The 144,179-nt window shown below is 41.1% G+C and overlaps 2 protein-coding genes across 8 annotated transcripts in view; one reads left to right on the top strand and one right to left on the bottom strand.

Moving 5' to 3' along the window:
• LAMA3 (laminin subunit alpha 3) overlaps positions 1–25,575 on the bottom strand; it is a 266,943-nt gene extending 241,368 nt beyond the window's left edge. Inside the window, exon 1 of the mRNA XM_060174081.1 lies at positions 25,207–25,575. Coding sequence (XP_060030064.1) covers positions 25,207–25,476 — 270 coding nt within the window. The 5' untranslated portion in view covers positions 25,477–25,575. The remainder of the gene's footprint in view (positions 1–25,206) is intronic.
• A 53,564-nt stretch (positions 25,576–79,139) lies between these two features.
• On the top strand, positions 79,140–132,977 carry ANKRD29 (ankyrin repeat domain 29). Of its 7 annotated transcripts, none has more exons than XM_060173588.1 (10): positions 79,140–79,236; positions 91,337–91,466; positions 97,746–97,844; positions 100,992–101,090; positions 106,591–106,689; positions 112,146–112,244; positions 121,564–121,662; positions 122,862–122,957; positions 127,297–127,395; positions 131,741–132,977. In XM_060173588.1, the coding sequence occupies exons 2-10, from the start codon at positions 91,428–91,430 to the stop codon at positions 131,819–131,821; spliced, it is 810 nt and encodes a 269-aa protein (XP_060029571.1). In that variant the 5' UTR covers positions 79,140–79,236; positions 91,337–91,427; the 3' UTR covers positions 131,822–132,977. The 7 variants fall into 7 exon arrangements, with proteins under 7 accessions (XP_060029571.1, XP_007528250.1, XP_060029573.1 ...); XM_007528188.3 differs by having other exon boundaries at positions 79,146–79,236; positions 91,337–91,447; XM_060173590.1 differs by lacking the exon at positions 100,992–101,090 and having other exon boundaries at positions 79,146–79,236; positions 91,337–91,447.
• Positions 132,978–144,179: the final 11,202 nt, after the last annotated feature.

Genomic DNA, 144,179 nt, shown 5'->3' with positions numbered 1-144,179 from the left:
TTTCTCTCCCCCTCTCTGCCTTCCTCTCCTCTCTCCATTTCTCTCTGTCCTATCTAACAACAACTACAACAACAATGAAAAACAACAAGGGCAACAAAGGGGAAAATAAATAAATAATTTTTTTTTTAAATGTGTCATTTAGCAGACTGAACAAAAAAAACTAACACAAAAAGGAACACTAACACCTACTAATTGTATAACCAGAACTGTTTGCTAAAATACTAATTTTGACTGCAAATAGTAATTTGAATGCACACATTTTAAAGCTAATAATTTGGCAAGAGTGCCACAGTTATATAGGTTAGTGTCAATGCTGGCATAGGGCAGACTAATAAGATGAATAGTCAATGATGCAATCTTGGTGGTTAACTTGCCCAAGTAATAAAAATGTGCCAATCTTTTTGTTTATTTCTACATATATCATCTGTTTCTGCACAATGTAATAGTAAATGAAAACCATGGTAGGGAACTGAGAGATAGCTCATTCAGCAGAGTGCACACTTTAACATGTGTGAGAACCTGAGTTTGAGTCCCCAGTCACCAGATGGGGTAACTGCGTAAGGGAGGCTTCATCAGTGGTGTAGCAATGCTGTGTTATCTGCACTTCTCTATATGTTTCTCTATCAAGGAGGAAAAGGAGGGAGGGAGGTCCACTGAGAATATTCGAGGACTTGTACAGGCATGAAGCCCCAGCAATAAACCTGGTGGCAAAAAAAAGGAAAGAGAGAGAGAGAGAAAAGACTGATAAGATAGCTCTCCCAGAAGGTTGGAATCCCACCACATGAGAGTGCTTCAGTGCTGCTAGGACGTCAGCATGTGTGTGTGTGTGTGTGTGTGTGTGTGTGTGTGTGTGTGTGTGTGTGTGTGTGTGTTACAGCCTTAGTGATGAAAAAAAAAATAATAAGCAAGGCATATTTTTATAAAGATACGACAACAAACAAAAAGTATTTATCCTGCTGCACTACCACCCAGCTCCCCATAAAAAGTACTTACATTTTAGAAATAGATAAGTTATAGAAAAAGGAAAGCAAAGGAATATTAATAAAGGATTCAGTATAATAGTTACTCCAGACTGTGCAGCAATAGCAGGTGAGAAACTGTATGGTTAAATGTAAATTGTTATCAAAACTTTACTTTTGGCTTTCATAACAAGTTCACAGATACTTGTTATACTATTTTTTTCCTTTATTGGGGGATTAATATTTTATAGTCATCAGTAAATACAATAGTTTATACATTTCTCATTTTTTCACATAACAATACAAACCCCACTAGGTCCTTTGTCATTCTTTTCCAGGACCTGTACTCTTCCCCCACACCTACCCCAGAGCTTGTTATACTATTTTAAATATACCCATCCATACAAGCAGCCATGGTGAAAATATAATATAAATGGAAGGCTATGACTAGTCCATAAGCCAACTAAATCAGAGGCCTAGTGATTTGTAACAGTACAAATTAAAAAGTAGAACATGCTTGACAGAAATCAGAGAAGATGAACACACAGAGAGAAGGAAGATTCTTATGTCCTTATGCTGGCTTAGTCATCCATCCATCCCTGCAAAAATGAGCACCTATATCTGGCGCTACTGCAGATGGAGACAACTCTACTAAGAGACACACAGACAAGGTACTCATGCCCTGAATTGTGTTAGGACTAGCAGTCTAGTCACATAGAAAACAGGAGATGCAGTAGGAAGGGCTACAGGAACAGGACTATGCGGGTAAAAAGAGCAGAGGTCCAAGGTCAGAGGACCCTACAATTCTACTTATCCAGGACAGAAATGAAAATAGTCTCTAGTTCCTAAATTTTTTTTATCATTTTCTGTATCTAAAAGCTTCTCACATCGAATGCTTTGAAGTGAATTCACAATATAAACACAGTACAGAGGGCCAGGTGGTGACACACCTGGTTGAGTGCACATTTTACAATGCCCAAGGACCCAGGTTCAAGCCCCTGGTCCCCACCTAGAGGGGTAAGCTTTGCAAGCAGTGAAGCAGTGCTGCAGGTGTCTCTTTTGCTCTCTCTTTGTCTATCTCTACCTCCCCTCTTTATTTCTCTCTGCCTCCATACAATAAATAAATAAATAATTTTAAAAAAACACTATAGAGTCATATACCACACAGTGATGTTTTGGTCAATTATGTAAACAACAGGCCAGAAATGTCTGTTGCCTAGCAACAACAGAATTGTCAGAACATCGTGACATTTTGCACAGTGACCTCATAATCTCATGTTCACTGGGAATTTTTTATTTTTTATTTATTTTTTTATTTAAGAAAGGATAAATTAACAAATCCATAGGGTAGATGGGGAACTAGGAATTTTTTAATGTGACCTCTAAAAGGAAACCAGGGTTTAAGTCTACACCATGTTATCAAGCAGCCTCTTCAGCTCAACATTTCCAGCTTAACTGATTCATTCATTATTTGAGAGAGAGAGAGAGAATGAAGAGACAGAAGAGAAATACCACAGTATCACTCCACCATCTCTGGCACTTGTATTTGGTGCCAAGGCTTAAACCCAGGGCCTCACATATAGTAAGATATGAATTCTACCAAATGAGTTATCTCCCTACCCAGCATATATCTTGATAGCCTCATTCTCCCTTGTGCTTGACTTACTCTGTTTTATATATTATGGCCTGCAAACATAAACCTACTTCAGGGGGCCTGAAGGCAGCTTACCTTACAGAGCACACACTTTAACATGCGAGAGAGCCTGGACTGAAGCCCTCGGCTGCAGCAAGGGAGTACCATGCACAGGGGAAGCTTCCTGTGTTCCTTTTCTCTTCCTATCTGTTCTCATCTTCAGAGCATTCTCCCTTCTAGAAGGCAGCAAAGGCACATCAGTGTGGTTGCAAATCATGCCATGTGTGCTTAACCGGCTACACTACTGCTGGACCCTGTGTTTGCAAATCATTAGGACAACACTTTTGTCAGTTTCCTGTGTATGTCTGCACACAGTGGGATGTGAGGGTGTTTACAAAGCACAAAGAAGTATAGTGCTTGGCTCTTCACACCCCTCACAGGTTGGCACCTCTAGTGTGTTGGGTTCTTGGAGGCTTCAGAAATCTATAAAACAAAGGGACCTAGATTGGTGCCAAGTATTTTTTTAATTGGATAAGTGCAAACTCTAGATATGGTAACACAAATGTTATATCCATGCGTATCAAATTGGGTTCAAATTCTGAGTAGCATTTGTTGTTGTAAAACATTAGGCAAAATTTTCAGCCTTTCTTAAGCTATTTTCTTTGTGTTAAAATACACTCAGTTAAGTAGTCCAGTCACAGAACTAATGATTAGACTTAGATTAAATGAGCTTAGCAATCTAACAGAAAGGCCCAAAGAAGACAGATCCCAAAAAGCTAATTCCATCTGTACTGAACAAATGACACTCAATGTTTAAACAATTGGGAGAAAGTCTAAGGTCATCAGACAAAGAGAGGACTACAAAAGTTGGATAAAGGCAAGAGACTGGCTCACTTTGTAATGGCCCTGTTGGTCAATATCACACCACCTCATCATCAGGGTCTCTTGTCAGAAAATCCTTGGATTCACAAACATGATGGGCCTAGACCTCTAATGGTTCCCTCTCTCCACCACCACTAGTCACATCTATCAGGAACATCATCACAAGCCCTCTTGTGGGCCCTCTCAGGACGTTGCCCTCATCATAGAACCTCTAAAGGGAGGCTGGGGTATCCTGCCCTGCCACTTGAGGAAGAATGATCCTGAAATGAGTGTGGCCTGCATTGTTCCCAGCTGTGGCCAAAAGCTGAGCTCAGCCCCCGTAGGACCTTGCCCTCAACTTGGATCAACAATGGTAGAGAGTGTTCCATCCTCCAAACGGAGGCTAGACAACATACTCTATGCTACACCTGAGGAAGATGGGTTGATACTGGGGCAGCATGGAATGTTCCTACTTATGACCACAGAATGTGAACTCAGATATATAGGGATGCAGAGGTCACATAGGCTTCTAAGCTGAATATGGGCCCCAGATCACATCAAATCTATGGGGTTTACAGTCAACAATATCTATACACCTTTCCCATATTTGGGAGCTAAACTCTTCCCAGATCCAGATTTCTGGTCCTTTTTTCAGCCATGACATCATCTCCCCAGACAATAACTTGGATCCACCTGCATTTCAGAATTCAGGCTCAGGGGGAAAAAATTAGTATAGCCACAGTTGCTTTGGAATATAAAATATGCCTACTAGCTATTTACAAAACAGAGATATCCCAACTCTTCATCTGCACTATTCCAGCCTTTAGGTTCATGATTAGTCAACAGTTTGTTCGGCTTTATATGTTAACTTTCTTTTCAGCCACCAGGTTCCAGATGCTAGCATGATGCCAACCAGACTTCCCTGGACAGATGACCCCACCAATGTGTTCTGGAGCTCTGCTTCCCCAGAGCCCCGCCCCACTAGGGAAAGAGAGAGAGAGACAGGCTGGGAGTATGGATGGTCTTGTCAATGCCCATGTTCAGTGGGGAAGCAATTACAGAAGCCAGACCTTCCACCTTCTGCATCCCACAATGATCTTGGGACCATACTCCCAAAGGGTTAAAGAATAGGAAAGATATCAGGGGAGGGATGGTATATGGAGTTCTAGTGGTGGGAACTGTGTGGAGTTGTATCCCTCTTATCCTATGGTTTTGTCAATGTTTCCTTTTTATAAATAAAATAAATTTTAAAAAGAGCTGAGCACAGACCAAAAAGGACTTAGTGATTACACAGGCTCTGAAGATATATATATGTATGTATGTGTATACAATATATACACATACATATACATATACATATACATATACATATACATATACATATACATATACATATACATATACATATACATATACATACATCATGGAGTGGGTATATGGACATAAATAGTTAATTCTATCCACAGAATATTTTCAAGAATGGAAGTTTACTCTCTGCCCTAACCCAACTCTCTACTCTGACACCATTTCTCATACAACATTTTTTTATCCAACTTCATGCTAGCTACCAAACTCAATAAAAAACTACCATAGTCATGAATAATGATTAAAATGTGATAAAAAATTTTTAAAAACTACCATAGTTGTGGACCCCTAGAAACATGCCTAAAATGGACTTCAGAGCTTTCTTCTAGCCTATAATCCCTAATCTCATCTGTTCTGTTTCTACTTTTTGGTTCCTGTTCACTAACCATTTTGTCTCACTTTATGTTCTGCCACCTTTCAGACACCAAGTTGCAGATGCTACCATGATTCCATCCTGATTTTTCCGGACAGATGACCAGTGTGTCCTGGAAACTCACCTCTCCAGAGCCCGCACCCACTAGAGGAAGATAGAAACAGGCTGGGGGTATGGATTCACCTGGTAACACCCAATTCCAGTGGAGAAGCAATTACAAAAGCCAGAACTCCTACCTTCTGCACCTCAAAAACAACTCTGATCCATAATCCCAGTGGAGAAGTGATAAGAGGGAGAGGATAAGAGGGCTCTGAACTCCAGCTCCATCAAGCCCCTAGAGAGAGAGGATGGAAAGGGGAGAGATATTTGGATGTAGTAATAGGGTTATGTGGGGCTTGGAGAGGAAGAGAGAATGGGACGTGGAAGAAAAAGGGGGCAATTATGTACAAATGGAGACAGATAGTTGTGGAGATGACAGTTAATCCATGTCTCCAACCTTGGGAGAACCACGGTGGTTTGCAATGGAGGGACTTGGGATTCAGAACTCTGGTGGTAGGAATGGAATGGAATTATACCCCTGTTGACATGTGAGTTTGTAAATCAATATTAAATCACTAATAATAAAAAAGAGAAATTGCAGACTCTCCAAGCAGAGGCTATTGATCCTCATGTGGCACCTCTTTTCCTCCACTTTCCATACACAGACAGCACTAAAAGCTCAGCACATTCTACTGGTTAATGAAGAGGTGAGGATGGATTCAAAGCTAAAGTTACTGATGGCCAAGAGATGACTCACCAGGGAGACACAACATGACCATGCATAAGGACCCAGGTTCAAATTCCTGGCCACCACAAAAGAACACCTGCATGAGGTAGCTTCACAAGCAGTGGAGTTGTGATGTATCTCTTCTCTTCTCTTCTCTTCTCTCCTTTCTTCTCTCTCTCTCTCTCTCTCTCTCTCTCTCTCTCTCTCACACACACACACACACACACACACTTTCTATTACACTCTGGAGCTCTTTTTTTTTTAAATAATGCACTAATCCCAGTCATGTAGATGGAATTCATATCCTAAGACATTTCCTTTAAAGGTGAGGTTGAATTTGGATGAGACATAATTTTTAGTTCCTAGCAGTAACTTTACTTTGGTTTTTATTTTGTTTTTACCACCAATGTTATCACCAGGGCTCCATGCCTGCACAATTCCACCACTCCAGGAATGGGAATACTTGTTTATAAAAAATAAAATTAAAATCCAGGAAGGGATTCCTCATTCTTTCCAGCCTGTATGGAAGTGGCTCCTCACCCTCATCAACAGTGGTTGTGCCTACATATCCTATTTTTATTGTATGTCATTTTTAATTGCCACCAGGTTATTGCTAGTACTCAGTGACTACACAACAAATCTACCATTCCCAGAGATTTTTGTGTTTAGAGAGACAGAGAGAAATTGAGAGACAATGGGGAATGGAATGGAGGAAAGTGAGAAACTTGCACACAGCTTCAGTATTCACAAAGCTTCCCCTCTGCCAGTGGGGCAGGGCTTGAACCTGCAACCTTGTACATGGACACTCTTGCACATGGTAACATGTATGCTCTCCTGGGTGTACCTCAGCCCAATATTTACCCTATTTTATTTTATTTCATTTCATTTCATTTTACCACCAGGGTTATCACTGGGATTCCATGCTTGCATGTTTCCTTCCCTCCCTGCAAACTCATTTATTTTCTTTTATCTGTTAGAGGGGGAGACACGGGGGGGGGGAGGGAAAGAGAGAGAGAGAGGAAACACCACAGCATTGTTCCATTGCTCCTGGAGCTTCCCCTGTACAAGTGCTCCCACGTGGTAGCCAGGGGCTCAAACACAGGTGGACACATGGTAAGGTAAACACATGGTAAGGTGTGCACCCAACCTAGTGACCCATCTCCTGCCCCTCTGCCTACATCTTGAACCCCAACCTCGAGATGGTGAAAAATGAACTTCAATTGTTTATAGAGGTATGCTGTTATAGTAGCCCAATAGGCATAAGACAGTCACTGCTTTCTGGTTCCAGGACTGCTGTAACTAAGTGTCAAACTGGGAGGCTTGGAAAGATTGCCTCACAGGTCTAGAGAGGGAAGGAAGTCTGGATCAAGGAATCAGCAACATCCTCCCCTGCTTCTTGTAGTCTTTGGCATTTGTCTTAACCACGGCATCAGATACCTCTGCCTTAAAATTCAACACATGATGGCCATGCCTGTGTGCCAAAGGCAGGTTGTTGAAATATAAGGATTTATTTTTATCTAACAATACTTTCACCTGGGTGCTACTTAAATTCCACTACAGTCTTGCCCTTCAAATATCTCTTCAGAAATGACCTATGAAGTCACTTCAACAAGATGCCTCAGGGGAGACAAAGGTAAACAGAAAAGTGTGGCCCCGCCCTCAGGGAGCTCAAGGTCTAATTAGGATGCAGCCCTTCAGGCCCCAAAGTGATGAATGGGATTTACAGGCCCCCCCCCCCCCCCCCCCCCCCCCCCCCGCAAAGTGTGACTGGGACTCTGAGGGTGGAGTAGCTGGGCATGGCAGCATACACAGTCGGTAAGAAGGTGAAGTCTACAGTTAGTACCTGATTTACCACACACTAGCCCTGTGACCTAGGACCTACAAGTCACTTAACTTCTCTGTGCTTAATGCCTCCTACAAAAATTGCTGACATTATGTAAGAAACTTAAGAATCAAACCAAAGGTAGATAACAATGGTTATGTAAAAAGACTTCCATGCCTCAGGCTCCCCCCAGAACCACACCAGTGTGAGCTGAGTAATGCATAAGCACGTTGTTACATTAAAGTTCTTTTGTTTTAATTTTAGGTCTTTTGGGGGAGGTGTCTGTTTGTTGCCACCATTATTATTGCTGGGGCTCTGTGCCTACACAATTCCTCCAATTTTTGTAGAGGGTGACAGACAGAGAGGAGCACAGAGAAACGAAATAGGAGGGACACCACTGCCCTGCTCCACCACTCATGAAATCCCCCCTTTGCACTGTGCTCCGATATAGCATTGAACCTGAGTTCTCACACATGGGGAAGTGTGTGCTCTACCAGGTGAGCTATCTCCCAGCCTCATGCCCTGCATTACACAGGGAAGCAATGTCCATACTTACAAGGCCATGCTTCCTATTCACCCTTACTTGAAATTCCTTCAGGATATGGTAATTAGGCACAATTTATGTTGCATGTCAAAAAATATGGAGAATTCCTCGCTTCTCACAGTTAATACATGCAAAGGTAATCTTATTAAGGCCCTTTGTTCTCTGGCTAATATTCATTTATTGATTCCACATGCATTTTCTGAGCAGCGAGCACAGGCTTGATGCACTGCAGAGATACAAATGCTTATGACATTGAGAAACTGGCAGGACATAGAACTCAATGAGTTGGCTTTCTCTGGGTAGGTTCCACCCAGTTGGCATGAGAAACCTAATCAAGGCCCTTCTGGCTCATCCAAACAGTTCTTTTGCCTCTGGACAGAAATAGTTTTGCCCAGGCTGAAATTCAGTCACTACTTGCCTTGGCCAGCAGCCCATGGACACAGCACAGACACAGCAGTGCCCCTGATTCAGCCCACTGAGGCACCACTTAGCAAGTCCTTTCTCCCCCCTAAGTTCTGGAATGTTCCGCAAGAGTTTACACAGGTTTCTTGACAGCTTAAGTCACAAGCAGAAATTATTTCATAACCTGGAGGAAATGTATCATTGTCACTAAAATTAGCCTTAAAATGTTCACAGTTCGGGAGTCGGGCTGTAGCGCAGCGGGTTAAGCGCAGGTGGCGCAAAGCACAAGGACCAGCATAAGGATCCCGATTCGAACCCCGGCTCTCCACCTGCAGGGGAGTCGCTTCACAGGTGGTGAAGCAGGTCTGCAGGTGTCTATCTTTCTCTCCTCCTCTCTGTCTTCCCCTCCTCTCTCCATTTCTCTCTGTCCTATCCAACAACAACAACAATAATAACTATAACAATAAAACAACAAGGGCAACAAAAGGGAATAAATAAATAAAATAAATATTTTTTTTAAAAAGTTTTAAAAAATCACCAAAATATATAAAGAGCTCAGCAAACTTAGCACCAAAAAAGCAAATGACCCCATCCATAAATGGGCAGAGGATATGAACAAAACATTCACTACAGAGGAGATCCAAAAGGCTAACAAACATATGAAAAACTGCTCTAGGTCAATGATTGGCAGAGAAATGCAAATTAAGACAACACTAAGATACCACCTCACTCCTGTAAGAATGGCATATATCAAAAAAGGACAGCAGCAACAAATGCTGGAGAGGATGTGGAGACAGAGGAACCCTTTTACATTGCTGGTGGGAATGTAAATTGGTACAGCCTCTGTGAAGAGCAATCTGGAAAACTCTCAGAAGGCTAGACATGGACCTTCCATATGATCCAGTAATTCCTCTCCTGGGGTTATACCCCAAGGACTCCGTAACACCCAACCAAAAAGAGGTGTGTACTCCTATGTTCATAGCAGCACAATTCATAATAGCTAAAACCTGGAAGCAACCCAGGTGCCCAACAACAGATGAGTGGCTGAGAAAGCTGTGGTATATATACACAATGGAATACTATGCAGCTATCAAAAACAATGAACCCACCTTCTCTGACCCATCTTGGACAGAGCTAGAAGGAATTATGTTAAGTGAACTAAGTCAGAAAGATAAAGATGAGTATGGGATGATCCCACTCATCAACAGAAGTTGATTAAGAAGATCTGAAAGGGAAACTAAAAGCAGGACCTGATCAAATTGTAAGTAGGGCACCAAAGTAAAAACCCAGTGGTGAGGGGTAGACATGCAGCTTCCTGGGCCAGTGGGGGGTGGGAGTGGGCGGGAGGGATGGGTCACAGTCTTTTGGTGGTGGGAATGGTGTTTATGTACACTCCTAGCAAAATGTAGACATATAAATCAGTAGTTAATTAATATGAGAAGGGGAAAATCAATTGTATGTCTCAAAGTTGCTCAAAACACAAACTGAATCCTTTTAATATATAGGCTGTGTATTTGATATGCGGACTCTCTCAAAAGCCTAGACCAAGTAGATTAGAAGCATCCAATAGCACAGCTATATACAAGATACTGGATACTGTACAGCAAACCATAACAAAAGGACTTTTCAAAGTTAACCCAATTAACAAATAATGTGATGCTAACATTAACTATCGATTGTCTTTTTGAACCCTAAGACAGCAGGAACCTCACATCTCCACTATAGAGCCCCTACTTCCCCCAGTCCTGGAACCCTTGGATTGGGCCCACTTTCCCGTATGCATCTCCCAATCCAAACCAAATAATATTGCATCCGCCGATCACAACCTAACCAACGCAACGATTGCCACCTCAACATGCTTCACCTCAGACTGTGTCCAGAGACTTCACGTGTGGAATGACAACCCTTCAGCTTCATTACTCGGGTGAGACCTTTCCTTTTATAGTACACTCTAATTTCATCTCAGGTAGTTCACTTTCTAACAAAGTCCCAAAACCTAGATATACACCAGTTTCTGTGAGAGAGAGCTTATGTGCACACGTATCCATAAACTACTGCAAAATATATACCTGAAAGCAGTAGTACACTAGAGTTTGCAGTGAGTACCTCCCTAACACTTCCTCTCCACTATCCCAATCATGGGATCCATGATTGCTCAACAAATTGTTTGGCTTCATATGTTAACTCTCTTTTCAATCACCAGGTTCCAGATGCCACCAGGATGCTGGCTAGGCTTCCCTGGATTGAAGACCCCACCAATGTATCCTGGAGCTCAGCTTCCCCAGAGACACACCTTACTAGGGAAAGAGAGAGGCAGACTGGGAGTATGGACCAACCAGTCAACGCACATGTTCAGCGGGGAAGCAATTACAGAAGCCAGACCTTCTACCTTCTGCAACCCTCAATGACCCTGGGTCCATGTTCCCAGAGGGCTAGAGAATGGGAAAGCTATCATGGGAGGGGGTGGGTTATGAAGATTGGGTGGTGGGAATTGTGTGGAGTTGTACCCCTCCTACCTTATGTTTTTGTTCATTAATCCTTTCTTAAATAAAAATTTTTTTTTAAAGTTTAAAAAAAATGTTCACAGTTCTCAAAAATAAGTTACGTTAGTTGATATATGTTCCTACATAAACAAATATCTAGCTATGAACATAATGGCAAAGTAATTTATATCGATGTGCCATCTGAAGGTCTCTGTGTCTGCAGATTGTTTAGCATGCCAGATGTGTTCAGTATAGAACACACTGTACATTTCACTATTAAAGGAATTTTACTCAAAATTTTTGAATGACCATTGTAACAAATCATCACAATGACTAGTGTAACAAACTACCTTAAAAATTCTTGCCTAAGAATTTTTTTTCACCCAATTAATACACATATGTATTAAGCACTATGTACCAAGGGGTATACTAAATGTTTTGTTTTATTTCTGCCTGATAAACCTGTGAGACAGATATGATTATTGGCCTAGTTTTATATAGATACACTAAGATTATGCAATTGTCCAAGGTCACAGATAGGACAGAATTAAGATTCAAGCTGAGGGCTATGAGAAGACAGAATTAGAGATCTTCACCATTAAATGAAAGTAGTTTAATGATATAAACATTGAGTTAACACCACATCTTCCACCAGAAGTTTTCTTGATCTCTTAAGAAAATTAGAGCATGTAAAGATTAGTGATGTCTAGAAAGAGCATGTCTGTATCACCTTGGCATCCTCAGTATCTGGCATGGTACCTGACTTTTAATACCTACTTCAAAAAGTGTTGAGAATTCATTCAAGCAGTCACTCACCATCTTTTATCATAAATGTATAAAGATGCATTTTCAGTAAATAGATCATAAAATGGGGACAGACATATACAGAAGCAGAGTCTGGGATGAAAGCTAACTTTGAAACTTATGAAAGCTAACTCAGTATCAACTCAACTGGAGTGTTATAGATGTAAGATGTAAGCTATAGTCACCAGAATAATCACCTAGAAAAATAACTAAAACTGTGCAGAGGGAGTCGGGCGGTAGCGCAGACGGTTAAGCACATGTGGTGCAAAGCGCAAGGACTGGCGTAGATGTCAGTTCAAGCCCCCAGCTCCCCACATGCAGGGGAGTCACTTCATGGGTGGTGAAACAGGTCTGCAGGTATATATCTTTCTCTCCCCCTCTCTGTCTTCCCCTCCTCTCTCCATTTCTCTCTGTCCTATCCAACAATGACGACATCAATAACAACAATAATAACTACAACAATAAAACAACAGGGTAACAAAAGGGAATAAATAAATATTTTAAAAAACTGGCAGGAAAGGAAATGAAATAAAATATAAATGGTATACCAGAAAAGAAAACACAAAAGAAGGTAGTAATGGAAAAGTCAAAGAACCAAGAACATATGACACATTGAAAGCAAGTAGCAAAATGGCTGAAGTAACCCTTCATTACCATTAATCAGTTTAAACTCAAATGGACTGTACTTATCAATTAAAAGGCAGAGACCTGCAGAATGGATTGCAAAATAAATAACCATAATACAAACAATCATGTCTATAAGAGATTCACTTTAGATCCCATGGCACAAATAGATTGCAAGTGAAAAATATATAAATATGTATTTTATATAAAATGGAAGTAGAAGTGAGCTTATGCCAAGTAATATATACTTCAAGTAAAAATTTGTTATAAAAGATGAAGATGGGTACCACACATTGATAAAAGTATCAATCTATCAAGAAGATAGAAAAATTTAAACATATTTGTGAAACTGTACTCCTATTCACTTAAAATCTTATAGATCTCTTTTGATTCAATATGTCAGGGGTGAAAAGCATATTTCATACTTCCAGTCCTTTAACTGCCTAGATCATAGCTCTGAGTGTACATATTTTCTTTAGCCAAAGTACTTAATGTCTCAGATTTGGAAGATAATCAAATTCTGATACTGGGCTTAAATGTTATACGCAGCTCTTTATATATATATATTTCAAATACCCAAGTTACCTACAATCTTAGGTCAGATAGATCAAAACCGTCTGGCCCTGTCAGTGTCTAAGATGCTGTTATTAGTAGACATCCTTAAATGGCATAAAACATAGTGAGATCAAGTATGTTATGGTAAATCCTAAACATTGGATTTTCAAAGAGCAAAACAAGTTCCCAAATAACTTGGTTATAATAATAACTAACTACTGCTATTTTAAACTCTTTTTAAGACTATAAGTAATTCAGCCACCAGGTTCCCCGATGCTAGCAGGATGCGACCAGACTTCCCTGGACAGACAACCCTACCAATGTGCCTTGGAACTCTGCTTCCCCAGAGCCCTTCTCCAGAGCCCTTCCCTACTAGGGAAAGAGACAGGCTGGGAGTATGGATTGACCCGTCAAACCCATGTTCAGCAGGGAAGCAATTACAGAAGCCAGACCTTCAACCTTCTGCGTACCACAATGATCTTGGGTCCATACTTCCAGAGGGTTAAAGAATAGGAAAGCTATCAGGGGAGGGGATGGGATACGGAGGTCTGGTGGTGGGAATTGTGTGAAGTTGTACCCCTCTTATCCTATGGTTTTTTCAATGTTTCTTTTTTACAAATAAAAAATTTTTTAAAAAAGACTATAAGTAAGTCTTTTCCATTCTCTTTAAGATCCATATTTCTCCTGGTCCAGGAACCTGTGCTCATACTTCTTGATATTTTTTTCTCTCTGATACCTTAAGCTGTCACACTGTCTCTGTTGGCCCCAAGTACATCAGCGCCACCAGTGCCACCATATCATGTCATGCTGCTACTGACTTGCTGCTGCAGACTGTCTCCAGAGATGCCAGCCTGAGACATCAACCACCCAAATACTCCAGTCTGCTGAGGTCTTTCTTTGATACAGGAATACTACTTCCATTTCAGATGGCACATTTTCTAACACCATTACAGATATTGGCTACAGTCTAGGAACTAGGGTACTAGGCCTGTGTGGACATGTATCCACACACAAGGGACAGTTATATACCTCAAAGGAAAAGTGCATAATGGCCCTCCAAGATTAGACTTAGAACTAGTAGGCCTGGAAATCTAATAGAATGGCCTAAAGAAGGCATCATAAATCCACCAATGAGGAGTAAAGCGGTAGTGTAGCGGGTTAAGTCAAGTGGCGCAAAGCGCAAGGACTGGCATAAGGATCCCGGTTTGAGCCCCCAGCTCTCCACCTGCAAGGGGCCACATCACAGGTCTGCAGATGTCTCTCTTTCTCTCCCCCTCTCTGTCTTCCCCTCTTCTCTCCATTTCTTTCTGTCCTATCCAACAACAATGACATCTATAACAAAATAATAACTACAACAATAAAACAACAAGGGCAACAGAAGGGAATAAATAAAAAAATTAAGGAAAAAATTTTTAAAATTCACTAATCATATATTTATTACTTAGGTTTAAAAACCTCCTCTACTACCCCTTAATTTCCCATAATCACTCTATATACTCAGTAAACTATACAAAAATAAGTAAGAAATATTCTTCCATCTTTATATCTCAATTAACAGAGCATCAGCATTATTGATAAGCATCAGAAGAAACACTATGCAACTGGCCAAAAGTTATACTGACAAAATATAGATCTAGAAAAGAAAAATTATTGTCCCTATAACTATCTTTATTAGAATCATCAAACAAGTAAATGCAGAAAAAAGATTTTCTAACTGAGACCCCACTAGAATCTTGGGTCTACTTCCTCCCTAACTTGAGGTCAGATCCCATAAACCTAATACTGGTTTGCATACAACAAAGGACACACAACACTTTAACAACTGGGAGAAAGCCTAAATTTGTCAAATAAAGAAGTGACTACAAAAGTTGGATAAGGTCAACTATTTAAGTGTGAATGGCCCATATGTTCCTCTGGTATTTCTCTCCTCTCCCAGGTCAAGTAGGAATACCAAAGGAGACCACCTGGGGCTGCAAAAAGACAGGACTAGAATAACTTCAGTAACTCACCAAATCACTGGTGAGTGCAAACATGTGTGGTTCATGGACAGAAAGGAGCCTAGGGAGAGTTTAAGTGGGTGGTAACAGTTCACCAGTTGAGACACCACCTCCAGTCTGTTTCACCAACAAAAAGACAGCTGAAGGGAAGAGAGGACTCCTATAAGACTCACCAAATGCAATTGTGAACCCTCATTACTTCTGCCCTCAGAATCTGGAGTGGCGGAGGGTAGGGGAGGCCCTGTGCTGACACCAGGAGACAGAGAACTAAGCAAGAAACTCAGGAGAAGATCTATCCCTTGGTGACCTAGTGGTGGGGCTGTGAGAGTCTCTTTGCATAACCACTAGATTATCTCTGCCCCGCCATGCTTTATCTCTTGCTCAGGAGTCAGTGATTAAGCTAAGAAACCTACATATAGTTTAAAAGCCCTCAGGCTAGGGTGAAGAAAAAAACAAAAGAGGCTTTTGAAGCCATTGTGCTCCAACTCAGGGACTAAAATAATATTGAAACAACTGTCAATTTCTACAACTGTGACCCCTTGAATTACCTTACTTAGACACAAGTCAATCCAGGCAAGAGTGATCAGTAATTTGAAAAGTACTGAGAGAAGGATCTCATAACATACTATATGGAATGGTTAAACCAACAAGAAGAAATTTTGGAGAAATGAACTAGGACAAAAGTCCAGTTAAAAGCCCCCGAAAGGTTGAAGCACAAAATAATGAGGTAAACATCCAGACACTAAGGAAAAAAATCACAAGAGAGAAAAGAGTTTGAAATAACTGTCATCAGAAATGAAGAAACAACAAATGAGACGGGAGGAAAACACTAATTATCTCAAGAAAGCTGAAATAGCTGTGTTAAGAAAATAACTAGTGGAACAAACCAAAACAGTATAGGAACAGAGTACCAAAATAGATGAACTCCAGAAGACAGGAGAGAGGAGAGAGAATAGAATAAATGAGGCTGAAGACAGAATTAGCAAGATCGAGGCTGAATTAGAGACAAATAAAAAAGAAGTAAGAGGTTTCAAAAAGAGATTAAGATATACTGAAAACAACAACAGAGACCTATGGAATGACTTCAAAAGAAATAGTATACACATTATTGGCTTGCCAGAGGAAGAAAGAGAGGTAGATGAAGAAAGCATTCTTCATTAAATAATAGCTGAGAACTTCTCTAATCTAGACAACTTCAAAGACATAAAGGTTCAAGAAGCCCAGAGGGTCCGAAAGAGAATTAACCCAGACTTAAAGACACAAAGACACATATTTAAAATGGAAAGGCATAAGGATAAAGAAGGATCCTGAAGGCTGCAAGAGAAAAACAAAGAGTCACAGAGGAAAACCCATAAGACTAGCAGCACACTTCTCCACACAAACACTACAGGTCGGAAAAAAATGGCAAGATATCTATCAAGTGCCCAATGAGAAAGGCTTTCAACCAAGACTATCATATCCTGATAGACTGTCATTCAGACTAGATGGAGGCATACAAACCTTCTCAGACAAGCAACAGTTAAAAGAATCAACCTTCAACCTAAAAGCCTGCCCTAAAATAAGTTCTTTTTTTTAAAATTATTTCTTTATTGGGGAATTAATATTTTACATTCAACAGTAAATACAATACTTTGTACATGCATAACATTCCCCAGTTTCCCATTTAACAATACAACCCCCACTATATCATTTATCATCCTTCATGGAGCTGTATTCTCCACACCAACCCACCCCAGAGTCTTTTACTTGGGTGCAATATGCCAATTCCATTTCAGGTTCTACTTGTGTTTTCTCTTTTTATCTTGTTTTTCAACTTCTGCCTGAGAGTGAGATCATCCCATATTCATCCTTCTGTTTCTCACTTATTTCCCTCAACATGATTTTTTCAAGGTCCATCCAAGATCGGCTGAAAACGGTGAAGTCACCATTTTTTACAGCTGAGTAGTATTCCATTGTGTATATATACCACAACTTGCTCAGCCACTCATCTGTTGTTGGACACCTGGGTTGCTTCCAGGTTTTGGCTATTACAAATTGTGATCCCAAGAACATATGTGTACACAGATCTTTTTGGATGGATGTGTTGAGTTCCTTAGGATATATCCCCAGGAGAGGAATTGCAGGGTCATAGGGTAGGTCCATTTCTAGCCTTCTGATAGTTCTCCTGACTGTTCTCCACAGAGGTTGGACCAATTGACATTCCCACCAGCAGTGGAGGAGGATTCCTTTGACCCCACACCCTCTCCAGCATTTGCTGCTATTCCCTTTTCTGATGTATGACATTCTCACAGGAGTGAAGTGATATCTCATTTTTGTCTTTATTTGCATTTCTCTGACAATCAGAGACTTGGAGCATTTTTTCATGTGTTTCTCGGCCTTTTGGATCTCTTCTGTGGTGAATATTCTGTCCATGTCCTCCCCCCATTTTTGGATGGGGTTATTTGTTTTCTTGTTGTTGAGTCTGACAAGCTCTCTAAAAGAAGTTCTGAAAGCTCTCCTATAAACAGACCACCATAAATATGCCATATATCAGAACACTCTAAAAATGTACAAGAATGGCGTAAATATCTTCAATCATTGATTTCAATAAATGTGAATGGCCTGAATTCACCTATTAAAAGGCACTGAGTAGGAAGATGGATCAGAAAACACAACCCAACAATATGCTGTCTGATGCAAACCCACCCAACTCAACAAGACAAACAGAGACTCAAAATGAAAGGATGGAAAAATATTATACAGTCCAATGGCCCACAAAAAAAGCAAGAACAGCTATTCTCATATCTGACATGATAGACTTTAAATAAAATTTTAAAAGATAGGCATGGATGCTACTTAATGCTCAGGGGAACAGTCAATCAAGAGGACTTAACAATTATTAACACATGCTCCCAGTGAGAAGCCATCTACATACATCAAGCATCTACTGAAAGAGCTACAACAATATATTAACAGCAACACAGTCATAGTAGGGGACTTCAACACCCCCACTCTCTCAACTTGATAGATGATCCAGGCAGAAAATCAATAAAGACATGAAGGAGCTAAATGAGGAGATAGATAAACTAGAACTATTGGACATTTTCAGAGTAATTCACCCCAAGAAACTGGAATACACATTCTAATCATATCCACATGGGTCATTCTCAAGGATAGACCATATGTTAGGCCACAAACACAGCATCAGCAAATTCAAGAGCATTGACATCATCGCAAATATCTTCTCAGACCAAAGTGGAATTAAACTAACAGTTAATAATCAACAAAAGATTAGTAATAGTCCCAAATGTAGAAGCTCAACAGGACACTACTTAAAAACTACTGGGTCCAAGAGAAAATAAAGGAATAAATCAAAATGGTTGGAGAGTTCAATGAAAATGAAGACACAAGCTATCAAAATATTTGAGACACAGCTAAAGCAGTACTGAGAATGAAGTTCATAGCCATACAAGCACACATTAGGAAACAAGAAAAAGTACAAATAAACAGCCTGACTGCATATCTTAAAGACCTAGAAGAAGAATAACAAAGGAACCCTAAATCAACCAGAAGGACAGAAATCACTAAAGTTAGGGCAGAAATAAATAGCATTGAAAATAAGAAAACCATACAAAAGATCAATAAAAGTAAATGTTGGTTCTTCGAAAGAGTGAACAAAATCAACAAACCTTTAGCCAGATTCACAAAACAAGAAAGGGAGAAGACCCAAATAAATCAGATAGTAAATGAAAGAGGAGATATCACAACAGACACCGCAGAAATGCAACATATCATGCGAGGCTTCTATGAACAACTATATGCCACCAAGCTAGAGAAACTGGAAGAAATGGAGGATTTCCTAGATACCTACCAACTTCCAAAACTAAGTAAAGAGGAAGTGGATAACAGGAACAGGCCCATCACAGCCAATGAAATTGAAACAGTTACCAAAATCCTTCCCCAAAATAAAAGTCCTGGACCAGATGGTTTTACTAATGAATTCTACAAAGTGCTTCAAAGAAGCACTAGTACCTCTACGTTTCAAAGTCTTCCACAAGATTGAAGACACTGGAATACTCCCTTCCAGCTTCTGTGAAGCCAACATCACTCTGATATCAAAAGCAGACAGGGACAGAACCAAAAAAGAAAACTACAGACCAATATCTCTGATGAACATAGATGCTAAAATACTGAACAAAATTCTAGCCAACTGGATACAGCAGTATATTAAAAAGATTGTTCTTCATGACCAAGTGGGGTTTATCCCAGGCATGCAAGGTTGGTTTAATATACGTAAATCAATCAATGTGATTCACCACATCAATAAAAGCAAGACCAAAAACAACATGGTCATATCCATAGATGCAGAGAAAGCCTTTGACAAAATACAACATCCCTTTATGATCAAAACACTACAAAAAATGGGAATAGATGGAAAATTACTCAAAATAGTGGAGTATATATATAGCAAACTTACAACCAACATCATATTCAATGGTGAAAAACTGGAAGCAATTCCTCTCAGATCAGGTACTAGACAGGGCTGCCCAACATCATCATTATTATTCAACATAGTGTTGGAAGTTCTTGCCATACCAGTCAGGCAGGAGCAAGGAACTAAAGGCATACAGATTGGAAGAGAAGAAGTCAATCTCTCCCTATTTGCAGATGACATGATGGTATACCTCGAAAAACCTAAGGAATCCAGCAAGAAGCTTTTGGAAATTATCAGGAAATACAGTAAGGTGTCAGGCTACAAAATTAGCATTAAAATGTCAGTGGCATTCTCTATACAAACACTAAGTTTGAAGAAGTTGAAATCCAGAAATCAATTCCTTTTACTATAGCAACAAACACAATAAAATATCTAGGAGTAAACCTAACCAAAGAAGTAAAAGACATGTATACTTAAAATTATGAGTCACTATTCAAGAAAATTGAAAAAGACACAAAGAAGTGAAAAGATATTCCATGTTCATGGGTTGGAAGAATTAACATCATCAAAATGAATATACTATCCAGAGTCATCTATAAATTTAATCTTATCCCCATCAAGATCCCAACCACATTTTTTAGGAGAATAGAACAAATGCTACAAATGTTATCTGGACCAGAAGATACCTAGAATTGCCAAAACAATCTTGAGAAGAAAGAACAGAACTGGAGGCACCACACTCCCAGATCTCAAATTGTATTCTAGGGCTATTGTCATCAAAACTGCTTGGTACTGCAACATAAACAGACACACTGACCAGTGCAATAGACTTGAGAGCCCAGAAGTGAGCCCCCACACATATGGACATCTAATCTTTGACACATATGCCCAGACTATTAAATAGGGAAAGCAGAGACGCTTCAACAAATGGTGTTGGAAAAAATGGGTTGAAACATGCAGAAGAATGAAACTGAACCACTATTTCACCAAACACAAAAGTTAACTCCAAGTAGATCAAGGACTTGGATGTTAGACCAGAAACTACCAGATACTTAGAAGAAAATATTGGAAGAACACTTTTCTGCATAAATGTTACGACATCTTCAATGAAATGAATCCAATTACAAAGAAAACTAAGGCAAGCATAAACCTATGGGACTACATCAAATTAAAAAGCTTCTTCACAGCAAAAGAAATCAATACACAAACAAGGAGACCCCTCACAGAATGGCAGAAGATTTTTATATTCCATACATCAGACAAGAGTTTAATAACCAAAATATATAAAGAGCTTGCCAAACTCAACAACAAGAAAACAAATCATCCCATCCATATATGGGGGAGGACATGGAAAGAATATTCACCACAGAAGATATCCAAAAGGCCGAGAAACACACGAAAATATGCTCTATGTATTTGATTGTCAGAGAAATGCAAATAAAGACAACAATGAGATACCACTTCACTCCTGTGAGAATGTCAAAAGGGAGGCTGAATCATCTTACTCAGACACTCTGAATGAGCTCTCATATAAGCACAGTCTAGAATGTTCCCAGCTGTGACTATGGACTGGGAGCTGATGACAGGTACTCAGAGTAGTACAGGCCCCTGTGCTAAATATGAACGGATATGGGCCCTGGGTTAGATCACTGTGGTAAACAAGCTAACTGCATTTATATATCTTCTTCAAATTTGCAAACAACTCTCTGCCCTGATCTATAAAGTCTATAAGAGACAACTGAAAATGTTGTGTTATACTTCCCTTTTTCTTGCATCCACTCTTCCCATCATTAGAATAGCTTTCTCCTGGAGTGGTAGTGGGTTAAGCACAAATGGTACCAAGTGCAAGGGCTAGCGTAAGGATCTGGGTTCAAGCCTCCAACTCCCCACCTGCAGGGGAGTCGCTTCACAAGCAGTGAAGCAGATCAGCAGGTGTCTATCTTTCTCTCCCCCCTCTGTCTTCCCCTCCTTTCTCCATTTCTCTCTGTCCTATCCAAAAGCAGCAATAACAACAATAACAATAATAACAATAACAAGGGCAACAAAAATAGAAAAAATGGCCTCTAGGAGCAGTGGATTCATAGTGCAGGCACTGAGCCCCAGTAATAACACTGGAGGCAGAAGGAGGTGGAGGGTAAGGAGGAGGAGAAGGAGAGAGAAGGAGAAGGAGGAGGAGAAGGAGAAGCAGAAAGAGAAGAAGAGCTTTCTCCAAGTTTAAATGTTCCAGACAATTTAGTGAAGTGTGAGAAGGAAATAATAAAGCTTAGGAACTTTCACCCAGTCCACAAGTCAGAGAACCACAATCACCAATGGTCCTGGCTGTCCATCCAAGTGAAGAGGAATTCCACCAGGCTCATGCATGTGGAGTCTATTTACATAAACAGCAGAAGAGTTGCAACCTTGTACTGAAATGGGGAGTAGCCATGAAATTTTTTGACTACACAGATTCACTGATTCTTATGTTAAAGTACTTAAAAAGATTTTTCAAATTTAAAATTAGATTAGCTGTGCTTTTTTCACAGAATTTCAAATGTGCTGGCTTTTTCCAGGATGACCTTGGTAGATACTGACAAAATAATGAAGGTACTTTGAACAACATGTGAGAAAAAATTAATATTCCAGAGTATAAAGCAGAGTATGCTTTGTAAAAAAGTATTGTGAAATATAGATATATGGAAATGTTTCCTTTTCTGTTGCTAAAAAAGGGAACTATATTTTTTAAAATATCTTGTTTGCATATTCTAAAAAATTGCTAACAGAGTTTTCTAGCACATTTTAATATGTTAGAAAATATTTAATTTCAGGGCCAGGTGGTGGGGCACCTAGCTGAATGCACACTACAATGCGCAAGGACCTAGGTTCCAGTCCCCAGTCCCTGGTCCCCACCTGAAGGGGGAAGCTTCACAAATTGTGAAGTAGGGCTGCAGGTGTTGCTCTGTTTTTTGTCTCTCTCACTCTCTATCTCTCCATTCTTCTCAATTTTTGACTGTCTCTACCCAATAAATAGTTAATAATTTAAAATTAAAAAATAAGTATATATATTTTTAAAAGAAGATATCTCATTTCAATAGAAGACCTCCAGTCAGTTTGTTAATCTATTGTTTAAAATGTTAAAATGTGAACACCGGGGTCAGGCGGTGGTGCACCTGGTTAAGTGCGCACATTACAGTGCACAAGGACTCAGGTTCAAGCTCCTGCTCTCCACCTACATCATGAGTGAAATGAGGGGCAGGTCTCTCTCTGTCTCTGTCTCCCTTCTCAATTTTTCTCTGTCTCTATCCAATAATAAATAAAAATATTTAAATAATAATTAAAAAATTAAATAAAATGCTAACACCATCCTGACAGGAAATAATGAATATCTCTTGAAAAGTGAACATTCATTGGTCAAGTTTCTACTTTTTAATTTTTTTTAATAATTGAAAGATGAGACAGAAATATAAATCCCTCAGTTTAGTAAAATCAGACAGCATATGGCTATCACACATTTAGAAAATGGCCCCACACATAGAAAAGGCCCTCAATTAATTTAATGCTCTGTTATTACCAACTTGAAATTTGTCTCTTAACGACTTATTTTTTAAGATTTCTTTATTTATTTACTAGTGAGAGATAGAGGAGGAGGAAAAGGAAAAGGAAAAGGCACATGTTGGCACTCTAGCCCACATAGTGCAGGAGACAGGATGCAAGACCGTCTGCTTGACAGTCCAGGCGTATCCACAGTGCACCCCTGGCTCACTTCCATCTTGCAATTCTTAGTGATTTTTCATGAAGGAGTTCATATCTCCACTTTACACTTTGTAAACTATGGAACTGGTTCTGGAACTGAGTAATCAGTGCAGATTCACTATATAAGCTGTGACAGCCACTAAATTCAAGTATTAGTATCAAACCAACTTTCCTTGTTTGTTTTTATTTCTATTTACTTTTTTGTTGTTATCAGTGTTATTACTGGGACTTGGTGCCAACACTAGGAATCCACCACTCCCTGTGGTTATTTTTTTTTCTTTCTATTCCATTTGATAGGCTAGAAAGAAATTGTGAGGATACGAGGAGATAGGGAAGGAGAGGAAAAGAGAGACACCTGCAGACCTGCTTCGCTGCTTGTAAAGTGTCCCCTCCACAGCAGGGGAGCAGGTGCTCAGACAAGGGTTTCTGCATGTGCACTCAGCCAGAAGCATCATTGCCCTGCCCCCCACAGCAACCCGACTTTCAATTGTTGTTATAGTAGGTGCTAAGAAACTAAACCTGTCCATAGAAAGAAGTTGAAAAATAAAAACAGAAGGGAAAACACAAAGCAGAACTTGAACTGCAGTTGGTGTATTGCACCAAAGTAAAAGACTCTGGGGGCAGGGGGCAGGGGTAAGAGTGTTCAGGTCCTGGAGCATGATGGCAGAGGAGAACCTGGAGGGAGGGTCAGATTATGTGGAAAACTGAGAAATGTTACACATGTACAAACTACTGCCTTTTACTGTCAACTGTAAGTCATTAATCCCCCCATTAAAGAAAAACAATTTGTCTACTGCCATACCACCCTGAACACACCCGATCTTGTCTGATCTCGGAAGCTAAGAAAAACAATTTTAAAAAACTAAACTTGTCAAAAATAATTTCACACATACGTATATTTACATATTTACAAGTAGCTATGCAATATCACAAAACATTTTGAGAAGGCAGAATTGAGAGGCTATAAACAAATAAAAGCATTTTATGTTGTTATTTTATCTTTAATTCGTGTTTTTGTGATTTTAGGCCACTGTAAAGCAACACATGCACATGCCTTACAACTAAATATTCATTTGCTGGCACTGCGCGGTCAACAGCTTTTCGTTTATGGAAGTACATAATCAAAAGAGTTTCTAAAACCCTGACCGAGATGCTAAATTAAAATCTTTCCCGTTGTAGTCTAAGCTCCAAAATAACTCCCTCTTCTGGCAACACTTTGCTGCTTAGTATAGCACCCCACTGGATGAAGGGAGACTGGAGAGTGAAGTTAAGGCAGAGGTAAGGCTGGATTCAAATCCAGTTGCCCAACTTTATGAAAAACTTTTAAATGACTAGCCTGGTCTAACTCCCAGCTGCTATGAGGAGAGGGGGCGCGCCCCCAGGAGCTGATCAAACACCAGGGACACTTCACTCCCACCAGGTGTTCTTGATAAAACTATCTGGTGGACTGAGTGCCCTATTTCTGTCCGTTCCGAGCTTCATTGGTCCAAAGACTAGGAGATGGTGGGAATGGGTGTTTATCTTCTTGGTGGCATATTGACAGGCCTGCTGGGATCTGGAAGTGCTTCCTCAAAGGACACCGCGTAAGTTAACTGCTACTAGTTTCTAGGAGTAAGGCAGGGACGCTGGGTGTCCCAAAGGAGGACTCTGGGAGCTACCTAGGGACCTCAGACTCAGAGTGCAAGTCTTAACGACCTTCTCTGTTCACCTGTTGTGCTTTCCCACTCCGGCCTCAGCAGTAAGGACAGTCCTCCTGCAGGATGGGCCCTGAGGCACCGTCCTCCCGGGTCGTCTGGGGTCATCCGTGCGCCAGGAAAGAGCCCAGTTCCCTCTCCCCATGGCTGGCGCGTGTCCCCTGTCCTTCCGGAGCCTTACCTGGATGGTGTGTCCACTGCCCGGAGCGGTGGGGCCCCCCACTAGCTTGCAATAGAGCTCCGGCCGGGGACGCTCCCGCTCTCCGCAGGTGGCGGTGGCCCAAATCTTCGCTGCCTCGGCCAGGTTGAAATAGGGCGGCAGCAGGCTGGCTCGGGCCACGGCCAGGGCCGGGGCCGAGGCGGCCGGGAAGGCATCTGGCAGCCACAGCAGCCACAGCAGCCGCAGCATTGGCTGTGGTGTCCCGCCCGGAACCCGCCTGGCCATCGCCATCCCTGAGGCACGTCCTCCGGCCGCCGAACTCCCGGGCCCTGAGGTGCAACCCGTGCAGCAGCCGCCTGGAGGTCTGCGCGGGGATCCGCCCCACGTGCCTGGAGAGGAGCCGGGGAGGCGGCAACCTGCTGGAGCTGGGGCTGGGGGCTGGGGGCTGGGGACTGGGGGCTGGGGGCTGGGGGCTGGGGGCTGGGGGCTGGGGGCTGGGGGTTGGGGGTTGGGGGCTGGGGGCTGGGGGCTGAGGCTGGAGCTGGGCTGGGGCTGGAGCTGAGGCTGGATCTGGGCTGAGTTTGGAGCTGGAGCTGGAAGTCAGGCTGAAGATGGAGCTAGTTTGGGGCTGGGGCTGGGTGTGGGGCTGGGTGTGGGGCTGGGTGTGGGGCTGGGGCTGGGGCTGGGGCTGGGGCTGGGGCTGGGGCTGGGGCTGGGGCTGGGGCTGGGGCTGGGGCTGGGGCTGGGGCTGGGGCTGGGGCTGGGGCTGGGGCTGGGGCTGGGGCTGGGGCTGGGGCTGGGGCTGGGGCTGGGGCTGGGCTGGCACCAGCTGGACCAGGAACTCTCTGCACTCAGCTTCTAAGCCGCGAGACTTGGACTCCCAGAGCGCCCCTCCCCCATTTTTGTGTCTCAGTGGGGGTTGGGGGGGGGTGGAACCAGGATACCCAAACCCGTGCAGAAGCTAATTATCTCCTCATCAGCAAGTTTCTCCCAAGCTATTCGCAGAGGCCAACTCCAGACCTCAAACCACCCTCTAGGGGGCATGTAGTGGATTGTGGGTGACAGCAAGGAAACTGCTCAGCCGCCCAAACTCATCCAAGATACTGCGACTTTCTGGGCAAGTTTCGACTGTCGTAAGAAAAGTATCACCAGTGGGTTTGGGCAATGGCGCACCTGATAGAACGTACACACTACAGTGTTCAAGGACCACACTGCAGGGGAAAACTTCACGACTGGTAGGTAAAATAGTACTGCAGGTTTCTCTATCTGTTCTATCCGTCTCAATTTCTGTCTCTATCCAAAAATATTAAGTAAAAAATATCTTTTAAAGAAATAAAAGTCCGGGTGGCGGGACATGGGTGGTAGCACAGAGGGTTAAGTTTTCATAGCCCAAAGTACACACCGTTTAATGTGGCAGGGCTTCACTCGTTGGACTATCACATAGAGGGAGAGAGGGAACTACACCACAGCATCTAAGCTTGCTCCAGCGCAGTGGAGCTGGGCTGGAACCCTTCAGGGCATGACAAAGCAGGGACATTATGTAAGGAACATTCCTGCCTGCCCTGAGGCTCCATTTTCCTTCTTTCTTTCTTTCTTTCTTTCTTTCTTTCTTTCTTTCTTTCTTTCTTTCTTCCTTCCTTCCTTCCTTCCTTCCTCCCTTCCTCCCTTCCTTCCTTTCTTCCTTCCTTCCTTTCTTCCTTTCTTTCTTTTTAATGCAGGAAGCCTTGGGGAGGGCAGCATTCTTCCAGTCCATATTGGATTGAGGTGCCCCAGAGGAAGCATTGATAGGACTGGAGATTTGTGTGATGGAGAAGGAAACTTGTATAAGTAGCACTTGAGCAAAGGTTGAGGTAGGGATTAAACTACATCTGAAAAGGGAATCGGCTGGTATACATCTAAATTTCTGAGATATATTGTTGGAGGAAAGAAATATACATATTTTAATGTTTTTGTTCGACATGAGAAGAGTATAACATCAAATGGATAACCTATGAGTACACACACAAAAAAAATAAATTAAATTAAATAAATGTTTGCACATCCAGAAAACACTGTGAATACAAATGGGCAACAACTAAGGGTGAATTTATACTATAAATGACATAGGATTGATGAAATTCATTTGTAAACTGATTTTACAAAACAATGAAAAAAAAGCTGAATACACTAGCTAATATATTAGCTATATATAGCTAGTAATAATATATAGCTAATAGTAACAAATTAGCTATATATTCGATAATAAAAAGCTAATACATTAGCTGAATACATTAGCTAATACATTAAAATGTTTACCTTCATAGGACTTGAGATGCAAACAAAGCATCAATGAGGCTCATCTGTTGCTTATCAAACTAGCAAAGTTTATTTAATGGCAAATCTGAGAGCTGAAGAGAACTAAGATATTATAGTACCAGTCCATAACTTCAGAGTTTGCAATACCTAGCAAATTACTCCAATGAATATATCTTTGTCCTAATAATCCCACTTGTAGATATTTATATACAGGAATTAGAGAAGTTTGCAGAGATGTAACAGCACATAATATCATTTATTTTACTTTTTTTTATTTTGCATGCATATGTCCCAAATTGAACCCTGGCACCACATATACCAGAATAATGTTCTGGTTCTCTCTCTCTCTCTCATAAGTAAGTAAATACCTACTGAGAGGTAGCTCACCTAGTAGAACATATGCCATACCATGTATGAAGCCTCAGTTTGAAGCCCAACAACACATGAGACTATCATGACGCTGGGGAAAGAGATTCCTCTCTCTCTATTTGTCTCTTCCTCTGTCTCTATCTGAAGAAAAAAAGAATATATGAAAAAGTTAGCAAATTCCCACCTGCAAGGGGTAGGGGTCACTTCACAAGCAGTGAAATAGGTCTGCAGGTGTCTCTCCTTCTCCATTTCCCCCTCCTCTCTCAATTTCCCTAGGTCCTATAAAAAAAAGTTAGCAAATTGTTGTAACCCCAACAGGAGTTTGGGACTATTAGCATATGAATGACATCATCCTGAGGCAGGTGCACAGTTAAGGAATGTATAAAAGCATGTACTAGAGCAGCTCAGGCTCTTGGGCTGCTGCTTTATCTCCTAGTCAGAAACATCTCGACGGAGGTGCTCCAGGCATCCGCCATGGCTACTCCTGGGAACTGAACACATGTGATTCTGCTAGCTGGTCTTTTAAGACCCCTCTACAGCCATGAGCAACCTTTACCAGAGCTGATAATTGTTTATCTAATGGGACTAAACTTTTGATAACTATACTAAGACTTTATGGACCTAATTTACTCTTAACCCCTGAGGATAATTGCTTATTTTGCCTTTTACCTGTTTCACCCTAATAAACCTTGTATTGTTTAAACCAGTTCCCAGCTCCCTGCTGTGAATCCTTTTATGTGCTGCATTTCCCCTAACCCTTTTTAAGTTAAAGTTTCAACAGCAAATGTGTGGTATAATCAAGTATACAAGTGGCCCACATTCAGAAAAAAAAAAAATTTTTAACTTTTATTTATAACAAGGAAACACTGACAAAAACCATAGGATCAGAGCGGTACAACTCCACACAATTTCCACCACCAGAACTCCATGTCCCCTCCCCTCCCCAATAGCTTTCCTATTCTTTATCCCTCTGGGAGTATGGGTTCATTATTGGGTTCAGAAGGTGGAAGGTCTGGCTTCTATAATTGCTTCCTTGATGAACATAGGCATTGGCAGGTGGATACATACTCCCAGGCTGTCTCTCTCTTTCCCTAGTGGGACTGAGCTCTGGGGAAGCAGGGGTTCCAGGACACATTGGTGGGGTCATCTGCCCAGAGAAGTCTGCTTAGCATTATATTAGTATTTAGAACCTGGTGGCTGAAAAAAGAGTTAACATATAGAGCCAAAAACATGTTGAATAATCATGAAACCAAAAGCTTGAAAAGTTTATATGAAGAGTTGGGGGAGGGGTCTCCATTTTGTAGATAGTAATTAGCCTATTTTAGTTGTATTCCAAAGAGCCCAAGACTATACTAGTTTTTTTTTCCTTACATCTGATATGCAGGTGGATTTAAGTTATTGTCTGGGAAGATGATGTCATAGCTACAAAAAGGACCAGAAACCTGTATCAAGGAAGAGAGTAGCTCCCAAATATGGGAAAGGTGTATAAATGTTGTTGACTTGTAAACCCCATCGATTTGATCTGATCTGGGACCCATATTCAGCTTAGGAGCCTATGTGACCTCTGCACCCCTGTAGATCTGAGCTCACATTCTGTGGTCATGAGTAGGACCGTTCCAAGCTGCCCCAATATCAGGACCTATCTTCCTCAGGTGTAGCATAGAGTATGTTGTCCAGCCTCCCTTTGGAGGATGGAACATTCTCTACCGTTGTTGATCCAAGTTGAGGGCAAGGTCCTAGGGGGCCCCACAAAAGTGTCTATTGTGTTGTCTAAGTAGACACTATTTCCTTAGGAACTTTATGGTGTCTTTTTAGGTCTTTCTACTTGCTTGCTGCATATACTGACTTACTGCAAATTATTGTGTACTTTTCCTTTCAGGTATATATATTTTGCCCTAATTTATGGATACATGTGAACATATGTCCTATCTCATGGAGGTTCTGCTGTCTTAGGGTTTAAGAAGGCAATAGATAGTTATTGCTGTACTTAAATTATTTGGCAATTGGGTTAACTTCAAAAATTCCTTTGTTAGGATTTGCTGTATCATACACAACATCACCATAATTTATATCCTTTGACATTATTTATATATAGCTGTGTCTTACAGAGTAATGCCACCAGTTGCTTCTATTCTTCTTAGTCTAAGCTTTTAAGAGAGTCAACATTTCAAAGACTCAGCCTATGGTCTATGCATTAAAAAGTTTGAGACATTCAATCAATTTTTACCCCTCTCATATTAATTAAATAGTGATTTATATGACTACAAGTTAATAGGAGTGTACATAAACACCGTTCCCACCACCAAAAGACTGTGTCCCATCCCATCCTCCCCCATCCTATCCCCCCCTCACCCCCAGTGAAGCCAAACATTCACCCTCATCCTCAACCCAGAGATTTTTAATTTGGTGATTTTTAATTTACTCCAAACTCAGTCAAATCCTGCTTTGAGTTTCCCTTTCTGTTCTTCTTTCTCAACTTCTGTTTATGAATGGGATCATCCCATACTCATTTAATATAATTCCTTCTAGCTCCATCCAAGATGGGTCAGAGAAGGTGGGTTCATGGTTGTTAATTGCTGTGTAGTATTCCATTGTGTATATATACCACAGCTTTCTCAGCCACTCACCTGTTGTTGGGCACCTGGGTTGCTTCCAGGTTTTAACTATTACGAACTTTGCTGCTATGAACATAGGTGTACACATATATTTTTGGTTGGGTGTTATGCAATCCTTGGGGTATATCCCCAGAAAAGGAATTGCAGGGTTTTAGGGTCCATGTCTAGCCTTGTGAGAGTTCTCCAGACTTCTCTCCACAGAGGTTGGGCCAATTTACATTCCCACCAGCAGTGCAGAAGGACTCCTTTTTCCCCACAGCCTCTCCAACATTTGTTGCTGCTGTCCTTTTTGATGTAGGCCATTCTCACAGGGGTAAGGTGGTATCGTTTTCTTTATTTTTATTTCTCTGACAATCAGCACCTTTTTTTTTTCATTTAAAGCAATTTGAATGTCAAATAGTAAAGAGTTGATTAAACAAATTGTTCTATATCCATATAGTAGAAATATTGTAAGCTCACTAGAATGTTATAGAAGTATGTTTTCTTGCATAAAAAAAGACATAATGGGCCAGGTGCACCTGGTTGAGTGCATATGTTGCAATGTGCAAGGACACGGCTTCAGGCCCCCTGTCCCCACCTGCAGGGGGAAAGTTTTGCAAGTAGTAAAGCAGTGCTACAGGTGTCTCTCTGTCTCTCTCCTTCTCTATCACCTACTTTCCTCTCAATTTCCATCTCTATCCAGTAAAAAAAGATTAATTAAAAAATGTTTTTTTAAAAAAGAGAAGACATACAAAAATCATGCCTATTGCTAAGCAATACTACTGAATTAAAATTAAATTAAATTAACTTAAAATACTACTGAATTAAAATTAAATTAAATTAATTGCTAAGCAATACTACTGAATTAAAATTAAATTAAATTAACAGCAATTCCTTTTAGAAGCAAAAGAATACTCTTAAAGGTAAGGCCGAGGAAGCAGGCAATAGCTCACCAAATAAAACACTCAAACCATGCAAGAAGGTCTAGTTTTAAGTCCCTGGTTTCTGGTTCCCACCTGCACAAGTGATGGTGCAGAACTACAAGTGCCTCTCCTTCTCTCTGTCTCTCTATTTCTATCCTCCATCCTTCACTCTCTCTTAGAAAAAAAGAGAGAGGAGAGAGAGAGAGGACTGAAAAAAGGAAGGGGGAAAGGAAGGAAGGAAGGAAGGAAGGAAGGAAGGAAGGAAGGAAGGAAGGAAATAAAAAATTGTCATTGGCAATGATGGAGTCATTGTGTAGGCACTGAGTCACACAATAGCCCTGGTAGCCAAATAAATAGGATTAGGACCAGAAATACCACTCTTAAAACATACAAACACCAGTTCAAAGGGACATATGTACCACTATGCTCATAGCTGCATTATTCATAATAGTCAGAGAGTGGAAGCAGCCTAATTGCCCATTGACAGATGATTGGATAAAGAAGTTATGGAATGGATATTCTATGGAATACTCCTCTGCCATCAAAAAAGACAATTTTGTGCTCTTTAGAACAAAATACATGGAGCTGGAGGTGAATATGCTTAGCAAAGTAAATAAAGTGATGAAAGACAACTACCAGATGGTTTCACTCATATGTGGAATCTAGAGAACTGAGACACATGAACTTGGGAGGAGAAGGGGGAGGAGTGGGAAAGAGAAGGAGGAGGCTGGGATCCATGATTGCTCAACAAATTGTTTGGCTTCATATGTTAACTCTCTTTTCAATCACCAGGTTCCAGATGCCACCAGGATGCTGGCTAGGCTTCCCTGGATTGAAGACCCCACCAATGTGTCCTGGAGCTCAGCTTCCCCAGAGACACACCCTACTAGGGAAAGAGAGAGGCAGACTGGGAGTATGGACCGACCAGTCAACGCCCATGTTCAGCGGGGAAGCAATTACAGAAGCCAGACCTTCTACCTTCTGCAACCCTCAACGACCCTGGGTCCATGCTCCCAGAGGGATAGAGAATGGGAATGCTATCAGGGGAGGGGGTGGGTTATGGGGATTGGGTGGTGGGAATTGTGTGGAGTTGTACCCCTCCTACCTTATGCTTTTGTTCACTAATCCTTTCTTAAATAAAAAATTAAAAAAAAAAAAAAAAGAGAAGGAGGAGGAAACAAACTGTTTCTAAGACTGAGAACTATGGTGGTTAGCTGTCCTGCTATGCCGCAGAGAAGAGAGAGGAGATCTGGAGCGAAGAGGGAACACAAATCTTTATTTGTGCTGGCACCTCAGAGTTGGGTGAGAGAGAAGCAGGTTGGGCTGCGTGGAGGTAGCAAAATGGCCACCTCATGCAGCAACCTTTCCTGCGTCTAAACACCGAAGTGAAGAAGCCGGCAAGAGAAAGAGAACGAGGTGCGGAAGAAGAAGGGCTTTTATGGGAGTAGCTCTTGCGAGAATGGGAAGGGGGAGGAGTAAACATAGCACTTCAGCTATGGCGGGAAATAGACAATGCCCTGAGGGCACAACATGGCGGAACAGGTGCTCCGAGAATGTCCCAACTCAATAGCCTGAGGGGACTGCATCTGCACAATTTCCCAGCAGTTAGCATTGGGAGGTGAGAAGGTGAGGACACATAAATGGTGCTGGGTGTGGTGTGGAACTATATACTATACCCTGTATTCTTACAATCTTTTAACTGACTATTAGGCAATAATAACAATATTAACAAGAATTTAAATTACAATGTTTTTTTAAAAAGTGGATAATAAACAAAACCCAGGTTTTTCTGATTCCCACTTCATTCTTCTAGACGAATTCTGGGAAGCCAGAAGAAAAAGTCATCTCTTAAATGTGAAGTCTGCAGAATTGTCCTGAGCACTCAGCCCCAGAGGCTTGGGTGCAGCAGACATCCACATAAACGCAAACCAATACAAGAAAACATGGGATTTGGAAAGGCTCAAACACTTCAAAAGTGACTCATTATTTTCCATGTTGTACTGCCAGTACCACCTCAATGTGTTTCACTTCAGATTGTGTCCACAGACGGCAGGCCTGTGATGTCAACCCTTCAGTTCCAGGACTCTGACATCAAGTTGCAGATGCTACCATGATGCCAACCTGACTTCCCTGGGCAGACAATCCCACCAATGTGTCCTGGAGCCCCACCTCCCCAGAGCCCTGCCCCACTAAGGAAAAAGAGAGATGGGCTGGGGGTATGGATCCACCTGCCAACACCCATGTTCAGTGGGGAAACAATTACAGAAGCCAGACCTTCCACATTCTGCATCCCACAATGATCCTGGGTCCATACTCGCAGAGGGATAAAAAATAGGAAAACTATCAAGGGAGAGGAGGGGATACGAAGTTCTGGTGGTAGGAATTGTGTGGAATTGTACCCCTCTTATCCTATGGTCTTGTTGATATTTTTATTTTATAAATATATTATAAATAAATAAATAGAAGTGACTCATGTTTAGCTGTTGCCTTCAGATCTAAAAGTAAAAAATGCAACTTGCCATACTACACTTGAAAAGAATTTCTCTAGAGTCAAATACCTAGGCATGCAAGAGTGGAAGACATACTGTCTCTCAAATAATAAACTGCAAAATGTCCCTTTAGTACAGTAGTTGGTCAGCCTTAGACTTGCTGCTGATGGTCTTTTTCTTATTCTTCATCTTTTTTTTTTTTAATAATAAAGGCAGCATAGCTAGACTTACATCAGACTTTTCTGCTGATGCTTTTTAAAATCAAACTAGAGGTTTTCTCCTCCTTTCTTCTCTAGACCCTCTTCAAAACCTCAGCTTTTTCTGTCTGTCCTCCAAGTCCTCCTGACAACAGGAACTAGAATCAGAGCTCCTTTATATTCTGCTTACTATCACTACCCTTCTCTAACCTGTATGGTTGATCTACCGCTTATTATTGACTCGGTTTAATTGAGGAGCTAATTACAGTTTGATTCTTACATCATCACTTTGTTTAGAAAACAGTGATGTAACCTAAGGTCAATAACAGTGTATAGAGTGCTGGTAGTAATGGAAAGAATACAAAAAGAGAAGAAGACAGACATTTCTGCTTCTGTGACACCATCTTCAGGTAAGCTCTGACACCCAACATTAAAACCTTTAGAGGGATGGGGGCCAGGCCTTGGCACAACGAGTTAAGTGCACATGGCACAAAGCACAAGGACCAGCATAAAGATCCTGGTTCGAGCCCAACTCCCAACTTGCAGGGGGGTCGCTTTACAGGCAGTGAAGCAGGTCTGCAAGTATCTATCTTTTTCTTTCCCTTCTCTCTCCATTTCTCTCTGTCCTATCCAATGACAACAACAGCAATAAGAATAACAATAATAACCACAACAATGATAAAGCAACAAGGACAACAAACAGGGAAAAAATGGTCTCCAGGAGCAGTGAATTTGAGGTGCAGGCACTGAGCCCTAGCAATAATCCTGGAGGCAAAAAAAAAAAAAAGAGGATCTACACAATGCACATATTTATGCCATCCACTAGTTAGCTTCACTACAAACCTAAAATAAGGAACATCTTTTCATTGAAATCTTAGAAATTAAAATACATATATTTATAACTCTTTTCCCAATGTCCTGCTTTGAAAGGGTTTACTAACTGTATTTCTGAGTAAAAATTTCTTCTTGTTATTGATCTATATAGCTGCTAACACAGGCTTTTGTTTAGAAAAATAGTTTTTGAAATAGTTTGTCTACACCGAGTTTATATCTATCAGCCCTAGAAGTGTGTTTCCATTAGTCTATTTTGACAGACTCTATTTTATTTATTTGTTTACTTGTTTTTTTATTCCTGTATCTGTTTATTAGGAGAGAATCAGAATATCACCCTAGCATAAAACATGCTGGTTATCAAACTCACAACTCAGGACCCTTCAAATGCAAGTCCTTCATTTACTGAGTCACCTCCCCAGTCACTGTCAGACTTTAAATAAAAAGATGGTTTCTTTTAACCATTTCTGCAAATTGAACTGTGTTCCTAGACCCTTAGACCATGGAAAAGATCAATTCAGCACTATCAGTTGTATCTATAGATAAGGAGTCAAGGTTAAGAAATTTGCCTAAATCATTCCCATGAAATGATCCTGTTAGGGAAACAACTGGAATCCCACTGGAATATCGAGGAGACTAGGACCAGGCCTGGGTGAAGCAGAAAGGAGGCTACTGCACACAGACTGAAAAGCTCAGATCATTCTGCAAGCTTCTGGCCCTGAGTCCAAGTCTGGATTCATTATATACCCTTTCAGCAAAGCTGAAGCAACTTTGCAGAAGCTGTAGTTGCTAGGTATTTTTAATTTTCTCTAAGTCTCCCCACATGCTCAACCCTTAAGCTGCTAGGTACGCGGAAAGCCCCCCTAGATTCTCAGAAAGCCCCTGCCAAGTGGCAGCTGGCAGTTGCTTGCTACTTGCAGTGTTTATTTCTGTTTATTTCTGTCTTTTTTCTCACTTGTTTTTCTCTTCTGTTCAACTTTTACCCATGTTTATTCCTTGTTCAACTTTCTTTTCAATCAGAGCCCAGCTTTGTTCCTTCTGGCATCAGAGCATTCCTCATCCTCTCTTCCTCCAGATGTAGACCACCCTCCATCAGAACTCTACCTCCAAGGGCTCATTGCAAAACCATGATGCTCCCTTGACATGTGAGCTGTACCTGGTTGAGCATCTGAGCTCATAACTCTTGAGACCAAACCAAGCAGGACAGAATTCTGAGGATTCAGTATTTCTGTTTACTGTAGGCACATTCCAGCCCTGGTTGGAGCCTTGACACTAGTGCCTCCCATGAGGGCACTCCCTGGTAGTCCTGCCAACGACCCTATGAAGAATTCACATTCCTATTGCATGAAATTCCTCTCCAGTGCTTGCTTCACACACTCCAACTTGGCATTTATGTGAAACACGCAGTTGGACAGAGCAGGTCATTTAATACATTTGTTATGAAGACAGATTTTTCCACCCCAGGTGTGTGTGTGTGTGTTACTACATGCAACCAAGCTAAGATAGAAGAAAGCTTACGAGAGTCGGGCTGTAGCGCAGCAGGTTAAGCGCAGGTGGCGCAAAGCACAAGGACCGGCATAAGGATCCCGGTTCCAACCCCGGCTCCCCACCTGCAGGGGAGTCACTTCACAGGCAGTGAAGCAGGTCTGCAGGTGTCTATCTTTCTCTCCTCCTCTCTGTCTTCCCCTCCTCTCTCCATTTCTCTCTGTCCTATCCAACAACGACAACAACAATAATAACTACAACAATAAAACAACAAGGGCAACAAAAGGGAATAAATAAATAAAATAAGTAAAAAAAAAAAAAAAAAGAAGAAAGCTTACACCTATGTAACAGTAGCTTTCTTTACAATGAAGTTTTTTTTTTTCCTATAAGCCCAGGGCTATCCTGAAAGTAAGTGACTGGAAGTCATTACTTCCATTTTATGCCTGAGTAGAAATCAGTTTGTGAGTAATGAGATGGTCATACTCAAGCCTAGTGGGGATGTAAGAAATAGAACCTCTGTTCTGACACAAAGGTTAGTAATTTATCTGGCAAAAATATTCAGTTAAGATTTAAAAGCAGCTTCTAAAATATTCTCTTACTTTGTTTTTGCACTTTTCTCTTTATGATCGTGCTGAATTTAAGAATATTTATCCTGTTTTATAGACCTCAAGAGGCTGCACAACTGGTAGGGTTAAAATATGACACCAACTAGTATGCAGCCACATAGCACTTTATCTCCAAATTCAAAATGCATCAGTTCAGAAACATACATTTTCTTTAGATTGTTCAAAATAGGCCCCCAAAAGGATTTAACAATAAAGACTGCAGATTATTTGAGAATAGAGACATTCTTTAGGATTTGTACAAAATTGCCTTGTACAGTGCAGCAGATTGGTAAATATTTGTCAAATTTCAGACTGAACTAATTTCACTTGAACCTTAGGACTATTAGACAAGGGTGAAGACTATAAACACTGAAGTCTCTCATCACATGATCCTCTAATTATGCTCTTAACATTGAGAATTTCACAGAACAAATGGGATTGATTCAGCACTTAGTTCTTCAGAAGGCAATGTTGGCCCATTTTGCTCATTTCTGAACATTTTCACTCTAAATGTAGAGTACCTAATGATGTTTATTTATATAAATGTGTGTTTTCCATAGAAATAAATTCCAAAGAGAAATTTGAGAGTGCCTGGTGATACAGCCAGATCTATTTAAAAAAAAAAAGTAAATAGGGAGTCGGGTGGTAGCGCAGCTGGTTAAGCACAGGTGGCACAAAGCACAAGGACTGGTGTAAGGATCCCAGTTGGAGCGCTCCCCACCTGCAGGGGAGTCTCTTTTTCTCTCCCCCTCTCTGTCTTCCCTCCTCTCTCCATTTCTTTCTGTCCTATCCAACAGCGATGACAACAACAACAACTACATAAACAATAAAACAACAAGGGCAACAAAAGGGAATGAATGAATAAATAATAAAAATTATTAAAATAAAAATAGTAAATAATAAAAATAAATAAATAAAAAGCTGGATGGAAAACATGAGTAAACTACAGGTTTGTCCCTGAGGAGGTGGGAGAAGGGTGGAGTCGATGGTGTGTAAATAATATGAAGAATTAGGGGCAAGGGTAGATAGCATAATGATTATGCAAATAGACTGTCATGCCTGAGGCTTCCAAGTCCTAGGTTCAATCTCCTGCACCACCATAAACCAGAGCTGATCAGTGCTCTTGTTAAAAAAAAAAAAAAAAAAGAGTAGGTCCTTGGCTCGGCAGGTTAAGCGCAGCAGGAGGCACAAAGCGCAAGGACCTGCATAAGGATCACAGTTAGAGCCCCTGGCTCCCCACCTGCAGGAAGAGTCACTTCACAAGCAGTGAAGCAGGTCTGCAGGTGTCTGTCTTTCTCTCCCCCTCTCTGTCCTCCCCTCCTCTCTCCATTTCTCTCTGTCCTAGCCAACAGCGGCGACATCAATAACCAAAACAATGTTAAATAACAAGGGCAACAAAAGGGAAAATAAATAAACAAAATAAAAAATAATATGAAGAATTAGAGAAAAGAATGCCTAAGATTCTTCAGAACTATCCACACAGTGTGATAGGAATGGCTTCCTGCCTCCCCTTTCCTAATGTAGAGCTGTTCTGAGAAGTGCTGCCTGCCTGAGAGAGAATATACCCCACCCCACATACACACTTATAACTAAATGGGATCTTTTGAGTGATCTGGAGTCTGTGAAAAAAATGTAAAGGGATCTGTAAATACCTCTTGTGTGATCCTTCTTGTTCTATCTCATTTGCTGCCTGGAGGCAATGGGCTCCAAGATGCTAAAAGAGAATTCACAAGATGCAAGAAGACAGAATTCTCCCATATACACTGCAGATACCTATTAGACAGTTTTGTACGTAAGAAATACACTCTCAATGACTTAAGTAACCAAGATTTGGGGGGATGAACTGCTAATTATCTCAACTAGTACAACTGATAGCATCCTTATTACTGACATGCATCAAAGCAGACAGAAGACCTTTTTTTTTTTTTTTTTGGTGGCAAAGCAATACAGATCGTTATTCATCCGAACACCCCAGAGTAGAGCGGTGGCACACCTGGTTAAGCCACATGGTGCAAACTGCAGTGGCCAGCATCAGCCTCCCAGTCTGCATGCCCGCCCTCCTCCAGGTCGGGACACAGAAGAGCCAGAAAGAAGACCTTTAAAATGAAGTATTCCAGAGTATCCAGTAGAGCTGCCCCACTCTCTGAAGGCAGGCTGGGTCAACATGCTCTGCCACTCCAGGAAGACTGGTCCTGAAATGAGTGCAACCTAGAACGTCCTTAGCTATGAGCAGGGAATGTTAGCTCAGACCTACAGGGATAAAGAGGTTACACAGGCTCCTGTGCTGAATATGGGCCCCAGATTAAATCGATGGGGTTTACAGTTAAGGGTATCTATATACTTTTTCCATATTTGGGAGCTACTCTCTTCCCTGATTCAGCTTTCTAGTCCTATTTCCAACTCTGACACCATCTCCCCAGAAAATACCTTTAGCCCACCTGCATGTTAGCTGTCAGACTCATGCAAAAATTAGTGAAGTCATGGGCCCCTTAGAATATACCTAAAATAGGCTTCCTAGCTTTTTCCAAAATGGAGACCCCAAATCTCATCTGTTCTATTCTTACCTTTAGCTTCCTGATTATTAAACAATTTGTCCTGCTTTATATTTTAAAGCTTTTCAGGCACCAGGTTCCAGATGCTACCATGAAACCAACCTGACTTCCCTAGGCAGATGACCTCACCATTGTGTCCAGAAACCTCACTTTTCAAGAGCCCTGCCCCACTAGGGAAAGATAGAAACAAGATAGAAATATGGGTCAACCTGTTAAAGCCCATGTCCAGTGGAGAAACAATTACAGAAGTCAAACCTTCCACCTTTTGCACCCCATAATGATAAAGAGGGATAAAGAGTAGAAAAACTTCCAAGGAAGAAAATCAGATGAGGAGTTCTGGTGGTCTGAATTGTGTGGAATTTTACCCCTCTTATCCAACAGATTTGAAGATCATTATTAAATCAGTAAAAAAGGAAAAGAATAAACTAAGCTATTTCTAAGAAAAAAAAATTCAGTGAAGATCCTAAATTTCAATTCTTGGACATCTGGACTATCACTGGGACTTGGAGGCTGCATGACTCCACCACTCCTGGTGGGTATTTTATTCTTTCCTCTAGATAGATGGTGAGAGACAGAGAGAGAGCAGAAGAGACAATACAGTACTGACCCACCATTCATGACATTTCACTCTGCAGACTATCCCATGTGGTGGACCAGGGCTTGAACTCAAGTCCTTGAGCGCGGTGACATGTGCACTCTGCCAAATTAACTATCTGCCAGTTCTCTAAAACTAAACTTGTGTGTGGACCATAAATCTTGACAAAACTTCTTTTCTTATCTCACAACCAGAAAGGTTTATTGTTTTATTTTTATTTTATTTTATTTATTGGAGAATTAATGTTTTATATTCGACAGTAAGCACAGTATTTTGTATATGCATAACATTTTCCAGTTTTCCATATAACAATAAAACCCCCACTAGGTCCTCTGTCATAATTTTTGGACCTGTATCCTCCCCTACCCCCACCCCAGAATCTTTTTCCTTTGTTGCAATACGCCAATTCCAGTTCTACTTGTGTTTTCTCCTTTTTTTTTCTTTATTTCTTTATTGGGGAATTAATGTTTTACATTCAACAGTAATTACAATAGTTTGTACATGCATAACATGCCCCAGTTTTCCATATAACAATACACCACCCTAGGTCCTCTGTCAACATTCTTGGATCTGTATTCTCCCCATCCACCCACCCCAGAGTCTTTTACTTTGGTGCAATATGCCAATTCCAGTTCAGGTTCTACTTGTGTTTTCTCTTCTGATCTTGTGTTTAACTTCTGCCTGAGAGTGAGATCATCCCATATTCATCCTCCTGTTTCTGACTTATTTCACTTAACAGTTTTTCAAGGTCCATCAAAGATGGGCTGAAAACGATGAAGTCACTGTTTTTAATAGCTGAGTAGTATTCCATTGTGTATATAAACCACAACTTGTTCAGCCACTCATCTGTTGTTGGACACCTGGGTCGCTTCCAGGTTTTGGCTATTACAAATTGTGCTGCCAAGAACATATATGTACACAGATCTTTTTGGATGGGTGTGTTGGGTTCCTTAGGATATATCCCCAGGAGAGAAATTGCAGGATCATAGGGTAGGTCCATTTCTAGCCTTTGAGAGTTCTCCAGGTTGTTCTCCACAGAGGTTGGACCAATTGACATTCCCAGCAGTGTAGGAGGGTTCCTTTGACCCCACAGCCTCTCCAGCATTTGCTGCTGTTACCGTTTCTGATGTAAGACATACTCACAGGAGTGAAGTGGTTATTTCACTGTTGTCTTTATTTACATTTCTCTGACAATCAAAGACTTGGAGCATTTTTTCATGTGTTTCTCGACCTTTTGGATCTCTTCTGTGGTGAATATTCTGTCCATGCCCTCTCTCCATTGTTGGATGGGGTGATTTGTTTTCTTGTTGTTGAGTTTGGAAGCTCTTTATATGTTTTGGTTATTAAACTCTTGTCTGATGTGTGACATGTAAAGATCTTCTCCCATTCTGAGAGGGGTCTCTTTGTTTGGGTAATGGTTTCTTTTGCTGTGCAGAAGCTTCTTAATTTGATGTTGTCCCATAGGCTTATTCTTGCCTTAGTCTGCTTTGTAATTGGATTCATTTCATTGAAGATATCTTCAAATTTTATGTGGAAAAGAGTTCTGCCAATATTTTCCTCTAAGGATCTGATAGTTTGTGGTCTAACATCCAAGTCTTTGATCCACTTGGAATTTGCTTTTGTGTTTGGTGAAAGATAGTGGTTCAGTTTCATTCTTCTGCATGTTTCAACCCATTTATTCCAGCACCATTTGTTGAAGAGACTCTGATTTCCCCATTTAATAATCTGGGCACTTTTATCAAAGATTAGATGTCCATAGGTGTGGGGGCTTACTTCTGGGTTCTCAATTATATTCAACTGGCCAATGTGTCTGTTTATAATCCAGTACCAAGCAGTTTTGATGGCAATGGCCTTAGAATACAATTTGAGATCTGGGAGTGTGATGCCTCCAGTTCTGTTCTTTTTCTCAAAATTGTTTTTGGTAATTTTAGGGCTTTTCTGGTTCCGGATAAACATTTGTAGCATTTGTTCTATTCTCCTAAAAAATGTGGTTGGGATCTTGATGGGGATAGCATTAAGTTTGTAGGTGGCTCTGGGTAGTATATTCATTTTGATGATGTTAATTCTACAAACCCATGAACATGGAATATCTCTCCACTTCTTTGTGTCTTTTTCAATTTCCTTGAGTAGTGTCTCATAATTTTCAGTATACAAATCTTACACTTCTTTGATTAGGTTTATTCCTTGATATGTTATTGTTTTTATTGCTATAGTAAAAGGAATTGATTTCTGGATTTCAATTTCTTCTAGTTTAGTGTTTGCATAGAGGAATGCCACTGACTTTTGAATGTTAATTTTGTAGATTTTTCTGTGTATACTATCGTGTCATCTGCAAATAGGGAGAGTTTGACTTCTTCTCTTCCAATCTATATCCCTTTAATTCCTTACTCCTGCCTGATTGCTATAGCAAGAACTTCCAACACTACACTGAATAGTAATGGTGATAGTGGGCAGCCCTGTCTAGTACCTGATCTGAGGGGAAACGCTTCCAGTTTTTCACCATTAAGTATGATGTTGGCTGTAAGTTTACTATATATAGACTCACTCCACTATCTTGAGGAATTTTCCATTTATTCCCATTTTTGTAGTGTTTTGATCATAAAGGGATGTTGTATTTTGTCAAAGGCTTTCTCTGCCTCTATTGATATGACCATGTTGTTTTTGGTCTTGCTTTTGTTGATGTGGTTTATCATGTTGATTGATTTACATATATTAAACCAACCTTGCATGCCTGGGATAAACCCCACTTGGTCATGAAGAACAATCTTTTTAATATACTGCTGTATTCGGTTGGCTAGAATTTTGTTCAGTATTTTAGCATCTATGTTCATCAGAGATATTGGTCTGTAGTTTTCTTTTTTGGTGTGTTCCTGTCTGCTTTTGATATCAGAGTGATGTTGGCTTCATAGAAGCTGGCAGGGAGTATTCCAGTGTCATCAATCTTCTGGAAGACATTTTAAAGTACAGGTATTAGTTCTTCTTTGAAGGTTTTGTAGAATTCATGGCAATACTATCTGGTCCAGGAATTTTATTCTTGGGAATGCTTTTGATAACTGTTTCAATTTCATTAGCTATGATGGGCCTGTTCATGTTATCTAGTTCCTCTTTATTTAATTTTGGAACTATGTAGGTATCTAGGAACTCATCCATTTCTTTCAGGTTTTCTAGCTTGGTGGTATATAGTTGTTCATAGAAGTCTCAAATGTTATGCTGAATTTCTGCGGCATCTGTTGTGATATCTCCTCTTTCATTTGCAATCAGATTTATTTGGGTCTTCTCCCTTTTTTGTTTTGTGAATCTGGCTAAAGGTTTGTTGATTTTGTTCACTCCTTCATAGAACCAACATTTACTTTCATTGATGTTTTGTATAGTTTTCTTATTTTCAATGTTATTTATTTCTGCCCTAACTTTAGTGATTTCTGTCCTTATGGTTGCGTTAGCATTCCTTTGTTCTTCTTCTTCTAGGGCTTTAAGATGTACAATCAGATTGTTTAATTGTGCTTTTTCTTGTTTCCTAATGTGGGCTTGTATGGCTATGAACTTCCCTCTCAGTATTGCCTTAGCTGTGTCCCAAATATTTTGATAGCTTGTGTCTTCATTTTCATTGAACTCTCCAAACATTCTGATTTCTTCCTTTACTTCCTCTTGTTAAGTAGTGTACTGTTGAGCTTACACATTTTGGGACTATTGCTAATCTTTTGTTGATTGTTAAGTGTTAGTTTAATTCCACTGTGGTCTGAGAAGACGCTTGGGATGATTTCAATGCTCTTGAATTGGCTTATGCTGTCTTTGTGCCTAACATATGGTCTATCCCTGAGAATGACCAATATGGACTCAAGTAGAATATGTATTCCAGTGTTGTGGGGTGAATGGCTCTGAAAATGTCCAATAGTTCTAGTTTTTCTATCTCCTCATTGAGCTCCCTCATGTCTATTGATTTTCTGCCTGGAAAATCTATAGAGTTGAGAGAGTGGGGTGTTGAAGTCCCCTACTATGACTGTGTTGCTGTTAATATATTTCTGTAGGTCTTTCAGTAGATGTTTGATGTATTTACATGGCTTCTCATTGGGTGCATAGATATTAATAACTGTTATATCCTCTTGATTGACTCTTCCCCTGAGCATTAAGTGATGTCCATCCCTATCTTTTTAAATTTTATTTATTTTAAAGTCTATCATGTCAGGTATGAAAATAGCTGTTCCTGTCCTTTTTTGTGGGTCATTGGACTGTATGATAGTTTTCCATCCTTTCATTTTGAGTCTGTGTTTGTCTTGTTGAGTTGGGTGGGTTTGCATCAGACAGCATATTGTTGGGTTGTGTTTTCTGATCCATCTTCCTACTCAGTGCCTTTTAATAGGTGAATTCAGGCCATTCACATTTATTGAAATAAAAGACTGAAGTTATCTTAACATCATTCTTGTAGATTTTTAGAGTGTTCTCATATATGGCATATTTGTGGTGGTCTGACAGTTTATAGGAGACCTTTCAAAACTTCTTTCAGGGAAGGCTTGGTGATAATTGATTCTTTCAACTATCGCTTGTCTGAGAAGGTTTTTATGCCTCCATCTAGTCTGAATGACAGTCTATCAGGATACAGTAGTCTTGGTTGAAATTCATTCTCATTGAGCACTCGATAGATATCTTGCCTTTCTCTTCCAGCCTGTAGTGTTTATGTGGAAAAATCTGCTGCTAATCTTATGGATTTTCCTTCAGGATCCTTTCTTCATCCTTATTCCTTTCCATTCTAAATATGATGTGTCTTGGTGTCTTTAAGTCTGGGTTAATTCTGTTTAGGTCCCTCTGTGCTTCTTGAACCTTTATGTCTTTGATGTTGTCTAGACTAGAGAAGTTCTCAGCTATTATATCGTGAAGAATGCTTTCTTCATCTACCTCTCTTTCTTCCTCTGGCAAGCCAATAATGTGTATATTATTTCTTTTGAAGTCATCCCATAGGTCTCTGTTGTTGTTTTCAGTATCTCTTAATCTCTTTTCGAAACCTCTTACTTCTTTTTTAGTTGTCTCTAATTCAACCTCAATCTGCTAATTCTATCTTCAGCCTCATTGATCCTATTCTCTCTCCCCCTTTCCTGTTTTCTGGAGTTCATCTATTTTCTTACTCTGTTCTGATACTGTTTTAGCTTGTTCAGCTAGTTGTGTTTTTAGCTGAGCTATTTCATCTTTCAGCTCTCTAATAACCTTGAGATAATTAGTGTTTTCTCCTAGAGTTTCATTTGTTGTTTCTGCATTTCTGATGACAGTTCTTTGAAACTCTTTACTCACTCCTGTGATTATTTCCTTAACTAGTGTTTGGATGTTGCCCTCATTATTTTGTGCTTCACCCTTTGGGGGGCTTTTAGCTGTACTCTTGTCCTGGTTCATTTCTCCAATATTTCTTCTTGTTGGTTTAACCTTTCTATATAGTATGTTATGAGGTCCCTCTCTCAGTACTTTTCAAATTACTGATCACTCTTGCCTGGATTGACTTGTGTCATTGTAAGGTAATTAAAGGATTCACAGTTGTGGAAATTGACAGTTGCTTCAATATTATTTTAGTGCCTGAGTTGGAGCACAATGGCTTCAAAAGCCTCTTTTGTTCTTTTTCTTCACTGTAGGAAATGGGAGCCTGAGGGATTTTAAACTATAAGTAGGCTTCTTAGCTTAATCACTACTGACCAAGAGACAAAGCAGGGTGGCGCAGAGATAATCTAGTGGTCATTCAAAGAGACTTCTATCTCTATCTATGTTTACACTACCTTCAGTCATGTCATGGGCAACTTCCCTGTTACCCTCTCTGTCACTATTCTCTCTTCCTTACAATCAAGACTGCATATGACTAGAAGGCCTGAAATACCTGCCAGCTCAAGGTCCTAGTGCCTCTGCCATGTCTGTCCAAAATCTACTTTGCCACATATTCTGGATTTGTTTCCATCCTCATAAGTTTTCTGTTTGTTCCTATATACTGAGTATATGTGTTCTCTTCTGCAGGGATGTTCTCTCATGTCAAATAAGACACCAAATTTTGTCCATGTCATTATCCAAGTAGATCTCAAGTTGCATTCCTATGGCACCAGCCTGAATTTCAAGCTGCATATTTCTTGCTTGAATTATTACAAAGCTTTCTAAATCCTTCCAATAATGTCCACACCCCATCTACACTCCACACTACTATGAGAGATTTTGTTAAATTCATTTATTTTGTGATTAATAGTAGATTACAAGATTGTGTGGCTACAGGGTACAGTTCTAAATCACACCCACCACCATAATTCTGTGATTTCACCCTCCCAGTGGCAACCACCATAGTGCTCACAAAATTTTAGAGGTTGTTTCTTTATTTCCATTTCCTCCCCAGATCCCTGCCACCCCACCAGAGTCATATTTCCCAGCTCTCTAGATTCTACATATGGGTGAAACCATCCTGTCTTTGTCTTTCACTCTTTTACTAATTTCACTAAGTATAATCACTTCCAATTCTACCCACTTTGCCCTGAAGAACATAATATCACAATTTTTTTTTTAAAAAAAGCACAGAGTAGTATATACTGGAGTTTATAGTACATAACTTTATTAACCAATCATATGTGGGATATTTAGGCAGCCCCTCTGAAAGACTGTATGGAGAGCCCTTAAACAGATACAATCTACCTCATGATCCAGGAATATCATTCTTAGCTATTTACCTAAAGGAAGCACACTTATCCCAAGGGACATATGTACCTATATATTCACAGCTACATTATTCACTATAGCCAAGGACTGAAAACAGGATAAGTGTCCAGAGAATTTTTTTCTTTTTCCTTTTTTATTATGATTTACTACTAATTTACAAAATTACAAAATAACAGGGTTACAACTCTGCACTGGTCCCACCTCCAGAGTTCTGGATCCCCAGTCCCTCTGTTATAGGCTACAGCAGTTCTCCCAAGGTTGCAGATATAGATCTACTATTATTTCTACAACCATCTATCTATTTGTCCTCTTTTTTTTTTTCTTGGTCCCATTTCTTTCTTTTCAAGTTACATCTCAACGCCCCTCCCTTGTTCCTCCTCTCTGTCTAGTTCCTGATGGAGCTGGACTTCAGACACCTCTGGTCATTTTCCCCCATCAGTTCTCACCAACTAGGAGTATGAATCAAAATTGGTTTGGGGGGAGTCAAGCGGTAGTGCAGCAGGTTAAGCACACGTGGCACGAAGCACAAGGACCAACTAAGGATCCCAGTTCAAGCCCCTGGCTCCCCACCTGCAGGTGGGTCACTTCACTGGCGGTGACGCAGGCCTGTAGGTGTCTATCTTTCTCCCCGCCCCTCTGTCTTCCTCTCCTCTCTCCATTTCTCTCTGTCCTATCCAACAATGATAACAACAACATCAATAGCAACAAAAATAACTACAACAATAATAATAACAAAAACCAAAATTGATTTTGGGATGTAGAAGGTGGGAGGTCTGTCTTCTGTAACTGCTTCTCTGCTGGACGTGGGCGTTGGCAGGTCAACTCAGAATCCTAGCTTGTTTCTATCTTTCTCTAGTGGGGCAGGGCTCTGGAGAGGTGAGGTTCCAAGTCACACTGGTGAAGTCATCTGCCCAGGGAAGTCAGCATGGAATCATAATAGCATCTGCAACAAGGAGGCTGAAAGGTTGCAAGATACAAAGCAGGACAAAATAATTAATAAACAGGAAACAAAACATAGGGGTAGAGCAGATGAGAAAATGTATCTTAGGGTGGAAAGAAGATAGGAAGTCAGTTCTAGGCATGGTCTTAGGAGCCCATGACTATTGTAGTTTTGCTCAAGTTTGATAGCTAACATGGAGTTGAACAAAAATATTGTCTAAGAAGATGGTGTCAGAGTAGAGAAAGGGGCTAGAAAGTTGGACTAGGGCAGAGAGTAGCTCCTATTCTTTAAAAAAAAAAATCTATGAATAAAATTAACTTTACTTCATCCATCTGATACAGGGCCCACATATATATTTATGCTTAGCACAAGAGGCTCTGAGTTCCTGTTGGTTTGAGTTCACAGTCCATGGTTACAGCCGGGAGCACTGCTGGCTGCACTCATTTCAGGACTGATCTTCCTCAAGTGACAGGGCTGAATGACCCTTTGAAGACTGGGACAGTCCTTACCATTGCTGCTTTATGGTGAAGGCAAGGTCCTGGGGAGGGCAGTAAGAGGGCTTATGATGATGTTCCTGGTGAAAGTGGCCACTGATGGTGGAACAAGGGGTCCATTAGAGGGCTAGGTCCATTGTATTTGTGTGGGAATCCAAGGATTCCCTCACTAGGGCCCTAGGTGATAGGGTTGTGTGATATTGACCAAAAAGACCATTATAGAGAGATTTTTTTTCTAGACCTGAATTGTTAATTAGAATATCTGATATCCACATGAAGCTATCCAAATCTAAAATTTTTAATTAATCTCCTCAGTCAGACTGATTACACTTCAAGCATTCAACAGTCACTGTGGTTAACAGTTACCTGTCATATTGAACAACGATTAGAGAACATTTTCATCATTGTAGAAAGTTCTATTAGGAGAAAGCATTGCTAAAATGTAATCACATTTATATACTGTTTAACAACGCCTACAACAATGAGGTCTGAATAATCACAAAGATTTCTCTACAACAGTTGGTTGTAGTTCATCCTGGATGACTTGAACTTGGAGGGAAATCAGACTTTTATGGAAAGATAATTGATTAAACTTTCCCAAACCTGAGCCTTTGGCCTTAAAGAAAGCAATTATCGTGCAAGTCAGCTTACTAGAATCTGCCTGGTTTTCTCTGTTTTTAGTAATTAACAGTCTGGCCACCAGGCTGCATTCAACAGCACTGGGGAGAGATACCAGCTGAATAGTTGTGCTGAATAGTAGAGATGGTGATGCCATTTGGAGCAAGAAGTTTTCTCAGAAACTGAGTATCAGAAAGAAAAAAAAAACACATACTTTTTCTGGCACTTACTTGTGTTCCAGACATTTCACAAGACTCTGAGGATAAAAAAATGAATTAAACCCAGTATCTAACAGGAAAAAATTCACAGGATAATAAATTGGTATATATATCTACTCTAGAATAGAGGCATGACTAATATGCTTTGCCAGCACACTGACTAAGGGAGAATGCTGATTCAGACTAGGGATGGTTTGCCAAATAAGGTGATGCTCAAGGTAAACTCTGAAGGTTGAATTGGAGTGATGCTGGCTACAAAGACAGAGAAGGGGATTTCTGGCAGATTAAATGGTCATGTTCAAAGTTATGGAGACACATAGAAGCATGGAACATTATTTGATAAAGCTGGAGACCAAGATACAGAGCAGGGAAGTGAAGGGATGGAACACAAAGACAGATCAGGGTCGATTTATGGACTACTGTACAAAGGTGTTACACACTTATTTATTTTTTATTCCTGTATATATATCTTCAGAAGAGTGAGAAAGGGCAAAGGAAAACCTGTCTCTTCTACTTTGGTGCTATTCCTTCTCCTGACTGACTTTGTACAGCTTTGCTTTGCACTCTGTGTTGTGTGCTATCTTTTCAAGAATTTGTTGCTTAGTGTAACATTAAATTTCCTCTTTTTTTTTTTACTGGATATAGTATGAAGCCAGTATCTTCCACCAATAGAGCCAGACAGCTGTTGCAGTTTAATCTATGTGTTCAAACTTGGCTTATTCCAACTCATACACCATCTTGAAAGATACTCTTACAATATGTTGAAAGACATCAAAACAAGGCATGACTAAAAGTTTGAAATGCCTTATTACAATTATTGTAATATAGAAAATTTAGCACTTAGTTGTGTTTAATTTTACACTCTGCCTGATATTATTTTTATTCAACGTATTATTCAATCTTATTGCAGCTACATTGAATGCAAGATGAATGTCCTCCATGTCATTTTTCACATTAATAATGACTTAATAGGTACAATAAAAAATTTTGAATTGATCTATTGGTTTGGTTGGTCTAATCAGGTTTTTTTTTTTTTTTAGACTCAGTCATTGAGAGCATCCCAAAATCCTGGTGCCATCTTAAAAGGCCCTAGGACAGCTAGGTTCTCCATGTAATTTAATTCCACCTCATTCGGGAAAACAGAATTTCCATTTATATAATGCAAATTATACATGAACATTGATTCCCCCACTCCATGATCAATGCCTCTCAGAATTCTTGCCTTGTGTTCTTCCTTCCCACAGAAATTTACTTTGGCCATTTTTCTTTGGAAAATGAGACCTTAGCAAGTGCATTCCAAGCAAAGATTGGATAAAGTCTCTCTTAGAACCCAGATTCCATCTTGTAAGGAAGTCCAGCTACCCTTTTGGGTAAAGAAATTGGGTGCAAAGAGAGCCTGGACAATGCAAGATCCTGCAAGCATGTGAGGAATGCCATGTTGGTAACTCTATCCCTATTCAAACCATCTGAAGAAAGGTGCTTCGTGGGAAACCCCAGGTGAGACCAACGAACTGCCCAGCTGACTCCAGCACAGGCTGTTGAATCATCAAGTGAATAAGTACAGCTTTAAGTCACTGGTTTTGTGGCTGATGTATTATACAATACAAAACCACCACACTCAGAAAATTACCTCTTCTTATCTATCCGTGTTGACAGGTTAAGTGTTGCCAACTAAGTGCAGCTAAATTCTTAACTGGGTGAGAAGTGAAATGCAGAATACTCTTGCAGATGAGGATGAGGATGTTTTTACTCTAGATATTTCTAAGAAATGAAGATTTTGAAATTCGATTTTTGCATTTTGAAATTTTTTCCTTCATAGTTAATATTTATAGAAATGGAGTTCATCACTTTCTTTTCTAACTTTTACTCCAGTGTATCTGTGGAGAAGAAAAATTTGATCTCATGAATTTGGTGCTCTGTTTTTTGTTTTCTTTGTTCTTGTCAAAATGCTGGTAGCTTCATTCCAAGTAAAAAAAAAAAAAAAAAAAAAAAAGGTTCTTGTGAATCTGCTTTCTACCACAGCCTTAAAAATAGTGCCAGAATGTTTTATCCTCCGAAAGGAAGTTGGACAACATATTCTTCCACATGAGGAAGATGGGTGCTGAAATTGGGGCATCTTGGAAAGTTCCTACTCTTGAACACAGAATGTGAGCTCAGATCTACAGGGATGCAGAGGTTACATAGGCTCCTAAGCTGAATATGGGTCCCAGATCAGATCAAAGCGACAGGGTTTACAGTCAACAATATTTATACACCTTTTCTATATCTGGGAGCTACTCTCTTCCCAGATCCACGTTTCTGGTCCTTTTTCCAGCCATGACATCATCTCCCCAGACAATAACTTGGGTCTACCTGAAGATTAGATGTCAAGCTCAGGAAAAAAAATAGTACAGTCATGGGCCCTTTGGGATATAACTAAAACAGGCCTACTAGCTTTTTCCAAAACAGAGACCCCAAATCTTCATCTGTAATATTCCAGCCTTTAGGTCATGATTAGTCAACAATGTGTTTGGCTTTATATGTTAATTCTCTTTTCAACCACCAGGTTCCAGATGTTATCATGATGCCAACCTGATTTTCCTGTGCAGATGACCCCACCAATGTGTCCTGGAGCCTCAGCTCCTCAGAGCCCAGCCTCAGTAGGGGAAGAGAGAGACAGACTAGGATTATGGATAGACTTGTCAGTGCCCATGTTCAGCAGAGAAGCAATTAGAGAAGCCAAACCTTCCACCTTCTGCACCCCATAATGATCCTGGGTCCATATTCCCAGAGGGATAAAGAATAGGGAAGCTATCAGGGGAGGGGATGGGAGATAGAGTTCTGGTGGTGGGAACTGTGTTGAGTTGTACCCATTCTATGCTTTTTGTCAGTGTTCCCTTTTTATAAATAATTTTTTTAAAAAAATAGTGTCAGAAAAGACTCTAAGACTGCTATATAAAAACAGATTCCTAGCGTAAAGGCCAGAAAAGGGTCCTGGTTCGAGTCCCTAGCTCTCCACCTGCAGGGGAGTTACTTCACAGGAGGTGAAACAGGTCAGTCTTTCTCTCCTCCTCTCTATCTTCCCCTCCAATCTCCATTTCTCTCTGTCCTATTCAAAAACAACAGCTATGACAACAATAACAATACCCAAAACAAACCCAACAACCAGGGCAAAAAATGGGGGAAAATGGCCTACAGGAGCAGTGGATTCGTGGCGCAGGCACCAAGCCCCAGCAATAACCCTGGAGGCAAAAAAAAAAAAAAAAAAAGAAAACAGTGGAGATTCCAAAAGAATGAGAAGCTGCTAGTGGTTTGAGTTCCGACAATCTACTGGAAATGATAGGAATTTTGGCTTCAGCAGGACAGTCAATAAAGGGCCCTAGGGGTGACACCAAGGAGGTGATTATAACTTAATTTGAGTTATAAAATAGAGTAAAAAGAAAAAAGAATTTTTAATTATAATTCCCGAAGTGCACCCCTGGACCCCTCCCCACCATAACCTGTCCCTGGGGGCCAGAGATCTGCTCCTAGCAGGCTCCCCTGCTGAGCTTCTTTCATTACCAAGATTCCTGTCCCACCAGGGGGTGTCATGCATTCTAATTCTATTCCTTTATGAAACCCCTGGCCTTCTTTCTTTCTAAGTGGCCAATTCCAGCTACAAATATTCCAGTAAGCAGAGCCTTATTCAGACAGGGAAAGACCACCAGAGGATTTTTTGTTGTTTTATTTTGTTCTGTTTTTTTTTTGTTTTTTTTTTTTTTTGCTTTATTTTCTCAACAATCAGCTGCCTCTGTTCAGGGGGCCAGAAGCAATCTGGAGCCATCCAAGCTGAAAACATGACAGGTTTTTTTACTCTGTTCTATTTTATTATCAATACTAAACACGTATCCCTTTCCCCCCTCCTTCAGGTTGACCAGAATTAACTCTTAGTGTATTTTCCATCGCTAGGGGACTCGGTGTCCTATCCACTGCTAAGTAACTGGTTGCACTCTTCCTACCTCCCCTACTCAATATTCCGCCCCCACCTAGCTAATTAAATAATAAATAAATAAACTTTCACTGCTATTTTATTACTGTTCTTTTTCTTATATTTTTCTTTTCTCTCTCTTTTTCTTCTTTTTCTCATTCTTGTCATCCTTTCTTCCTTCCTCCTTCGGCTTTCTGAATTCACTGATACACACTTGGGAATTATTTTGGGGAAGAAATCTGACTCAGAGTGGACTCTCTCGGTATGTATCTCTGCTCTACTTCCCTTTATCCTCTAGTTACCCCTAGAATATACAGTGGATAGTAGATCTGCATAACTGTCTATTCCGGCTATTCTTATCTAGTCCTGAGGGTTTTTTTTTTTTTTTTTTTACTTTCTTAACAATCACCTGCCTCTGCTCAGGAGGCTTGAGACAACCTGGGACAGGTTGTCTTACCCTGCTCTATTTTATTATTAATATTACATAAAGGTGTATCTGTTTCCCCCCCTCCTTTAGGCTGACCAGAATGAACTCTTAGGGTATCTTTCATTGCTAGGGGACCTAGCATCTTATCCATTGTGAGAGGAACTTGTTTCACTACTCCTACCTCCTCTATAGACTCTCCCCTTCTCCCTCCTCCTAACTAATTAAAAAATAAAATAAAATAAAAAATAAATTAATCAATTAAAAACTTTCCTTTCACTGCTCTTTTATTACAGCTCTTTTTCTTATCTTTTTTCTTTTCTCTCTCTTCTCATTTTTTTATCTTGTCTTCCATTTCTTCCTTCCTTCTTTGTCTTTCTGAATTCACTGATATTCATTTGTGAATTATTTGGGGGAAGAAATCTGACTCAGGGTAGACTATGTGTGTATTTCTGCTCTACTGCCCTCTCTCCTCTTGTTACCTCTAGAATATACAGTGGATAGTAGATTTGCATAATTGTCTATTCTTGCTATCCCTTCTTTCCTTTCTCTTTCTTCTTCACTTGGACTTGGTTGCTATTTTTTCATGGAGACATTGTTTGGCTAACTGATAGTGATTAAACTGCTTCAATCCTTGCTTCAGTTGCTATTGTAATTCCTGAGGTTGGTGATTGTATTTGTCATAAAGGTATTTAGTACAGTGCTGCTTGTACTCAAAACACAACAACTGAGGAACAACAGAACATAAAAATAAGAAACACATAAATCAAAAAAATGGGTAGATCAAGAACAAATAAAACTGCTATTACAGTGAATGAAGACTAGAGCCCAGAAGAAACTACAAATCAGCCAGAAGTAACCATACATAAGAAAAGTATGCAAACAATAATAAACTTATTAATCAAGGAAATGAAAACAACATTGGAGGAAAGGAATGGCAGTATTAGGGAAACAACAGTTGGGACCTCCAAGGAAAATACTGATTATCTTGAGGCAATTAGGGAACTGAAAGCTGGAATAGCTGAACTGAGGAAAGAAGCTGAGGGAAGGGAAAGCAGACTAACAGAAGCAGAAAACAGAACTAGTCAGACAGAGGATGAATTAGAGAGAACTAAGAAAGAAGTGAAAGAGCTCAAAAAGAGATTGAGAGACACTGAAAACAACAACAGAGACATATGGGATGATCTCAAAAGAAGTAAGATTCATATAATTGGCCTGCCAGAGGAAGAAAGAGAGGAAGGGGAAGGAAAAATTCTAGAGGAAATTATAGAAGAAAACTTCCCAGACCTGAATAACAGAAAGAGGCCACGAGAGTCCCAAACAGAATCAACCCAGACCTGAAGACACCAAGACACATCATAGTCACAATGAGAAGAAATAAGGATAAAGAAAGGATCCTAAAAGCTGCAAGAGAGAAACAAAAAGTCACATACAGGGGAAAACCCATAAAACTATCAGCAGACTTCTCCACTCAAACTCTAAAAGCCAGAAGAGAATGGCAAGATATCTATCGAGCCCTGAATGAAAAAGGGTTTCAACCAAGGATAATATATCCTGCTAGACTTTCATTCAAACTAGATGGAGGGATCAAAACCTTCTCAGACAAACAACAGTTAAAGGAGACAACCATCACCAAACCGGCCCTGAAAGAGGTTCTAAAAGACCCCTTATAAACAAGAACACCACTCTAATACTTGCAGTATATCAGAGCAAATAAAAATTTGTTGAACAATGGCACTACAATACATTAAATCCATAATATCAATAAATGTTAATGGCTTAAACTCACCCATCAAAAGGCACAGAGTGGGGGGGGTGATTCAGAAAAAATAGCCCAACCATATGCTGCTTACAAGAATCCAATCTGACACAACAAGATAAACACAGACTTAAAGTGAAAGGATGGAAAACTATCATACAGGCTAACGGACCACAAAAAAAAGGCAGGAACAGCCAATCTCATCTCTGACACAATAGTTTTTAAATTAAATAAAGTAATCAAAGATAGGCAAGGATATTACATAATTATTAGAGAATCAATCAGCCAAGAAGACTTAACAATTACTAACATCTATGCACCCAATGAGGGACCATCTAAATACATCAAGCACCTACTGAAAGAACTTCAAAAATACATCAATAGTAATACAATAATAGTGGGAGACTTTAACACCCCACTCTCACACTTAGACAAATTTGTTGAAAGCAGAGAATCAACAAAGATTCAAGAGAATTAAATGAAGAGATTGACAGACTAGACCTCTTGGACATTTTCAGAGTCCTTCACACCAAAAAACTGGAATACACATTCTTTTCAAATCCACATAACACAAGGAAAGACCACATGTTAGGCCACAAAGACAGCATCAATAAATTCAAGAGCATTGAAATCATCCCAAGTATCTTCTCAGACCACAGTGGAGTAAAACTAACATTTAACAACAAACAGAAAATTATTAAAAGTCACAGAATTTGGAAACTAAACAACATACTCCTTAAGAACCACTGGGTCGGAGAGTCACTCAAGAAGGAAATTCAAATGTTCCTGGAAACAAATGAAAATGAAATGAAGACACAACCTATCAAAATATTTGGGACACAGCTAACACAGTATTGAGAGGGAAACTTATAGCCATACAATCACATATTAAACAAGAAAAAGCTCAAATGAAGGATCTTACTGCACACCTCAAGGACTTCGAGGAAGAGGAACAAAGGAACCCTAAAGCAACAAGAAGGACAGAAATCACTAAAATTAGAGCAGAAATAAACAACATCAAAAATAAGAGAACCATACAAAAGATCAATGAAGCCAAATGTTGGTTCTTTGAAAGATTAAACAAAATTGACAAACCCCTAGCCAGACTCACCAAACAAAAAAGAGAGAAGACTCAAATTAATAGAATTGTAAACGATGGAGGAGATATCACAACTGACACTACAGAAACCGAGAAAATCATGCAAAACTTCTATGAAGAACTATCCACCACCAAGCTAGAGAATCTGGAAGAAATGGAACAATTTCTAGAAGCATATGCCCTTCCAAAACTGAACCAAGAAGAACTACAAAACCTAAATGCACCAATCACAGACAAAGAAATTGAAACCGTTATTAAGAATCTCCCCAACAACAAATGTCCTGGACGAGATGGCTTCAGAAACGAATTCTACAAAACTTTCAGGAAACAGTTAGTACCCATACTTCTTAAGCTTTTCCATAAGATTGAAGAAACAGGAATACTCCCATAAGCCTTCTATGAAGCCAACATCACCCTGATACCAAAAGCAGATAGGGACACAACAAAAAAGGAAAACTACATCCAATATCTCTGATGAACATAGATGCCAGAATATTAAACAAGATCTTGGCCAACCGGATACAGCAGCATATCAAAAACATTTTTCATCACAACCAAGTGGGATTCATCTCAGGAATGCAAGGCTGGTTCAACATCCACAATTCCATCAATGTCATTCACCCCATCAATAAAAGAAAAACCAAAAACCACATGATTATCTCAATAGATGCAGAGAAAGCCTTTGACAAAATCCAACACTTATCTGGAATCAAAAAATACCTAGAATTGCCAAAACCATCTTGAGGAAAAGAAACAGAAATGGAGGCATCACACTCCCAGATCTCAAACTATATTATAAAGCCATCATCATCAAAACAGCATGGTACTGGAACAAAAATATGCACACAGACCAGTGGAACAGAACTGAAAGCCCAGAAATAAATCCCCACACCTAGGGGCCCAGAGTATTAAATGGAAGAAGGAGGCTCTCTTCAATAAATGGTGCTGCGAAAACTGGGTTGAAACATGCAGAAGAATGAAATTGAACCACTTTATCATGCCAGAAACAAAAATCAGTTCCGAATGGATCAAAGACCTGGATGTTAGACCAGAAACAATCAAATACTTAGAGGAAATCATTGGTAAAACACTTTTCCACCTACACCTGAAGGACATCTTTGATGAAATAAACCCCATTGCAAGAAAGACTAAAGCAGAAACAAACCAATGGTACTACATCAAATTGAAAAGCTTCTGCATATCCAAAGAAACTATTAAACAAACAGAGAGACCCCTCACAGAATGGGAGAAGATCTTCACATGCCATACATCAGACAAGAAACTAATCACCAAAATATATAAAATGCTCAGCAAACTTAGCACCAAAAAAGCAAATGACCCCATCCAAAAATGGGCAGAGGATATGAACAAAACATTCCCTCCAGAGGAGATCCAAAAGGCTAACAAACATATGAAAACTGCTCCAGGTCACTGATTGTCAGAAATATGCAAATTAAGACAACATTGAGATACCACCTCACTCCTGTGAGAATGACATACATCAAAAAGGACAGCAGCAACAAATGCTGGAGAGGATGTGGGGACAGAGGAACCCTTCTGTACTGCTGGTGCTGTTGGGAATGTAAATTGGTCCAGCCTCTGTGGCGAGCAGTCTGGAGAACTCTCACAAGGCTAAACATGGACCTTCCATGGATCATATGGAAATATGATCCAGTAATTCCTCTCCTGGGGATATACTGCAAGGACTCCATAACACCTAACTAAAAAGAGATGTGTACTCCTATGGTCATAGCAGCACAATTCATAATAGCTAAAACCTGGAAGCAGCCCAGGTGCCCAACAACAGATGAGTGGCTGAGAAAGCTGTGGTATATATACACAATGGAACACTACACAACTATCAAGAACAATGAACCCACTTTCTCTGACCCATCTTGGACAGAGCTAGAAGGAATTATGTTAAGTGAGCTAAGTCAGAAAGATAAAGATGAGTATGGGATGATCCCACTCATTAACAGAAGTTGAGAAAGATCTGAAAGGGAAACTAAAAGCAGGATCAGACTAAATTGTAAGTAGGGCACCAAAGTAAAAACCCTGTGGTGAGGGGGAGGGTGGACATGCGGCTTCCTGGGCCGGTGGGGGGTGGGGGTGATCAGGGTGGGATGGGACACCATCTTTTGGTGGTGGGAATAATGTTTATGTACACTCCTAGTAAAGTGTAGTCATATAAATCACTAGTTAATTAATATGAGGGGGAAAATTAATTGTATGTCTCGAAGTTTTTAAAACACAGACTGAGTCTTTTTAATATATAGGCTGTGTATTTGATATGCAGACTCTCTCAAAAGCCTAGACCAAGTAGATCAGAGGCAACCAGTGGCACAGCTATTTACAAGATACTGGGTACTATACAGCAAACCCGAACAAAAGGACTTTTCAAAGTTAATCCAATTACCAAATAATGTGATAACATTAACTATCCATTGTCTTTTTGAACCCTAAGACAGCAGGAACCTAACATCTCCACTATAGAGCCTGTATTTCCCCCAGTCCTGGAACCTTAGGATAGGGCCCACTTACCCACATGCCTCTCCCAATCCATATCAAATAATATTGCATCAGCTGATAGCAACCTAATCAACGCAACGATTGCCACCTCAACATGCTTCAGCTCATACTGTGTCCAGAGAATTCAGGTGTGGAATGACAACCCTTCAGCTTCATTGCCCGAGTGAGACCTTTCCTTTCACAGTATTCTCTAATTCTATCCCATGTGGATCACTTTCTAACAAAGTCCCAAAACCTAGATATACACCAGGTTCTGTGAGATAGAGCATATGTTCACACGTATCCATAAACTAGTGCAAAATATATACCTGAAAGCAGAAGTACACTAGAGTTTGCAGTGAGTACCCCCCAACACTTCCTCTCCACTATTCCAACCTTTGCGTCCATGATTGTTCAACAATTTGTTTGGCTTTGTATGTTAACTCTATTTTCAGTCACCAGGTTCCAGATGCTATCAGGATGCTGGCCAGGCTTCCCTGGACTGAAGACCCCACCAATGTGTCGTAGAGCTCCACTTCCCCAGAGACCCACCCTACTAGGGAAAGACAGAGGCAGACTGGGAGTATGGACCAACCAGTAAACATCCATGTTCAGCGGGGAAGCAATTACAGAAGCCAGACCTTCCACCTTCAGCAACCCACAACGATCCTGCGTCCATGCTTCCAGGGGGATAAAGAATGGGAAAGCTATCAGGGGAGGGGATGGGATATGGAGATTGGGTGGTGGGAATTGTGTGGAGTTGTACCCCTCCTATCCTATGGTTTTGTTAATTTATCCTTTCTTAAATAAAAAATAAATTTAAAAAAAAACCAGATTCCTTCATTCTGCATCTGTGTGGAATCCAGATTGTCAGAGGTCTCTTATGTGGCTCGCTAGTAAGTCATTTTTCTCTAAAAGTATATTTTTGATAATTTGTGATTCTCTTTTTCAAGAATAGCCTTGGTCTCTTGAGAGTCGGGCTGTAGTGCAGTGGATTAAGCGCATGTGCTGTTTCATCTGCATATTGGTGCACCAACGTGGGACCTAACCCACCCATCCCCCAGATAAGTATATGCCACTTGGCTACCCATCCGCCATGGGCTACCTTCTTCCTCATGAAGAGGTTTTCCACAATCAAATCCATGAAGCGGACACAACAGAGAATCAGAGCATTGTCTCATTTGACAAGACATCAGCCACCTGGATTGCTCTGTCCAGGATTGCAGGTGTTTCAGGCCAAACAAGAAACCTGCCTATTCTTAAGAGGGCTGTTGCTGGAGATGCCTCAGAGTTGGCGCTGTTGACATGCATTGAGGTGTGCTGTGGCTCTGTCAAGGATATGCAGGAGAGATATGCCGGGCTAGCACTGCCAGAGAGAGAGAGAGACTCTGGAACACTTGGCTGAGCAGGAATGCAAAGCAACTTCTCTCTATTGATCAGATACAACGCCTTTATATATATCTTTAACCAGAAGTGGCAAGTGGGGAAAAGGAAATGGCTAGGAGAGGGGGTGGAGCAAAAATAAAGTGCAGGAAGGTGGCAAGCTTCCATCTAAACAGTGTGGATTAAACCAACGCCCTGCAGGCAGGGGGGAGGGGTCTCAGGCAAAACAGTGATTATGTAAATAGACCACAGCATCAAGCAATGCAAGGGGACCTGGCATGATGACCAACACAGATAGAAACAGAAGGGGTCTTTAGAAGCAGAATTAGCCAAAGGAGAAATGATGACCAACAATTTTTTTTAATTTTTAATTTATTTTATTTTTACCAGCACACTGTTCAGCTCTGGTTTATGGTGCAGGGGATTGAACCCGGGACTTGGGAAGGGGTAAATAGCATAATGGTTTGTTGGGTAGTATGCCAGCTCCCCTTGGCTTCTGCTTAACCAAGCACCGGTATGCCTGTATAGGGATTGGTTTGATCCCATTCAAAGCGGTCTATTTACATGGTTTGATCCCATTCAAAGCGGTCTATTTACATAAATCACTTTTACATTTACATAAAGCACCACACTCCCTCCAGGGCATTAGTGGTTCAGTGATAGAATTCTTGCCTGCTCCGCCCCCTCTCCTTGTCACACCCTGATTTTCACCAGTCACTTTTCTCTCCACCCTCTCTACATCACATCCTATTTACACCCTACTTGGAAAATATGTAAGGACAACATTGTTCGTTTTAGTTAGTTGGTAGTTGTGTTAGTTTAGCTTAGCTTGGCATAGATTGCGCTGCGTCCTGCATGAATAAAGAGATACTGCGTACAACCCAGCCATGAGTTCCTTCGTCTGTTACCCGCCCCTGAAGCCAGCCCATCGAAAACAACAATGGTTATGCAAAGATACTCTTATGCCTGAGGCTCCAAAGTCCCAGGTTCATGTCTTGAGTTGTTTTTTTGTTTGTTTTGTTTTTGCCAGAGCACTCAGCAGCTCTGGTTTGTGGTGGTTCAGGGGATTGAACTTCGGACTTTGATGCCTCAATCGTGAGAGTCTCTTTGCATAACTATTATGCTATCTACCCCTGCCCTCCTCCTTTGATTTTATGAACCTTTGATGTACTCATTTTTGAAAGAAACATTTTCCCTTTATCTCTCAGGATAAGTATGATTTACTTTGACTCAAACACTTTTCTGTAATAATTTTATCAAGCACTAGGAAGTATGCTAACATGATAGTCAAAAGTAATTTTATAATTAAATAAAAAGCATCAAATTTCAGTTGCATCAAATTTTCAGTTGTTGAGATGGTTTCAGAAGGATCCTGTCTTCTTTAAATAAACTCTATTCAAAATGTGTTCTGTGCATGATGGGCCTAGACCTCTAACAGATCCTTGTCTCCACTGTCACTAGTCATCTCCATGAGGAACAACATAGTGGACCCTCTTGTGGGCCTCTACAGGACCTTGCCTTCAATGTGGGTCAACAATGGTAGGTGTCATATGCTTTACATTGGTTTGTTCTAGCCCTCCCCCGCCAAGAGAATTGGATCAGTCCTGTTAATTTCGCAGGCCTACTTGGCCGCGCCCCAAGGAACCCCGAGAGAGGGTTCCTGAGTCCAGAGTTCCTGAGTTCCAGAGTAAGGGAGAGGGTTCCTGAGTTCGAGAGTAAAAGAAAGAGTGCTTGCGCCGCCGCAAAGAGACAGCAGAGTTCTGTTTGGTGATTAGTTTGTCTTAGTTTATGAATCGTTGTTCCTGAATAAAGAAATACAGCTTCCCTGCCCAGCCGTTGTCTCCGCATCTCTGTTACCCGCCCGTGAAGCAAGCCAGCCCGGCCAGAGCCTCCGAAAATTTTAACAACAAATGGCGCCCACGTGGACCTGACCTGCGCATCTCTCAGATAAGTAAAGACAATTTGGCTACCTATGCAGGATGGCCTTCTCTTCTGCTTGTGAAGAGATCTCCAAAGGCCTCTGCTCTTTCTTCACGAGACTGTTTTGCTGTTTCTGGAACATTTATCTCTGGACCACTCTGTGGTTTCCACTCGCTCGGGCGAACTCAGAACAGCCAGCGGGAAGAGCCAGCGGGCGGGAGGCGAGGCATGGAGCTGCCGTTTCCACCTGGTTAAACAGCCAGCCAGCCGGCTGCGCCCAGACAACCCCGCGCACCGCGCCTGCAGCCCCGCAACCCCGCAGCCCGCAGGAGGCCGATGCCAGCACACAAGAGCCCCAAGAGCCCGACGCCAGCACACAAGAGCCCCTGGAGCCCGAAGCCAACACGCAAGAGCCCAAGACCAACACGCAAGAGCCCGAGGCCAGCCCACAGTAGCCGGCTCTCCACCGCATGGCGCAGGGCACTGGACGTGTGATCCCTCCACGCTGCTCAGCCACTGCAAACAGGGCAGCAGACATGGTAGGGCTATGGGGCAGGGCCGTGGCGGCCTATCATGGCCGCCACCCCTGGGCACCTATGCCCACGCCTTCTGCAAAACTGGCCTGCCTGCCCTCTTTCTATAAATTCTGGAACCATCCCAGGCCTCCCGGACCCCCGGGCTCCCTGCCGAAACTGGGCACACGAGATCTCCAGCCGCCGGTCCGGTCTGAAGGCAGACAAGCTGGAGTACGCAGAGATTTGTGCAGAGATCGCAACCTGCAATTCCTAGAAGTGGAGCTACACGGGAAGCCACCTCCGGATGGTGAATCCCCCCCCCCAACAACTAAGACAGTACAGATTTAAATTCGTGTTTAAAATGACATGTCTTCGTAACAAAGGTTTCTCTCCTTGTGTATTAATGACCATGTTTATGTGTATGTTTAAAGTTTGGTAAACAGTAGCTTTAAGGCTAAATTCTTACTAGTCAAAGTTAAATGAAAAAGGTTTTCAACGTAATTCTTATAAAGATAAAATTAACTTACATTTAAAGTCTGAGGTAAAAATTAGTTAACAATCAATATATTTTAACTAAGTTAGGCTAAACAAAAGGTTAAATAGACTTGTTGATATGTAAAAGTCTCCACTACCTTCTCTATTAGAAATGGTAGATCGCACAATGGCTATGCTAATTATTCTCATGCCTGAGGTTTCCTCTCCGGCCCACACCTAGGGTGTGTCTCCATCTTGAATGGGTGTAACAAAAGGTTAAAAGACGTTGTTGATATGTAAAAGTCTCAAATTCCTTCTCTATTAGAAACGTTGGATCGTGCAGTAGATATGCTAATAAGTTTTGTTTCATAGTAAGTAAGTTGCAGCCAGCTGCCTATGGGACTCTAGGCCGTTCCCCGCCCCCATGCAAATGCCTGTCGAAGAAAGTACGCCCCCCAGAGGCAAGAAATGTTTTTTTTAAGCTGATAAAGTTTAGTTTGTGCCAGTTTCTTTTTTTAAAAATGCCTGTACGATATAGGTTTCTGTTCACCCCACACCCTTGATACTGTAGCCATTTAGTTAAAAAGAAAAGGGGGAATTGTCATATGCTTTACATTGGTTTGTTCTAGCCCTCCCCCACCAAGAGAATTGGATCAGTCCTGTTAATTTCGCGGGCCTGCTTGGCCCCGCCCCAAGGAACCCCGAGAGAGGGTTCCTGAGTCCAGAGTTCCTGAGTTCCAGAGTAAGGGAGAGGGTTCCTGAGTTTGAGAGTAAAAGAAAGAGTGCTTGCGCCGCCGCAAAGAGACAGCAGAGTTCTGTTTGGTGATTAGTTTGTCTTAGTTTATGAATCGTTGTTCTTGAATAAAGAAATACAGCTTCCCTGCCCAGCCGTTGTCTCCGCGTCTCTGTTACCCGCCCGTGAAGCAAGCCAGCCCGGCCAGAGCCTCCGAAAATTTTAACAACAGGTAGGGATTGCCCACTAAAGGGAGGCTGGGTCAGAATACTCTGCCACTCCAGAAATGAGTGCAGCCTAGAATATTCTTAGCTATGGCCACAGAATGTGAGCTCAGACCTACAGGAATATAGAAGTAACACAGGCTCCTGTGGTAAATATGAGCCCCAGAAGACTGATAAGGTTTGCAGTTAATAGTATTTATATACTTTTTCCTTATTTAGTAGTTATTCTTTTCCCTGATCCAGCTTTCTAGTCCTATTTCCAACTCTGACCGCATCTCCCCACACAATAACTTTAGCTCACCTGCATGTTAGCTATCGGACTCAGGCAAAAATTAGTAAAGACATAGGCCCCTTAGACTATAACTAAAATACACTTGTTAGCTTTTTCCAAAATGGAGACCCCAAATCTCATCTGCTCTACTCTTGCCTTTAGGTTCCTGACCATTAAACAAGTTGTTCTGTTTTATATCTTAATGCTTTTTCAGCCACGAAGTAGCAGATGCCACCATGATGCCAGCCTGACTTCCCCAGGCAGATGACTTCATCAATGTGTCCTGGAACCTCATGTCTCCAGAGCCCTGCCCCACTAGGGAAAGACAAATAAAGGCTGGGGGTATGGATTGACCTGTCAATGTCCATGTCCAGAAAAGAAGCAATTCAGAAGCCAGACCTTCCCCCTTCTGCACCCCACAATTATCCTGGGTCCATGCTCCCAGAGAGTTAAAGAATAAGAAAGCTGGGAGTTGGGCGGTAGCACAGCAGGTCAAGTGCATGTGACGCAAAGCACAAGGACTGGTGGAAGGATCCTGGTTCGAGCCCCCACCTCCCCACCTGCAGGGGAGTCGCTTCACAGGCGGTGAAGCAAGTCTGCAGATGTCTTTCTCTCCCCCTTTCTGTCTTCCCCTCCTCTCTCCATTTCTCTCTGTCCTATCCAACAACAACGAAATCAATAACAATGACAATAATAACTACAACAATAAAATAACAAGGAAAACAAAAGGAAATGAATAAATAAATATAAAAAAACTATGGTCTTGTTGATCATTATTAAATCAATAAAAAGAAAAGTGTGTTCTGAGGGCCATTATTAGTCCATGAACTGATGTTATCATGAAAAGTACAGAAATAGGAACTGGGCAGTGGCACAAATAGTTGAGTGCACATATCATCATGCAAAAGGACCAGGGTTCAAACCCCCACTCCCCATCTAAAAGAGAAAGGCTTCATGAGTGGTGAAGAAGTGGTGTAGGTGTCTCTCTCTCTCTCTCCTTCCCTATCTCTGCCTTCTCTGTTTCTCTCTGTCTTTATCCAATAAATGAATAAATAGTTGAAAATAAAGCAGATTACTGTAACTTCTATTTAAAGAGAAGGAAAAGTACAGAAATAGTGATTGACTTTATTTTTTTAGCAATTTGCTATTATTATGACATCCAACTATGTGCTCATTTTCTCATAACCCATTTTTATTGTTCATTACAAAATACTTGTCAGCAATAGGTTAGAATTTTGACAATGGTCTCTCTTCATAAATAGTTAAAGAAGCACTGATCTAATGAGCCTCAGGACTAAGAAAGTGTGAAATCTACAGTGAGTACTTAAACATTCTTTATTGGGGAGGGGCTGTGGTGGTATCTTTGTTAGTGTGGACATTACAGTGCAAAGGATCCAAGTTCAAGCTCCCAGTCCCCACCTGCAAGGAGAAAGCTTCATGAATGATGACATACTGTTTCTCTCTCCCTCCCCCCCCTCTCTCTCTTTCTCTCTCTCCATCCTCCTTCTGATGGATAGTTTCAAATCCTATGATGCTCAAACCTTAAGCTAATCTTGACCATTCAACTGTACATAAAATGAATACTTAAAAACATCAGAGTTTTGTACCATTTAAAAAAAAAGACGTGAAGTAACTGGCCTAATTCTCTTGGTGTGAATAATTATATCCAGTCTTAGAGAACTCAAAAGAAATGACACATATGCTAAAGTTAAAAATAGCTTTCACTTTCTCCATAATAGTACTTATTGATTTAGCTGCCTTTGAGCAGAGAACTGGGTGTAATGTGTTGAACCCAGTGTAAGGATCAAATCCATGACTCATCTGCTGAGAAGAGCAAATGCATCATGGGGTTATATCAGGTGAAAGTCACTTCTTACACTTAAAATAGGAAGTCATATTCCTTGGCGTTGTGTATCTTTTTACTTGTTCTCTATCCTAGAGGCTCTTTAATAAGTCAGGTTTCAAACAAAGGAGGCTAGAACATATGGCAGATGTTACCTTCTTAATTCTCAGCTTTCTTCTTCCCCATGGCACACCAGCCTTCGAACATTCTCTGCTAGCTCTGCCCTGACATGTGCCCCAGTCCTATTACTTGGGTTGTTGCCTGCTTCTTGTGTGACTCAAATCAAGTTAATTAGTCTCTACATGCATCAGATCCCTCATCTGAAAAGAAAAAAAATAGGAAAAGTACACAGTGATGGCTAAGTGACATCATGAGGGGGTTGGGATGTAGTTTACCTGGTAGAGCACACACTTTACCATGTACAAGGACCTGGGTGTAAGCCTCTGGCCACCACATAAGAGCACCATGCAAAGAGAAAGTCTCACAAACAGAGAAGGAGTGCTCTCCTCTCTCTGTAGTCCTCTGTCTGAAAAGAATCTGTCAGGAGTGGTAGAATAGTACAGACACCAAGTCCCAGGGGGGAAAGGACAGTTCAAAATGTTCAAAATGTCTCATGCAGAGCTGAACACCCAAGTTAGTGTTCAGCAGAGTTTGCCCTTCTCCTTGTCCTGCTGCCCTGACCAAGTTCCCACTACTCAGGGTAGTACAGTTGTTGAGAAGCCCACAAACTGCAGAGTTACAGACATGGGTCTAAGTTTCAGCTCTCCTATCTACTAGCCTCTGTGAATTTCTGACTGTAGGCAAGGCATTTAACCTTTTAAATTTCAGTTCTCAGGTGAAGAAAGATAGCACAAGAATTATGTAAAAAATTTTCGTGTTTGAGGCACCAAAGTCCCAGGTTCCATCCCCCAACACTTCCATAAGCCAGAGCTGAGTAATACTCTGGGGGAAAAGGGGAAGAAAAGGAAAGTAAAGGAAAAGAAAAGAAAAGGCAGTTCCTTTATCTATTTTTACACATGTCATAAGTTTTTGAATATTTAAATGAGTCATAATTATAAAAAGTTTAACTTTTTTATATTTATTTTATTTATTTATTCCCTTTTGTTGCCCTTGTTGTTTTATTGTTGTAGTTATTGTTGTTGTTGTCGTTGTTGGATAGGACAGAGAGAAATGGAGAGAGGAGGGGAAGACAGAGAGGAGGAGAGAAAGATAGACACCTGCAGACCTGCTTCACCGCCTGTGAAGCGACTCCCCTGCAGGTGGGGAGCCGGGGTTCGAACCGGGATCCTTATGCCAGTCCTTGTGCTTTGCGCCACCTGCGCTTAACCCGCTGCGCTACAGCCCGACTCCCAAAGTTTAACATTTTTAGCCAGTCATCTGTTGAAGAGAATTCTGGGGTTTTTGTTTTGTTTTTTCTAATTTTTGGCTATTGTGAATAATGTTTCTGTGAACATAGTGGTGCATGTATGCCTTTGAGTCAGTGTTATGTCTTTTGGGTAAATACCTTGGAGTAGAATTGCTGGATCATAAGGTATTTCTATTTTTATATGTTTAAGGATTCTCCATACTATTCTCCATAATGGATAAAAAATTATGGAGCATATATCAATGGAGTGTTGCTCACCAAAAAAAAAAAAAAAGATGATATTATGTCCTTTGGGCTAAAATGGATGGAACTGGAGAAGATTATGCCTAGTAAAGTAAGGAAGAGGTAAAGGACAGCTTCACTTCTTCTTCTTCTAGTGTTTGCCCTTCTTCCGTAGCCAGTCAACAGCGTCAGGTTGAGCCTGATGTCTGCTTGTTGCTGGCTTTGAAAGTGACTGGGATCCATGTGGATTCAGTCGGCTAGGAAGGATCGTCAGTTTCCCCAATAAATGGGTACTCACGGGATGCACCACGAGAAGGTCGATCCAATGCATCCCACAGCTTCACTCATATGTGGAATATAGAGACTTGAGCACATGACTATGAAAAAAAAGTCAATCCATATCTAAGACTATGGGAGAACTATAGTGGTTATCTAAGGGGGTGGGGATGGGGACACAGAATTTTGATAACAGGAGCAGTGAAAAATTATACTCCTTACAAAGAAAAAGAAAGACACAGAAAACTGAAAAAATGTTATACATGTACCAACAACTGTATTTATTGTAAACCATTAATCCCCCCCAATAAAAAAGGGAAAAAACACCTAAGACAATGTATAGTACAGAAAATGCTTCTAGTTTGACTAGCTAATTTTTTATACCCAGTTGTATCTAGAAACCGCCCTTGACCGTTATACCTATCTTTCTGTCCAGGAGCCTGGTGAAGACCCTCATTTTTCAGAATCTGAGAGAATCTGCCCTTTTGTTTATGCTTCTCCCTGTTGATCATCTCCTTTACTAGATGTAACACCTGATACCCACTTCTTAGCTAATCTGAGCTCCAATATCTAAGAGGGCCTGTCAGGAGTCCTAAGGAAACTTTCCCTGCTCTGATCAGCTGGTCTGCACTGCCTAACCCCATTGTCTACCTGCAGGACTCAGGCACCGTAGTAGATTCCAGGCTTCTCCATTCTGTGCAGAGAACTCCCTGGATCCTTTCACACTCCTCTGGGGGCCCCAAGAACCTTATTATTACCAGAAATGAGCCAGCATGGACTGGCCCTCAAGGCAATCTTCTGAGTAACAGTTCGGATGGATTTGCTTGTAGAACCACCCAGGGTACTAACCCCATTCTGGGACTGGAACATCACTGTGGTGCCATAACACTGGTGCTAGATTGAAAGCAGATGTTAGAGGAACCACTTTGTCTAGAAACCATGTGAGATGCCAGCTCCTCTGAGAGCTTCCGCTGACATTCATCTTTGCATTTTAACCACTTAGATTTCTTTCTCAATCCCTTCTACTTTTTGTTTGCCCTCTTTCAACTTACAGGAGACAGTACAATCCTAACCCCACATAAAAAGGCATTAAAGTCAGTAATGACTTATGAAGAACGGTGGCCTATACTTTGTTTGAACTTTTCAAGCATAAGACAACTGTCTAACTTCAAAATCCTAGATGACCACCTCCCCAGCACACACTATGCATAACTGACATGCACAGAGTATCAGTTAATTATAACACACACTCACACTGAGCCACTGTCTCTTAGCAATAACTCAGTCCTGTCAAGCACCATCCTATGCCATGTAGGTGACTAGAGGTCTTTTTTGTGTGGTGTGGGAAGGCTCATGGAAACCATGATGGTTGTCCTGTAGCTTTCATACAAACGGATGATGAGGTTCTTTACTATTGTCTGCTCAGTGAACTTCCTACAAACTAGAAACCATTGGGGCCAGACAGTGGCACGCCTGGTTAAGCACACACACTACAAACTAGTAACCATGTGCACTAGATTCTTGAATGAGAGAAGATCCAAGCAAACACAGACTCCAAGTCACATTAGAGAGAAGCTTGAGTCGATATCTTAGAGGTTTGTGGGTCCTCACATTATGTGTGAGAATTCAATCATTCTATCAGAACTCTTCAGTGAGTACTTAGTGTGTACTAAAACCTGGGCTTGCATTGGAACTAAAAGAAAAGGAGAAGAGCAGCATTTCTGTCTCCTTGTAGTTCATGGTCTCATGTTGATTCTCATTGAAGTTGCTGTAACCTTACACTGTCATCATACCACTAAGTTACAGCAAATCTCACTGGAAGAATATGGCTTCTGTCATTCTGGAGATTTACACCCCGTAAAGATACACTTTGACACATTACTGAATAAATGCTATACAAGGTCCCCAAAATTCAAATGTTAACTTAAAAAAATTGTATCCAGTACTTTCAGCTGAGGGAAAAGACTGTTTCCTCCACAGGGAAAATTAAACTTATAGTCTACTCTTGAACTGCCTGTCAGACTGTGAGAGAATTCCATGTGAATCTTCTGGGCCATTTTCCCAATGGACTGAATTCAGGTTTTTCTGTTTGTTTGTTTGTTTTGTTTTTTTGGCTCCTTTCAAGTTGTTTGAGTTTAAAAAAGAAATAAGCAAAACACATGCCAACTTTCCAAATAATTTTAAATTAGCCTATGTATGCATGTCTATTAAATTTTGCTTCCTGTGGGCTTAACAACTTGGTAGCAAGATGGGAGGAAGACTTTACTGCTGCCAGCATTCAGGGTCCCCAGGACTTAAACAATAAACTTCTCACATGGAAGCTTTAAAGCCCCAGTGGAATGCTAAAGGCCGCTCCAGCTGGGTGTGCCACTTTTGGAACCTTCCATAATAGATGCTTTTATTCCCAAAGGTCACATTAGTGATAGGGTACTTTCCAATTTTTACCCAGACTATCTTTAAACAAATGTTGGAAGCTGAGAAGCCTCTACAATAAGGCATCTAAGTAAAAATCAAATGCTTAAGCAAAAATCTAAATGTTTGAATAGGTGATGAAGTTTCCTTCCCCAGCTCTTAGAACACTTAGTCAGAGAAGTGCTGAGTAAGGCAAAAAGTATATGGATGTACCTGCCAACACCTGTGTCCAGCAGAGAGGAAATCACAGAAGCCAGACCTCCCACCTTCTGCACCCCATTATGATCTTTGGTCCTTACTCCAAGAGGGGTAAAGAGTAGGAAAGCTACCAATGGAGGAGTGGGGATGAGGAAATTTGGTGGTGTGAATTCTACCCTTCTTATCCTACAGTCTTGTCAATCAATCATTATTGTCAATAAAATAAAAAAGGAGAGCAAGTTTGCTGGAGGATCTAAGTTTCATCCCCCAAGTGCCTCATAAAATGAATTTTTAAAAAATATTTATTTATTTATTTATTTATTTATGAGAGGCATAGGAGGAGAGAGAAAGTATCAGACATCACTCTGGTACATGTGCTGCCAAGGACTGAACTCAGGACCACATGCTTCAGAGTCCAACCCTTTATCTATTGTGCCACTTCCCAGACCACAAATAAATTTTTTTAAACAACAGCAGGAAAAAAAAATACTTAAGACATTGAAAATATGGTTCAGCAATGGAGTGTTTTTCTGAAATAGTGAATTCCCTCTCTGGCATCATACTAAAAATACTACAATTATTATTATTATTATTTTAAACATTTATTCTCTTTTGTTGCCCTTGTTTTATTGTTGTAGTTATTGATGTCATCATTTTTGGATAGGACAAAGAGAAATGGAGAGAGGAGGGGAGGACAGAGAGGGGGAGAGAAAGATAGACACCTGCAGACCTGCTTCACCGCTTGTGAAGCGACTCCCCTGCAGGTGGGGAGCCGGGGGCTTGAACTGGGATACCTGCGCCGGTCCTTGCGCTTCGTGCCACCTGCGCTTAACCCGCTGTGCTACAGCCTGGCTAGAATTATTATTTTTAAAATTAATTTATTTACTAATTATGAGAGAAATTATGAGGGGGAGAAAAAGGACCAGAGCACTGCTCAGTTTTGGCATAAGATTATGCTAGGGATTGAACCAATGACTTGTAGGTTTCAGACATTCAAGTTGGTGTTCTAACAAATAGAGTCAGCTCCCTGACCCAAAATGATTATCTTAAACTTGAAATTGCTTCACATTTCTCATGATTTCCCTATGATGTAGTTCTAGAATTGTGGAGCGAAAACAAAGGAACACTGCAAAGACTCCTAATTTATATTTGCCAATTACTTTCAGAAATTGTCAATTTTCCATGTTTGTTCAGACTTGTTAAATTATTATTTAGAATTTTTCTGAGTGCATCCACTCAGACATTATATGGATTAAGCAGTCTATTTATATATGCTTATTTATAGACTTGCCAAAGTATACCTAATAATCTTAAATCAGCAAAAAGGCCTTTTGGCCACCAAGTTGCAGATACTACCGTGATTCCACCCTGACTTCACTGGGCAATGGACCTCATCAATGTGTACTGGAACTTCGCCTCTCCAGAGCCCTACCCCACTAGGGAAAAATAGCAAAAGACTGGGGGTGTGGATTCACCTGCCAGCACCCATGTCCACCGGAGTAGCAATAACAAAAGCCAGAACTCCTACCTTCTGCACCACAAAAACAATCATGACCCATACTCCCAGTAGGGGAGAAGTGATCGGAGGAAGAGGATAAGAGGGCTCTGAATTCCAGCTCCATCAGGACCCAGAGAGAGAGGAGGAAAAAAGGAGAGGATGGGGCCTGGAAAAAAAAGGAGACAATCATGTGCAAATGTAGACAGATAGTTGTAGAGATGACAGTTAGCCCATGTCTACAACCTTAGGAGAACTGCTGTGGCTTGCTATGGAGTGATTGGGGATTCAGAACTCTGGTGGTGGGAATGGTATGAAATTATGCCCTTTTTGACATGTAATTTTGTAAATCAATATTAAATCACTAATAAAATTAAAAAAAAAGAAAAGTCAAAAATAAGTAAATGAAGTTCCAGGGGATCCGACAGTGGTGCACCCAGCTGGTGACACATATCACTATGTAAGAACTTGGGTTTGAGCCCCAGATCCCCACCTATGGGGCTGGGTGAGAGAGCTTCATGGGTGGTGAAGCAGGTCTGCAGGTATCTTTCTTTCTCCCTCTCTTTCTTTAATTTTTTTAATAATCTTTCTTTATTTATTGGATAGAGACAGCCAGAAATTGAGAGGGGAAGGGAGATAGAAAGAGAGAAAGAGAGAGAGAAGAGAGAGGAAAGAGAGAGGAAGAAAGAGAGGGAGAAAGAGAGACCTGCAGCACTGCATTACCATTTGCAAAGCTTTCCCCCTGCAGGTGTAGACTGGGAGCTTGAACCCAGGTCCTTGATCATTGTAAGATGAAGTCTCAACCAAGTATGCCACCACCCAGCCCCCCCTTTCTCTTTATCTATACCTCCCCTCTCAATTTCTCTGTCCTATCAAATAAAATAGGAAGAAGGAAAAAACGTCCACAGGGAGTGGTGGACTCAGTGCTGGCACCAAGCCCCAGCAATGACCCTTGAGGCAATAAAAAAAGAAATTAAAAAGTAGAAATTCAGTTGCCTTGGCAGGATCAGACCAAATAATTCTGTGGGCCATGTGGGGCTAGACATTCCCTACCCATGCCCTAGAATATCACCTTATCTCGTGACAATTAACTGTCTTTGACATTGTATCCTAGAAGGTTACGATTTTGTTTTGATTGTAATAGACACATTGAATATGGGCTTACCACTCCTGCAGTAGCACTTCCACAAAGAACTCTTATTTGCTCCACTAGCACAGAATCCACAATAGTACTAGTTTGAACCCACTTTACTACAAAGGAAGTAGAGTTATGGACTCATGACTATGGTTTCCACTGGTAATATCTCATGTCACATAACTAAAAGCAGACATTAATTTCTGTATTGGAACAACCTATTCATAATATAGCTGGACTATCAAGTTTAAAATGATATTCCAGGGACCAGGCCCATCCAGTAGAGAGCACATTACAAAGCACAAGGATTCTGGTTCAAGAACCATGTCCCCACCTGAATCCCTTTCCCTAAAGCATCACAAGCAGTGAGGTAATGTTTCCTGTGTCTCTCTCTTTCCTCTCTATCTTCCCCTTCCCTCTCAACTTCTCTAATCTCTACTAAAAGTAAATAATAAATACATAAGTAAATAAAGTGGTATTCTATAAGCAGAAGGTTCCATCCTCTTTGACACAATATACTATTTAAATTGAAGATGTCTGGCATACTGTTTCTACATAGGAGCAATACATTAGTCTGCAGACCAAAAGATGGGAGCAGAAGTAAGCCACTGTCCTCAAGGACATTCCCACTTGTATTTTCTGTCTCTGCGGCTCAAGGCTTCAGGAGTATTGCTTCCCAAAACACTTCCATCAGGTCACACAATATTAGTCCTGTTGAGCTCTACCATATGGCTGTGGCCAAAGCACTTATGGTTCTTTGTGTCCAGAGGCATCAAGTAAGAATACAAACTGCAATCTTGGCAGGAGTGATTGACCCTGGTCATCAGGAAAAGGTGGGCTAGTATAACACAGTGGAGAAAGGGGACACATCTGCTCCACTTGAATATCTCCTGGTGTTTTCTTTACCATTGCTAGGCAAACACTAAATATATATGTTTTAGTTTTTTATTTAGAACAGACAAAGATAAACTTAGAGGACAGGGGGAGCTAGAGAAAGAAAGGGAAAGAGAGACACCTGCAGCATTGCTTCATTACACGTGAAACTTCCCTCCTGCAGATGGGGACCAGGGGCTTGAGCTTAAGTCACTGAATGTTATAGCATGCGTATTCTATTAAGTATGCCACCACCCAGCTCCTTTATTGATCAGTTTTTAAATTAAATATAGTTTTAAATTAATTATTGGATAGAGACAGAGAGAAATTGAGAGAGGAGGGAGAGATAGGGAGAGATAGAGAGACAGAGAGATACCTGAAGCCCTTCTTCACCATCGTGAATTTTTCCCCCTGCAGGTGGGAACCAGGAGCTTGAACCTGCATCCTTGTGCACTGTGGTATGTGCGCTTAACCAGATGCACCACCACCTGGCCCCTTAAATAGTTTTATTAGTGATTTAACAGTAGTTTATAAGATTATAGGGGATAATTCCACTTCACATGCATCACCAAAGTCCTGTGTTCCTACCATTCCACCCCAGTCACCAAATAACCATCATAGTTTTCACAAAGTCTTAGAGACAGTTTGGCTACTCCTTTTTTTTTCTTCAAGTTTATGTGCTTCCTTATCTTTACTCCACATATAAAAACCATTTCATATTTGTCTTGATCATTTTTAAAGACTTATTTATAAGAGCAAGAGGCCTCAATCAGCATGACCTACTTCATAGTTCTGCCTACGGCAAGTCCTGTTGGAGACTAAACTAAGGCAGTGCAGAACATGTTGCAGTCTGTCCTGTGTGAACAGAAAGTGATAATGAATATGAATGGTCTCACCTTAGATAAACACAGATGTGTGTGAAGAGTACTGGTGGGCTTTCTGACAGGGTAGAGACAGTGAATACAACTCCCTTGAATCTTCTCCTTAATCAGTGACTAAGCTGTGATCACCTACCATATAACCAGTCTTAAGAAAAACAAACAAAAACAAAACAAACAAACAAACAAAAAAAACCTGAAGAATAGAAGAAAGATACTGAGCACAGGATCTGATTTCAGAGAATTTAAACTCTACTAAAAGAGTCAAAAGTAATATAAGTCAAGAGTAGGGGCCAGGAGATGGCACACTTGGTTAAATGCACACATTATGATGCACAAGGACCCAGGTTCAAGCCCCTGGTCCCCACCTGCAGGAGAAAAACTTCACAAGTGGTAAAGCAGGGCTGTAGGTGTCTCTCTATCTCTCTATCTCCCCCTCCCCTCTCAATCTCTCTGTATCTAATAAATAAAGAAATAAAGAATAATCAGTCAAGAGCAACAATAAATCCTTTGAAATCAAGTGTGGAATTAAGACAGAGGTTCAGACAATGGAATACTACTCAGCTGTAAAATATGGTGACTTCACTGTTTTCAGCCGATCTTGGATGGACCTTGAAAAAATCATGTTGAGTGAAATAAGTCAGAAACAGAAGGATGAATATGGGATGATCTCACTCTCAGGCCGAAGTTGAAAAACAAGAATAGAAAAGAAAACACAAGTAGAACCTGAAATGGAATTGGCGAATTGCACCAAAGTAAAAGACTCTGGGGTGGCTGGGGAGAATACAGGTCCATGAAAGATGATGAATGACATAGTGGGGGTTGTATTGTTAAATGGGAATCTGGGGAATGTTATGCATGTACAAACTATTGTATTTACTGTTGAATGTAAAACATTAATTCCCCAATAAAGAAATAAATTATAAAAAAAAAATACAGAGGTTCAGGAAAGAGAAGACAGAGGTGACCAGAGGGGCATGATGAGAAGGGGACTTCAACTGGGAGTGACTCCAGCTAGGTTAGGATCTGAATCAGGCCAGACAGAAGTAGAGAGAAAAAGGAAAGTCACAGGGCTGGGAGGAAGGCCACTCACAAGTGTGGGCATACTCTTTAGCCAAGTGAGAAATTATTTGAACCTGGAGGATGGGGCCAGGTGGATTTTGTTTTGTGTGTTAGACCTGGTGGGAATAGATCTCTTTAGGATTTGCCTGGCCCTGGGCATGATAATTTTGTTTTCTGTTGAGGTGTTTAGAAATGATATGCTTAGCAAAGCATATGGAATGTCACCTGCATATGACCTCGACAAGATCCTACCAGCAGCCTAGCCAGAGCCAAAACATCTCTGAGCTGCAAGTATAGCAGTAGAAGGCCTTGGAATCAGAGAGACTTAATCAAAGGTCTAGCCTCGTCACTCATTAGCAAAGTACTTCATTTCTCAGAACTTTAGTTTCTTCATCTGTGGAATGGACATTATACTTAGAAGATTATTTCCTTTCCTTCATTTGTTCAGCAAAACTACTGAGGACAAATCCTTGGTGACTGATCTTACATAACAATGTGGGTTGGCAACTTCAGAGTGTCTCATCCACAGACCTTTCCTTTCATGTTACTCTCTAATTCCATAATGTCCCTGGGTCCATACTCCCAAAGGGATAAAGAATAGGGAATCTACCAAGGGAGGGAATTGGATATGGAGCTCTGTGGTGAGAGTTGTGTGGAAATGTACCCCTCTTATCCTATAGTCTTGTCAATATTTCCATTTTATAAATAAAAATTTTGAAAAATAATATTTAAAATAAAATAAAATAAAAGAGAATACCTTGTGATCCAGAAAAACAAGTCTTCGGTATGTAGCCAAAGAACATGAAAGCATGAATGCAAAGGAACATGTGCACCCTACGTTTATAACAGCATGAGTCACAAATCATGGGCACAACAGTCAAATTATGGGCACAACCTAAGTGCCCACTGATGGATGACTGGAGTAGAAGCTATGAGATATATACTCAATGGAATACTACACTGCAGTTAAAAAAGAGTGTTAAGTCCAAAATGCTTGTTTCCAGGGGGAAAAAAAGAAACCAATTTCTCTAAGAGAAAACCTAGAAACACAGAAATAAAATAAGAACAAGTAGTTGAAAGGGTGGAAAGTTGTTTTCTCATCCATTTTCATCCTCATGCCTATTCTGTAATCTTCTTCTTCTAGCGTTTGCCCTTCTTCTGTAGCCAGACAGCAGCGTCAGGTTGAGCCTGATGTAAAGTTTCGAGACCTCCTTTGAATCTGGAGATGTGGCAGTCGTTGACTATGTGGGTCATAGTCTGTCTGGAGCCGCAGGGGCAGTTCGGGTCGTCTCTGGCTCCCCAGCGATGGAACATAGCGGCGCACTGGCCATGGCTTGTTCGATAGTGATTGAGGAGGGCCCAATATAACGTGCTAGGTCAAAGCCGGGTTGACGCTTGCAACGGTCTGTGATGAGGTGTTTGTTCTTTACCTCAGCTGACTGCCAACTCTGTTTCCAAGAGACTGGAACAGAGAAGTTCAGTGTAGGCATAGGGGACCAGATTGGGTGATGAGACGTCAAGCATTGGACAGGGTGGGCGAAGATATCCGTGTATATTGGCAGGTCCGGTCGAGCGTAGACATGGGAAATGAACTTAGATGATGCCGCATCCTGAGGAATATCTGGCGGGGCGATGTTGCTAAGAACTGGCAGCCATGGAACCGGGGTGGAAAGGATGGTTCCAGAAATTATCCTCATGGAGGAATATAATTTGGAATCGACCAAGTGGACATGGGGGCTACGGAACCATACTGGGGCACAGTATTCTGCAGTGGGATAGCATAATGCCAGAGATGATGATCGTAGTGTGGAAGCACTCGCATCCCATGAGGAGCTGGCCAGTCTTGCAATGATGTTATTCCTCGCACCCACCTTTGCTGCAGTTTTTATGAGATGTTCATGAAATGACAGAGTGCGATCGAAAGTAACGCCAAGATAGACTGGCTGGGCTTCATGCTGGATTCTCGTATCGTCAAGCTGCACATTAAGCTCACGCAAGGCCGAGGCATGGTGTAGATGGAAAACAGATGATATCGTTTTTTGCAGTGCTAGGGATTAGTTGCCATTTTTTACAGTAATCAGATATCAGAGACATGTCTTTCGTGAGTGTTTCCTTGAGGATGTCGAACTTGGATGCCTGAGTTGCACAGTAGATGTCATCGGCGTAGATGAACTTCCTTGAAGAAGTTTCTGGGAGGTCATTGATGTAAATATTAAATAGCATAGGAGCCAGAACAGAGCCCTGGGGGAGGCCACTTGAGACAAGTCTCCATCTGTTAGACTTGTCACCCAGACGCACCGGAATCTACTGTTTTGGAGAAGAAACGATATAGTGTTGGCCACCCATGGAGGCAGGCATCTTGAGATCTTGACTAGGAGACCACGGTGCCAGACCGTGTCATAGGCTGCTGTGAGATCAACAAAGACAGCACCCATCTTTAAATTCTTCTGGAATCCATTTTCAATGTAAGTTGAGAGGGCCAGGGCTTGTTCACAGGTAGATCTTCCTGGGCGGAAACCAGCTTGGGCGGGTGATAGGAATTTCTCTGTAAGATGAGAAATACGTGACAGAAGCAGCCTCTCAAGGAGTTTGTAACACACGGAGAGTATTCTGTAATGACGGATGAGAATTCTCTGATGCAGGTCAGGCTCTAGGAGGATATGTGTGGGAACCCGTGTGTGTAGACTGTGGGGATGTTGGCATGTGCTTGAATGTGCGTGAATGTAGGCGTGGGTGTGAGAGTGACTGGCATGTGTGTGGAACGAGGGGTGTGCACAGGACGCGGATGTGCCATTTTTGGAGAGTGTGCTAGAGCTAGTGGGGACGGATGAGCAGTAAGGGCATGCAGAGTGTGTGCCGTGTGCTGGTGTGTCTGGAGTTGTGCACCAGGCTTGCATGCGGAACTGCGAGTGTGAGAGCCAAGGCTGCAGAGGGTGGTGTGCACTGAGTGTGATGCGGGGACACAGCACCGACGAGGCCTCCTCCCCCTGCCTGCTCCTCCCCATACCCTCCTTTGCCTGCCTGTTTGCGGAGCCGGGTGGCGCGAGCACGCTGGGCGGGGAGCTGGCTCTGCGCACCGTGGCCTGGGAGTTGGGGAGTGCGCTGGGGGGAGGGGACGGTCCTACAGGGCGGATGTGGACATGTGCAGGATGTCCTTCAAGGTTAGTGCGGGCGCTCTGGGAGGGAGGGGGCCCCTGGCCTGCCGCTGACCCGCACCCATGCACTGCCAGGGCAGGGTGGGCACAGCAGCGAGAGCTGGCCTGAGCTGGCCTGGCCTAGGCGGAAGGACGCATAGTGGCTGGGTGGGTCCTGTGGTTTGCGGTTCGGTTGTACCGGCTTCGCTTTGGGTACTTCAGGCTGTGAGCCGAGCAAGGGCAGGGCAGAGAGGTAGTGGGCTGTCGCCAGAGTAACCTGCAGAGCCAGGCTGGCTGGGGCTGGTCCTGGGGGCTGGGAATCCCACTGCACCACTGCTGCTTCTTCCGGGAGGACTGTTTGCCCCTGAACTTGAGCAGAGCGCACTTGATAATAGCCTTCCAGGTCTCGGAATGTAAACTGGTCCAACCCCTGTGGAGAGCAGTTGGAGAATTGTCAGATGGCTAGAAGTGGACCTACCCTATAACCCTGCAATTCCTTTTCTGGGGATATATCCTAAGGAACCAAACACACTTATCCAGAAAGATATGTATACACCTGTGTTCATAGCAATTAAAAAAGAGAGTGTTAAGTCCAAAATGCTTGTTTCCAGGGGGGAAAAAAAGAAACCAATTTCTCTAAGAGAAAACCTAGAAACACAGAAATAAAATAAGAACAAGTAGTTGAAAGGGTGGAAAGTTGTTTTCTCATCCATTTCCATCCTCATGCCTATTCTGTAATGACGGATGAGAATTCTCTGATGCAGGTCAGGCTCTAGGAGGATATAATAGTTTATATTTATAATAGTCAAAGCCTGGAAGCAACCCAGGTGTCCAACAACAGATGAGTGGCTGAGCAAGTTGTGGTCTATATACACAATAGAATACTACTTAGCTATTAAAAATGGTGAATTCACCTTCTTCAGCCCATCTTGGATGGAGCTTGAAGAAATCAATGTGAAGCGAGATAAGTAAGAAACAGAAGGATGGATATGGGATGATCTCACTCTCAGGCAGAAGTTGAAAAACACTAGGCAGAACTTGGACTGGAGTTGGTGTATTGCACCAAAGTAAAAGTCCCTGGGAGGTTGAGAGGTTCAGGTCCTGGAACATTATGGCAGAGGAGGGCCTAGTGGGAGTTGTATTATTGTGTGGAAAACTGAGAAATGTTATGCATGTGCAAACTATTGTGTCTTGCTGTCAACTGTAAACCACTAATCCTTCAATACATTAAAAAAAAAAAAAAAAGGCTTCTAGGTCCAAGGAGCCTGTCTTAAAGGAGTTGATTAAAGTTATTCCACTTAGTCCCATTTTAGGTGCAAAGTGGGTTGATTTGCCTCATTTGCAGAGGCCTAAAATAATTGCAGATAGTAGTAGGACCCAAAAGGCTGGGGGCTCTAATGACCAGTGGAGGAGGAAGGGGATTGGCATTTTGGAGGATGGGTAAAAGGTGCAAACACAGATTTTGATGGGGTGTGAAGTTGTGCCTTGAAACACGGGTAATGTTGTAAAGTAGCACGTTCGCAATTAAAATGAATAAAATAACAGTTCAAATATATTGAGCACTAAAAATGTGCAGACTCTGTTCTAAAGCATCACATGCACCTTTTGAACTCTCATCAACAACCATAAATAAGATGCTACTTTCCTGGATTTTTTTTTTAACTTTTTATCCCTTTAAGCAAGAAAATGAAAACATGGAATACTTAACCCCCTATCTATGCCACACGCATACACAAACAGTGAATGAATGGTGTTAAAATTGAAACATGGATTCTAGTCTAATCTCATCTCTCACAGTAACTCATGTAAGCCAAGGACTGAGGTGGTGAAATTTGCATGTTAGGCCTCTGGCTAAGAGAATGGAACCTGGAGACAAGCCAGAAGGCTGTCCAGGTCATGGTATAAATGTGGAGGAAGTAGACAAATGTGGGTGACTTACAGCTAATGTCATATACTGAGTTAGGGAAGACGAAGAGAGGTAAAGAAAACAATAGATTTGGGACATGTAAGTTGAAGTATGGATGGAAGTCCTAAATTCCCTGTATAACATAATATAATATATGTGGGCAGACAACCTCACCAATGCATCCTGGAAATTTATTTATTGTTTTATTTGAACCCTACCACACTAGGAAAAGATAGAAACAGTCTGGGGATATGGACTGACCTGCTAATGCCCATGTCCAGCAGAGAAGCAATTACAGAAGCCAGAAATCCCACCTTCCACACCCCAAAAAGAATTTTGATCCATTCTCCCAGTAGGAGAGAAATGATAGGGGGAAGATGAATCTGAATTCTAGCTTCATCAGAACCTAGAGAGAGAGGAGGAAAAAAGGGAGGGATATTTGGATGTAGTAATAGGTATATGTGTGACTTAGGAAGGAAGAGAAAATGGGACTTCAGTAGGGAAAGATAGAAACAGGCTGGGGTTATGGATTGACCTGTCAATACCCATGTTCAGTGGAGAAGCAGTTACAGAAGCCAGAACCCCCATCTTCTGCTTCCCAAAAATAACCTTGATCCATACTCCCAGCGGGGGAGAAGTAATAGGATAGAGATAAGAGGGCTCTTCATTCCGGCTCCATCAACACCCAGAAGGAAAAGGAGAAGAACATATAGAGGTATTTATGTTGTCATGAGTGGCTTAGAGGGGAAGAAAGGATTGAATCAGGAAAAAGGAGACAACTATGTACAAATTTAGACAGATAGTTGTAGAGATGATGATTGGCCCATGTTTACAACCTTAGGAGAACTGTGGTGGATTGCAGTGGGGAGAGTGAAGATTCTGGTGGTAGGGATTCAAACCTCTGTTGGCATGCAATTATGTAGTATAAAAATAAATTTTAGAAAAATTTAAAAAAGAAAAATGTGATCTTAAAAAAGGGGAACAAATATAAACAAATAGTTATAGAAATATTAGTTAACCCATATCTGTAACCTTGCGAGAACTGCTATAGCTTCTAATGAAGGGGATGGGGATATAGAACTCTGGTGGTGGGAACCATGTGGAATTATATTCCTGTTATTTTACAATTTGTAAATCAATATTAAGTCACTAATAAAATTAAAATAAATTTTAAAAGATGGATGGAAGTCCAAGTACCGTTTTTAATTAGCTGTATAAATGAGCGCCTTAGGAAAGTAGTTAAACAGAAGCAAAAGCTAAGATTTAGGAGGAGACTATATGATACTAATTGAATCCATGGAAATGAATGTAATTGTCCAGTAATATGATGTAAAGGTAAAAAATAATAATAAGAGTACTGAGGACAAGATCTTAAAGATCATGATCTCAGAATGAGCAGAGTAAACAGTATTTTATTAACAAAAAAAAGAAGCAGCCAGAGATGTCCGGAAAAGTCAGAAGTGTGTATTGTCAGTTTAGTCAAGGATCTTTAGTCCTTCAGTGAAGATGTAGAGAGGTATAGTGTTAAATATCACCAAAAAATTAAGCAACTGAAGATTGGAAAGTGTCTGATCCATTAAACTTGGTTTCAAGACAGGTCACTAGTGACCTTGCTGAGAACAGTTTCAGTGAAGCATTAAGTTTCAGGAGCCAGAATGCAATAACTAAAAAAGGCAGTGGGTGGAAGTCAGAAATGTAGTGAGCTCTGACAATCTGTAGCAAACAGTGGTTTGCAGCAAGGATCCAGAATTGTCCAAGGGTTTATTTGCTTTTAAAATGGTAGACGGTCCCAGTTTGAGCCCCCGGCTCCCCACCTGCAGGGGAGTCGCGTCACAGGTGCTTCACAGGTGAAGCAGGTCTGCAGGTATCTGTATTTCTCTCCTCATCTCTGTCTTCCCCTCCTCTTTCCATTTCTCTCTGTCCTATCCAATGACATCAATAACAACAACAATTATAATAACTACAACAATAAAACAAGGTTAACAAAAGGGAATAAATAAATATACTTAAAAAATAAAAATAAAATAAAATGGTAGACTGGCATTTTTGAATGCTTATGAAAAAGTAATCTGGTTTTTAAATTGGCAAAGGATATGAGTAGACATGTTTTTCTCAAGATGATACATAAATTGTCAATGAACATCTAAAAAGATGCTCAACACCATTATCCGTCAGGGAATGCAAATCAAGACTATAATTAAATACTAGTTCATACCCACTAGGATGATGCTAATCCACATGGCAGACCATGGCAGATGTTAGCAAGAAAGGTGCTGGGAGAAATTGGGATCCTCATACATTTTTGAACTGGAGTGCAAATTGATGCAGCCATGCTAGAAGAAAGTCTGGTTGTTCTTTAGAATATTAAACAAAGAATTATCAAACAATCTAGCAATTCTCTTAGGTATATAGTTTATAAAATTAAAGCAGAGGGTCCAGGTGGTGAATCCAGCTATAATTAGTACACAAGGACCTGGGTTAAGCCCCCAACCCCCACTTGCAGAGGAAAAGGCTCTCGGGCAGTGAACCTGCAACACTGCAGGTATCTCTCTTTCTCTCTCCCTATTTCCCCCTCCCCTCTCAATTTCTCTCTGTTCTATCAGGAAACAAAATTAAAAAAAAAAATTTAGATGAAAACATATTTACCAAAAACTTGACAATGTTTGTAGCAATGTTGCTCATAGTTGCTCAAATGTAGGAACAACCCACATCTCCACCATTTGTTGATTGTTTATAACCAGCAAGATGTCATATATGTTACCTCAAGCTAATATAATATATATGGGCAGCTTAGACAACATTTCTTTCTCACAGCTTTAGAGGTTGAGAAGTCTCTCTGGGAAGATCAGATGGTCCTGGGTTTGGTGTCTGGTGAAAGTCCTTTTCCTAGCTTGCAAACAGACACTTCCCACTGGATCTCTCACTAGGAGAGAAAGGAAAGCTCTGTTCTTCGTTTTCTTAGGGCACTAATCCCAGCATGGGGGTTCTCTCCTTTCATGATCTAACTAATTTTCTCTACAAAGCCTTGCCTCCAAATACTCCAAATAACCTCTGGTGGAAGCTTGAACTTCAGCATATGAATTAGAAGGGAGGTGAGGACCGCAGACTGCTGCAATTAACATGGTCTATCCATATAGTGAGGTCTCATTCAACCAGAAAAAGGAACACAGCACTTGCTGTGATGTAGACAGGCCTTGAAAACTTCATGCTTAGAAAAACACAACCATCACAGAAGGCAGATGATTCCATTTATAGTAGATATCCAGAACAGATGAAATTACAAAGAGAAAGCAGGCTAGTAGTTCTCAGAAACTAGGGATAAAGACAGAGATAAAGTGTGATTATTAGTAGGCACAAAGCTGGAGGTTTGGGGGGGTGGTAATGAGGCTATTCTGAAATAGTGGGGGTGATGGTTTGACCTTTGGAATGCAGTAAAATCACTTGTTTTTAAAGGATAAGCTTCATAATATATAAACTATGTCTCGCAAAGTATTTTAAGATGAGGCTTGAAAGTGCTGAAAAAAATTCAAGAGGGGAGAATTCAGCTGAGTGAATGAGGTAATTAGAGCAGGACACAGAAAGTAAACAAGATCTCTAGTAGTTGTGGGGAGAGACCTCTTCTACTGGGATGAGAAGACTGGAGGTGATGTTTTGTTTGATGGTTTGTGAAGTGAAGCCCAAAATGAGGTCACAATGTGAACTGGGTAGAAAGGAATGTGCCATAGTTTCCAGTGAAAAATACTGATAATGAATCAAGCCTTAAAGCAAGGCAGAAGATGAGAAGGGGTATGCTCCGAGTCTTTTTTTTTTTAATATTCAAATAATTTTATTTGGGGAAAATAATGTTTTGCAAGACAATTGTTGTATGAGTACAGCTTCTCATCTCCCTGTGATAGGCTCCTGTGCACCACTTCTACCACCAACCAAAGTCTTCTTCCACCATCATGCACTAGGTACTCAAACCCTCCCTATCCCCTTCTACTTCCCCCTTTGTGGTTCTTACTTCTGTTTCAATAGACCACAGCTAGTCTTGGTTGGATCCTGTGATCCTGGATTCTTTGATTCAATTTCTACCTATAATAGCTCATTCAGTATTCATCCTTCTTTACACTTATCTTACTTAACAAGTTTCCTTCAAGTCTGTCCAGAGATAGCAGATGAGAATATTGATTATAGTTACTCTAGTGGATATGAAATACTCACTGAATTTTTTTTGTTTGCTTTCATTAGTGATTTAATGGTGCTTTAAAAGATTTTGAGATAATAGAACCCAAATTGTTGATTAATCATGAAACTAAAGGATGGAATATTGTAGATGAAGATTTGGGGTCTTTGTTTTAGAAATAGCTAGTAGGTCTATTTTAGGTATATTCCAAAGGGCCCATGTTTTTACTAGTTTTTTCCTGAGCCTGACATCTGATATGCAGGTGAACCCAGTATCATAAGGTACTTCTGATTTTATTTGTTCAAGGACTTTCCATACAGTCTTCCAGAGGGACTGCACCAGCTTGCATTTCGACAAGCAGTGTAGCCGAGTTTCCTTTTCTCTACAACCTCTCCATTTCCTGTTTTGCTGATGTAGGCCATTCTCACAGGTGTGAGATGGGATCTCAGTATAGTTTTAATTTTGCATTTATCTAGTGATAAATGAAGTAGAGCATTTCTTCATATGTCTGAGGGCCATGTATATCTCTTCTTTAGAAAGTTGCTTAGTTCATTATCTCACTTTAAAAGATCTCACTCATAGAAGTTGAAAAAGATCAGAAGGGAAAACACAAAGCAGAACTTGGACTGGAGTTGGTATATTGCACCAAAGTAAAAGACTCTGGAGTGGGGGGAGTTCAGGTCCTGGAATATGATGGCAGAGGAGGACCTAGTAGAGAGGAGGGGTTAATTGTTATGTGGAAATGTTATATTTGTACAAACTATTATATTTTACTGTCAACTGTAAGCCATTAATCACCCAATAAAGAAATAAAATATATATTATATATGGACTTATATTGTATTTATCTATTTTGGAAAGAGAAAGGAATTGAGAGGGAGGAAGGAGATAGAGATAGAGGAGAGAGAGGGGCCGGGTGGTGGTGCACCTGGTTGAGTGCACATGTCACAATGCAAAAGGACCTAGTTTCAAGCCCCCGTCCCCAACCTGCAGGAGGAAAGCTTTATAAGTGGTGAAGCAGGTGTCTGTCTGTCTTTCTCCCTCTCTATCACTCCCTTCCCTCTTGATTTCTGACTATCTATCCAGTAAATAAATAAAGATAATACAAAAAAAAATTTTAAAGAGGAGACAGAGACCTGCAACACTGTTTCACCTTTTAGGAAGCTTCCCCCTGCTGGAGAAGGCTGGAGGATTGAATTGAGGTCCTAGCACACATGTTCAACTGCACGTCCCACCACCAGGCCCCTGGCTCACTTTTTGTTGTTTTGTTGACCTGTTCCAGTTAGTTATAGATGTTCGATATCAGTTGTTTGTTGGATGTTTGATGTACAAATATATTCTCCAATTTAGTGGGTCCTTGCACTACTAATTTTTCCACTTTTTCACTTTTGATAGATAAAGAGAGAAATTGATAAGAGAAGGGGTGATAGAGAGGGAGAGAAAGAAAGACACCTAGAGCAGTGCTTCAATACTTATAGGGACCAGGGGGCTTGAACTCAGGATCTTGAACACTGCAGTATGTGTGCTCTACCATGTACCTACACTGCCTGACCCCCAAACGGGGGGGGGGGGAGTAAAAGTAGGGGGGTGGAAATCATGAGATGAGGGTTTTTTTTCAGTCTAGATTTTTTTATTTAAACAAAAGAATGAAACTATTTCAAGAGTTTCTTTTTGTATTAAGTCTTAATGCTTTCAAAATACATTTTAGATGTCTAATACTTTGACTATGAATAGTCCTAAAAGTTCTTAAAACAATTGAACTACTACTGTTACTACTATTTCTGTTTTACTAGGACAGAAAGAAATCAAATAACATACCCAGAACTCAGAACTGGGAAATATCAGGGTCAGGACTTGAGCTCAGCTCCTAATTGGCCCAAACTCATGATTCTCATGTCTCCACCTCCCAGTAAAGCAAGCTCTAGGAAACATGAGGATAGTGATAGCTTTTCACAAAACTCTGTTCCTAGAACCTTTTAGGAAACCAGAAAGTTCAACCCTGGCACCAGAAAGATCCCTGCAGCCATCCTGTCTCCTGGCTAGAGAAGTTATGACAATAAGAATTTTGGGTTTGCATGGAGGGGAGGGGATATGGAACTCTGGTGGTAGGAGTTATATGGAATTGTATCCCTCTTATACCACATTATTAAATAACTGATAAAAAAGGAATTTTTGTTTTGCAAATGATTTTTAAAGATATCTGAGCATAAAAATGAAAAATAATTACTAAAAACTACATATTCAAGTCTCTTCCTGATTTATCCTGTCAAACTTTATTTTGACCTTGTACAATCTATTAAAAGGGCAGTGTTTCATGATTTATTACACAAGTTAAACCCGCCTTGCCATTGCTTCACCCAAGCAGTAATTGCCATAACAGTAAAAGTTACAATGGCTGGGTCTGAACACCCACCCAGCAGTTAGGCTTGAAAACTCCAGGGACAATCAAAGTTATACCTTCAGGGAAAGCAAATTGTTCATCTGAAAAATTCAAAGTTATTTCTGTCTCCCTTAAGGAGCCAGGAAACTATTTAAAGTATGTTTGTAATCTGCTTTTGCCCACTTCTCTGTGCTCTCACCCTAGAATGCACAGGAACATTAAGTGTGTGCAGAAGGGCCTCTCAGTCGAAATCTTCACAACAAATGGAGCTGCCACTGTGCTTCCGTTTTTCTGTGATTCCACAGAGGAGAAAAAATTGTTAGTGTTTTCTTTTTTAATTTAGCACAGGGACACTTAGGTGGTGTACTTAATACCTTATTAATGTGCTTAAAAACACTGTATAAGTAACCTACCAGGGCCCAGGGGAGACAGCATAGTGATTTTATATGCCTTAGGCTCAGAGGCCCCAGGTTTAATCCCTTGGCACTACCTTAAGCCAGAGCTGAGCAATGCTCTGGTCTCTCTTTAATCTTTCTCTCTGTATCTTTCTGTCTCATTAAAATAAAGTAAATAAAATACTGTTAGATCACCTTGATGTTTTAAGCCCCCTCACATATACACACAGCTCCCCCCATCAAAATGTGATTTTTGTTAATTAACATACTAGAAAATGTCTTAAGACCAGAAAAAAGTCTTTATTAATACCAAAATTTGAATTTAGTTTTGCCTAGACTTTCTAACTTTGTCAGGGAAAGTGAGTAGAGGGAAGGAAGCTAACATCTGTGATGTGGGTATTAGCAGGTATTAGCCAGTCACCCTGCATTTAGTCCTTAAAGTCAAGCAACAGGGCTTGTCAGCAGAAAGAAATTGAGATTCAGCAGGTCGTTTCCTGTGATTAGGCTAGGGTTCAAACCCAAAGCTTTACGGCACCAGAGGTTGTCTCCCCACCCCCACAAACACACACACACACACACACACACACACACACACACACACACACGCACACACACCGAACTATCTTCAAATCCAAATCAGTTTGACTTAGAAGGAAGTTTTACTGCAGCCAACTCTGTTCTTCTCATTTTGGAGTATCCAGATCTGTACCACCCTAAGCTATGGGTTTTTATTATTTTTTTTTTTTAGTGATTGGCAACATTATGGTATAAGGGAGTACAAGTTCCACCACCGAAGTTCCATATCCCCTGCCCTCCATTGGAAGTTTCCTTATTATCTATCCCTCTGGGAGTATAAAACAAAGATCTTTATGGAAAGCAGAAGATGAAAGGTCTGGCTTCTGTAATTGCTTCTCTGCTGGACTTGGGTGTTGGCAGGTCGACCCATACCCCCAGCCTATTTCTTTCTTTTTTAAAAAAAAAAAAAATATATATATATATCTGTTTATTTATTCCCTTTAGTTGCCCTTGTTGTTTTATTGTAGTTATCAGTGTCGTCATTGTTGGATAGGACAGAGAGAAATGGAGAGAGGAGGGGAAGACAGAGAGGGGAAGAGAAAGATAAGACACCTGCAGACCTGCATCACTGCTTGTGAAGCAGCTGCCCTTCACCCAGGTGGGGAGCTGGGGCTTGAACTAGGATCCTTAAGATGATCCTTGTGCTTTGTGCCCTGTGCACTTAACCTGCTGTGCTACTGCCCTACTACCTCCCACCCTCCCCAGCCTGTTTCTATCTTTCCCTAGTGGGGCAGAGCTCTGGAGAGGTAGGGTTCCAGGACACATTGATGAGGTCATCTGCCCAGGGAAGTCAGGTTGGCATCATGGTAGCATCTGCAACTTGGTGGCTGAAAAGCATTAAGGTAGAAAGCAAACAATTAAGTTTAATAATCAGGAACCTAAAAGTAAAAGTATTACAGATGAAATTTGAGGTCTTCATGTTGGAAGAAGGTAGAAAGTCTATTTTAAGTATATTCCAATGTGCCCATCACTTTACTAATTTTTTTATTTCTTTATTGGGGAATTAATGTTTTACATTCAACAGTAAATACAATAGTTTGTACATGCATAACATTTCCCAATTTTCCATTTAACAATACACCACCCACTAGGTCCTCTGTCATCCTTCTTGGACCTGTATTCTCCACCCCTCCACCCACCCCAACTTTACTAATTTTTTACTGAGTCCAAAATCTAACATGCAGGTGGGCTAGTACTGTCTGGGAAGATGGTGTCAGAGTTGAGGATAAGACTAGAAATCTGTATCAGGGCAGAGAGTAGCTCTCAAATATGAGAAAAGTATATAAATAGGATTAACTGTAAACCCCATCAATTTGACCTAGGGCCCATGTCCATTCGTATTTAGCACAGGAGCCTGTGTAACCTCTGCACCCCTGTAAGTCTGAGCTTGCATTCCACGCTCATAGCTAGGAACATTCTAGTTTGCACTCATTTCAGGACCACTCTTCCTCGAGTAGCAGAGTATGTTGACCCAGCCTCCCTTCAGAGAGTCGGGCAGTTTCTACCATTGTTGTTCTACAGTGAGGGAGTGTGCTATGGCTTTGATTTAATTTGCAAGCTTTAAAATAACCCAGCAGTGGAGTGATGAATTATACAAAGACATGTACTAGTGTTTTCTGCCCAAAGTTCTATATTTTCAACTGAAGCTTCCAACAAGTTTTAGCAAAGAAAATTAGGAAGATGGAAAATGAGACCTGTCTCCAGACAGAATCAGTTTAAAAGTGTGTGCACAGAAACAGTAAATTCCTTTGCAGATAAACACCTTTGAGAGGTCAGAGTCATAGACATTTTTCTCTTCTTAGAAGTGAAAAGAGATTTGGGAATGTTTCAAGAAGGAAATAATATTTAAGCAGGATCTTGGCCTTGAAGGATAGGGGAAAATTAATTTGTGCTGAAAGGAAACTGAACAAAGACACAGAGGCAGGAAAGTGAGGGCTTGGTGGGAAACTGTATTAATAGTGCCTTATTATCAACAACACTGCTTTTCAAAACAGCAGTGCATACTGTTCCAATAACAGTGTACTCTGTAACTTTATTGAGGAAATGCTGGTATTCAATAAAAACATTTCTTTTAAATCTTAAAATTAAATCACCTCTCCTTCTTTGTCTGTCCACTTCTCATACCTATTATTCTGAGAAAGAGAGAGAAGGAGAGGGAGAGGGAGAGGGAGAGGGAGAGGGAGAGGGAGAGGGAGAGGGAGAGGGAGAGGGAGAGGGAGAGAGAGGGAACACCTAGTTAATACACCTATGGAAATCCACCTGTTCTATATCATCTTCACCTTTACACACACACACACACACACACACACACACACCACACCACACACACACACACACACACACACACACCACACACACACACACACACACACACACACACACACACACGTTTCTCTGAATTTTCTGACTGGCTCAATATGCTTTTTTTGGAATTTGCCAGTTCTGATTGCTAGTGAGATACCTTTTTTTCCTCAACTGTGCCTGTTTTCTGTTATTTACCTATTATATTGGATAGAGACAGAGAAACTGAGAGGGAAAGGAGAGAGAGAGAGAGATCTTATGTTCATCTACTGCTGGGGGACCTGATTTTCAAATGCTAGGACACATCTGGGACTCTTCCTTTCGAATGGTGGATTATATTTACATAGAAACAGTTGCATTAACTGATGTCAATGTTAAGGTCCTGTTTCATTTGGTTTTTGCAGAAGGAAACTCCACTTGCCAATGCTGCTTTCTGGGCAGCAAAGAGAGGAAACCTGGCACTTCTCAGGCTGTTGTTGAACAGTGGGCGTGTGGATGTGGACTGCAGGGACAGTGTACGCACCATCTCAGACGGTATCTGCATGCACGGAGCTCGCCTTTCCCCATTGTCCTGACAGCTCCATGCGTGACCCCATGCCCCTGTCCAGAGTGCTTGCTTGCTTGCTTCTTCCTGTGTTGGCTCACTTTTCAGAAAGCCCAAGGTATTGCGGCAAACTTAGTAACATATCAGGGAAGCAAAGCTGTAGTCATAAACAGGAGGACAGCCATGACCAGGCCATGGCACACTTGGTAAAGCCCATGTGTTACAATGTGCAAGGACTTAGGTTCAAGCCCCTGGTCCCCACTTGCAGGGGGAGTACTTCATGAGTGGTGAAGCAGTGCTGCAGGTGTGTGTGTGTGTGTGTGTGTGTGTGTGTGTGTGTGTATCTCCTTCCCCTCTCAGTTTCTCTGTCTCTATCCAAAATAAGTAATAAATAAATAACAGAAAACAGGCACAGTGAGGAAAAAAGGTGTCAGAACTTGAAAATTACAAGAAAAGTATGTTGAGTCATTCAGAAAATTCAAAGCACTGAAAGCAGTGTGTGTATGTGTGTGTGTGTGTGTGTGTGTGTGTGTGTGTGTGTGTGTAAAGGTGAAGAGAATTTAGAACAAGGTGGATTTCCATAGGTGTGTGAATTGGGTTTTATCTTTCTCTTATTCATTCTCTCTCTCTCTCTCTCTCTCTCTCGGAATAATAGGTCTGAGTAGTGGACAAAGTAGAGGGAGAGGAGAGGAAAGGTGTGTTGATTTTAAGATTTAAAAGAAATGTGGACTTTTTTTACACCAGCATTTCCTCAGTAAAACGTTAATGAAGTTGAAGGGGAAAAATGTTTTCAAAGAATGCTTACTTTTTCTGAAAACAGGGTGTGTCATTTCCACCTTTTGTTGCTTACACTGTGTGCCTGAGACTGAACAAGTTAAAGATAAAAGTTCACTCCACGGGGGTCGGGCGGTGGCGCAGTGGTTTCAGCGCACGTGGCGCAAAGCGCAGGGACCGGCGTAAGGATCCCGGTTCGAGCCCCGGCTCCCCACCTGCAGGGGAGTCGCTTCACGGGTGGTGAAGCAGGTCTGCAGGTGTCTATCTTTCCCCTCTCTCTGTCTTCCCCTCCTCTCTCCATTTCTCTCTGTCCTATCCAACAACAAAGCAACGTCAACAATGGCAATAATAACCGCAATGAGGCTGCAACAACTAGGGCAACAAAAAGGGGAAAAAATGGCCTCCAGGAGCGGTGGATTCATGGTGCAGGCACCAAGTCCAGCAATAACCCTGGAGGAGAAAAAAAAAAAAAAAAAGTTCACTCCACTTTGTCCACTAGGGGCAACAGTGCAAGATCCTTTCTTTTTCTTTTTTTGGGACTCGGTGCTAGCACTGTGAATCCACTGTTCTGACAGCCATTTTTCCATTTTATTGGATAGAATGGAGAGAAATTGAGAGGGGAAAAGAAGAGAGAGAGAGAGAGAGAGAGAGAGAGAGAGAGAGTCCTGCAGACCTGCTTCACCACTTGCTGATAGGGAGCTCAGGGCTCAAACCAGGATCCTTGAGTGGTCCTTGCATGCACTACACGCACTTAACCTGGTGTACCACCACCCAGCCCCCTAGAAGGGGACCCTTTTTTTTTTTCCAGGGTTATTGCTGGGCTCAGTGCCTGCACCATGAATCCACTGCTCCTGGAGGCCATTTTTTTCCCCTTTTTGTTGCCCTTGTTGTTGTAGCCTCGTTGTGGTTATTATTATTGCCATTGTTGATGTTGTTCGTTGTTGGATAGGACAGAGAGAAATGGAGAGAGGAGAGGAAGACAGAGGGGGGAGAGAAAGATAGACACCTGCAGACCTGCTTCACCACCTGTGAAGCGACTCCCCTGCGGTGGGGAGCTGGGGGCTCGAACCAGTATCCCTACGGCGGTCCCTGCGCTTTGCACCACATGCGTTTAACCCACTGCACCACCGCCCAACACCCTAGAAGGGGACTCTTTATGTTGCTAGGGTGTAATGTCTGTTTCTTGTCAGGACCCAGACGAATATGGCATCTTGATCATCTGCCAACTGACCATGCTGGTCTTATTTGCGTGATTACAGACTGTGGTGCCTCCTTGGGAAAACTGGAGTGAGGATACCAGTCTTCAGAGTGGCTTCACCCACTGACCTTGTGGATTATCATTGTCAACTCATTATCTTGAGTTATCTTATTTATTTATTTATTTATTTATTGCCATCAGTGTTATCACAGGAGTTAGTACCTATGCCATGGATCCACTACTCTCTATGGTCATTTTCCTTTTTTTCTTCTTCTTCTTTTAAATAGTAAGAGAAACTGAGAGGAGATAGAGAGGGAGAGAGAGTGGTCCAGGAGGTGTTGCAGTGGATAAAGCACTGGACTTTCAAGCATGAGGTCCTGAGTTCGATCCCCAGCAGCACATGTACCAAAGTGACGTCTGGTTCTTTCTCCTGTCTCATTAATTAATAAAGGCTTAAAAAAAAAAAAAAGAGGGAGAGAGAAAGAGAGACACCTGCTGCACTGTTCCACTGCTCATAAAGCTTCCCTCCTGCAGATGAAGAACAGAGCCTCAGACGTGGCCCTTGAGCATGGTAGCAGGTGGGCTCAAGTGAGTGCTCCACCACTCAGCCCCTGAATCACTCATTTTCAAGCACCACTACCACCTCTAGCTTCCAGAATCAATTCTAAGTGCCAGCACACATATCCTGACCCAGACAACACTGCACACTCTTGACCTTTTGGATGTCCCATCCCCATGGACGGCACCTCATCCCCCAACATCTGTTGTGCCCTCAGAAGTCATACCTGTCTACTTCCACTGATTGGGGAGCTACTTTTAAGTAAAAGTCTTTACTACTGTGAACAAATACTGAAATGTTACTAGCTGACTTCTGTTTTGTTCTGTTTTTTAAACAAAAGCTTTTCTTTTCCCCAGGATCTTACTGAAGATTTTTTTTTTTTGCCTCCAGGGTCATCACTAGGGCTCAGTGCCTGCATCATGAATCCACTGCTCCTGGAGGCTATTTTCTTCCCTTTTGTTGCCCTTGTTGTTTATCATTGTTGTTATTATTGTTGTTGTTAGTGTTTAAAGTAGTGTAGGATTAGTAGGTTGTATTACGTTTTTAATTCAAATTTATTAAAATTTTAAATTATGCTTTTCTGAAAGAACAGTCAATAATAAGTATGTACGTGTGTTTGTGTGTATGTTTTTGGTTAAACAAATATTAATAATCACTTGCTTTTTTCTCATTTGCTGTTTTTTTCACCATCACAAATGTTTATTTTTTCACAAAATGATACAAAAAATAAAAATTGACCTCTATGATTAAAAAAATCAATAAGCTGTCTGAGATGGAGATTTGCTTCTTAGGGTTAAGAACACATCTTCAGGGTACTTGGACGGTAGTGCAGTGGGTTAAGAGCACATGGCTTGAAGCTCAAGGATCAGGTAAGTGTTCTTGTTTGAGCCCCTGGCTCCCCACCTGCAGGGGAGTCACTTCACAGGAGGTAAAGCAGGTCTACAGGTATCTATCTTTCTCTCCTCCTCTGTCTTCCCCTCCTCTCTCCATTTCTCTCTATCCTATCCAACAACAACATCAATAACAACAATAACTATAACAACAATAAAAAAACAAGGGCAACAAAAGGGAAAATAAATAAATATTTTAAAATTTAGAAAATTTATAAACCTATTTAGTGCATTTCAAAAATTTTTAAGTAAGGGTGTTGAGCAGCAACATACCAGTTACCATGAGCAAGAACTTAGGTTTGAGCCCTTGCTCCCCATCTATAAGGGGGAAGCTTCACAAGTGGTGAAGAAATGCTGCAGGTCTCTCTCTCTCTTTCTCTCTCTCTCTCTCTTTTTGTCTCTCTCTCTGCCCCTCTTTTGACCTCTAAGATTAGTGGTGACTTGGGGACCGGGTGGTTGCTCAGTGGGTTAAGCGCACTTGCCACAAAGAGCAAGGACTGGCATAAGGATCCTGATTCTAGCCCCCACCTCCCCACCTGCAGGGGAGTCGCTTCACAAGCAGTGAAACAGGTCTTCAGGTGCCTTTCTCCCCCCCTCTCTGTCTTCCTTTCCTCTTCCAATTTCTCTCTGTCCTGTCCTACAACAACAGCAATAACAATAATAAAATGGAAGAAATGGCTTGCTTCTAGGAGCAGTGGACTCAGAGTGCAGGCACTGAGCCCCAGCTATAAACCTGGAACCAAAAAAAAAAAAAAAAAAAAAATGGTGGTAGCTAAGGGGCAGGGTGTGCTGTCTGGGAACAGAACAGGACTTTGACCCCCTAAAGAAGTTGCTGGGTGGGATCCTGCATCCTCCACACAGTATGGAAGAATAGAGTCTGCCTTCAGGTTGTTTCCTTCTGGCAGTGAGTAATTGTCACCTCTCCTATGAGAGCTGAGAGGATATGCAAAAAGACCCCTTAGAGCTGGCCTGGAAACTGTTCCCAACCTCAGATATATCTGGTGCAAATTTTCCCTACAAGTAACTGTGAAGAACAAATACTGTCTGGGCCAGGTGGTGGTGCACCTAGTAGAAAGCACAAATTACTGTGTGTAAGGACTCAGGTTCAAATCTCCATCCCCCACCTGCTGGGGGGAAGCTTCATAAGTGGTGAAGCAGTCCTGTAAGTGTCTCTCTTTCTGTTTCCCTCTGTCCCACTTAATTCTCAATTTCTCTCTGTCCCTATTCAAAATGAAGAAAGAGGAGGAGGAGAGAAAAAAGAAAAGAAAAAGAAAGGAAGGGAGGAGAAAAGGAAGGAAAATAAGTGGCAGTCAGGACTGTTGGATTCATTATGCAGGCACCAAGCCTCAGGGATAACCCTGGTGACAACAAGCAAACAAACAAACAAACAAACAAACATTCCCACCACTCACTGTCAGACAAAGGTTGATTTACTAATTTTATCTTTATAGACTGTAAGCACTTTTGTTTTTTGTTTTGCTCCTCTCTTGGACATGTGTTTGCCACAAGGTTTTTAAAGTTATTTCTACATTAAATATTTATTTATGAGAGGGAAAGAGAGACAGAGACACCAGAGCACCCCTCAGCTCTGGTATGTGCAGTGCTGGAAAGCAAACCTGTAACCTCATGCAGGCAAGTACTACACTACACAGCTGAGCTGTCTCCCTGGCTCTCATCATCCAAAGATGCTTGAGGGCCTAGATTTTACTGTCCTTTCACTTGTGACCTTCACTCCATATCTATACTATTTTTTGTTTTAAAATCAGCTAGTTTAAAAAGACATACTTTAGCATCAGGCTGCAAAATGAAGTGATCCTTATAGGACTGACATCAGTTAAGGTAACACCTTTTGAATGAAAAGAAATGTTTGGGAGTAACTTAATACCACTTCTTGCTTTCTAACTCCTTTGTCCCAACCTCAGACTTTTTTCACTTGACCAGGACGTAGATTGAAATACAATATTTTGGAAGTCAGGTGGTAGTGAAGCAGGTTAAGCTCACATGACGCAAAGCACAAGGACCGGTGTAAGGATCCTGGTTCGAGCCCCCGGATCCCCACCTGCAGGGGAGTTGCTTCACAGGTGGTGAAGCAGGTCTGCAGGTGTCTATCTTTCTCTAGCCCTCTCTGTCTTCCCTTCCTCTCTCCATTTCTCTCTGTCCTATCCAACAGTGATGACATGAATAACAACAATAAAACAACAAGGGCAACAAAAGGGAATAAACAAATATTTAAAAAACTTTTAAAAAAAGAAATATAATATTTTTTAAAAGATGTTTTGCTATTAGATTCATCTTTCCTTCTATCAGGACAGATGAATCTAATAGTTTGTGTTGTCTTATTTAAATATACAAATTCAATCTTCTGTGATTCCTGTGGCTCATGATTGGATTATATTTTTAAGGCTAGTATGTCTCATGACAAAAATAAATTTTCTCACCACTCATGTAAATGGTAGTCATAATTGGTCTCTACAAATTGACTTTAATGACAGAAGGAGAGAGGAAAAGATACCACAGCACTGCAGTTTCCTCCTGTGTGGTGGGGCTGATCTCAAACCTGGGTCATACACATGATGAAACACTACCCATATGAGCTATCTTATTAGATTCCACCTGCAACCTAAGTTAAACCTTCTCATGCTCAAGAGGAAGTAATACCAAGCTTGCTACTCCAGTCCTGGAAATTGGAGGAAGGACTTCAAGTGAATGCTAGAGGTACAGGCTCTCTGAAGAAAACTTTGCTTTTGGATGTGATCTGAGTGGAGCAGACATCTTGCAGCCTCTTCTTGGGACCCCTTTCTGACATGGCAACAGGCTAACTTTCCATCTGTCTCTCTCCTCCCTCCAGCACGGCACCACTCTCCTTATGGTCGCCTCCTTTGCAGGTCACATAGACTGTGTGAGAGAACTTGTTCTGCAAGGAGCAGACATCAATCTCCAGAGAGAGGTAGGCTGGGTTTCACACTTGAATGAGAATGGCCCAAGTGACAAGAGACTCACAATAGTGAACTAATGGGACCTGAAGTTAAGTGACTTGTTCATGTACCCCACCCCCATCTCCATTTCTGAGTGTTATATGGGCTGTAGACCAAAGAAAAATGACATTTGGAGTTTGGCTCTAACTTTAAAGAAAACACATTTTCTCTTAACAAAAACAGTATGATTCACATATGCTCATTCAAAAAAAACCTTTATCTTTAAAACCAAGTGAACTATGAACAAAAAAAAAAACCTCTTAAAATAACTAAAAAAAAAAAAACTAGAAGAGAGACAGTTGTTTTATTTCCATTTGTATGTGATTTTATATATATCCAGTTCCAAATTGCTTCACTAACGTTTTTGGAGATAAAAATTCCATGAACTTATGGTTTGGCTACTGTGAATTGAGCATGCTATGTGTTCAAGTTGATATAACTTCTGTAGCTCGAATGAGGGTGTATGTGGCCCCTGGTGGTCTTCTGAATTTTCTAAGACCACAGTACTCTTGTATGAGGCTAAGCCAAAATACAGGCCCAACTGCATCTCACTTGTTTTTGAAACAGAAAAAGAGTTTTCCAGAGCTTACTTTTATAGTGCACTTTCTACCTTGACTCCTTAGTGATCTATTTTGCAATATCAGAATAGAGTTTACCTTCAACTTACTATGGAGTTATGCACCCAGTAAATCCATTATAAGTTTAAAATATCATAAATCAAACATTCATTTAATACATTAATAATGTATTATTAAGCTACAAAATTATGGGATAACAGGGGTACAATTCCATACATTTCCCACCACCAGAATGCCATATCCTTTCCCCTCCATTAAAGGCTCCTTATTATTTATCCTTCTGGGAATACAGACCAAGGATCTTTATGGAGTGCAGAAGGTAGAAGGTCTGGCTTCTGTAATTACTGTGCCTTCTCAGCATAATATCTCAACCTAACTTAGTTTACAAGTGCTTGAAACACACTAGCCCACTGTTGGGCAAAATCATCTAACACAAAGCCTGTTTTACAACAAAATATTGACTGTCTTATATTGCTTTTTTAATTTCTTTATCGGAGGATTAATGGTTTACATTTGACAGTAAAATACAATAGTTTGTACATGCCTCTCGTACTGCTTACTGAATACTGTACTGAAAGGAAAAGCTAGATGTCCTGATTCAAATTTCACTCTGCTGAATGTGTACTGCTTTAGAACTTTCTTTATGATGAGCTATTTTAATTCACTTTTAAATATTTTAAAGTCCAAAATTATTTGGAGGGGGAGTCAGGCGGTAGCACAGTGAGTTAAGCACAAGTGGAGCAAAGTGTAAGGACCAGCGTAAGGATACCGGTTCAAAGGATACCGGTTCAAGCCTCCGGCTCCCCACCTGCAGGGGAGTCACTTCACAGGCAATGAAGGCAGTCTGCAGGCATCTGTCTTTCTATTCCCCCTCTGTCGTCCCCTCCTCTCTTGATTTCTCTCTGTCCTATCCAACAACGAAGACATCAATAACAACAACAATAACTACAACAATAAAAAAAAACAAGGGCAAAAAAGGGAATAAATAAATAAATATTTTTAAAGTAATTTTTGGAAGGAAGAGGATATGCCAGAGTTTCATGCCTGCATAGCTTCACTGCTCCCAGTAGACTCTTTTTCTCTTCTAATTTAAGATAGAGACAGAGAGGGAGAGAGAAAGATAAAGAAGAGTTACCACAGCATCTCCTGTGCATGGTGCTTCTTAGTGGTTTAGAGCTCACTGGGTGAGCTACCTCTCTATCCCTCAAAATCTTTTTTATAGAGGGAAGGAGGGGTGGAGGGGGAGAGAGAGACCAAGACTCCACATCCCTGAAGCATCCTTCAGTGCAGTGGGGGCAGGGCTCAAACCTGAATTGCACACACGACAAAGGAGCTCACTATCAGAGTAAAATATCAGTCCAGCTCCAGGATCTTAAGCAGAGCCAGTGTACATCAGGGAGTGTCTATACTTATTTCCTGAAAAAGTACCTTTAACTGTTGTCTGGCCTACCTAGACACACTGAACTTTCTAGAGAAACAAACTGGAACCTAATGATCCTAAAAGACCATCACTCTAGAGAACCAGCAACAGTATTATGTTCACCTTGATTAATAGTATATATATATATATATGCCCAAATAACAGTCAACCCATATCTGGAACCTTAAGAGAACTGCTGTAGCTACCAGTGAATGGGTTAGTGGGGGTAGTTCTCTGGTGATGAAAACTGTATGGAATTATACTATACCCCTGTTGTCTTATAATTTTGTAAATCAATAAGTCACTAATAAACTTTTTAAATAGTACATATGCCTAACAATGGACTCAAACAGCTATATAAAAATACACTGAAAAGTCAGTCCATTCTTTTAATGAATACAAAGGCCTCTAGGAATAATTCCTGCTAGGCAGTAGCACAACTGGTTAAGCACACATGGTGCAAAGGAATAATTCCTGGTAGGCTCTATCATTTAGAAACCACTGAAGTTAGGAGTGTCTTTATAATATGGTGATTATGCTTATATTATACAATGATTTGGTTTCTGATCTTTACACAGACTTGTAAAACTTCCTGAAAAGAGGATGCTAAAAACTGTGTCTCAGAGCAATTACAGAAGCCAGACCTCCCACCTACTGCACCCATAGATCTTTGGTCCATATTCCCATAGGGATAAAGAATAGGGAAGCTTCCAATGGAGGAGAGGGGATATGGAACTCTGGTGGTAGGAACTGTATGGAATTTTATCCCTCTTATGCCTCAATCTTGTCAATCATTATTAAACCACTATCCTAACCCTAACTTTAATCACATATTTTGCCATATAAGGTCATATTCACAAGTTCCCCAAATTAGAATAAGCACATATCTTTTGAGAATCCATCATTCAAGTCTCTTCTCTGAGTACTAGGAATTGAATTTATTCAAATGTAGCCCTATCTTGGGCTAGGATACAAGGGTATTGTTTTGTTGCTATACAACATTATCTTATTTTGATTTTGTTTTCAGATGCACAAATCATATGTAATGTAACAAAATTTTCTTTTTAAACCAGTGTCTCTTTCTCTCTCCCTCTCTCCATCTCTACTTCTCTCTCTCCCAGTCAGGTACAACAGCCCTGTTCTTTGCTGCCCAACAAGGCCATAATGATGTTGTGAGATTTCTCTTTGAATTTGGAGCATCTACTGAATTTAGGACCAAAGTAAGAAGACTCTCTTGACTTTCTACCCTGTTAAAGAATTTCAGCAATTCTGAGAATTTATTTCTCCTCTCCCATAATATAGATTGGCACTTCTCTTTTTATAAGATTGTCAAACCTAAGGCACATTTCACAAACTTACTTGTGGTAGTTCAGGGACAGTTCTTTAGATTCAATCTGAAATGTGCCATTTTTTTTATTCTGGTCTAACAACCAGGGGTGTGATGGAGAATTATGTATATTTTTGCCTTGGTAGCTTTCTTCTCTGAGACACTAAATTTTCTTCTCAGGATTGATAGAGTAGCTGGTGCTTTAGAACTTGCCATGTTTTGGTGTGCTTTTTCCCTTTCAAGGTAAATTTCAATACTAGAGTAGGGATTTCTGGTCTTAGTAAATCTGAGGGGTTTTCACAAAGGGAGATTTGGCAGACACTTCATTCCTGAGATGTCCTCACTGAGGCATATAATGTATAATTGCAGTCTATATATTCAGGCAAGGAACAGTGGTCCTCCCAGCAAAGGAGTCACTGATTCTTCACATTTGACATACAGATGAGAAAAACTAGTTTTGTGTTCATAATATGATTTTGCATGATAACCACTTATAGTAGGAGAATTTGAACTGCCAGAACAGTTTTGCAATTGTCAGCCTATTTCTGGTGTAAACATAACTATTTGCCCCAGTTGGAAACATGTAGCTTTTCACATTCCATTGCATGTGCCATTTTGGTATAAAGGGAATTTCTGATTTTTTTTACTGTTAAAATATTATTTTGCCAAGGATGTAGTTCAATGGTAGAGAGCATACTTCACATCTGTGAGGTCCTGTGGTCTACCCCAGGCACTAAAAATAATAATAATAATAAAGCTTTAAAAATATTATTAAGTAAATGTGATTGCATGTAGGTTTCTTTCCTGAAACCTGATGTAAAAACATATATGCTTCTAAATACGCTAAATATAATGTACTGTAATCCAAAATAGCTATGTACAAATACATTAATATTTATTCATTATTTTCTATTATTATAAAAGTAACAACCAAAAATAGAAAATATAACTAAATAGTTAACATTCTACAAACTGAGCTCTAAACCAAGTCACGATAATCACGTGTGATCATGTGATGCCCTTAGCCTTCCTGGCTAACAAGTTGATGCTAGTTTGGTTTTGAAGCCTTTGTACATGGAGCCAATTTGTGCTGTCGCAGAAATCCATGGAACATGGGACCCAAAGGGAACAGTTCCACAAGTTTCCATTAGGTCAACTGCAGGTGTCTCAGAGCTTTCCATGGGAAGAGTGAATGCCAAAGCATTGGCATCATGCATCAAAACTAGAGCAAAACTGATTAAAGATCTAGACATTAGACCAGAAACTCTAAATAAAACTTACAGAAAATATTGGTAAAATACTGTAGGATCTTAACACCAAAGACAGATTTGGAGACTCAAGTCTAGTGGCGTGTGAAATGAAAACGAGTAAATAAGTAGGACAATATCAAATTAAGAAGTTTTTTTATTATTTATTTTTCCCTTTTGTTGCCCTTGTTTTTTTTTTGTTGTAGTTATTATTGTTGTCATCATTGTTGGATAGGACAGAGAGAAGTGGAGAGAGGAGGGGAAGACAGAGAGGGGGACAGAAAGATAGACACCTGCAGACCTGCCTCACTGCTTGTGAAGCTACTCCCCTGTAGGTGGGGACCCGGTGGGGCACAAACCAGGATCCTTATGCTGGTCCTTGCGCTTTGTGCCACCTGCTCTTAACCTGCTGCGCTACCATCCAACCCTACCAATTAAGAAGCTTTTATACATCAAAAGCAAACTACCCAAAGATAACCAAGCAACTCAGAAAGTGGGTGGGAATATTTTACACACCATACATCAAACATTTAGAAAGAACTGGTATAGCCTAACAAGAAAAAAAAAAAAAAGAAAGAATAAGAAAAACCAGTAAAAAGTGAGACAAAGAACTAAACAGGCAGTTCTCTAAATAACAGATATATATGGCCTACAGCCATATGAAAAAATGCTCCATATTACTTATTATAAGACAAAAGCCAGTAAAACCTACACTGAGGGATCCTGGTGGTGGCGCACCTAGTTGAGCACACATGTTACACTGTACAAGGACCTGGGTTCAAGCCTCCAGTTTCCACCTTAGGGGAAAAGCTTTGCAAGTGGTGAAGCAGTGTTGCAGGTGTCTCTTTGTTTCTCTCCTTCTCTATCACCCACTTCCCTTTCAATTTCTTGCTGTCTTTATCCAATAAATAAATAAAGATAATAAAAAAGCTAAAAAAAAAAAAAAAAACACTGAGATTCCACCTCCCACCTGTGAGAATAGCCTTCACCAACAAAACAGGAAACAACAGATGTCGGCGAGGGCTCTAGAGAAAAAGGGATTCTTCTGTGCTGCAGGTGGGAATGCAGACTTATCAGCCCCTTTGGAAGATGATATGGAGGGTCTTTAAATAAAAATGAAATCACCATATGACCATGCAGTACCACTCTTGGGTATTTACCCAAAGGCTACACAAACACTTATCCAAACGGGCATATATACCCCATATTTGTAGCAGAATTATTCATTGTGGCCAAAGAGTGGAAGCAGTCTAAGTGCACGACAGATGACTGTCTAAAATATGAGACATATATTCCACTGAATATTACTCAGCAGTCAAAAAGGGTGATGTTGTGTCTTTGGGCCAAGATGGATGGAAATGGAAGTGATTATGCCTAGCAAATTAAGCAGAGATGAAGAACAACTACCACATGGTTTCACTCATATGCAGAATCTAGAGGATTTATGCATATAAACTTTCAAAAAAAAAGAAAAAGCAAGCAAACTGTTTCTGAGACTTATGAAAACTATGGTGGTTATTTTTGGGAGATGAGAGGGTGGGAACACAGAACTTTGGTGGTGGGTGTGGTGTGGAACTATACCCTATAATCCTACAAATTTTACAACCTATTTTTTTAATTAGAAAGAGAGAAAGCCATGAAGGTAGTGTCTACGTCACTACCTTTAATCACTGTTGTAGATCTCAAAAAAATGTGGTCAGGGTCCAGGTTGGCATACCTCATTGAACCACATAGTACAAAGTGAAAGGATCTGTCCTACCCAATAAAAATGGAAAACAAATAAAGCTTTGGAATTTTAATATAGTTTTGTCATCATCAAAACTGACTACATCCTGACAGTTGTTCTCACTGTCCTTAAATATGTCCCCCCAAATATATGTTTTGAAAAGGAAGAGACAGTGGAATGCAACCTATTGCAACAGATTTGGGGACATAGAGGGGGAGGAAAGTAACACCAACTGAACTGGGGGGCTGGCAGGGCAAGTGTCTGTGGTAGAATAAGGTGAAGGTTTAGTTGAAGGTGAAATGTACTGATACATATCTTGGGCAAATGTGGAAATATACTCTTGTGAGGGGGAAAATGAAATGAAAAATAGGAGGTATGATACCAGTGAGCTAGCTCATGTGAGAGTGTGCTCTCATGCCATGCACAGACAGTAGCACTGAGCCTTGGTCCATCACAGAGGAGCACTGTGACACTGGAGGAATATCCAGTGCACTGGTCTCTCTCTATCTCTGCTTGTGAAGCCCCAGCTGTAACAGCAACAACAGCAAAGAAATCTAAGGAAATAATAAAAAAATATCAGCTTTTAGACAACAGTAACATTTTACCTATTCTCATACCTCATGAGGCAAAGAACTGGGGAAACTGACAGAACAAAACTTGGAAACATGACTGCTTGGAAAAACTTGGAAACCCCAACTGCTTCAACACACAAGTCCGTTTCCTCCACTCCCACCCTTCACAATATATTCAAAGGAGCTTTCATAAAGCACAGCCCTTAAATTCCTCATTGAAGTTTCAGTCATCTGTGTGCCCACCCCCGCACTTTACCAGCACATGAAAACAAGAGCTCCAGTGCAGTGTTTCTGTAAACGAGACCCCGTGCACATTGTAGTCACGTGGCCAGTGTAAAGGTCAACTTCTGGGCCTCACCCCAAACCCAGGTGAGTCAGACTCTAATAAGAAATAGACATTTTAGGGAGTCGGGCAGTAGCGCAGCGGGTTAAACACAGGTGGCTCAAAGCACAAGGACCTGAAATAAGGATCCCAGTTCGAGCCCCCGGCTCCCTGCCTGCAGGGGAATTGCTTCACAGGCGGTGAAGCCAGTCTGCAAGTGTCTATCTTTCTCTCCCCCTCTCTGTCTTCCCCTCCTCTCTCCATTTCTCTCTGTTCAATCCAACAACGATGACATCAATAAAACAACAAGGACAACAAAAGAGAATAAATAAATGTTAAAAAAAAAAAAAAGAAATAGACATTTTGAAAATAAATACTCCATGTTCACATTTGGAAATCATACTGCCTTATGTTTATGATTTGTATTTTAGAACTAGATTACATGTTCTTACAGTATTTACAGTTATCTCAGATATTCATATATCAATTCATAGAGCCCAACAAACTCCACAACAGTTCTAGATGAGACAGGATATTGCTATAGCTGCAGCACCTGGGAAAAACCATTAAAGATTTCAGTTGACCACAAACTTAGTGAGTCAGTAGTGTAATGTGGTTGGCATAAAAGCAAATTCTAATTTAGGCCACAGAGATAAAAGACAAGAAGATGGAATAAAAGAATGTCCCATTCCACATCAGACCACATCTACTTTATAGAACTCTGCTTAGTTCTAGGGCCCACACTTTAAAGAGATCTAGAATGACTGGCATACTTTCAAAGGAAAATGCCAAGTAGAATAGTAAGAGCCCCACAGAATATGTTGTGCCACTCTTTTTTTATTATCTTTATTTTATTTACTGGATAGAAACATCCAGAAATTGAGAGGGAAGGGGGTTATAGATAAGGAGAGACAGGAGACACCTGCAACATTGCTTCATCACTTGCAAAGCATTCCCCTGCAGGTGGGGACTAGGGGCTCAAACCTGGGTCCTTGTGCACTGTAACATGTGCGTTCAACCAGGTGCACCACCACCCAGCCCCATCCACTCTTTTAATAGCTGTGGCTCTTGTCCTGTGAAGGCAATGGTCTCATAGGATTACCCCCATAAAACCAGCTTAATTTTCTTGTGGGTAGGACCACAGGGGAAAGCCAGCATTTGTCAAAGTAAGCTTTGGCCAGAAGCCACAGGAGACCTTTCTGGTAATTCCCAGACAACCAATTGGTACAGACTTTCCTTGTTAAGAGGGCAAATAGTGATTCTGAATTTGACCTGAGCAAATTCTAAATTATCACAATGGTCTAGTCAAACAACTATAATACATCTCAAGCAAGTCATCCAAGTGTACAACATAGTGATGTCCGTAAGATGAACTCTGTCATGATTATAAGGAAAAAGTAAAAGGAATAAGAGTGGAACAAAGAGTTTATTGTTATCCGTGGGGAAATTCTTTTTCCAGAGCCCTCACTATATAAGCAGTATGTGTCTACAGTGTTTATAATAGTTTATACTTTTCTTGTCTGTAGGATGGGGGTACTGCACTGCTAGCTGCCAGTCAGTATGGGCACATGCAGGTGGTGGACACCTTGCTGAAGCACGGAGCCAACATCCATGACCAGCTCTATGTGAGTGTATTTCAAAAAGGCTTTAGAGATTTGTGCAGTGGCACATCTGGTTGAGCACATACATTACACCTTGCAAAGACCTGGTTCAATCCCCCAGTCCCCATCTGTGGGAAGAAAGTTCACAAGTGGTGAAACAGTGCTGGAGGTGTCTGTCTCTCTTACTCTCTGTCTCTCCCCTCCCTTTCAACTTCTCTGTCTCTATGATAAATAATTTTTTGTATTTATTTATTTTCCCTTTTGTTGCCCTTGTTTTTTATTGTTGTTGTAGTTATTATTGTTGTTATTGATGTCTTCATTGTTGGATAGGACAGAAAGAAATGGAGACAAGGGGAGAGAAAGATAGACACCTGCAGACACACTTCACCACCTGTGAAGCAACTCCCCTGCAGGTGGGGAGTGGGGGGCTCAAACTGGGATTTTTATGCCGGTCCTTGCACTTCGCACCACGTACGCTTAATAAATATTTTTAAAAGACATTTGCTCATTCCTCTAGCACACATACCATTATGGTGTAAATTCAGGTGATAACAATGCCAACTTCAGGGAGTCGGGCGGTAGCGCAGCAGGTTAAGCGCATGTGGCACCAAGTGCAAGGGCCATCATCAGGATCCCAGTTCGAGCCCCCGGCTCTCCACCTGCAGAGGAGTCGCTTCACAGACAGTGAAGCTGGTCTGCAGGTGTCTATCTTTCTCTCCCCCTCTCTGTCTTCCCCTCCTCTCTCCATTTCTCTCTGTCCTATCCAACAACAACAACAACAATAGTAGCTACAACAACAATAAAGCAACAAGGGCAACAAAAGGGAATAAATTAATTAATTTAATTTAAAAAAAGAGTAGAGGGGAGTTGGGTGGTAGTGCAGTGGGTTAAGCACACGTAGCACAAAGCGTAAGGACCAGCTCAAGGATCCCGGTTCAAGCCCCTGGCTCCCCTACCTGCAGGGGAATTGCTTCACAGGCGGTGAAGCAGGTCTACAGGTGTCTATCTTTCTCTCCCCCTCTCTGTCTTCCCCTCCTCTCTCCATTTCTGTCTGTCCTATCCAACAACAATAAAACAACAAGGGCAACAAAAGGAAATAAATAAATATTAATTTTTTTTTAAAAAGATTAGAAATGCCAACTTCAAAAATATTAAAAGGTAACCAAGTGGTCTCTTGAACTTTGTGAAAACTGTGTTGGTTATGGCTGTGAGGGTACAAACTTTGGCGAAGGGTATAGCAGTACCAAATAGAACTTTGGTGACTTATACACACCAAGTGTAAGTATGAAATTATACCCCTGAGATATTATAATTTTGTAAAAACAGTATTAAATTATGAAACAGTAATAATAAGTACTGTAATGAGCAATAGGATTCTGTGGCATCAAGAAAAAAGATCCATAGACAACTAGATAAGTTTTTTTCTCCATAGAAAGCACATAATCATTTTCCCACCTTTGCTCTACCCTTTTAAGTCCCTTGTACATGAGATATCTCATAAAACTATGTAATTAAGATCTTCAAAAGTCATGTGATCTGTGCTTATTTGTATCACAAGGCTCACATATAAGCTTGTTGAAAACCCAAATCAATTCTGTTGCAAGTTATTTGAGAGGAAGAGCACAAAAGTGGAGAAAATGAGCTCATCTGGAAGAGAAGTGAGACTGGTGGCTGAAGATCTGTGAAGTACGTCATACCTTTGCACTTTGACAAGTGGCCATTGATAGTGTAGCTAGTTGACAATGAATGCAATACCCAATGACTATTTCCATTGATTTCTAGTATAATCCCTTAGTACTTATGGCATTGTTATTCCAGTTTTATACGAAAAAATTAAATGTGAGGCGATGCAGTGACTTGGCAGAATTGTATACTAAAAGATGAGGGGCCGAGAGGCGGCGCACATAGTACCATGCACAAGGACCTGGGTTCAAGCCCCTGTTCCCCACCTGCAGTGGGGGTGCTTCACATATGTGAAGCATTTCTGAAGGTGTCTATCTTTCTATTTTATTTTATTTAATTATTTATGAGTAACATAGGAAAAGAGAAAGAACCAGACATCACTCTGGTACATGTGCTGTTGGGGATTGAACTCAGGGTCTCATGCTTGAGGTCAGTGTTTTATCCACTGTACCACCCAGACCAGTGAAGGTGTCTATCTTTCTCCCTCTGTATCTCCTCCTCTCTCAATGTCTGTCTGTCCTATATGAGAAAGAAAGAAAGAAAGGAAGGAAGGAAGGAAGGAAGGAAGGAAGGAAGGAAGGAAGGAAGAAAGGAAGGAAGGAAGGAAGAAAAAGTGGCCACCAGGAGCAGTGGATTCATAGTGCTCGCACCAAGCCCCAGCACTGGAGGAAAAAATTTAAAAGATGAAAGAATTATCATTTCCAGTTACCTAGGAATCATGTTTTAGACTACCCTACAACTACCCATTAACTCTTCTGCCTATAGTATTACAGTTACAATGATGTTTAATGAGGTGTGTAGGTGTGGGTTTTCCATCTGAAACCTTTTCTAGAGCATATGCAGTTAATCCTGAGAAGTCACAGACCTCTTTGAAGTATAAAGCAACTGTCCTTACTTAAGCACTACCCACTGAATGGCTGATCCACTTGGTAGTGGTTTAAAGGGGTGGTTCTCTGTTCTGGCTATCCACTAGGAGAATCACCAGGGAACTCTGAGCACCTTTAAGCAGGGCCACCCTAGTCCAGCTAAGTCAAAATCTCTGAGAGTACCACTGGGTAATAGGTGACTCTCACATGGGCAAGTCTAAGAAGCACAGGTCGAAGGCTACTTGGCTGCATGTAGGGTGAAATATACCTCAGAGTTTGTGTTAGCATATGTGGGTTCATTAGGAAGCAACTGGGCCCAGCAGTAGCACACTGGGTTGAGCACACATGGTGCGAAGTGCAAGAACCAGCCTAAGGATCCCAGATCAAGCCTCCAACTCTCCACCTGCAGGGAGATTGTTTCACAGGCAGTGAAGCAGGTTTGCAGGTGTTTGTCAGTCTCTCCCCCTCTCTGTCTTCCCCTCCTCTCTCCATTTCTCTCTGACCTATCCAACAACAGCAAGGGCAACAAAATGGGAAAAATGGCCTCCAGGAGCAGTGAAGATTTGTAGTGCAGGCACTGAGCCCCGACAACAGCCCTGGAGGCAAAAAAAAGTTAGGAAGCACCCAAGCCTTTGGAAAGGGAAAAACCAGGTGTTATTTTCATAACATTGTCATTAATAGTCAGCAATTCAAATTGACTGTGAGTATAGTCTTTGAACTACTAGATGACATAAGGCACATAATCTGAGAAACAGAATTTGGGGAGATCCCACTCCTCATATACCAGAGTGCCCCCACTTACCTTTAACCTTTGCTGTGCCAGTCTCAATACAAATATTTCTGTTAAAGACAGTTGAAATATGGGTCATCCTGGTCAGTGGTCCCTGGAAACTTCTAGGAGCTGAAATGTGTAGGGACCAGGGAAACGGCTCAGCAGTAGAGTGTATGCCCTGCATGCGTGAGACCCTGGCACCACATTAAAACAAAAAGATGGGGGTCGAGTGGTAGTGCAGTGGGTTAAGCGCATGTGGCACCAAGTGCAAGGGCCATCATCAGGATCCCAGTTCAAGCCCCCGGCTCCCTACCTGCAGGGGAGTCGCTTCACAGGCGGTAAAGCAGGTGTCTCTCTTTCTCTCCCCCTCTTTGTCTTCCCCTCCACTCTCCATTTCTCTCTGTCCTATCCAACAACGAATGACATCAATACCAACAATAATGACCACAACAAGGCTACAACAACAAGGGCAACAAAGGGAGCTAAAACAAAAATGGCCTCCAGGAGCAGTGGATTCATGGTGCAGGCACTGAGCCCCAGCAATAACCCTGGAGGCAAAAGATAATATTAATAAGACAAACACAAATTGAACACAAATGACAGATCAGGTTCCTGTCTCCCTCTCTCACACACACACACACAATAAGAAATACATTGAAATCAAAAAAAGAAATTTGACATACATGATACAATTTTCAGTACATTGAATATTCATCTTAGAAAATTCCTGAGGGTCACCAGCTGCTAAGACCTTGCAGGACAACACAGTAGGGAATAGCTGAAAATGTTATCACCATATCAAACACCTGCTTAAAAATATGTGCAGAGTGATTAATTTTTTAATGATTGCCTCAAGGGGAGTCCAGCCACTCAGCTGACACCTACTGGAAAGCCAGCACCCTCTACCTGCTTGGACTTGCTGGGAAAGCTGCTTTGTATTTCCCTAATGGCAAGGGTAGTAATTAATCAGGTTGGCTAGGTGTTTTCCATTAGGATATGCTGGGAGTTTTCACTGAGGTATAAAAATAATGAAGCTGTAATTGCTGTCTGTATGACATCTGGGGGCATCTGGAAAGGACTTGGGCTCTCAGCTAATGAGTATATTTGCTGGAATTACCTCATAACATGTCGTCAAGAGAAGACATAGAGATCCAGTTAAACAGAAAATTGGCAAGTAAGCACCTGCTTTTCGCTTTCATGAGGATTATCTAGTTGTGTTTATAGATGTTTGCTGTTTACTGGGTTGGCAGAGAGCAAATGCTTCTGATATTCTTTCTAAGGCAGTGATGCTGAAAACATCTTGTGTTTTAAAACTTTTAAAAAATGACATGTTGATGGGTCATGGATAAAGAGTAAATAAGAGAAAGGAGGTAAGAAAGATTGAATTAAAAGAATATTTTTGGCATCCAGCCACCTACTTGAGTGCACATGTTACTTACCATGTGCAAGGGCCTGCACTTAAGCCTCTGCACCCCACCTGCAGGGAAGGAGCTTTCTTGAGTGATAAAGCACTTTTCTCTGTCTTCCTCACCCCTCTCAATTTCTCTCCGTCCTGTCAAATAAAAGAAAGGGGGGAGAAAAATGGCTACTGAGAGTGGTGTACTGACACCAATACCTGTTGATAACCCTGGTGGCAATAAAAAAAATTAAAAACTAAATTAAAAATAAACATTTTTTACTCCTAATTCACAAAAGCACACATATTGGGCTTGGAGGGTTGTTTTTTTTAAATTAATGTTCTTCCTTTAATTTTTAGTAACAGTTCCTAACTGATAAAAGTATTAAACTGAAGAAGCATATTAAATGTATGCATTTTGAATCCAATTAAAAAGGGAATGACTCCGAACTCATGTGACAAAAGCAGAAGGCTGCTACTAAGAAAGGAGTCAGTGCAGTCAAGAAACATGATGGCAGGCTTTCTGGAAAACTTAGGTGCTGCTGCCAATTGGGTGTGTCTTGGCTTTTGAGCAAGATTTTGCAGTGAGAACAGTCGCTGCATGTGTTATAGTTTATTGAGCTATTCTGAACTTAACCTTCCAGCTTGATTTAATGGGTGATTCAGAACTATGTGAACTTGTGTCGAATGTATTGCTAATCTAACTCCTTTTAAAATGAATGAGGAGAATCATTTTGCACATTTTTAATCTGGTATCTCTCAGGATGGAGCCACTGCACTCTTCCTAGCTGCCCAAGGTGGTTACTTGGATGTTATTCGATTATTGTTGTCTTCTGGAGCAAAAGTCAACCAGCCAAGGCAGGTAATGTCTGCATGCAGGAGCAGGAGGGCAGGGCTCACCATGACTACCAAGCTGCCAGCACCTTTCACTATCTAAAATCTGGGTATTTGGTGTCTAAGGTCAAGTATACACTCTGCTACCCTTTGTTCAAATAGATCATGGCTGCACTGAAGTAACAGAAGTAGACTAAGAAGTCATTCAGAGTCATTTGTAGGTTCTGCACTTCATTTTTCACAACTATTTTGATGTTGTGATTTCATTTACTAGTGAAGTTCACACCTGGCAAATCAAATTAATTAATCCTTAAAATAGAAGAATTTGGAGGGTGGGCAGTAGTGCAGCTGGTTAAACTCAGGTGGTGCAAAGCACAAGGACCTATGCAAGGATGCCAGTTCCAGCCCCCAGCTCCCCACCTGTAGGGAATTCACTTCACAATTGGTGAAGCAGGTCTGAAGGTATCTATCTTTCTCTCCCCATCTCTGTCTTCCCCTCTTCTCTCAATTTCTCTCTGTCCTATCCAACAATGATGACATCAGTAACAACAATAATAATAACCACAACAACTATAAAACAACAAGAGCAACAAAAAGGGAAAAAACAGCCTCCAGGAGCAGTGGGCTCCTGGTGCAGGCCAAGCCCCAGCAATAACCCTGGAGACAAAAAAAAAAGACAAAACAGAACTTGATGTTATGGGGTGGGAGAACCCCATGCAAGGAATTGTAACTAGCTTGTGTCTAGAGGAATCATTCCTGCATAGATTAGTTTTTGACAAAAACATTTTAAATCAGAGTGATATTACTTAGAAGTAACTTACTGGGGGTGGGGGTGGGTGGTAGCACAACGGGTTAAGTGCACATGGAACAAAGCAAAAGGACCTGGCTCAAGGTCCCGGTGGGGGGGTCACTTCACAAGTGGTGAAGCACATCTGTAGGGGCCTATCTTTCCCGCTCTCTATCTTCCCCTCCTCTCTCAATTTCTCTCTGTCCTATCCAACAACAATGAGAATAGTTGGCCGCCAGAAGCAGTGGATTTAGGCACCAAGACCCAGTGTTAACCCTGGAGGCAAAAAAAAAAAAAAATAACAATAATTAATTGAAAATGGAAAAGAAAAGTAATTCAGTGAGGAAATGTTGGTTTACAAGACTGCATGTGCTTGAGAGAAAGTGCCAAATATTCCTCCTCCACAGTCCATTTAATCCTCCTCCACTTTGTCCACTCACCCTTGGTGATCTCAAGTCTATGCTCTGAGCCTAAAGTCTTGTTTTCTTTCTTTCTTTTTATGTAGGATCTTGAACCTGTGTAATTTCACTGCTCCTGGAATGACTTTTTCATTCTTTATGAGGGGGGAGAGACCCCACAAGACCAGAGCCACCCCATCAATGCATGGCACCCCCTTGTAGTGCCAAGGCTCTGACTTAAGATGCACATATGACAAGGCACATGCCCTGCTGGGTAAACTATCTTCCAACCACTGAAATTTAATATTTTTTGTTGGGCTTTCTTATTTTGAAATTACTACTTCATTCTGAATCAGAAGCTTTGTTCTACCAAAATTAATAAATATAATTAGGTTTCATAAATTGGATTTGGAGGCCATAATTGTGGGCACCACTCTGAAAACAGAAATAAGAGATTATCAAGTCTATCTGTACATCCTTCTGAGGAAATTTTAAAAGCCTATTTATGAGATATGTTGCATTCATGTGCCCAAGGTGCTGTTTGCAAAACACCAAGTTGATGTAGCAATTTATATTTTAAATGTTGCAAGGAAATTGAATCATATAATGGCCTTGAAATTATGAAGTTGGAGAGCAAACCGATTTGCCATGGGAGCCACAACACACCATAACTGTCTTTCCTTTGTTAAGAGTGAGGATGACCTGGTCAAAGTGGGTGAATAATCTAAGTAGGAGAACCCCACCCTCAAGTCAAGGAGCAAGCTATGTGCACTTCCAAGAACTGTATCTGATAATGACTATTTGGAATTTGTGAGAATCACTCTCTGGAGATACTACTATTCAGGAAAAGGTTGCTTTAATAAATAAGAATTGTTTTGGAGAAGGCAAAAGTGGAATTCCCTCTTTTTGTAGAAATCCTAACTCCACCACCTTATAAGTAAAAGGCTACCTAGCTGAGTCAAACTAATCCAAGTCTGCCTTCTTTGGAAGTATAAACTCTGTCTATCCAATTTTATTCTCAGTAAAAAACAATGTTAAAAGTATGGTAAGAGTGATTATCAGACTTGACTGGCTGGCTTTGTCACAGTTGTGAGAAGGTCAATTTTAAAAAATATCTGATTAGAAGTTTCCATTAATGTGAACTGTACCTTAGAACATCCTACAAATAGAGCATTTAGAAAACGATATTTATCCTGAAATCTCAGCTGGCACATTGGTCATTTCAGAAGAGTCTTACATTTTTTTAAAGATTTTATTTATTTTTTTAAATATTTATTTATTCCCTTTTGTTGCCCTTTTTGTTTTATTGTTGTAATTCTTATCGATGTCCTTGTTGTTGGATAGGACAGAGAGAAATGGAGAAAGGAGGGGAAGACAGAGAGGGGGAGAGAAAGAGACATCTGCAGAACTGTTTCACCACTTGTGAGGTGACTCCCCTGCAGGTGGGGAGTCGGGGGCTCGAGCCAGGTTCCTTACGCCGGTTTTGCGCTTTGTGCTACGTGTGCTTAACCCACTGCACTACCGCCCAACTCTCAAAGATTTTATTTATTTATTAATAAGAAAGATAGGAGGAGAGAGAAAGAACCAGACATCACTCTGGCACGTGTACTGCCAGGGATCGAACTCAGGACCTCATGCTTAAAAGTCCAAAGCTTTATCGCTGCACCACCTCCCGGACCACAGAAGAGTCTTAAATTTATAAAATATGGGCAATGATCTCTGTCTGGGTTAATTTATCAATATATTTTGTATTGTCATCCTTGAGATCGTTTACATCTTTTTATGTAGGACATTGCTGAGTCACCTCCCCAGTCCAGTTTTTATTCCACATTGTATTAGAAACAGAGAGTGAGTGATGGAAACACTTCTCCATCATCCATGAAGCTTTTGATGCTGACAGTGGTGCTCTCCCAGGGGATCTGGGATCAAAGCTAGGGATTCACATGTAGAAGCATTTGCTCTACCTGCTGAGCCACCTCCCAGTTTTCTGGATCTATGACATTTTATGGTGTCCTATGATAGGATGTCAACAAAGTAGTATTGAAATTATTCAGCTGCCATTTAGAATCTGACCTTTAGGATAAGAAATTTTATGACTGAGGAAACAGTCACTGAAAACCTCTTAGTACCTTTGTAAAAAAAAAAAAATCTTACTCTCAAGTCATAGATATTGCAAAAGACAAGTTTTTGATTTGAAACTAAAGAAAAAAATAATTGTTCTAGCGGAAGAAGTCTAGAATTTGAAATCTTTCAGAGACTCAGAGATAATTTAAATCCACAGTTAGAAGATATGCTTTCAAGGATCGTTTCTATAGTTCCTTAAAATCAAGTCAGTCTAGAAACTCATTTCCATTTGTTCTGTGTCCTCACCAAACAGAAGTGATGAGTCAGATTTTTCTGATCACTAGTTAAGATAACTATTTAGTCTGTTTGTCTATCAACAAAGTGCTTTGACACATGCATGTCCCAACTCACTTCACCACTTCATTAAACTAGTTATTTTATAGAGCGGCAAAGACCTGACTCTGCCCACAGCGAGGACTCATCTCTAACTCCTTTTATTATCTTACTCAGTATTTATTTGAAGACTGTTGAAAAACTATCTCATAAAGTGCCCTCCTTGGGAGTCTGGCAGTAGCGCAGCGGCTTAAGCACATGTGGCGCAAAGCGCAAGGAGCGGAAGGATCCCGGTTGGAGCCTCCGCTCCACACCTGCAGGGGAGTCGCTTCACAGGCGGTGAAGCAGGTCTGCAGGTGTCTGTCTTTCTCTCCCCCTGTCTTCCCCTCCTGTCTCCATTTCTCTCTGTCCTATCCAACAACAACGACATCAATAATAACTACAACAATAAAACCACAAGGGCAACAAAAGGGAATAAATAAATAAATATTTTAAAAGTGCCCTCCTGACAGAAGCCTTGGTATGGCCTTGTATGCAGAGTTTCTGGGGCCCAGATAGGAATGGTTCTCCCAGAGGGGCAAACGTAGTGGTGGGCAAGGGGAGGAGATAAAGACACAAGGTTGGTGAGGTATCCTGATCGCTTAGGGATGGGAACAGACAGAAAATGGAAACAACTGCTTGCATTGCCCCTGCACATGAAAGACACTCAGAAAAGTTGTGTTGACTTCAAAAGGCATCTTAAGGGTTGGGCAGAGCACCAGTAAGAAATAGTTTTAAATATTTCTTCTAAATAATCTTTAGGAGCCTGAATGAAACCATAAAACATCTTGTGTCTAGTACAAAGCATGTCATATAGTCCATCTCACTTTGTGATCTAGCTATAAGAAATATACTATAGAATACTTGAAAAAATTATCTCAGCTAAAGTGAAGGAATAACAAGTGTTGGAAAATTCTACAAAAGTCAGCAAACTAGCCATCCATAAATTAATTATACACCCTTTCTGTCCCAACCCTGCCAGGCAGTGACCAGCCACTGTTAAATTCCTTGAGATATGGAGAGCTTATTATTACTTCACCAACTAGTTAAAAGGTTTAGTCAACCAACATGAGAGGTTGGTTGAATCTGTGAACTTGAAACCCAGAATAGAAATAAATATCCCTCTATTAGTGAGCCTGACAGATCAAAACAGCCTCATTCAAGAGTTGTTTTGTTTCTTGCATTGATCCAGAATCTCAGTTTTCACCAACCAGTCTTCACTTACTACCAGATGTGTAAGATAAACTAAAATCCACCTTTATTAATATGTGCACAGAAAATGATAATTATTTTTTATTTTTATTTATTTATTCCCTTTTGTTACCCTTGTTGTTCCATTGTTGTAGTTATTATCGATGTTGTTGTTGTTGGATAGGACAGAAAGAAATAGAGAGAGGAGGAGAAGGCAGAGAGGGGAGAGAAAGACAGACACCTGAAGACCTGCTTCACTGCCCTGCAGGTGGGGAGTGGGGGGCTCAAACTGGGATCCTTAAGCTGGTCCTTGCGCTTTGTGCCACGTGCACTTAACCCGCTGCGCTACCGCCTGACTCCCAGAAAATGATAATTATTATCCTTCCCCCTACCATGACTCTCACCCTGTTAGTCAAACGTGCGGTAGAGGTTGTAACTTCCATTTCACAGTGACAGTGAATTGCTTAATGTAGTGTATCTTATAACTATACATTTTTGGGACCAGTGAAATACCTCACTTGGATAATGTACTGCTTTGCCATGTATGCAACCCAGGTTTGAGCCCAGCCCCCACTACATTAAAAGAGGGCTTTGGCACTGTGGCCTATTTTTCTATTTCTACCTTTCTCTGTTTTTATATTAAAAGAACGGATTTGGAAACAAAAAAAAAAGTATGTTTTGTCAAGAAGTGTTTAAAAATACAGAACTATTTAGGGGAGTCCGGCTGTAGCGCAGCGGGTTAAGCGCAGGTGGCGCAAAGCACAAGGACCGGCATAAGGATCCCGGTTCCAACCCCGGCTCCCCATCTGCAGGGGATTCGCTTCACAGGCGGTGAAGCAGGTCTGCAGGTGTCTATCTTTCTCTCCTCTTCTCTGTCTTCCCCTCCTCTCTCCATTTCTCTCTGTCCTATCCAACAACGACAACAACAATAAAAACTACAACAATAAAACAACAAGGGCAACAAAAGGGAATAAATAAATATTTTAAAAAATACAGAACTATTTAGAAATGGTTTTCCGGGTGGGAGTAGATAGCATAATGGTTATGCAAAGAGACTCTCATGTCTGAGGCTCCAAAGTCCCAGGTTCAATTCCCCCACACCACCATAAGCCAGAACCGAGCAATGCTCTTGTTAAATAATAATAATAAAATAAAAATAATAAAAATGGTTTTCCTACTCTATTTTACTACAAAATTCAACAAAACAGAGAGAACCTGACAAGATTCCCATTATTTTCTTTTTGAAGTCGTCTTTATAATGATCTGACCATTATAATCAAGGAAATAAAGTAACTGGCATGTCTAGAAGGAGAGATAGAACTGTTCTTGTTCACAAACTAGATCATCGACTAATAAAGATCTGATCTGACATTAGTGCTCTCACATTCAACTCCTCAGCTTCTAAAATCAGATTTTAAGAAGTAGTTACCAGTAAGAAAGTACTTAGTAGGCCCAGGCATGCTGCATCTGGCTAAGCACACATTATAGTGTGCAAGGACCTGGATTCAATCTCCTCCCTGGTCCCAGCCTGCAAGGGGAAAGCTTCATGCATGGTGAAGCAGTGCTGCAGGTGTCTTTCTGTCTCTTTCCCTTTTTCTACCCCCTCTCAATATCTTTATCCAATAATAAATACATAAATTAGAAGAAAGTATTCAGTTGTTCTACCTGCTCAATCAATTGCTATCTCATAGAGAAAATCCAACAGAAGAAGCAAATCTAAGTGCTTTGTAAACCAAAGTACAAATTAAGGAACTTAACTGCTTTTGTGATAAATAATAGATTCATTGACCATTTTCTTTGTTTTTAAATACTCACATAGTCCACTATAGCTTTATTCGTAATGGTTTGGAAATCCAAAACAAATGTGAACTGCTAAAACAAACAAAAAATGTGTGTAGGAACATAATGGAATACAATTTAGCAATAGGAACAACAGAACTACTGATGCACACAATAATATGGGTGAATCTCAGAAATATTAAATTAAGTAAACGAAATTAGCCCCCAAATACTCTGGTTTCATATGCTGAAATTATAGAAAAGATACATCTAACTTTTCGAGAGACAGCATATCAGGGGTTGGCTGGGTTTGGAAGAGAGCGAAGGTTCTGTAAAAGCCAAGAGAAACTTTTCTACTTGATGGAAAGATTATTTATCTTTATTGTGGTGCTGATGGTTACACAGTTGTAAATGGTTGTCAAAACTCAAACTATATGCTGAAAGCAGGTGCATATTATTCTATGTAAGCTATTCTGGGGTGGAGGGTAGAGAGCATAGTGGTTATGCAAACAGACTCTCATGCCTGAGACTCTAAAGTCCCGGATTCAATTCCCCACACCACCATAAGCCAGAGCTGAGCAGTGCTCTGGTAAAATAAATAAGCTGTTCTTTTTTCCCTTTTACCATGTTATTTGGGCAAGGGGGTAATGGTTTACAGTACAGTTACTAATGCATCACTGACCATTTTCTTTCTTTTTTTAATTTTTTATTATCTTTATTTATTTATTGGATAGAGATAATCAGAAATTGAAAGGGAAGGGGGAGATAGAGGAGAAGAGAGACAGAGAGTCACCTGCAGTCCTGCTTCACTACTTGTGAAGATTTACCCTGCAGGTGGGGACCAAGGGCTTGGACCTGGGTCCTTATGCACAGTAATGTGAGCATTTAGCCAGGTGTGCCACTGGCCATTTCAAGGCATCATTCAGCCAGTCCTTAGGCTCACTGCCTGTTTGTTTCCTCTTTCACAAATGGACACTGAGACACAGTGACTCCTTTTCCCACCTTCCATGACCATTGCAGTTAAGGTGGTGAAATCTGTTAGTATTGCTATTATGAATTGATAGTACCAATTGTCCCCATATCACACCTCTCAGCACTTTCCCACATACAAGTGTCAAGCTAACTTAACCAGAACACCAAGCTCCTGAAAAGCACATGAACAGGCAGCTGCTGTGGTGTTTGCTCTAGCTGCCTTTCCTTGCCTGCCCTCTGGTGGACATAATAACAAAGAACAAATGAAACTAAAGGTGTGTGGTGGGGGACTGTCACCTGAGCTCCAGAAAATTCCATGTGGAGCCAACTGGATTCTCTCCTGGGTCTGAGTCAACCGTGCCTGTCCAAGTCACTGTAAATGCTCTTCCATCCACTAAAAAAAAAAAAAAATCCTTTTCCAGGAGTCTGGCAGGGGGTTAAGCGCAGGTGGCACAAAGTGCAAGGATTGGCATAAGGATCCCAGGCTCCCCACCTACAGGCGGGTCTCTTCACAAGTGGTGAAGCAGGTCTGCAGGTGTCTTTCTCTCTCCCCTCTCTGTCTTCCCCTCCTTTCTCCATTTCTCTCTGTCCTATACAACAACAAAGACATCAATAATAACTACAACAATAAAACAACAAGGGCAACAGAAGGGAATAAAATATTTTAGAAATAGTAATAATAACATTCAGCTTCAAGAGCATTTCCTAGAGGACCTTATGAAAGTGTGCAGTAGGTGCTATATTCTCGGCCTTTCTCTGTACTGCTCCAGTATTTCTTCCCCAAGTCTCCACAACACAGAGATGCCAAAGCTATTCTCTTGCTCTGGATGTTTCCAGCCTCTTCTGGGCTTTCTCTTGATGTACCATCAGCCACCACTCTGCTTACGTATCATTTTCCTCTGCGCCTTTGTTGGGGCAGCAATGGGCAGGAATCCTGTGCCTCCAGTGGCTGGCAGAGTGGAATTGAAATTATATGTGTCAACAAAAAATGAAGCTTCATACCCTGAAACTGACTCATCATGCTCTTCAGACCCTGTTCCCAAAGATGCGTAATCCAGCCTTATCTGATTCTAACGACACCTTTGGAACATATTACCTTGATTATATCAGAGGTTATGTTTGGTCAGTTCTGGATCCTTTTCCTTCCTTCTGTCCTCTCCATGGTGAACTGAATCCCCAGAGGTCAGCCTTTCTCCTAGCAGTACCTTGAGAGCAGGACACCCTTGCCTTGTCCTTAACCCTGAGCATCCTGCACTGGCCCTCTGCATATGCAGCTGGCCCTGCTATGATCTCTATTCACTGAATTCTTAACCTTTCATGACCTCTTCTCCAGCCCAGGCTTACTCCAGGTCACTCAAGCCAGCACCTCCAGTTCCCCATGAGGAAGCTAGGACTCTTGGGTGACCAGATGTCCTGTGGGTGTGGACTAGGGGTATATCAGGGCCATGTCTTGGGAAAATGCAGTTTCGCTTCTCCCTGGGTCTGTTCCTGTCTCTTATAGCAAACGATTCAACTGCCTCCAATACTAGATTCACCAGAGTGTTCCCTCTGTCCTGTCTGTGGTACAAAATCATGCCATCAAATGTCTGTTGGATCAGCCAAGACTTGATTAGCAGTTTACCCAAGAAGGACAGACATTACCAAATACCAATTTATGTAAATAGGTCACCTTCCCCTTTTCTCTGTCTGAGGAGAGCTTACCATTTGTCTTTGGGGAGGGAGTTCATTTCCTGTTCTGAGTTGTTGCTTTACCTGATGGGACCCAAACATGCCCTTTTGCACAGGATGGCACAGCGCCACTGTGGATCGCGTCTCAGATGGGCCACAGTGAGGTGGTGAGGGTGATGCTGCTGCGTGGAGCCGAGCGCGACGCTACACGGAACGTGAGTACGCATGGAGCTCCAGACTCACTCAGCTCAGACGCACAGAGAAAGCATGTCTTTATTTTGTCTGGAGCTCACCTGGATTTTCCCCCAGCCTCCACCTGCTCTTTAATAGAAAAACAAAGTAAGTGTCTGGATAGGGCGAAACTTAGCAAGTACAGCTCCTTCTCTCTAAGGAAGAAAAAAAAAAGTTTAATCCCTTGGAGATCATCCCCAACCTGAGCTGACTTCTGGATGAACCTGGAGGATGGGAGGTAGAGTATGGATTCAGTGTCCCTAGGGACTTGTACCTAGCATCTGCCAGCAGGGCTGACTGCTGCACAGCAGCTGGTTGCAGTGAGGCTGGCTTCCATCTCACCCAGCTGTTTGGAACGCTGACCCCACACATCCACATTCTATTAGTGTCCCCTCATCCTGCCTCAGTAGCCCCAGAGCAGGCTCTATGCCCCTGGGTGGCTTGGGGAGGCGGTGCTGCCTGATCACACTTTGCTACTATTATTATTGTTACTATAATTGTTATTATTTACAAAATCTCACCTCTCCTTAATGGTGTCTTTGTTTATGTGACCCACTTTCCCGGTCCGTGTCCAAGACCAAAAAAGGGGAAAAGTAAGGAGAAGAAAAGGCAGAAAGGATTAAAAATTTTAAAGCTGTGTATGCAAATAAAGTCTGCTTTGTTGCACGTTTGACTCAGACTCCAACCCCTGGCACCACATGGGAGTTTTAAGGCACTGGGGAAAGCTTCGGTACAATAAAGGCTCACTGTCTCTTCATCTCTGTCTCAAAAAGTCAGCCGAGAGCATTGAAGTTCCAGTAATGACAACATAAGTGTGTGTTGAGTCCTGAAAATCAGAGAGTGCCTCCTTGCCCCATCTGTGTCCTAAAGATATGCTCTTGAGAGCCTGATTGTTCCTTTTGCAGTGTTCTAATGACTGAAGGAATATGAATCCCCAGATGGCAGGGTTCTAAGATGATAGTCAGTCATATATGTTGCCTGGTACTTTTTCAGGCAGAATTAACTGCTCAGTACTCTCTAAAGTGCTTGGGAAATAAGAGAGACTGTAGGTGTGTGCTTCAGTTGACACATTTTGCCTGTTTCTGAGAAGCATATTCCTAACCCTCGCCAAGCATTTCAGTGTCTGTCAGCTCACACACATATGTTAATAATAACTCCCTTTTCCTTACTTCTCTCTGTTAAGGATGGCACAACAGCATTACTAAAAGCAGCCAACAAAGGATATAATGATGTCATAGAGGAACTGCTGAAATTCTCACCTACCCTTGGTATTTTGAAGGTAAGATAAAGAAAAAGGTTTAAAAAAATAAAAAAGAAAGAAAAGAAAAGAAAAGAAAAGAAAAGAAAAGAAAAGAAAAGAAAAGAAAAGAAAAATCCAGGACAGGGGAATGAGGTAGATAGCAGAATGTTTATGCAGAGACTGTTATGCCTAAGGCTCCAAAGTCCCAAGTTCAACCCCATCCACCCCCCCCCCACACACACACACACACACAAGCCAGAGCTGAGCAGTGCTCTAGTAAAAATTAAAAAAGAAAAGAAAAATCCACATTTGGGCCCTGCAGTTGAATCTGGGTATAATTCCTGTAGTTAGTTGCATTCTTGAGAGATCGTATCTATACCTTCTGAGTATTAGAGATCTGTGGGCACTGGTAGAGGTGGGGAGACGGAGGGGCTGGACAGGCAGTGAGTCCTGTAGAGCACACACATTATCACATTATCCTGGTCCCCCACCTGCAGGGGAGAAGCTTCACAAGCAATGAAGCAGTACTGCAGGTGTCTCTTTTCTCTATCTCTCTCTCTCCACTTACCCATCCCCTCTCAATTCCTCTCTGTCCTATCAAAAGAAAAAATAAATAAAATGGGGGAAAGAAGAAGAAAAATGGCTGATAGGAACATTAGATTTGTCCTGCAGGACTAAGCCCTAGCAATAACCCTGGTGGCTATATATCATAATATATATATATATATATATTTTTTTTTTTAAAGAGTAAACTACCCTTTTTAGTACCTAGTTTTCCAGAAAAAATGAATCATGCAATATTAATAAAATTTCTAAAATAGAAAGTTGATCATATTGTTGCATTTTTGGACAATTTATGAAATTACATATCATATCCACAACACATGAGGAATGGCCACTCATATTTCTGTTTTCAGTTATTTGATGCAAAGAACCACACTGTTACCCCAGGTGAAATCAGGTGTTAGGCTGGAGAGATAGCAAAATGGCTCTGCATAGAGATTTTCATGCCTAAGGCACAAAAGGTCCCAGGTTCAATCCCCATCACTACCATTAACTAGAGTTGAGCAGTTGAGGGGGTGGCAATGGGGAGTAAGAATTAAGTATCTAGACACCTAAGAATTAAGTATCATTTTGAAGAGCTGGGTCTTCGAGAAAACTGAGCCTCAAACACATTTTTAAGTTTTAGTGATTGTGGATTAAAATGTGTCTAAACTTAAGTATATACCAAGGTTTGCACATCTTTTTCAATGAAGGGTCAAGAAATAAATATTCTAGACTCTGTGGGTCTTGCAGTCTGTTGCATCTGCTAAACTGTGCCATCTCAGGTACAACATAGCCATGAAAAATACAAACCAAGTGGTCCGGGAGGTGGCGCAGTAGATAAAGTGTTGGACTCTCAAGCTAAGAGATCGCGAGTTCAATCCCCGGCAGCACATGTACCAGAGTGATGTCTGGTTCTTTCTCTCTCTCCTCCTACCCCTCTCATTAATAAATAAAAAATATATTTTTTAAAAATACAAATCAAAAGGTATGGATAGACTTCAGTAAAACTTTATTTTATGGATACTCTTTTCCTGGAATTTTAGATCTTCACATATCACAAAACATTATTATTTTAATGTATTACAATCTTGATTTGCCAAGACAAAGGAGAACTAGACTTGGTCTGCAGATGGTCATCTGCTGACCTCTGGTAAACAAACAGCTCCTCCATTTTCTGGGCGACACTAAGCTAAACCTGCCTTGAATAGGACACAGCTGCTGAGCGCTTTTTTGCCCTGGGCATTTTTAGTTTATTTGTTCCTGGGTGACCCAGAGGCTTTTGGGGTGCTTTCTGTCTGCACTTGATCTTAATCAAAAGGCCAAGAATAGATGGATGCCTTATATCTGTCCTTCACAATTTTTAGACTCCCATTTTTTGCTGTCAGTTGAAGTAGCGCTGTTGTAAGTGTGTCAGGCCCTTTTCTTTGCCTCCGTGAACTACTTCTAATCTTCAGTGAGTTTGGAAACCAGAGAGCTATACTGTTGCAATTGTTTTTAAAATAAGAATATGTAGACTATAAAGGGCTGGCAAGATAGCACAATAGTAAAGAAAGACTTTCATGCCTGAGGCTCCAAAGCCCCAATTTCAGTCACCAGTAACACCATAAGCCAGGACTGAGCAGTGCCCTGGTAAGAAGCAAACAACAAAAACCTATACTATGTAGACTGGCTTCATCTAGTAAAGCACACATTTAACAGGCTCAGGGACCCAGGTTCAAGCCCCTAGTCATCATATGGGAATTCCGTATAAAGGGAAAGCTTCATGAGCTATCTGTGAAGCAGTGCTGTGATGTCCCTCCTCCTATCTCCTCTCCCTCCCCGCCTTCCCCCTCCCCTCTCCCTCTCCCTCTTCCTCTCCCTCTCTCTCTCCCTCTCCCTCTCCCTCTCTCTCTCTGCCTTTCACTCTCTATCAGGGGATGGATGAGGAAGACTGCCACATTGGTGGATGTGAAGCCACAGTGCAGATATGAAGCCCCAGTGAAGGCCTAGTGGCAAAGAGAAAAAAAATACGCTATAAAAATGAACTCTACTGGGGGTCGGGTGGTGGCACAGTGGGTTAAGCGCATGTGGCGCAAAGCGCAGGGACTGGGATAAGGATCCTGGTTCGAGCCCCCGGCTCCCCACCTATAGGGGAGTCGCTTCACAGGCGGCGAAGCAGGTCTGCAGGTGTCTTTCTCTCCCCTTCTCTGTCTTCCCCTCCTCGCTCCATTTCTCTCTGTCCTATCCAACAATGAACAACATCAACAATGGCAATAATAATAACCACAACGAGGCTACAACAACACTGGCAACAAAAAGGGGGAAAAATGGCCTCCAGGAGCGGATTCATGGTGCAGGCACCGAGCCCAGCAGTAACCCTGGAGGAAAAAAAAAAATGAACTGTACTTAATAAAAAAAATGAGCTTCATTAGTGAGCTTTGTGGTAGTTTGTCTGGTTTCAAACTGCCCCTTTTTTGGTTTGTATTCTATTTTCTATTTAGCGATGTTGTAAATAGGCAGAATTGCTAAATTGATACGATTAGTTAAATGTTACAGATTATAAAAGAAAGCATGTGGGGCAGGTGGTGGCGCACCTGGTTGAGCACACATGTACAGAGCACAAGGTCCCAGGTTCAAGTCCCCAATCCCCACCTACAGGGGGAAAGCTTCACGAGTAGTGAAGCACTGTTACATGTGTCTCTCTGCCTCTCTGTCTCCCCCTTCATCTCAATTTCTGGCTGTCTCTATCCAATAAATAAAGATAATAAAATAAATAAATAAAAGAAAACATGGAAGAATGCTATTTTGCCAAATTTTTTCTCTGGGAATGTCTTACTCTCTTACATATAATCAGAACTTTTCAAATGTAAGTTAATTTAAGGGGTTAGGGGGCCAGGGGTTAGTGCACTGGACTAAGCGCACATAATACAAAACTCAAAGACCCATGCAAGGATCCCAGTTCAAGCCCCAGCTCCCCACCCGCAGGGAGGTCACCTCACAAGTAGTGAAGCAGGCCTGCAGGTGTCTATCTTTTTCCCTCTATATCTTGCCCTCCCCTCTCAATTTCTCTCTGTCCCTATAAAATGAAATAATAATTAAAATGGCCACCAGGAGCACTGTATTGGTAGTGCAGGATCTTCACAGTCAGATGTAGCTTCCAAAATAGATGTTACATGGCAGCCCACCATGTTTAGATTCTGTTTGTTTTAGTCTTTCCTTCTCCCCTCTCCCATACCAGAGTCTGTCTAGGTGTCATGTGTCACCACATATTTAATTCAATAAATACTTTAAGTAAATTTCATAGTATTTGAGCTCTTTACTGATCAAAAAGGCACTAGGTCAAGGATTGGGAAGGGAGGGAGCAGTTTCCTCATGCTGCTCTCCCCAGCCCAACCCACCCCACCCCCCTTCCTTCCTGTACCTCTAGGTAGATCCCTGTATGGGAACAAATCCTCCAGACAAAAAGAATGAGCAAAAAGAATGTTGGCAATATTTATACCACTTCCTGTGTGTCTGGGGGCCACGTGCTACGTGGTAGAAGGAAAAATAAGGAACTGGGAGTACAATCTCCTACTTGGGCTGGTTCATGCTGAAAGCCAAGCTGACGCACCAAAGTGAAAGATTGTGAGGCTGCGGTGGGGGTGGGGGGGTTAGGTCCTGGAACAGCATGGTGAGGATCTGGGGAGGGGGGTTGTATTGTTATGTGGAAAACTAGGAGATGCTATGTATGTACAAACTAGTGTATTTGCTGTCAACTGTAAACCATTAGTCCCCCATAAAGAAGTAAAAATAAAGACAAGCTGCGTGCTGCCAGCTGAGTTCCCTTGTGACATGTACTATCCTCTTATCTTAGAACGGAACCTCTGCGCTCCATGTGGCAGTGCTCAGTGGGAACATTAGGACAGTCGCTCTGCTCCTGGAAGCAGGCGCGGACCCAGCCCTGAGAAACAAGGTAGGAGCCTGGCCTATTTTTAACTTTCCTGGGCAAACAGATAAGGCAGAGTCTATTGGCACTGATAAGGCACAAAGCCTTATCGATAACAGATAAGGCACAGTCTATATATACCTCTGTGGCTCCAGTCATTGTCATCACAGTTCTGCACCATGAGGGGTACAAGACCATGTTTAGGCAACGAGCTAACAATGCAGTCAGCCAGGAAGTTACAAATAATTTCTGTATCATCGTTATTTTTTCAGCTCATAGTGGTGCGGCTTTCAGGGGTAGGCCATATAGTCGGGATAGGAGGGAGGGCTGAAACTTGTGGGGAATAGAGCTATTCTATTCTATTCAGAGCCTGTTCTGTCAGCAAGTCTCGTAGAAATGTCAGACATGCTGGCAGGATAGTTCATCTGTTAGGACACTGCTTTGCAATGTATGTGACCCAGGTTCAAGTCCTGGCACTTCACAAAGGAGTACTACACTCTGGGGGGGAGGAGCTTTACTACTTAGTCTCTCCCACCCTCTGCCTCTGTCTCTATCTCTCCGATAATAAACTAGTACCAGAGGGGTAAAATCACACATGAGGGAAGAAACAAAAATGAGCGTCAAAGTCCCTGTAGTTCATGACCTCCCTTCCGTAATTCAATATTCTTTTTTTATTATTTATTTAATTATAAAAAGGAAACACTGGCAAAACCATAGGATAAGAGGTTTACAACTCCACACAACTCCCACCACCAGAACTCCATATCCCATCCCATCCCCTGATAGCTTTCCTATTCTTTATCCTTCTGGGAGTATGGAACCAGGGTCATTATGGGGTGCAGAAGGTGGAAGGCCTGGCTTCTGTAATTGCTTCCCCACTGAACATGGGTATTGACAGGTCAATCCATACTCCCAGCCTGCCTCTCTCTTTCCCTAGTGGGGTGGGGTTCTGGGGAATCGGAGCTCCAGGACACATTGGTGGGGTTGTCTGTACAGGGAAGTCTGTTTGGCATCATGGTAGCATCTGGAACCTGGTGGCTGAAAAGAGAGTTAGCAGTCTGAAGAGAAGCATACTGAGGTGGTATTCATTGCATTGATTAGGTTGGGATCAGCAGATGCAATATCATTTGGTATGAATTGAGAGAAACATGCAGGAAAGTGAGCTCCACTTTAGAGGTTCCAGGACTGGGAAAATATAGGCTTTACAGAGGAAGTGGGAGGTTCCTGCTGTCTTAGGGTTTAAGAAGGCAATAGATAGTTATTGCTATAATCATATTTGGCAATTGGATTAACTTTGAAAAATCTCTTTGTTAGGATTTGCTGCATCATACACAACATCACCATAATTTATGTCCTTTGACATTATTTGTATATAGCTGTGCCACCACTTGCTTCTGTTCTCCCTGGTCTAAGCTTTTAAGAGTGTCAACATATCAAAGACTCAGCCTATGGTCTGTGCATTAAAAATTTTGATGCATTCAATCAATTTTCCCCTCTCATATTAATTAAATAGTGATTTATATGACTACAAATTAATAGGGGTGTACATAAACACCATTCCCACCACCAGAAGACTGTGTCCCATCCCACTCCATCCAACCCCCACCTCATGAAGCCAAACATCCACCCTCATCCTCAACCAGGATTTTTACTTTGGTGCCCTACTCCAAACTCAGTCAAATCCTGCTTTGAGTTTCCCTCTCTGTTCTTCTTTCTCAACTTTTGTTGATGAGTGGGATCATCTCATACTCGTCTTTATCTTCCTTTATCGTCTTTATCTTTCTTTATCGTCTTTAGCTCACTTAACATAATTTCTTCTAGCTCCATCCAAGATGGGTTGGAGAAAGTGGGTTCATTGTTCTTCGTAGCTGCATAGTATTCCATTGTGTATATATACCACAGCTTTCTCAGCCACTCATCTGTTGTTGGGCACCTGGTTTGCTTCCAGGTTTTAGCTATTATGAATTGTGCTGCTATGAACATAGGTGTACACATATCTTTTTAGTTGGGTGTTATGGAGTCCTTAGGGTATATCCCCAGGAGAGGAATTACTGGGTCATATGGAAGGTCCATGTCTAGCCTTGTGAGCGTTCTCCAGATTACTCTCCACAGAGGTTGGACCAATTTACATTCCCACCAGCAGTGCAGAAGGGTTCCTCTGTCCCCACAGCCTCTCCAACATTTGTTGCTGCAGTCTTTTTTGATGTATGCCATTCTCACAGGAGTGAGGTGGTATGTCAGTGTTGTCTTTATTTGAACTTCTCTGACAATTAGTGACCTGGAGCAATTTTTCGTGTGTTGGTTAGCCTTTTGGATCTCTTCTGTAGTGACATTCAATATTCTTTTATATTTATTTTATTTATTCCCTTTTGTTGCTCTTGTTGTTTTACTGTTGTAGTTATTGTTGTTCTTGATGTCATCATTGTTGGATAGGACAGAGAGAAATGGAGAGAGGAGGGGAAGACAGAGAGGGGGAGAGAAAGTTAGACACCTGCAGACCTGCTTCACCACCTGTGAAGTGACTCTACTGCAGGTGGGAAGCCGGGGACTTTGCAGTTCATGGTGGTGGGTCTATAAAAAGATCTGCTCCTATAGGACCTAATAACAGAATTTGACCCTTGATCTATTGTGGCACAGTGTAGTCACTTCCTGTCTAATTCAGCCCAGCATCAGCCCCCAAGGTGATGAGCTTTGTGTGAACTGGAGTGCAGCTAAGGGACCGCGTGCAGCAAATATGATTCTCAACAAGCCCCCTGCATGAATGCCAGTTTGTAGATGGGGGTCAGAGAATAGGACCCAGCCTAGAAGATGGATTCTACAGAAGTTTCACTTGGGATCAGTATAAAGCAACTGGGGTTGGGGCCAGGTGGTGGCACACCTGGTTGAGTGCACATGTTACAGTGCACAAGGACCTGGTCTCAAGCCCCTACTTCCCACCTGCAGGGGAAAGTTTTGTGAGTGTTGAAAGAAGTGTTGCAGGTGTCTCTCTTCCTTCCTATCACCCCTCCCCTCTCAATTTCTGACTGTCTCTATCTAATAATTTAATAAATATAATAAAAATAAATTAAGCAACTGGGGGTCCATGATTGGAGAAGTAAAAGATAAGTGAGGCAGGTAACATATACATCCAAACCTCCTCCCCCCATTCTGGTGTCTTTCTACCTTCTAATTGATGCACCCCCTTTTTATAGAATCTTTTTAAAATATTATTTAGAATCTTATTGAAATTATTTATTTAATTAGTTTTTTTTTCTTCAGAAAAGAGAGAGAGAAGGAAAAACATCACTGCTTCATTGCTTGGGAAGCAAGTGTAAAATTAACAGTAGCTATTGAGTGCATCCTAGATATATCCTAGATAAGCATTATGCTGGATAGGAAGAGACAAGGATTAATAACATATGGACTCCAGCTTCTAGGAAAGTGCATCTAGCAAGGGGTATGGCTAATAGAAAAATAAGTAGTGAGGGCCAGGCAGTGGCACCTGGCTGAGAGCACATATTATTAACATGAGCAGGTAGCTGGGTCCAAACTGCTGCTCTCCACCTGCAGGGGGCTCTTTCACAAGCAAGCAGTGGATCAAGTCTGCAGGTGCCTCTGTTTCTCTCCCCCTCTATCTCCCCCTGCCCTCCTCAATTTGTCTGTCCTATAAGAAAGAAGAAAGAAAGAAAGAGAGAGAGAGAGAGAGAGGGGGAAGGAAGGAAGGAGGAAGGAAGGAAAGAAAAAGAAAGAAAGAAAGAAAGAAAGAAAGAAAGAAAGAAAGAAAGAAAGAAAGAAAGAAAGAAAAGGGGAGTCGGGCTGTAGCACAGCGGGTTAAGCGCAGGTGGCGCAAAGCACAAGGACCGGCATAAGGATCCCGGTTCGAACCCCGGCTCCCCACATGCAGGGGAGTTGCTTCACAGGCGGTGAAGCAGGTCTGCAGGTGTCTGTCTTTCTCTCCTCCTGTCTTCCCCTCCTCTCTCCATTTCTCTCTGTCCTATCCAACAACGACAACAACAATAATAACTACAACAATAAAACAACAAGGGCAACAAAAGGGAATAAATAAATAAAATAAATATTAAAAAAAAAAGAAAGGAAGGAAGAAAGGAAGAAAGAAAGAAAGAAAGAAAGAAAGAAAGAAAGAAAGAAAGAAAGAAAGAAAGAAAGAAAAAAGGGAAAATGGTGTGCAGGAGTAACCCAGTATTAACCCTGACGGGGAAAAAAAAATTAGTGACAATGAAATGGGAAAATGGCAGGTAACATTTAAGGAAGCCTTAAGGTTTAATATAAAGGACATTCCCCTGGACTTTTTCAGCAGAAGGAAGCAAGTTGGGAGTCTCTAGAACCACACCAACTGTATAAATTCACTAATGCCTACCTTATCTTCTTTCAGGCCAATGAACTCCCAGCTGAATTAACCAAAAATGAACGTATATTACATCTCCTCCAAAATAAAGGTCAGAGGAAGAGTTAATTTAGTTCCATAGTCATCTGAAAGGTTGAAACCTTAATTACATTGTCCTAAAAACAAATTGTTTTTCAAGTAGTATTGGAAATTCTTTTCAGAAAGAAAATTCCCAAAATGCCCATCCTGGGTTCCTGACCCACAAAGAGCTGTGCTTTGTGCACTGAGTCAAGAGCATAATCACTCAGGGGCAATTTCCCCTACACGGGCATTGCACACTGCTTATAACCCAAGCCAGCGGGGCCCAGAACCTGTGTGGAGTCCGTAGAAATACGTCCTAAATTACACTAATGTGGGTCTTTCAGCTAACCTCCAAGACAGAGTTAGCCCCTCTACAAGGGCAGATTATTTCCTTAAAAAGAAATTTTGAAGTCTGACCTTCAGTGAACTGATATACTCCTGCTTTTGTGCTGTATGTATTAACTCCACCATATTTTCCAGATGTATGTATGCCATTCCAGTGTAAGATGTTTTCTTCTACCCAGGGATCACAGCCATCCATGATTATTATGAAGCAATGGTGTGTGAACTTACTGTGCCACTACTGACATGCCAACATGTGCTTTTCAAAGACAGACTATTAAAGTATGTTTGAAAGTGTTCTTTTTTTTTTGTTAGTTGATCTTCCTGTCGTTCCTAATATGTCCAAATCATATTTACCTACAGTCAGCATTGTTGATAGGAGAAAAGTACATGGAAATGCAAAAAATTGCAAACTATAAGACATTTAGGTTTGTCTCTGAATTTTGTTGTTGTTGTTCTGTTACTGGATACCTATTTCCCTTGCCATAAGTAAGTAGTTCAAATGCTGTGAAACCTTGAGCTTCCAATGGCACGTTTCTGCATACAATGACTCTGAGGCCTTGAGTGAAATGTGATGATATATGCAAGGGCAGTATGTTGCTGTTACTACTGCAGAAGTATCAGCAAGAAAAGATTGTTGCTACCATTTAGTAAATGTCCAACTATTCATGGTCTTGAACTGGTTAATACAGAGAAAAGAAGCCTAAATGTTATTGAACATGAAAGGTGTCAGACTTTATATTCAGTGCACTTTACAATCAATGGTGTCTAAATGCCTCCATCAGTGCCTAATTGCATAACAGAAAATAAGCCTTCTTTCTGTAATCTGCCATAATAAATATGAATAATACTTCTCTACTTAGATATATCTCTGATTTACTTGTTCACATTCTGCTCTGTTTCCAGTCAGTGTTTTATGTAAAGCCATGCTAAGGTGGAGGGAAAGGATGTACTTCCACAAGATTATTTTATTAACATGCAGTGGTACTAAAAGTATTATTATTATTATTAATTATTATTATTTGCCTCCAGGGTTATTGCGGAGGCTCAATGCCTGCACTATGAATCCACTGCTCCTGGAGGCCATTTTTTCCCTTTTGTTGCCCTTGTTTGTTGTTGAGCCAGATGTTGTTGAGCGCGGGCCACGGAGAAGAGAGAGGGGGTCCGGAGCGAAGAGGAAACACAAATCTTTATTTGCGCTGGCACCTCAGAGTTGGGTGCTAGAGAAGCAGGTTGGGCCACGTGGAGGTGGCGAAAATGGCTGTCTCACGCAGTAACCTTTCCTGCGTCTGAACACCTGAGTGAAGCGCTGGCAAGAGAGCGAGGTGCACGAAGGGTTTTTATAGGAGTAGCTTTCACGAGAATGGGAAGGGGGAGGAGTAACCATAGCACTCCAGGATAGGATGATAACTCTAGTGAGAATGGGAAGGGGGAGGAGTGACCAAAGCACTCCACATATCGTGGGGATATAGACAATGTCCTGAGGGCATAACATGGCGGAACAGGCACGCCGAGAATGTCCCAGCTCTTGTGGGAACTAGCAGTAGCCTGAGGGGACAACATGGCAGATGTGACTGCATCGGCATAATTTCCCAGCACTTGTTATCGTTGTTGTTGTTATTGTTGTTGTTATTGCTGTAGTTGTTGTTGAATAGGACAGAGAGAAATAGAGAGAGGAGGGGAGGATAGAGAGGAGGAGAGAAAGAAGCAGGCGGGGAGCCAGAGGCTCAAACCGGGATCCTTACTCTGGTCAATGCGCTTTGCACCACGTGCACTTAACCCGCTGCGCTACCGCCTGACTAAAAGTATTATTTTTAAGTTAGCTAACAATGGGATAAATTTTTGAAATTAGAAGATATTATTTTATTCAAACTAATTTTATTAAATATTTTCTTAATTTTATTAAATTTATTTATTTTATTAATTTATTAAACATTTTTCTTAATTTTGCCATTTATTGAGAGAAAGGCCAGAGAATCACTCTGTCATCTTATAATGTGCCAGAGGCCAAACCTAGGGTCTCACACATGTAATGTAATGTATGCACTCTAATACTTTCATTTCCTTGCCCCCTAGAAAAATATCCTTTTTAAGTTTGGTGCAACAGAAATCAACTTGTTTTGATCAATAGCATTAAGGAAAGCTAGTAATGTGTAATCAATATCTCCTGGCCAACTAGAGCAGAAATCCTGCAATCTAATTGCAGGATATAAAAAGTAGGGCACACTACTGCTAAAACACCTAGATAGAAACTTCTTAGTAATTAAAAAAGTAATGCCAATTTCCTTACAGACTCTTCTGCACAGCAAAATTGTACAAACACACATTTTTCCTCCATGAGAATTTCATATAGTTATATTCATTTTGAAACAGAAAAAAAGCCTTAAGTGTTTCATATTTTCCCACTAATCCTTTGACCAAAAATAATGATGTACATAAAATAATATTATGGGTACTGATAAAATTCCAAATTTGTGACATTACTACAAACTTAATGTTTTTTCACTAAAGCATGATTTTGGGGGTCCTAATCTTTGGATCATTTTAAGTGCATACTGTCTTTGATCAATATTAGGGGAATAAAAGTGAATCCAATAGCTAAGACAATATTTAATAGGTACTGACTTACTGTAGGTAAGATGTCTCTGGCTTAGAAGGATCACATGTGATCTTCATGAGATTACACTGTTATCCATAACAGAAAAGATGATTATATTAATCACTCACCAAAGACTGAAAATTCAGTTCTTTAAAGTGAAATGGAATTTTATTTGCTCTAATGATAATTATTTTGTGTTACTCTAATCCATAGTTCAGTGAGCTTTGCATTCTGATAATTAGAACTCATAGTCTAACTGCTAATTGCCTCTTCAAATGCAAAGGTTTTCAGAACATCATTTGATGACATAGTTCATGGTTAGAATTCAAATTAATGTCAATATTCTAGCCAATTTGCCTTTGTACTCCTATTTTTCCCCAATGTAGGAATTATTTATGTGTGATATCTAATTGAATGAAATTTTAGAGCAAATAATTTGGCACTACTGATAGATACATTGATTTGGAGATACTGTAAACCTAAGATTTCATTTTTTTGCTGTGGAGAACTTTTATAATGACCCCAACATTTTTCTGTCTGGTAAAAATTCCTGGAAGATGCTGAAAATAGAAACTATTATTTTTTTTGTTTTTTATTTTCTTTATACATAACTGGCAAAATTGTAAAAGATTCCTTCTGTCTAGTTGATTTATAGTTCGATTAGCTCACATATTTATTTTATTATCACATATTCCAATGGAATACCACACTTTAATTTTTGAAAAATGACATTGTATCGTCTGGGACAAAATGGATGGAACTGGAGTTAATTATGCTTAGTGATATGAGATTTAAAAATACAGCTACTGGATCGTTTCACTCATATATAGAATAAAGGGAATTGAAACAAATAAACTTGAAAAAAAAATACCAAATGTCCCTAAGACTTTGTGAGAACTATGGAAGTTATGATGGGGGGGGGTGAAACTATAAGTCTATAATCTTATAAGCTTGTAAACCATTATTAAGTCACTAATAAAAATAAGAGAATTTTGAAAATTATTCAAAGAAGTGTGAGAATCCACTTCTAGCACCTCTTGAGAACAGTTTGACAACTATCAGACTGCATTGCCTCTGCACTGTCACCAAAGAACTTTGTGTCACTTTATAGAGATGCAAAATGAGCCTGTGAGTATATTACCATTGTAATAAAATAAGAGAAAATGTGTTTGTAAGTAAGGCTCATATCAATAATCACCCTAAATGTGAATACCCAAATTCACAAGATGACTGGTTTAAAAAGTATGACCCAAGGGGCCAGGCGGTGGTGTACCTGCAGGGGAAAAGCTTCATAAATGATGAAGCAGTGCTTCAGGTGTCTCTCTCCCTCTGTCCCTCTCGGACACCCTTCCCTCTCAGTTCCACTCTATCCTATCAAATTAAAGAAATACAGTTTTAAAAAAATAAGAAAGAAAGAAAGAAAGAAAGAAAGAAAGAAAGAAAGAAAGAAAGAAAGAAGGAAAGAAAGAAGGAAAAGAAAACAGAAAGAAAGATCCATCTATGTCTCTAAAAAGCACACATCTGAAAGACAAATAGACTCAAAGTAACAGGATGTATTGCACCAAAGCAAAAAATTCTGGGGAGGATGGATAGTAAGAAAACTTTCAGAGCCTGGTATATAACGAAGTTATATGCATATATCAATGACTGCACTGTAAAGCATTAACCCACTCAATAAGATAAAGGGGGACCAGGCAGTGGCACACTGGGTTAAGCACATATAATACAAAGTGCAAGGAACCACACAAGGACCCTCGACCTCCCACCTGCCCAGGAGGAGGGGGAGTGAAGCAGGTCTGCAGGTGTCTTTCTCTCTCCCTCGTTGTCTTCCCCTCCTCTCTCCATTTCTGTCCTATCTAAAAAATCGGAAAAAATGGCCACAGGAGCAATTGATTTGTAGTGCAGGCACCAAGCCCTAACGATAATCCTGGAGGCAAAAATAAATAAATAAAATAAACAGGATGGAGCAAAGTGTCCAAACCAATAATGCAGAAGAAGGGGAAAAAAAAAAAAAAAAACAGGAAAAGCTCTTCTGCTGTCAGATGTCTCCCTTGAGGTAAATTAGTGCTTGTTCTTTACAGTTGGGTGTACCCCACACTGTTAGCATATACTGGGATGTCAGAAAAGTTATGACTCATTTTTGCACAGAAAAGCATAGAAAAGAAAGTAGGGCACCAAAGTAAAAACCCTGTGGTGAGGGGGAGGGTGGACATGCAGCTTCCTGGGCTGGCAGGGGGGGTGGGGGGGATGGGTCACAATCTTTTGGTGGTGGGAATGGTATTTATGTACACTTCTATTAAATTGTAGTCATGTAAATCACTAGTTACTTAATATGAGAGGGGGAAAATTGATTGTATGTCTAACAAAGGGACTTCTCAAAGTTAACCCAATTACCAAATAATGTAATGTTAACAATAACTATGCACTGTCTTCTTGAACAGCAGGAACCTCACATTTCCACTATAGAGCCTAAACATCCCCCGGTCCTGGGACCCTAGGGTAGGGCCTACTTTCCCGCATGCTTCTCCCAATTCTTATCAAATAATATTGCATCCGCCAATCACAACCTAATCATCACAATGAGTGCCACCTCAACATGCTTCAGCTCAGACTGCATCCAGAGACTTCAGGTGTGGAATGACAACCCTTCAGCTTCATTACATGGGTGAGACCTTTCCTGTCATAGTATTCTCTAATTCCGTCCCAGGTGGTTCACTTCCTAACAAAGTCCCAAAACCTAGATATACACCAGGTTCTATGAGATAGAGCATATGTTCACACGTTTCCATAAAATAGGGCAAAATATATACCTGAAAGCAGAAGTACACTAGAGTTTGCAGTGAGTACCCACCTCCAACACTTCCTCTCCACTATTCCAACCTTTGGGTCCATGACTGTTCAACAATTTGTTTGGCTTTGTATGTTAACTCTCTCTTCAGCCACCAGGTTCCAGATGCCATCAGGATGCTGGCCAGGCTTCCCTGGACTGAAGACCCCACCAATGTGTCCTGGAGCTCCGATTCCCCAGAGACCCACCCTACTAGGAAAAGAGAGAGGCAGACTGGGAGTATGGATCAACCAGTCAACGACCATGTTCAGCAGGGAAGCAATTACAGAAGCCAGACCTTCCACCTTCTGCGACCAACAACGACCCTGGGTCCATGCTCCCAGAGGGATAGAGAATGGGAAAGCTATTGGGAAGGGAATGGGATATGGAGATTGAGTGGCAGGAATTGTGTGGAATTGTACCCCTCCATCCTATGATTTTGTTAATGTCTCCTTTCTTAAATAAATAAAAAAAAAGAAAAGCATAGAAAAAATGTCATGACAACCCAATACATTGATAATGGCTACATCTTCTTATTTGATTGACCCATTAACCATTATGTAGTACCCATATCTGTCTATTACTTTCTTTTTTAAAAAACTTTTTTATTAATTTATTATTGGATAAAGACAGACAGAAATTGAGAGGGGAGGGGGAGATAGAGATGGAGAGAGAGAGAGAGAGAGGGACATCTGCAGCCCTGCTTCACCACTCATGAAGTTTTCTCCCTGCAGATGGGGACCAGGACCTTGAACCTGGGTCCTTGTGTACTGCAGTGTGTGCACTTAAGCAGGTCCGCCGATGCCTGGCCCCCTATTACTTTCTTAGCTTTACTTCAAAATATAGAGGCAGAGGGAGCAAGTTATATGCTTTCAGGGTAAAATTAGAAAAACGAATTCTATATTTCTCCATGTGAGGGGCCTGGCCTGTCTTGTCACTTTGCGTAATCTAAGGAACACAGTAAGATAAACCAGAATATAGAGGTATTTTCCCCAGTTCCTCTGACTATACTTAGTCCTTCTTTAAATAATTTTTGAATTAGTAGGTGTGGGAAGTCTTAGAATATTTTCCTGGTGCCCTTATTCTTACTTTTAGTAATACTTTAAGATAATTTTTAAATGAGTGAAGTATATTTTTAAATAAAATAAAGATCTTTGGTACCTTTTTTCCCTTGCTGGGGTTTTTGCATCTGCATGATCCCACCATTCTTTGTGGACTCATTTGTTTATTTGTTTTACTACAAATAGAGGAGAAGGGAGGGAAGGAGAGGACAGGAGAGGGAGGGATAGAGGAAGGGATTGAAGGGGGAGAGATGGGGGAGGAGAAAGAGAGGGAGAGGTGGATAGAGAGAGAGAGAGAGATGCCACAGTACTGCTCCACTGTTCATAAGTATTCTGCCTTGCAGGTGGGATCAGGGGATTATACCTGGGTCTTGAAGCTATCTCCCACCCCAAATATTACATTCCTGAAAACTAAAGTCTTTATTCTCTGATAACAGGAAGAGTTTTATCTTCATCTACGTCAACAAAAAGAATTACTTCTCCACAGCTGGGCAGTAGTGCAGCAGGTTAAACATACATGACATGAAATGAGAGGATCAGCAAGGATCCAGGTTTCAGCCCCCGGCTCCCCACCTACAAGGGGGTTGTTTTACAATTGGTAAAGCAGATCTGCAGGTGTCTATTTTTCTCTTCCCCTCTTGGTCTTCCCCTCCTCTCTCGATTTCTCTCTGTCCTATCAAACAACAACAGCAATACTAACAATAGCAATACAACAACAAGGGCAATAAAATGGGAAAAACTGCCTCCAAGAACAGTGGATTGGTAGTGCAGGCACTGAGCCTTGGTGATAACACTAGAGGCAAAAAAAAAAAATAATTACTTCTCCTATTTTTTTCTTTCCTCCCTCTTAAGAATTTTTCCCTCTCCCTAACTGTAAACAAGAAAAAAATAAAACCCACTCCCTACCAAGAATGACTTCAATTTATAGGAGTTAAATGTCCTATTTGGAGGGTGAGGGGCTGGGAGCTAGACCAAAAGCCATCCAGGGCAAAGGAAACTGTTATTGTGGCTGAATCCTCCAGAGAAGAGAACGTTAGTATGAAACACTGCTGAATTTCAAGCTATTCCCCATGGTGGCCATCTGTCTACATGGAGATTACACCACAACCCATGACTGATTAATCACCAAGTCAAATATCCTTACTACAGTGAATAGCATTTGACTGTAAGTCTAACCAACAATATTCCCATCTCTGAGTAAGTAATAACCACTGGCACTAAAATCATGAGCTATAGCTATAAACTATTTTCAGTGAAGGTGTCTGTATAATTTGGTTTGCTCAAACATGAAGCTTAAATTTTACAGACTCAAAATAATTGAGCACATATTCAAAACAAAAAAACATACTCCCATATAATTCTGTTTAAAATTGCCTGTCCTACAAACAACCCAAAGGTCCACTATAATAAATTTTTAAAATATTTTTATTGAGGTATTAATGGCTTACAGAAAATACACTTGTTGGGACATGTGTAAAACTCATCAGTTTTCTGCAAAACACTCTAAGTCCCAGCCTAGGTTCCCCTCCACCATCAGCACCAAGACCTGAAAGCCCCTCACCCTCAGAGTCCTTTATTTTGGTATAATACACCAAACCCAGTCCAAGTTCTACTTTGTTTCCCTTTGCTATTATTTTTTTTCTTTATTGGGATTGATGGTTTACAGTAAACAGTAAAGTACAGTAGCTTGCACATGTTACATTTCTCAGTTTTCCACATATTATTTCAACCCCCTCTAGGTCCTCTGCCATCATGTTCCAGGACCTGAACCCTCCCCCTAATCCCAGAATCTTTTGCTTTGGTGCAATACACCAACTCCAGTTCAACTTCTGCTTTGTGTTTTCCCTTTGGTTCTTATTTCTCAACTTCATGAGATCATCCCATAGTAATCCTCTTTTTGACTTACCTCACTTAGCATGATTCCTTCAAGATTCATCCAAGAAGAGGTGAAGAAGGTGAATTCGTCATTCTTAATAGCTGAGTGCTGGGCTAGCATGGAGATGTCTCTTCCAGGGAGTGTACTCTCTGAGTTGGAGAGAAATCAACCTGAGCCAGCCTGGGCTGCTACTCACTCAGCAATGTGAGGGAGATGACTCAGGAACCAAGCTCGTGGCGCCGAAGCAATGCAATTCTTTTTTGATCAGAGAGCCAAGGCTTTTAAAAGGCAGACCTGGAAGTGGCAAGTCGGAAATAGAAATAAATGGCTAGGAAAGGGGCGGAGAAAGGCAAAAGGGGGCTGGGAAGGTAGAAACTTCCTTAGCAACTGTTGAAAGGGTTTTAACTGGTAAGATTAATACTACCCTGCAGGCAGGGAGGGTCTTGAGGGTAGAAAGAAGATAGATAAAAGGAATGGAATGGGTGGGAATCTTTCAGGCAAAACAATGATTATGTAGATAGGCCATAGTATTGGGAATGCAGGGTGCTTTGTGAGGCTCCTCACAATTTCCCAACATCTCCCCCTTTCTTTTTATCTAATGGCCATAGTATCAGGAATACAAGGTGCTTTGTGAGGCTTTTGTGAGGGGAGTCTGATAGGGGAAAACCTTTGGGGTTACTCCTGTCCCTCCTTGCTCAACCTCTTGGTAGAGAGAGAGACTGACAGGATAGACACGCTCCTCTGGTCAAGCCCTGCCAAGCTCAACCACATCCTCACAATTTCCCGACATCTCCCCCTTTCTTTTTATCTAATAGCCATATTTAAATGGGTCAATGTCTGTAAAAGACTCCATTTCTGTCAGGGGAATAACAGTGTAGAGATGAACAGAAACCTTTTGGGCAGAAACCTGAAAGATATCATGCAGGCGTTTTTTAAAAGAACAAGAATAAGACAGGGAGCGATAAGTAACAGTAGCAAGGGCCAGTGTGAGGCTGAGGGGAGGCCTGGTAGGCAGAGGAGCAGGGGCCTGATAGGCCAGGTGATCTGGTGTTGCAGGGTCCCGAAACAGCTGGGTGCAAAGTCCATGGACTGCTACTGTCAGTCCTCGAGAAGACCAGCAGTGTAAAGGGAGTGTCCAAGAGCTCCACCAGAAAGTCCGATAGAAGTGTCAGTCCACTGGCACTAAAATCATGAGCAATAGCTATAAACTATTTTCAGTGAAGGTGTCTGTATAATTTGGTTTGCTCAAACATGAAGCTTAAATTTTACAGACTCAAAATAATTGAGCACATATTCAAAACAAAAAAACATACTCCCATAAAAATGGTTCAACTAAGACAGTACAGATCTAAATTTGTGTTTGACATGATATGTCTTTGTAACAAAAGTTTTTCTCCTCTTGTGTGTTACAGACTACATGTTTGTGTGTTTGAAATTTGGTAAACATTAACTTTAAGGTTAAAAGTGTAACTTTGAAGCTACATTCTTACCAGGCAAAGTTAAATGAAGGAGTTTTCAACACGATTCTTATAAAGGCAAAAATAATTTGCTAAAGTAACTGAGTATTTAAAGTGAAAGTCTAAATATTTAATATGACAATTCTTCATCTCCAAAATTAAAATACAAATTCTCTACACATTTAACTAAAAAGAGTTACAGGACATTTTGGAGGGCCCCCAAAATGCCTTGTGAACTGATCTTGTGGAAATTATCCACAACAAATCTGGCATTGTAAATGTTCTAAGAAATATTGTCATTAATGTGTGCTAATTCTCTAAGTAACCTGAGTTTGTTTAAATTTTAAAGTAAAAATTAGTTAAAAATCAATATATTTTAACAAATTTTGGTCATAAAGATATTTAAGCCAATTCTAATCATCCAGTTATCAATTGTAGTAAACTTCTAACTTGGTACAAGTTTTTTCTTCACAAGTAAATGACTATAGCTATGTCAAACCTTCCCATGAAGAACCAACTGCTCACATGGAATCCCTGAAACCATCTGGACCCCTGCCCTCTGACATCACCCAGAAGATGGCAGAATACAATGCCCCCTGAAACCCATGATATGACCTGGCACAATCTGAAGAACCTGATTCACAGAGTCCAAGGACAAAATTTTCCTACTACCCTTCTCTCACCCATCACTCTCTGCCCTTCCTGCTTCTGCTTCATCTTTTGGTGGTTTCAGCTCACTCTCTACATAAAAGCAAAATTCTGGTGGCTGTCTTCCCCCACCTTTCCTTTTTCAGAACTTCAGAATTAAAGTTAGAAACCAGGCAAGATTGCAGTGTGTAAGGTAATTATGTATTGCTTTTATCTTCATTTAAATGACTGACTGATGTCTGCAAGACAAAAGAAAAAATTTCTATATTAGAAGAAACCTGAGTTTTTTACTCACACAGTTTTCAAGACTAAACATTTCACATTTATACCAAGATTTAAAAAAAATCAAAAGAGGAAAAAAACAAATTTTTAGGACTGTTTCTGGATGTCTCCAGAAACCTCTGCCGTGTCCGGCGTTTCCATATAAGGTAAATTAAGTTTCAGAGTATTCTGAGCAAAATGGGTCATACGAAGATTTTCAATCATTCATAACACAATAACACAACTGGCCGATCATAGCATGGAGCAGGGGTTTACAGCTGTAGAATTTTTACTGGAATAGTGACAGCAGACTGTTTGCCTAACCTGATACTTTCCAAGGGTCATGGGTGAAGCAGAGGGGGTAGACAGCAGGTTTAAGATATTCAGAGAGAACAAGGGGGGAAAGAGAAAAGGTAGGGAGGTTTAGTTTTTGGCCTCTGTGAACCAGGTTTTTCAGGTCCCGCCATGTCGTATTATGGGCCCTGGAGGGCATCCTGCACTTAATCCTCTTGCAGTGTTTCTTATTCTTCAGGGATAGCAGCACCATCTTGTGGGCATTGCTGGACATGGCGGGCAGGAAGCCAGACAGGTTTTAACAAAACCTTAGGATAGGAGGGGTACAACTCCACACAATTCCTGTCACCCGATCTCCATATCCCATCCCCTCCCCAATAGCTTTCCCATTCTCTATCCCTCTGGGAGCATGGACCCAGGGTTGTTGTGGGTTGCAGAAGGTGGAAGGTCTGGCTTCTATAATTGCTTCCCTGCTGAACATGGTCGTTGACTGGTTGATCCATACTCCCAGTCTGCCTCTCTCTTTCCCTAGTAGGGTGAGTCTCTGGGGAAGCGGAGCTCCAGGACACATTGGTGGGGTCTTCAGTCCAGGGAAGCCTGGCCTGCATCCTGATAGCATCTGGAACCTGGTGGCTGAAGAGAGAGTTAACATACAAAGCCAAACAAATTGTTGAACAATCATGGACCCAAAGGTTGGAATAGTAGAGAGGAAGTGTTGGGGGTGGGTACTCACTGCAAACTCTAGTGTACTTCTGCTTTCAGGTATATATTTTGCCCTATTTTATGGAAACGTGTGAACATATGCTCTATCTCATGGAACCTGGTGTATATCTAGGTTTTGGGACTTTGTTAGGAAGTGAACCACCTGGGATGGAAACAAAACCCCTTTTTAAGTTAAACTACAACAAATGGCGCCCAACACCATGTGCATTTAACCTGGTGTGCCACTGCCTGGCTACCTCCCACCTTTCCTTTTCAGAACTTCAGAATTAAAGTTAGAAACCAGGCAAGATTGCAGTGTGTAAGGTAATTATGTATTGC

Source organism: Erinaceus europaeus, chromosome 15 (assembly GCF_950295315.1).
Source record: "Erinaceus europaeus chromosome 15, mEriEur2.1, whole genome shotgun sequence".
In the NCBI taxonomy this organism is placed as follows: domain Eukaryota; kingdom Metazoa; phylum Chordata; class Mammalia; order Eulipotyphla; family Erinaceidae; genus Erinaceus; species Erinaceus europaeus.
Note: the sequence above shows the minus strand (reverse complement) of the source record. Positions and strands in the feature narration are given on the sequence as shown.

What these genes read in the sequence shown, in the direction of transcription:
- ANKRD29 (XM_007528188.3), top strand. Translation starts at nt 79,216, where the DNA reads ATGTGCAGGATGTCCTTCAAG. An exon ending in AAGTCAACCAGCCAAGGCAG is followed by an intron (nt 112,245 to 121,563) that starts GTAATGTCTGCA and finishes CCTTTTGCACAG; the next exon opens with GATGGCACAGCGCCACTGTG. An exon ending in AGCGCGACGCTACACGGAAC is followed by an intron (nt 121,663 to 122,861) that starts GTGAGTACGCAT and finishes CTCTCTGTTAAG; the next exon opens with GATGGCACAACAGCATTACT.